Here is a 126,943-nt window from a genome sequence, read left to right as displayed (position 1 = left end):
CCAGGAAAGGGGTAGACACAGGCAAATAAGCTTCTCAAGAGAATAAGAGGCTGTTGGAGGCTCAAGGTGGGCCACATAGCTGGAGAGGGTTGCAAAGCAGGTTAAGGTACCCCTTTTAGTCCCACTTCTCCAAGAACCCTGCTCCTGCTCCCCATCTAAGCCTGGAACAATTATTCCACCCCCACTCTCCCCAGAGTAACTTCCCACTTCTTGACAACCCCCCCCCCCCCCAATTTTCTGGCCCAACTCCCAACAGCTTCCCTCAGGTTCTTTTTTTGTTTTATTTTGTGTTTTGTTTTGTTTTTTTGAGTCACACCTGGCGGCACTCAGGGGTTACTCCTGGCTCTACTCTCAGAAATCACTCCTGGCAGGCACAGGGACCATATGGGATGCTGGGATTCGAACCACCTGTCTGTCCTGGATCTGCTGCGTGCAAGGCAAATGCCCTACTGCTGTGCTATCTCTCTGGCCCCATTCCCCCAGGTTCTTGATCCTGCTTGAGGGTGGGGGTGGGTGGGGAGCAGAGCCAGCTCCCATCCGGCATGAGAATAGAACCCCAAGGTCCCTCCAGTCACTTCCCTGGAGAACACACTTTCTGGAAGGGCTGGTCATGTCTGACTCCTGGTCCCTTAGGAAGCAGTAGGGTAGGAAAATAAGGGTGGGGGGTGCAGGAAGCAGCAGCTCCTGAAAGGGAGGAAGTCACTGATTTCAGGGTCTGGACTCAGCACAGACTTGGGGTGGCCCTTGGCCCTTGACTGGAGGAAGTTGAGGGATGAATAGAGGGCCGCCCTCTTCCCCAGGACATCCCCAGGAAGGAGAATGCCCTTTCCTCTCCCTCCCAGGTGGACCCCAGCCCTGCCCCGTCTCAACTCACTAAGCCCCATCACCTCTGGACCCATCATATCCGCCCAGACATGTTCCACTTAGATCACTTCTCTCTGCCCTGGGCCCAGAGCAATCTCCCCCCCCCCCCCCGCCCCATAACAGCCCCTATTGACACTCCGCACACTGACAATCACCCCCCCCCACACCCCTGTACCCTGCCCCCAACTTAGGTGGGAGGCAAAGGCTAGGGATAGTAGCAGAACCAGGGGGAGCTGTCACCGGGTGCCCTTCCTGCTTTCTCCATCCCCCCATCTGAGGAGAGAACAAAGGAGGTGCCTAAGCAAAGACAAAGGGCCTCAGAGTAGCAGCAGGGGGTGAGAAATGGGGGTCACAAAAGCTTCAGTGTCCCAAGACCCCATCTCTCCCAGACTGAGTCAGAGCAGACCCAGACAGCCACCCCATAGCACCCCCACAACTCAGCTCCCTAGGTTCCAGCTTGGACCCAGAGCCAATGGGAGGCCCCGTCAAAGTTTTTGGTTTCTTTCCCATTAGGCCAAGTCAAAGATCCCAAGTCTTGGGGCCGGACCGGAGCAAAAGCACAGCGGTAAGGGGTTTGCATTGCACGTGGCCAACACAGGTCGGACCCTGGTTCGAATCCCAGCATCCCATATGGTCCCCGAGCCTGCCAGGAGTGACTTCTTTTTTTTTTTTTTTTTTTTTTTTTTTTTTTTTTTTTTTTTGGTTTTTGGGCCACACCCGTTTGACGCTCAGGGGTTACTCCTGGCTATGTGCTCAGAAATCGCCCCTGGCTTGGGGGGACCATATGGGACACCGGGGGATCGAACCGCGGTCCTTCCTTGGCTAGCGCTTGCAAGGCAGACACCTTACCTCCAGCGCCACCTACCCGGCCCCCAGGAGTGACTTCTGATCCTGAGCACCACCAGGTGTGACCCTCCCCCCAAAAATCGCAAATCTAGTTTTGATCTTTTGGGGGGGCCTTCAAGAATTCGGGACTTGGAGCTAGAATGATAGTCCAGTGGGGAGGGTCTTATCTCACACCCCAACCTACCCAGGTTCGATCTCCAGCATCCCATAGGGTCCCCTGAATCCTCCAGGAGTGATACCCTGAGCACCGCTGAGTGTGGCCCAAAAACTAACAAAAAAAAATGTGGATGAAGACTTGAATCTGAATCTGTCTACCCAGTCCTATCACCCAGTGGTGAGCTGAGTCCCAGGGATAAGGGCAGGGGGGGAGAGGCAGGAAGGACCCTTCCAGATGCCTGGATGCGCCCCACCAAGATGAACCTTTAGCTAGTGAGCTGGAAGCCCCTTAGGGGGTACTGCATCGCCCTGGACTTGGCCACTGTCCAGGCCCAGAGCTGAGGCTGTGTAAATCTGGCGAAAGCAGGGTGCAGCTGAGTAGCTGCCAGGCCCCTTAGCGACCTGCCAATATCTGAGGCCACCAGCCTCTGCACCTCGCCTGTGGCCTTGGCATTCCCCTCTTTCTCATCTGGGTTTGGCGACAGCCTTAAAGCCCACCCAGCCTGCATTTTCTCTAATGCATGTGGTTTTTATTTCTCGGCCTCAAATCTTCAGGAACAGAGCAGGGGGTGGGATCACCCGGTCTGGGGGAGGATGAGGGTGAAACTGGGGTCACTGTTAGGGCCTGAGCTACCCCCAGCAAACGTCGCAGGCGCAGGAGCTTGAAGATGCGGGATAGGCTGACGCAAGGACAGCACCAGGGGCGAGGCTTCCAGATCGGAAGTCGTCGTCGACGGCGCGTCACCTTGCCCTTCCCCAAGATGGAGGTGGCCCTGCGCCGCCGGCGAGCGTGAAGCCGGTGAGGCGGGACTTCCGCCAGGTTCTCCTTCCGCTCTCCGCAGTGGCATGATGGCGGCCTTGAGGTCGCTGTACTGGCTCCGGTCGCTGCGGCCCACGGCTGGGCTCGGATTGCAGAACCAGCCCAGCAGGTGAGGCCCTGGGCTTCTGGCGCGCTCGCTTCAAAGCAGGCTCCAGGGGCTCCGTACCCCTTGGGAAAGGGGCGCAAACATGTAGGCCCTCTGCCAGGCCTGAGGGTCCCAAATCACCCGTGCTAGCCAAGGGGGCTCGAGCTGGTCCAGTCATGGGTCAAATGGGGCGCGGGGCCTCTGTCCTCGCACGTGAGAGATAGTGTCACCTGGTGCTTGTGGGTTCTGCCCCGACAGCCACCCCATTGCAGAGCTGCGAGCTTGCATGCTACCCATGATGGTACATTTAAGGGGGAGACACGATTAGGGAACCCCTCCTGGGCCCCACCATCCACCGTCGCTGAACCCCGGAACCGGCTCTGGTTCGGCCTCCCGAGCCTGGGTGTCGGGTGACCTTGAATGAATAGAGTTCTGGAGTTGCACATGGAACGGAAAATGAATAGCGGGAGGGAAGGGGGGGGAAACCTCCCACCCCACTCCCCCCTTGCCTGTCCCCAGGTGAGTGCTTGATCTGCCAAAGCTGTGTTAACTGGCGGGGAGTAGCAAGGAGCTGGTTAGCTTCTCTAGGTCTTCTGGTTCAAATTTTTCTCCCAGCCTCCGTCTTTATTTCGTAGGGGTGCCCGGCAATGGCAGCCCGACGTAGAATGGGCAGAGCAGTTTGGGGGAGCGGTCATGTATCCCAGCAAGGAAACAGCCCACTGGAAGCCCCCACCTTGGAACGGTGAGTGAGTTCAGCCCATACAGTTCGCCAGGTGTGCCCTAGGGGTCATAGAACAACTTTAGTCCCTTTACATGTGATAGAGCAGGAGAGGACAGAGGCCCATGGATAGGCCCCTTAGAGGGCAGGCTGAACATGAAAGAGGCTCTCTCCCCTTCTGCAGTATCTTGGGGTAGCCCCTGGGCATCGCTGGTGTGTCCTCCTAGTCCTCCCCTCAACAAAAAATGGAAATAAAAAAATGAACGCAGCAATGAAAAGGTGAATCCCCACTCTCTCCCTTCAGCCTCTGCAGTGAGTCCTTGAACTCCCTCCTCCCCGAACAGACAAGGGATTTCCCCCATCATGACCTCCATTGGCTTTTTTATTTTTCTATTACTGTTGTTGTTGTTGTTGTTAGGGGATGTTTATGTCACAGAGCTCAGGGCTTCTGGCTCTGTCCTGGTGGGTGGCAGGGAAAGACTCTCCTCATCCTCTCCCCAATTAAAAGGTTTTCTCAGCCTAGCAGTGCTGGTCCTCTTTGTGTCTGTCTCCAATCCAACTGTGTGCCCTGCTTCTTCATGGTTGTGTCCCAAAGATGGCTGCAGGCTCCTGGAGGCTGAGGGAGTCAGAGCAAAGTGGGACACTTCCCAAAGGGGCAACTGCTCCACAAATACTTGGGAGACCACTGGTAGGGTTACATTCTCCCTGGATCAGGCTGCTCTACCCTCAGTTTTTTTCAGAGGGACTTATTGCTCCTCCAGCCTCAGTTTCCCCAGGAGCCTGAGGATGATCGTGGAGCTCAAGTGGGATTGAAGAAAGTGGGCATGTGTGCATGCAAGTGTGCATGTGTGTGGGTATCTGGAGCTGCCAAGGTCTCTCATGACCCTGTGCTTTCTCAGGAACACGAGACACAAATAGGCTCTTTCCTGCTGTCCCCATGCTCTGGCTTTGCAGGAAGGTTGGGGCTGCACACTGGCTCTGACCTGTTCCCTACTTCTTAGATATGGACCCCCCAAAGGACAAGCTGGTGTCGAACCTGACTCTGAACTTCGGGCCCCAACACCCCGCAGCCCATGGGGTCCTGAGGCTGGTGATGGAGCTGAGTGGGGAGATGGTGCGCAAGTGTGACCCCCACATTGGGCTGCTGCACCGGGGCACAGAGAAGCTCATCGAGTACAAGACATACTTACAGGTGGGGGGCTCTGCCCCAGAGAAGGGGGGGTCTGAGGCAGGGCAGGGATGACCTTGGATGGGTTTGTTTTATCCTCAGAGATGCTTTGTCAGTATCCAGACTCTCACAAATGACTTTTGGCCTCATCACTGTCCTCTGGTGCCTCTGTTTTCCCATCCTTGGTCAGTCTTTTAATGTCATGGCTCTGTTCCTGGCGTTGGGGCCAGAGAAGAAACGTCAGCTTTAGATCACAGCTGTCAGCTTTCCTGCATCTATGTTTGGGAAGCACATGAGTCAGGCCTGGCCCCCTGGGAGGTGCGTGACCCTTGGAAGACTCAGTCTGGAGATCCCAGATGGATGCATCTGGGCCCTGCATCAGCAGTGATTACAGTGACTGAGAGAGCTGATTCTCTCCTCCTGGAAGCTGACTTAGGCTTCCTGGGAATATTGGGGAGGGCTGGGCTGACCCTCTTGACCCCAACACTTCTACCTCCTGCCCAGCCCTATATGTTCCCTGCTCTGTCTTCTCTAAACAACTCATGTGTTGGGGAGCTCCTAGGTCCTGACACCTCTCCCCCACCCGCTTGCCCTGCACACCAGATGTCTCGTTTATGATGTCCTGAGGGTCAGCTGCAGAGCCTGTATGGCCATGGCACACATGACTGCCATGTGCAACCCACCTGCCACTCGGTGTTGCAGGGACACTGCCAACCGCTCTGAGGTTGCCCCTCTCCTCTGCCAGGCGCTGCCCTACTTTGACCGGCTAGACTACGTGTCCATGATGTGCAATGAGCAGGCCTACTCACTGGCCGTGGAGAAGCTGCTCAACATTCAGCCTCCGCCCCGGGCACAGTGGATCCGAGGTACATCCCCCCACTGCCCACATGAGCACCCCCAGGAAGCCCTCAGCGCCTACGCTACAGCCCCTGCAGCCTCCCATCTTGGCCTCTGCAGTGTTGTTTGGGGAGATCACCCGGATCCTGAACCACATCATGGCTGTGACCACACATGCCCTGGACATTGGGGCCATGACCCCCTTCTTCTGGATGTTCGAGGAGCGGGAGAAGGTGGGCTCCAGCATGGGGTGGGAGAAGACCCACCACATTGATCCTATTGTGTCAGGACTTGTAGAGATGCCCGTCACTAACATGCCCCTGCCACATTCCCTCCAGATGTTCGAGTTCTACGAGCGGGTGTCTGGGGCACGAATGCACGCAGCATATGTGCGTCCTGGAGGTGTCCACCAGGTGAGCATAGGCGTCTCCCCACAGCGGACCTCCACTCTTTTCCCCTCACTTCCCCCCCCAGCCTCACTCACTCTCCCCTCCCCAGGACCTGCCACTTGGGCTCATGGATGACATTTATGAGTTCTCAAAGAACTTCTCCCTGCGGATTGACGAGGTGGAAGAGGTGAGTGTGTGTTTTGCAGAGCGCCCCCTCCCTTGCTCTCCGATCTGAGCTCACACCATCCCTCACCCCCTGCCCACCCCATGTCCGGGTTCCCAGATGCTCACCAATAACCGGATCTGGAAGAACCGGACGGTGGATATCGGGGTGGTGACTGCTGAGGATGCACTCAACTATGGCTTCAGGTGGGTGGGGCCCCCATGTTGTTGGGAGGGGGTTGGCTTTGTTCTGCAGGAGGTGACCTTTCCCCACCTGCCCTGTGTCTTTCTCACCCCCAGTGGGGTGATGCTGAGGGGCTCTGGTATCCAGTGGGACCTGCGGAAGACGCAGCCTTATGACGTGTATGACCAGGTGGACTTCGATGTGCCCATTGGCTCGAATGGGGACTGCTATGACCGGTGGGTGAGCGGGTCCTAGGACTGCTGCAGCGGGCAGGGTGTGACCCTGGGAGAGGTTGTTCATTCCCAACTTCGCTCCTGGATTGGGGGATTGTCCTAGTCAGGGCTCATGGAACCTGTTGTGCTGACTGGTCTCTGCCTGCCCTGGGCTTTGCGCCCCTCCCCACAGGTACCTGTGCCGGGTGGAGGAGATGCGCCAGTCCCTGCGCATCATCGAACAGTGTCTAAACAAGATGCCTCCTGGCGAGATCAAGGTGGATGATGCCAAAGTGTCGCCTCCAAAGAGGGCAGAGATGAAGGTTAGCAGCAGGCCTGCCTCCTGGTGTGACGCTTAGGGATGCAGCTGTTTTTATCTATAATTGGAGGATTGTGGGGTGTGAGGGGTCCCAACTGGAAGTCCTCCCTCTCACCATCCTATCCTCAGTGCCCTTACTAATCCCCTTCTCCCCTCCTTCCCCCAGAGATCCATGGAATCACTGATCCATCACTTTAAGCTCTACACTGAGGGTTATCAAGTGCCTCCCGGGGCCACCTACACTGCCATCGAGGCCCCCAAGGTGAAGTGGGGTGGCCAGGGTGGAGGGTGCGGTAGAGAAGGCCAGTGAGTGTCACAACCTGCCCCTTCCTCACAGGGAGAGTTTGGAGTGTACTTGGTGTCTGATGGCAGTAGCCGCCCCTACCGCTGCAAGATTAAGGCTCCGGGCTTTGCTCATCTGGTGAGACCCTGCAGGACCCTAGACCCAAAAGCCTTTTCGTGTCGCTCTGCCCCTCCGTCTTAGCCCTCTTCAAACCTTGCCCAATTGTAGCCACATCCCTCCTGTCAGTTTCCACACTGCCTCTCAAACCACGCCTCTTAATTTGCCATGCCCCTTGCTGTAGCCACACCCAAACTATTCATCAAGCCATGGTCCTATTCCCCTTAATTCAGTCCGCTTGTAGTAGCTTTGTCTCTCAAGCCGTACCCCTCCTAGAGGCCAACACCTCACTCTTCTCCCTCCTGCAGGCCGGCTTAGACAAGATGTCTCAGGGACACATGCTGGCCGACGTAGTTGCCATCATAGGTATGGCCTGCTTGCCCTGTTCTTGACCTCTCTTTTCCAGTGGAGTTGGGTAGAGGCTTGCAGCAGCCCTGGATGTACCAGGGATCCTTGGTGGTGTGTGGTTGGCCTATCCCAATGACACTGCCCTCTCTTGCCTTGCCTGACCTAGGAACCCAGGACATTGTGTTTGGGGAAGTGGATCGATGAGCGGCATGGAAGCTCAGTGCTGCCCTCATCAGCCTCCTATGGAAATGAGGGAGGAGCAGAGGAGCGGGAACTCAGCCTGTTACTCAGACCGAATTTTATAAACTAGCCGCCTACGGCCCCAAGCCAACCGCTGTGTGTACTTGTGTTTGTTTGTCGAGTCTCTTTCTCCACCTGATCCATCCTGGGTCCTCTGGGTCAGGAAAACCCAGGAGGCAGCCCGCCCATCTCCTCTCTTCCTTACATTCTCTTTCTCAGAAGACAACAGCATGTCTGTGCCCTCCTCCCGCCCCATGTCGCCGTGTCCACTTCTCCATGAGCCACTGTTTCCTCTTTTCCTCTTCCCCAGCCTCACTGCCCACACTGATCCTAGACTGACCTCAGACCTGAGCTCAGGACTCTCAAGGAACCAAGTGTCACCTGCAGATGGTGGCATGTACGGCCTGTCACACAGTCTTTTCTCACTCAGAGAGCCAGGCTGTGTGCCCAGGGCCTGTCCGTGCCCACCCATTCTCCCTGTGTTGGCCCTTCCGGGAGCCGCCCGGCCTGAGTGCAGGAAGGAGAAGGGGCCGGGGGGGTGGGGTAGGGGGAGGCGTGACAGGAAGGGGGTGCTCTGTGGTCAGGGAGCCTCGAGAGGGAGACAGCTGCTCCAAGCCGCCACTGCTGCTGCTTGTTCGCAGCCTGGCCCCAACCCTGCCCAAGATGCGTCCAACCGGCCTCCTGCTAGTGTTGCTGCTAGTGGACATGGCAGGTGAGTGAATGGACTTCAGGGTTGTCAGCGGAGTGATTGGGAATGCCAGAGCTCACCCCTTCTCATCTCATTCCTAGGATGGACTGTAGCAGTGTCTCAGCTGGGCGGTGGGAGGGGGGCTACTGTTTCGGGAATCCTAGAACTGGTCTGTAGTCCCATCACGTTTACATAGACCCGTGAGGGAACCACACCCAATAGTGGCTGTAGGGTCCCTGCTATGTCAGTAACGGAACCGGACTTGGGCCTCGAGCCTCTTTGAGCCTGAGAGCTGGTTCTCAGCCTTCCCAGAGTTCATCCAGGAGGACAAAGTCCTGCCTGCACTTGGCAGAAGGGGGCAAATGGCATCCACTGTTGACTGCACTGCGATCTCACACTTGGGGCTCGGCCTGCTGTGTGGCCTGGGGGTGAAGTATATGGTTGCAGGTGGCAACCAGTGGATGGGGCTGTGAGGGGAGAGAAACTGGGGAAATAGAAACAGAAGATGGAACCATGGAGGGGGTCTGTGTGTTCCTGCCATCCCTTACCTTTCTCCGCTCCTATTTCATCACCCGCCATGACAGTGCTTCCTCAGGGTGGTTTTCTGACTTATGCAACTGCGTGAGTGACTGTGGGAAACCATAAGCTGCTCCTCGTGGCCCTGGGTCACTGCCACAGGGCCATGAAGACCCTCCTTGAGGACTTGTTTTGGTTTTGATGGAAGAATTATTTAGTTTACACCCAGCAATAATCAAGGCTTACTCCTAGCGGGATTTAGAGAACATTATGGGGATATCAGGGATCAACCCAGGTCTGGCGCATATAAGGCAAGTGCGTGAACCTCTCACCAAAACTCCATTCCATTCGCGTTTTGGGTGTTTGTTTTATTTATATGTTTTTTTTCGTTTTTGGGCCACACCCAGTGTCCCTTAGGAGATACTCCTGACAGCATTCAGTAATCACTACTGGTAGTATTCAGAAGACTATGGGATGCTAGGATTAAACCGGCATCAGCTATGTACAAGGCAAATGCCTGCTGTGCTATATCCCTCCAGACCTCCACTAGCTGAGTTTTAACTGTACTGGCTCACGAGGAGGCCAGAGTGAAGGCGGAAGGTCCCATCTCTTGGGGGAGGAGGGGCCGGCAAGGGGACCAGACTGCTCTTGGCAGTTGCTGGCAGTTCAGGGAGTAGGGAGATGAGAGGCAGCTTCTCCCCTGCCCAGCAGGCCCTTCCTGTCCAGCACAGCGTTTCCTGTCCAGCACAGCGTGGTCACAGGTCTGCACAGGCATTCTGTGGTTTGTGTACTGACACCCGCTCTGCCTCCTTTTCAGCCCCTCTGAGGGCTGAGGTTGTGACTTCAGCGGTGTGGCCATGAGTCCCCACTGCAGCACCATGAGCTGGGGGCTGGGCAAACACTGGGCAGAGATCTCTGGGGGAGGGGGCCCTCTATGCAGGCACCTCCAGATCCCTGACCCCAGGACATCTGTCCCCAGAGGCCCTGGCTGAGCCTCAGCTCTGCTACATCCTGGATGCCATCCTCTTTGTCTACGGCCTTGTCCTCACTCTGCTCTACTGCCGGCTCAAGGTAAGGCCCTCTCAGTGCCTTACCTCGGTTTTGGAGGAATAGGTGTCCTATGAGAGGGGCTTCACTCCATCTCTCCCTCCTCAGATCCAGGTGCGGAATGCAGCAGCCCTCCGTGAGGTAAACCTCTGCCTGCAAGGGGTGCTGGGGGGCGCGTGGCTGTGGCTGAGGCTTTTGGTGGGCGTGATTTGCAGTTGTTGCCTGGGAGAGGGGCTGAAGCTTCAGTGGAGTCTGGGGCTGCAGCTAAGAGGGTGAACTGGAGCAGGGTTATGGTTTTGGGGGCAGGACTAATGCTTTGGTGGGTGGGGCCGAGGCTACATCTGCAGGGCTGCCTGGAGGTTGGGCTGAGGCTTTGGGGGACAGGGCTGCACCTATGAAGGTATTTTGGGGACGGGGCTTATGCTTGGGTGGGTGGTTCTGGGCAACACCTGCAGGGTGGCCTGGGGTGGGGCTGTATCAGTCCCACGTTAATTTGCATATATTTGAGGCTCTGCCTCCTGCAGCAATCACATGTCAGATAATGGGGCAAGATGGAGTGTAGTGACCTAGGGTATAAGAGATATGTGCATGTACAGAGAGATAGCATTGAGGTAGGTCATTTGCCTTGCATATAGAAGGACAGTGGTTCGAATTCCGGCATCTCATATGGTCCCCCAAGCCTGCCAGGAGCGATTTCTGAGCATAGAGCCAAGAGTAACCCCTAAGCACTGCCGGGTGTGACCCCCCCCCAAAAAAAAGAGATATGTGTACACATATGTGTCTGCGGATGTGTACCTGTGCCCTAAGACAAATAAATGTACATCCAAGCCCCAGAGAATCCCAGGGTGGCAGTAACATGATCCCAAGCTCTCTCCTGGGTGGGACATTGGACAATCTGGAGGAGACAAACCCCTAAAGCTTCACCTTTTGTCCCCTTCCTCTTTCCCAGAACTCTGAAAGCGTTTACACGGTGAGTAGATTGGCCACCCTGGGAAAGAAGACACAAAAGGAGTGCACTTTCTATGACCTTTTGGGGGGGGGCAGGCGGGTAGGGGCTATCTTGAGTGTCCTCTGATCTACCACCCCCAGGACCTGAAGAATCAGAACCGCCTGGAGACTTATGAGACCCTGAAGCACGGGAAATCCTCAAAGTGACACCTTGTCCCCCATAATGCACTGTGCCCCCTGGATGGACCCCATTGTATCCTATCTCTCCATTAATTCTGGCTCATAAATTCATGTCAAACCCTACCCCCAGCCCTCTGCACCACCAATAAAGGTGAAGGGCTCATCACTGGCACCCCATAATTTCTGCCTAGTGTGGACTTGCACCAAGAACAAGTAGTGGGACATCTAAATCAGGGCTCCTCTGCTGTGCAGTGGTCAGATAGGCCAGATGGCCCTGGTTCTGTCCTTGCTGGGAAGAGAGTGAGGTGGGACTAGTTATGAGGTCCCTGGAAACAGCAGTGGTACAGCTGGGCTGGGAACTAGTAGAGAGTTTTATGGAAATAGGATTTTCAGGGGCTCCCAAACAAGAGGGTGAGTGGGGTTGGGAGGGAAGGTAGTTTTGGCCAGTGTATAGTGGCCCTAAGATCCCCCATTACTCATCAGCACTGCCACCATACAGGCTTTCTAGGACTCTGCCAGAAAGAAAGGGAATCCCCAACTTCCCTGGCTTCCACTTTTCCCTTGGTGTCCCCATACACTGACCCCGACAATCTCTGTAGGCCCAGGGAGAGGCCTGGATGATGGGGAGAGGCATAGGGAGCCCCAGTTTCATCCCATAGTAGCTCTGGGGATGAACACAGGCTAAGTGGCTCAGGTACCTCCATGTCCCATCCATGCCCCTGCCAGTGGTCCCCATCCTCCCTCTCCCTCTGCTGCCCACCCCAGCATCTTTACCTGCCTATGTGCTTCTGTCAGGGTGTTCCAGCACTAATCCGGAAGGCATCTTACTTACCCCAGAGCTAGTGTCTTCCCCAGCTCCTAGGTCTAGGGCCTCAAAGACTTTGGGCAGAGGACAGTGTGCTAGGTAAACACACAAACATAGGCAGGAGGAGGAAGTAAAGGTTCAGCCCCCCTACACCGGAAAATTCCATTGAGCCCTTGGATGCTAAGCTCCACATGGAAACATTGCACATTTGGGTTCATCCTGTCTGTGGTTTTATTTTGGTGCCTTGGGAGGTGTGTGAACCCAGGACCTTATGTGGATCGGGTGTGAGCCCCCCACTTCCCCCAGCCCCTGTGTGAGTTGGTTGAACAAATAACCCCACCTGTTCTGTGGCCATCTGCTGCACAAAACAGAAGACAGAGGGCCCGGAGAAATAGCACAGCGGTGTTTGCCTTGCAAGCAGCCGAACCAGGACCTAAGGTGGTTGGTTCGAATCCCGGTGTCCCATATGGTCCCCTGTGCCTGCCAGGAGCTATTTCTGAACAGACAGCCAGGAGTAACCCCTGAGGACCGCCGGGTGTGGCCCAAAAACCAAAAAAAAAAAAAAAAGGAAAAGAAACAGAAGACAGAGTCAAGAGTATAGAGATAGATTTCTTCAAGCTCAACGCTGAGGGCCCATAGGTCAGAGTCCAGAGCCCTGAACAAGGGAAGATAGGTTAATCTATACACAATTTATGCTGGCTTTTCCAGACCCACATCCTTAATTTTAGTAATTACCTAAGCCAAAGCAAACATACTAGAAGTAGATAGAGATATTATGAAATTTTGACCTTATATTTTTCCTATTGGTCAAGACATCCTGTTTGACCCCTGCTGTAGCCTTAATACAAGAATCTGGGCAGGCTGGTCAGTTTGGCCCTTCTCCTGTTATTCTAAAACTATGCCTTATGCTGGGCCAGTTTACACCAACGAGCATCTTTATCCCAGCTTGAGGAGTTGGCATAGGAGTGGGGACCACAGGGAAAAGCAGTCTGGAGCAGGGGACAGGCAGGAGGCTCTGAGTTAATGTGTAAAGACATGGATAGTTAATGTGTAAAGACATGGATAGGAAGAGAATTTAAGTTCCCTAGTGTCACTAGGAGCAAGCCTGCAGGCTTTGTCCCACCTCCACAGGGTTAAAGGTTGAAATCCTTGGTCACCCCATGTCCTTATCAAGGAGAAGTAGTGCTGTATCTCTTTGACCATGACTGCTCTCCTACTTCCCAGCGGCACCCTCTGCTGCTTGGACTCTGGGATTGAACCAGCTAAATGGTTATCATAACTTTTCTTGTTCCTATCCTCACTAAGGACATGCCTGAGGACAGAGAGAGGATCTCGGGGTCGTGCTGCTAGCCAGACCCCCTCCACTGACTTTTACTGATTACCTGGCCCTGTTCTGTGGACATATGACAAGTTTGCTAATGGAATGTCCTCTATTTCCAGCTGAGGTGCACAGCCACATCTGAATTGCTAACTCTGCCTGGGGTCAGGGTGGGGGGACTGTGGTGTGGGAGAATGTTCTACCAGCTCTAAGGCTATATATACCTCTTGCTCCTGTATCCCAAAGCCACATGCCCTTTCCCATTGCACCTGGAGTGGATGTCTGAGAGTGAGTGACTGTCCAATCCAGGAGGGCTGGGCCTGCTGCAAGTGGGATTCATCTATTGGGTTTAGGTTTGGGGGCCACATCTAGTGGCACTGAGAAATCACTCCTGACAGTGCTTGGGACCTGCAGTGCATGGGATGGAACCAGATTTCCTGTAAGGGTTCTGGAGGGGGAGGATACACAGAAACCAAAGTTCCAAAACGAACTTAAAAGAGTGTGAAGTCAGTGGCTGAACGATAGCACAGCGATAGTCGTTTGCCTTGCATGTGGCCGACCCCAGACGGATCTGGGTTCGATTCCAGGCATCCCACATGGTCCCCCGAGCCAGAGGGGAGAGATTTCTGAGCACAGAGCCAGGAGTAATCCCTGAGCGCAGCCGGGTGTGTCCCTAAAACCTATATAAATAAAACTATCATCACTGCTATGTATTAAAAAAAAAAAAGTGTGACCCCCATAGACAGACTGGCTCATCGGCTCGGCGGCCCGACAGCTCCCCGGGGGTGCGGACGTCCCGGGGGACCGACCTTGCAGAGGTGTGCCAGGTGCTTGAGGTGAGTTCCTGACCTTCCTCGTGTCGGCCTGCCCACCGAGACCGGACTTGCAGATCCTTGGACGACACGCCTGCTACTCCTTTGCTTTCTAGTCTCCTACTGGTCTCTGGGAGACCAGGCCTCTTTTCTGTTAATATATTGGGCGGAGCCCGGGTGGGGCGGGTCCAGCCTTTAGCTCCCTCTTCTTGCCCAATTCAAAGATGGCCTCCGAGATCACGCGGGGTGCAGCGTGAAGCCGCAGCTTTGCCATCACTCAAGATGGCTGCCCCCATCAAGATGACCGGGGTGTGCCGGGGGGAAGGGGACCCCACGGTGGTCTGAAACGGTAAGGGCGGCCGCTCTGCGGCCACAGTAGCTTCAGGAACTAGGGATGAAGCGGAAGGAGAGGCGGGATGAGGTCTGCGGGGACGCTGGGCTAAAGAACATTCTTGTGAGGGCAGGGACGGGTGACAGGTAGGGAGGAGCCAGATGGGACTGGAGTATGCTGGGACTCAGTTTCCCCATTGGGGCCCCTCTCCCCACCCCCACCCCACCTTTCCTGTTGCAGGTCCAGCGTCGGACCATGTGGAACTTTCTGGGACTGGGGAGTCGAATGAAGGGGGGTGGGGTCCTAGGGGGAGAGTGGGAGCAGTAAAGCCCATTCCCAGGCCAGCCCCGGCCCCCGGGCTGACATGGGGAACATGCTGGGCTTCGCACCCATGGGGGCTTTGCCGCGCCGGAGCCCCCGTCGAGAAGAGCCTCTGCCCAACCCTGGAAGCTTCGACGAGCTGCACCGTCTATGCAAAGGTGACAGCTTGGCGCGTGGGCTTCTACCGCTGAAAAGTGCAGTGCGGGAGGTCTGAAGCTGGGGCCTGGGGAAGGGGGTAACCATCGGGCCTGGCCTCCAGTCCCCAAGGAAGGAGGAAGGGGGGCGTTTCCAGAGTCTGCAAAATTGGGTGAGGGTAACAGAGAGGACTTTGGAGCAGCCAGGCATCGGACTCTTGTGTTTTTCTATCCGCTCACCTCCGTGCCCCCTCAGATGTGTTCCCAGCCCAGATGGAGGGAGTGAAGCTGGTGATCAACAAAGTTCTGAGCAGTCATTTCCAGGTGCTCCACCTCCTGCCCCCACCCCACATTCCTGCACCCCCTTCCTTTCCAAAGTTCCACCTTCCACTGGGGGCGGGGCCTGGCGGTCTGATCTCCCTTGACTGTGGGGCTTACAGGGCATGAAGCCCCCGCCCTGCCACTCATTTTCCTTCCTGCAGGTGGCACACACGGTGCACATGAGTGCTTTGGGCTTGCCCGGGTACCACCTCCACGCAGCCTATGCAGGGGACTGGCAGCTGAGTCCCACAGAGGTGAACCTCCTCATTCTGGGCTACTACCAAAAAAAAAAAAAAAAAAAAACCAGAAAACTTTGTCCCGAAACACCCGACCATATTGCCTTAGTGACTCCACTGGGGAGGGGGCACTGCACAGAGCCAGCTAGTGGTGCCACTTAGCATGTATCCTCCTACAGGTGTTCCCAACTGTAGTGGGGGATGTGGACAGTGGCGGCAGCCTCAATGCTCAGGTCCTGCTCCTCCTGGCCGAGCGACTTCGGGCCAAGGCCGTCTTCCAGGTGACTGGCTGTACCCTGCTCCCCACCAGTGGCTGCCCTGGGTAACCCCAGTACAGTGAGGACAAAGTGGGGAGCATTCACTCCTGCCCTCCTCCCAGACCCAACAGGCCAAGTTCCTGACATGGCAATTTGACGGCGAGTATCGGGGGGATGACTACACAGCCACACTGACCCTGGGGAACCCCGACCTCATTGGGGAGTCAGGTGAGGCTGTTCATATCACCCCTCCTCACTACTTTTTTAGGGCTGTTGTTTTTTATTTTTTGGGAGGCCACACCCAGTGGCACTACTGGCTCTGCACTCAGAAATTACTCCTGGCAGGCAGGAGATCATATGGGATGCTGGGGATCGAACCCAGGTCGGTTGCGTGCAAGGCAAATCCATACATGCTGTGCTATCGCTTCAGCTCTTCCCCACTGCTTTTATTTGGGGTGTGGGTGGATCACATTCTAAGGCCCTTGGGGAACCATGCAGTGCTAGGGTGGAATCCAGGTCTCTCCAATGCATGTAGCTTTCTGCCCTGTTCCCCTTTCCTTGGACCTCCCTATCTGTGCCCTTGAGGAGAATCAGGAGCAAGACTTGGGCAGATGATACTCCCTGACCCGTGTCTTATCCCTACAGTGATCATGGTGGCGCACTTCCTGCAGAGCCTCACGCAGCGGCTGGTACTGGGTGGGGAGCTGGTGTATCATCGGCGGCCCGGTGAAGAAGGGGCCATCCTGACTCTAGCAGGAAAATACTCAGGTAATTAATGCATCTCAGATTGGGGAAGGGCAGGGGAGCACCAACCTTGTGCCCCAGAGTAACACCCCTCTCATCTCTGGCCTCCGCAGCTATGCACTGGGTAGCCACACTGAACGTGGGGTCCGGGGGTGCCCATGCAAGCTATTACCACAGGGCGAATGAGCAGGTGAGAGCTGGCCACCCCTGCCTAGGCACAGGTCACGCCCCAGATATTGACCACATCCTAAAGAAGTCAGTCCCTCTAAATACTGGTCATGCCTCGTGCCTGAACCGCAGCATAACCTGGACCACATTCCTTTCCTGACTTCCACCCCAGCATCTGACCCTGGGTCCACAGAGACCATACCTAAGTCCTGGCCATACCCCTAGTCTGACCTTCAGCTCCCCAGAGCGTCACCCAGCTGATACCAAGTGCCCTTCCTCCAGGTGCAGGTTGGAGTGGAGTTTGAGGCCAACACTAGGCTGCAGGACACCACTTTCTCCTTTGGCTACCATTTGACCCTACCACAAGCCAACATGGTGTTTAGAGGTGAGAGGGTAGGAAGGACGGTATGGGAGGGCCACCCTATTGCATCTTCCCTCCTGGCCTGCCCCATGCCACCTTCCGTCCCACAGGCGTGGTGGACAGTAACTGGTGTGTGGGTGCCGTTCTGGAGAAGAAGCTGCCCCCGCTGCCTGTCACGCTGGCCCTCGGCGCCTTCCTCAGCCACTGGCGCCACCGCTTCCACTGCGGCTTCAGCGTGACCGTGGGCTGAGGTGCCCGCTGCCACTGGCTGTGCCAGAGCCAGGACTTGCCTCCCAGGATCTGAGCCCTAGGAGCCCCCTTTGAGGGGCCAGCATCAGAGAGAGCAGGACTGGTGGGCAACCAGGAGCTGGAGCCACCCCAGTGGGGACACCACAGTGCACTGCAGCTTGGGACCAGGGAGCCAGGTCAAGGGGGTATCCAGCTGCGTTCTCACCTCTCTGTGCCCACCGTGCCCTGTCATCGGTACCCTGTGGACTAAAGCTCCTCGATCTAAAGAACCAAATGGAAAGGAACCCATCCTGATTCCATCCCTGTTCTCCCAGGAGCTGAAAAGAAGGGCTAAATCTTTGACTTTGGAAAGTGGGGTCTATTCACCCCCAGGATGCCGCTCCATCTCCCCTCAGCTTGAGGTTCCTCCCTCCCCATGTCTTTTTCCAGAGGCTGAGACACAGAGGCAGGTCCCGCCCTCCCTGCCCTGCATCCCCCCAACCTTGTGACGCATGATGAAGAGGCAGTTAATGCTTTTTAGTCTTTCATTGCTGCTCCCCATCCAAGGTGGGCTGTGGCACCTCTCCCCACACAAAGCACTCCTGGCAGGCTGGGGCTCAGCTGCAGATCTCCTGGAGCAGTGGCATCATGGCTGAGAGCCCCTGAATGCGCTGGATCTGGTACCCGAAGGCACTATTGAGGCTCCGGAGCTCTGTGAGCAGGCCCAGTAGCTTGGCATATAGGAACCTGTTTGGGAGCAAAGAGGGGATGATTAGGGGGTTGGCAGAATAGGGATCTCATCATTGTCTTCTCACCCCACACTTCCCAAGGCCAGGATGCAGAAAGCCAGATTAGGTCTGCTCATGCCTGTCATCAGCCACCATCTGACAAGATGGGTCTGTTAGTATGGCCTAGAAGTTTTGAGAAGGTGGTTTGGGAAGGTGTGATCTAAACTCTTAGAAGCAGTGCTAGTGGCTGCTCGTGAGTGTGGTGGAGCTGCCTCACAGCTGAGAGTGCAGGAGAAGAGCCATGGGTAGTTCTTCCTTGAGTTCCTCTTTATTCCAGGGTAGTCAGGTGCTGGCCACAGGCTTGGGCCCAAGGGGAGAGAGAGTTGGGAGCCAGCTGCCACTTTGATGTCTACTGAATAAAGTCTGGGAAAGTTGAACTGCTGAGGGGTGCAATGTGGATACCAGCTGGGGTGAGCTGAGAGGGAGTGGGTTGGATAGGGCCCTCTGAACCCTTCTTGTACTGGTTCCGAGGGACAGTCTGTTGGCTTCTGATGTAGCTCTGGAGAGTCAATGCCACATTCTCCTGCAGGTGGTCTATGTGGTCCCTTTTGGTAACCCCAGGTCTATCTGGAGGACAGAGAGTCCAGCGCTGGGATGGGGCAAGTTTCAAGGCAAAAAGGATGAGGGAAGGCATGGGAGTAGCGGGCTTGGGGGCACTCACCAGGAGAGAAAAGGACCACAGCAGCCAGGAGCACATACTCTGCCTGCCGGAGCTTCAGACCCTGCATGGTACCATGAAAGTGCAAGACAAGTTCCAGGAATTCCTCCTGGAACCCCACTGTGGAGTGGGCAAGGCTTAAGAGTGTGTCTGTATGCATGCCCCAGGCCCCAGGACATGCCCTTTCGTGTGCACTTGCACTCAATGCCAGGTGCTCCAGGATATGCCCTTGCATGTGTGTTCAACACCCCTGTACCCTTGCCAGCGCGCTCACCGTGTGCAGCATCCTTCATGCTGTAGCGAAGGGGCCCCACAGGAAGTGATGGCTCTTAGGGCAGAAGGTGGGATTGAGTGCAATGTGGTACATTTCTTTTTTTTTTTTTTTTTTTTTTTTTTGGTTTTTGGGTCACACCCGGCGGTGCTCAGGGGTTACTCCTGGCTGTCTGCTCAGAAATAGCTCCTGGCAGGCACGGGGGACCATATGGGACACCGGGATTCAAACCAACCACCTTTGGTTCTGGATCGGCTGCTTGCAAGGCAAACACCGCTGTGCTATCTCTCCGGGCCCAATGTGGTACATTTCTAAGGCTGCACCCTTGAGCAGGAAGATCTGGTCCTCTATGGGCAGCGACCTGGGGTGGGAAGTGGCTGGGCTAGACTGTTGAGCGTGCAATGGGTGGGCACGCTGGGTGACAGACAGTGCTAGGGCTCACGCACCGGAACAGGGGCAGTTCCTTGGAGAACTTGATGATCTGCTCTACCATGAAGGTGTTGATGTCCGCGAAGTGACTGAGCAGCGGAAGCACCGGCCCAGGGCTGGTGGTGGGTGAACAGTGGGCATATAGGTGCTCAGGAGGTTGCAGAGCCAGAGCGGGCTCAGAACTCAGTTTGGGGTACCCCAAGTGGGTGCAGGCCCTAACCCCAGGTTGGCCAGCCACCAGGCCAGGCCTCAACTCACCCTGAACTGCACGAAGCAGTCGAACATGGGGCCCACGTGGCGCACATGGGCCTCCAGCGGCATTTGCACGAGTGCCTCCTGCTCCTTACTCAGCCGCCACATGCGCCGCTCAGCTTGCCTGGCCCTCCTTAGTACCAGGGCCTCAGCTGACAGGATCACTGCCAAGAAGTCGAGATGCCAGTTAGGGAGTCCCTACAGAGGCAGAGAGGACGGTGCTGACCTGGGCTGGGGGCCAGGGAGAGGGGAGGTGCTGGGTTGCAGGCACTGGGACATGGTCTTGCTCTTCCCGCTGAACATGGAATGGCAGGGAGGAGGAAGTGTTTTCTTTTAGTTTGCTTTGGTTTTGGTGGGGGTCATGCCCAGCAATACTCAGGAGTTACCCCTGGCTCTACGCTTAAGTATCACTCCTGGCCAGGCTCTGGGGATCCTATGAGAGCTAAGGATCGAATCCGGGACAATCACTCACTTTACTATAATTTTGGTTCCAGGAAGAGGTACTTTCTGTTCTTTTTATTGTTTTTTTTGGGGGAGGAATCCCCCACAGCTGATGAATCTCAGGGGTTACTCCTGTCTGCACTCAAGAACTACTCTTGGCAGACTCAGGAAATCTTCTGGGGTGCTGGGGATCGAACTTGGGGCAACCCAGTCTTAATTGTGGGGGCTGCACCCAGCTGAAATCTGGAGCCTCTGGATGCAGCCAGGGGTGCAAGCCAGGACTCACACATGCAAGGCCCAGAACCTCAATCTGATCCTTCCACATAGTCCTCTCCATGCACAGCATCTCCGTGGTCTGTGGGAGCACCCTGCCCCCCCAATAAAAGTGATGGAAATGTGCAGAGGGGAAAGGAGAGATGTGAACAAGGGAGAAAGAGATGGGGAAAAGAGAGTGGTGGGGGGAGCACCAGTACTGCAGGAAAGAGAGCCAGATGAGCTGAGACAGAGTAAAGACAGGTCAAATCTGAGTCAGGGATGAAGTCCCAGGACTGGAGTGGGGGCAGGGACAGGGCAGGACATGCCTAGGCACCTGCACCATGGGGACCAACTCACTGTCCTTCCTCATGCCCATCACCAGGCACTTGTGCATGCAGCAAGCTGGGCAGTAACGCCTCTGGGCCCCTCTGAGCTCACAGCATCCGGCAAAGAGGCAGCATAGGGTGGCACTTTTATATACAGTGCGTCTGGGGGGAGCAGAGAGATAGGGTGGGGGGCATATGCCCCAGGTGTGAAGATGTCCTTGTGCTCTGGTGGCCCAGGTTTCCCCACACACATGCATTGCCATCCCCCAGGACAACGGTGAGCCTGTGTAGACTTGTGCCTCTGAAGTTGCTGTTCTGAGGAAGCATGGTGTGGGGGTCCCCTCAGACTCGGAACTCACCTAAAAAACCCTTTACAGCCCTCACAAGTCAGTGCATGGAAGTGGTATCCCGTGGCCTGGTCCCCACACACCACACAGTTTCAGGGTGCCTCTTCCCCATTGGCCATGGCTGCAGGGAGGGACACAGGCTTGCTTAGGATGTGGGGCTCCCCCTTTTCAGAGTCTCATCTCTGAACCACGGCTGCAGGTTTGGTGGCTTTGGTCTCTGCCCCAGTGTGTCCCCCTGCTCCTGAGATTGCTGCAAGCCAGAACTACCCACCTTTGTGCCACCCCACACACTCAGAACCCACAATACCTAGGAATCAGGGGACCGAGGTCCACAAGCCCTCCTGCTATGCTCTCGCTGGCCATAAACTCTGGACCCAGAGCAAATGCAGGGAGGGTGTGTTCCCAGCAGGCTCTGTGGTTGGCAGCAGGCAGGGGAGCCCTGCGGGTGGGTACATGTGACTCAGAACTGCAGAGATTGTCTCTTCGGCGCACAGCTGGAAAGGGGGAAGAGACAGAGAACTCAGATGAAGGGGAAACCCTCACAGTGCAGCTGGAAACCCAAGGTCAGGCAAAAGGCTGGAGAGAAGCTGCTTCCCAGAAGGGTGCCTTGAATTCTCAGAGGTCACTCCTATGGCCCCATGACCTGTGGCTCACAGGAGTGCCTCTTGTGGCACTCGGGACAACCATTGTGGCAGCCTAGTTCCCACATCCCAGAGGATTGGTTTCTGCACCCCAGGCTCCTTGTTCTCATGGCTCGGCACTTGTCTTCATAGACCCTCTTCCTGGCTCATGGTGTAGACAAGGATTTCTGTGTCTGTTTGGAATCAGAAGGTGCAGGTCTTGGTTGCTCTGTGCCCGCTAGCCCGAAGAGTATCACACTGAGCAAGGCAAGTGTGAGAGCCCCAACAGAGACTTCAGAAGCTTTTTTTGTTGGTTTTTTTATTTAGGCCACACCTGGTGATGCTCAGGGGTTACTTCTGGCTATGTGCTTAGAAATCACTCCTGGCTTGGGGGACCACATGGGGTTCCGGGGATTGAACCAAGGTCTGTCCTGGGTTATGTCCTGGGTTATGTCCACATGCAAGGCAAATGCCTTGCCTCTGTGCTATTGCTCTGGCCCCAGAGACTTCAGAATCTTGAGGGGTCAAGGCAGGAGCCTTACATGCTTCACATGTAGGAAATCCAGATTCCATCCCTGAGCACCAAGACAGAGACCAGATCATCCATTACAAATGCATCAAAGGGGCCAGAGAAATAGCAAAGCAGTAGGGCATTTGCCTTGCATGTGGCTGACCCAGACCACACCTGAGTTCAATTCTCGACGTCCCTTATTTTCCCCTGAGCCTGCCAGGAGCCACTGACAGTGGGTCAAAGATGGTGGGGGAGGGCTGGAGTGATAGCACAATGGGGAGGTTATTTGCCTTGCACACAGTCAACCTGGGTTCAATCCCCAGCATCCCATGTGGTCGCCTGAGTACCATCAGAAATGACCCTGCGGGGCCGGAGAGATAGCATGGAGGCAAGGCATTTGCCTTGCATGCAGAAGGACGGTGATTCGAATCCCAGCATCCCATATGGTCCTCCAAGTCTTCCAGGAGCGATTTCTGAGCGTAGAGCCAGAAGTAACCCCTGAGTGCTTCCAGGAGTGACTCAAAAACCAAAAAAAAAGAAATGACCCTGAGTGCAGAGCTAGGAGTAACTCTTGAGCACCACTGGGTATGGGCACAAACCAAAATAAATTAATTAATTAAAATAAACTAGGTCAAGGCTAGAGAGAGCACAGCGGGGAAGGTACTAGCTCTGCATATGCTTGAGCCAGTTTCTTTTCTTTTTTTTTTTTTTTTTGTTTGTTTTTTGGCTTTTGGGCCACACCCGTTTGACGCTCAGGGGTTACTCCTGGCTATGCACTCAGAAATTGCCCCTGGCTTGGGGGGACCATATGGGACACCGGGGGATCGAACTGCGGTCTGTCCTACGCTAGCGCTTGCAAGGCAGACACCTTACCTCTAGCGCCACCTTCCCGGCCCCATTGAGCCAGTTTCTATTCAGGGTCCATAGGGTCCACTTGGAAAGGATCTCTGAGTGCAGAGCCAGGAGTAAGCACCACCAGGTGTATCCCCAAAAGCAAAGAAAAATAATGGGAAGGGTGTTTCCTTTGTATGTGGCAGGCTTGGGTTTGATTCTTGGCACCCTATATGGTCTTCTGAGTACTTCTAGAAGTGATTCCTGATCACAGAGCCAGGAGTAAGCCCTGAGCATCACAGGCTATGGCCCAACTACTCAAACTACTCAAAAGGATCTGGGAGAGTCTGTCACACACTCACCAACCCACCTCTTGCTTCCCACCCATGTTTTCCCAAATGCTCCCGTTCCAGGCCCCATCATATTGCTCTCTGGTCTGGCCTGTTCATGCTAGCCACAAAGGCAGGCTAGGTCTTTATGTCAGCTGCAGCAGATCCTGTAGCAGATGACAGTGCCGCTCCCCTACTTAGCAATTCTGCCCTGGCTTCAGCTCAGGTCCAGATGCCAGACTCCCTCTCAGATCAGCTGCACATGGTGTCCCCATCATCTGGCTTCTGTTTATGATTTTGGCTGCACCTCCCGGTGCCAAGCTGCTGGCCTCCCCTGACTTAACACCCCAGTTCTGGCTGTGTGAGCTGAGCCTTCAGAGAATCCCGGACAGTGTGTACCCAGTACTTGGAACAATAGCCCTAGGGCTTCTGGCTGGTGAGAGTCTGCACACACAAGTGTGCACACATACCACTGATCACCTGGGTGTCTGTTCCCATGCTGTCCCCGCTAACTGGCCACAGAGGGAAGTCTGAGCTGTTCAGCTGTGAACACAGCAGCCCCTTTTATTTACTTTATATTTTTGGGCCATACCCAGTGGTGCTTAGGGGTTTCTCCTGGCTCTGTGCTCAGAAATCACTTCTGGCAGGCTTGGGGGACCGTATTCAGGATTCGAACCACTGTCAAGGATTAGCTGCATGCAAGGCAAACACCCAACCACTGTGCTATCATTCTGGCCCCAACCTCTCTATTTATTTGTTTGTTTGGTTGGTTTTTTTTGGGGTCACACCTGGCAGCGCTCAGCAGTTACTCCTGGTTCTACACTCAAAAATCGCTCCTGGCAGGCTCAAGAGACCATATAGGATGCCGGGATTCAAACGACTGTCCTCTGCATGCAAGGCAAATGCCTTACCTCCATGCTGTCTCTCCAGCCCCAACCTCTTTTATTTTTGACCTGAGATCTTTGTCTACTCTCAGCACCAAGAGGAATGTTGAAGAGTTGCTAATTAAGGGTCTTTGCTAACTAAGGTCTGATACCAAACTCATGGGACCAGAGCAATAATAGAAAATACACTTAGGGTGCTTGCCTGGCCTCAGAGACCAGTTTATAAGGGGAGAAACTCATCCTGGTGGTGGTACCCTGAGCACCTCCGTGAGGGACTCCCAAATACAGAATCAGGAGTAATCCCTGAGCATCTCCGGGGATGATGCCCGAAATAAAAAGACCCCCCAAAAAAAGAACCCAACAAACCAAACTCAGCTTCCCCAGGACATCTTGTTCTATTAAAAAATGAAGAAACTGGGGCCGGGCGGTGGCGCTAAAGGTAAGGTGCCTGCCTTGCCTGCGCTAGCCTTGGACAAACCGTGGTCGATCCCCCGGTGTCCCATATGGTCCCCCAAGCCAGGAGCAACTTCTGAGCACATAGCCAGGAGTAACCCCTGAGCATTACCGGGTGTGGCCCAAAAACCTAAATAAATAAATAAATAAATAAATAAATGAAGAAACTGGGCCAGAGATATAGTACAGCGGGTGGTTGGTTCGAATTCCCGTGTCCCATATGGTCCCCCGTGCCTGCCAGGAGCTATTTCTAAGCAGATAGCCAGGAGTAACCCCTGAGCATCGCAGGGTGCGGCCCAAAAACCAAAAAAAAAAAAAAAAAAAAAAAAAGAAGAAGAAGAAGAAGAAACTGCCTGCACCTCAGGGGGGCTTCAGACCCTCACCCTCTTCAAGGGCTGTTCCCTTCTCTGAACTGGAACCTCCATGTGGACTGAGGCATCGTGTGAAACTCCTCATACACTCGAGAAGTTTAGAAGGAGATGTTCTCATCTGAGCTGACGCTGGATTATTAAAGTGGATTTTTCATGCTGGAAAAAAATGTGGAGTGGGGGCCCGGAAAGAGAGCATGGAGGTAGGGCATTTGCCTTGCATACAGAAGGATGGTGGTTTGAATCCCAGCATCCCATATCCCCCGAGCCTGCCAGGAGCGATTTCTGAGTGTAGCGCCAGGAGTAACCCTGAGCGCTGCTGGGTGTGACCCAAAAACCAAAAAAAAAAAAAAAAAAAATGGAGTAGGATGAGCCAGAGCGATGGCGCGGAGTGGTAAGGTGTCTGCCTTGCCGGTGCTACCCTAGGACGGACCACGGTTTGATTCCCTGGCATCCCATATGGTCCCCCAAGCCAGGAGTGATTTCTAAGCTCATAGCCAGGAGTAACCCCTGAGCGTCATTGAATTGCCTTCCCCCCTCAAAAAAACCCAAAAATTTAAAAAATATTTAAAAATAAATAAAAAATGTGGAGTGGGGAAGGAGCTTGCCTTGCAGCAACCCGCCTGCATTCGATTCCCAACAATAGTTCAATCCCTGGTCCTACAAGTCAGTCTCCGAACTAGTAGAGCCAGTAATAATAAACTCTTAGCACCATTCTGTGTGTGTGTGTGTGTGTGTGTGTGTGGTCTATGTAGCTACTTGCTTAACATGTATGTGGGGATATATTGGGTTTTTCCCTCATATGTGGTTGTACTCAGGACTTGGGTCATTCTTGTGATCAGAGAACTCTGTGGTGCGGGGAATCAACCTGGAACTTCTCACATACCAAACACATACTGCCCAGTTTTTTTGGGCTCTGCAGTCTCTTGACCCTTTGTCCTTGCTGCTCCTACTTGTCTCACTGACACTGGACAGGTGACCATTGTCATGCCAGGACCCACAAGGGTCACACCTGCTGCTTGGTCTACCCCAGTCCTGGCACTGAAGATTCTCATACTCTCCCTTGATTTGGCAGACACCCCCTTTCCATGCCTTCCCCAACTCTGAACTCCTGACTCCTGTGATCCTGGGAGGCCCCCAGACCCCCACCCAGCCCACTGGGCTCTTTTTTCCCAAGCAGATTAGAAACAGCAGAAGGTCAGGGCAGGGGGAGTGTCTAAGGTTCCCTTTCACCTTCTAGAGGGTATGACCCCAATACGGCTACTAATCTGAAACTGTGGAGGCTGCACTGAGCTGGCTGACAAAAGAGAGCTTGAATGCTCCTCATCTTTACAGGGATGTCTGTTGAAGTTGGAGAAAGTACTCGATCTTTTCTGTGCTAATTGCCTTGTTGGGGGGGAGGGAGGGTAGGAGTCGCCTCCCTAGAAACGAGTCTCTCAGGCAACCCTGATTGTCTCCGGCAGAGTCAGAGGCACTGCAGGGGTGAGATATGAGGAAAGGGGGTGTGTGTGAAACACTTGTTTCTAGAGGTGCTGTAGGGGTAAGAAATCTGCGTGGGGGTGGTGCTTTTGTTTCCATCTCATTGTCTTATTTCTGACCTGGCAGAGAGAGGGTCTGGCTAGAAAAGGATTGTTTGTGTTCTAATGTGGATTGGGTTGCAGGGAGATCTCTGTTGGTAGAACTATTATTAATAATGTTGTTGGTTTTTTTTTTTGGGGGGGGGGCACACCCGGCGATGCTCAGGCGTTACTCCTGGCTGTCTGCTCAGAAATAGCTCCTGGCAGGCACGGGGACCATATGGGACACTGGGATTTGAACCAACCACCTTTGGTCCTAGATCGACTGCTTGCAAGGCAAACACCGCTGTGCTATCTCTCCAGGCCCAATAATGTTGTTTTTGTTTTGGGGTTACACCTGCTATGCTCAGGGCTTACTCGGGGCTCTGCGCTCAGGGATCATTCCTGGGAGGATCATTCCTGTGTAGGTCTAGCGATGGAACTTGGGTCAGCAGCTTGTAAGACAAATCAATGTCCGTCCCACTGTCTGAGCTATCTGTGTAACCTGACTAAGTTGCTATTAACAACCTGTATGAACAGGCCTGGGATGAACTGCCCAAAAGGCAGTAGCAGAGACCAGAGCAGTAGCGTAGGGCCTTGAACACGGCTGACCCAAGACCAACCTTGGTTTGATCCCTGGTGTCCCATATGGTCCCCCAAGCCAAGAGTGATTTCTGAGCTCATAACCAGGAGTAACTTTTGAGCATCACTGGGTGTGACACAAAAACCAAAAAAAAAAAAAAAAAAAAAAAAAAAAGGGCCGGGCGGTGGCGCTGGAGGTAAGGTGCCTGCCTTACCTGCGCTAGCCTAGGAGACGGACCGCGGTTCAATCCCCCGGCGTCCCATATGGTCCCCCAAGCCAGGAGCGACTTCTGAGCGCATAGCTAGGAGTAACCCCTGAGCATCACCGGGTGTGGCCCAAAAACCAAAAAAAAGAGAGAGAGAGAGAGAGAGAGAGAGAGAGAGAGAGAGAGAGAGAGAGAGAGAGAGAGAGAGAGAGAGAGAGAGAGAGGGGAAAAAAAAGGCAGTAGCAGCAAAGTCGAGCAAGTCCTGGCTTTGCTGCTGGGAGTTTGATGGGGCTGAGAAGCTCAGGCAAGTGAAGGAGAAGCGTTTGCCTTTTAGCTAGGCAAGTGAAGGAGAAGCGTTTGCCTTTTAGCTCAACAGTAGGAGTGGAAATGATGATCAAGCCTCTCACGTTAAAACATAACAAAACAAAAAGGCTAGGAAAAAAAAAAAAAAACTCCCCAGAGGCCTGGAAGATGACTCAAAGGCTGGATGCTTTGCAAGATATAATCCCTAACACTTTGTGGTCCCCTGAGCACTGTGCATGGACTGATTCCCCCTTCACTCATCATCTATGGGTGCTTAATAACATGAAGTTTATGGGGTCAAGCAACAATACAGCAGGTGAGATGCTTGCATATAGGAACTTCTTTTTGTTTGTTTTGGGTTTTGGGTCACACCTGGCAGCACTCAGGGGTTACTTCTGGCTCTACGCTCAGAAATCACTCCTGGCAGGCTCAGGGGACCATATGGGATGCTGGAATTTGAACCACCGTCCTTCTGCCTGCAAGGCAACTATCCTACCTCCATGCTATCTCTCTAGCCCCCATAAAAGAACTCTTATTCAATTCCAGACACCCTATTTGATTCCCTGAGTTCCACTCAGAATGATGTCTAAATGCAGAGCCAGTAGTAAGCCCTGAGCATTGCTGGATATTGCTCCAAAGCAAGCAAAATAAAAGTATATTCAGAGCCTGATCGAGAGGTAGTGCGTGTTAGGGCATTCTGCTTTGCACACAGCCAACCCAGGTTTTATCCTTGACATCTCACAAAGTCCCCCAGAGCGTGCTAAGATTGATTCTTGAGTGCAGAGCCAGGAGTAACCCTTGAGCATCGCTGAATGTACCCCAGAAACAAACAAAAAATAAATATATTCAAAAAGGCTGGAATGTGGGTCTTAGTAGAGCCTTTAACTCTTTCGTGTGAGACCCTGAGTTTGATCCCTGAGACCACAAAAGTAAGTCATCCTGTCAGAGCAGGAACTTGCCTCCGAATAGGATTTCTCTTGGGGGGGATCACACCCGACGGCACTCAGAGGTTACTCCTGGCTCTGTGCTCAGAAATCGTTTCTGGCAGGCACGGGGGACCATATGGGATGCCGGGATTCAAACCACCACCTGTTCTGGATCGGTGGCGTGCAAGGCAAATGCCCTACCACTGAGCTATCTCTCAGGCTCCTGAATAAAGATTTTAATTTAATTTTGTTAGTTTTGGATGTCACACCCAACGTCCCTCAGAACTGAGGGCTCTGCACACAGGGAGAATTACTCCTGGCTGAGCTCAGGGAACCAGATGGGGTACCTCGGATGAAACCCGGGGTGGGGATGTGCAAAGCAAGAGCCCTACCTACTGAACTATGACACCAGGTGGTGTTTTGTTTTGTTTTGTTTTGTTTTTGCCACACCCGACAACATTCGGGACTTAGTCCTGGTTTTGTGCTCCGGGATCACTCCAGGCGGTGCCTGGGGACCCTATCCGGTGCCCGGGATTGAACACGAGTCAGCAGTGTGCAAGCCATGAGCGCAGCAGGTTTCCTCGCACCTGCCAAGTGGCTCTGGAATCGATCCCAGCGCATCTGTTAAAAGAAGATTGATATGCTGCCCGCCAGTCTCCCGGTCCTTCTCCCCTCTGCCCGGGACTCCTCCCTCCACCCCTCTTCCCACCCCGCTTCATTTTCCGTGTCTCCCCCTCCTCTACCGCGCTCGGACGCTCCTTCCCTAGTTTGGAAATGCAGCAAACCTCTAAGTCCCTTCTCATTAGCCGGCAGGCGCTGTCATTCCGCGCCATGCCGGGGTTCCATTGGCCAGGCTGGAGGCGGGGCCGAGGCGGCTATAAAAGGCCGGTTCGGCGCGCGCGGAGCTCCACTGCCAGACTAGGGGGTCAGAGTCACCGGGTGCACCGAGCCGAGCCCGTAGCCAGGAGTGGACGCCGAACATCGGCGCCAGAGCTTCCCCTCGCCGGCCAGGCCTCTCGGAGTCTTTGCCTGAGCCTCCGTCTTTCTACACGTCCCTGTGTCTGCCAGCTACCGCCGTGATGAGTGAGGTGAGGGCACCCGGCTCCCTGCTCGGGCTGCGCGGGGGGTCCCCGGGGCCAGCGGGGTGCAGGGAGTTAAGGGCACTGGAAGGCTGCAAGCAAGCCCCTGAGACTGTGGTTGGTGCTTTTGGAGAGGGGGAGTCCCGTCCGTCGGTGCCTCTCCTAGGAACCTGGGGCGTCGTTCCGGTGCTCCGTTGCCCGGTTGCCCTGCATCTCTTCCCGTGGGGCGAGCTACCCACCGCCCCTCGCTCCTACTGGATCTCAGAAAGACCATTCGGGCGGCCTGAAGCTCCGGAGGGAGCAAGTCCCGCAGGGGACTAGCCACCCTCCCCCCATCTAGTACCCTGCTCCTTCATAGTTAAATCTGGGTTCTTGTCTGGCCCGTTTGGGGAGGGCAGCTCAATAAGCCCCCCCACTCGTGGACTACTATTTTCCAGTTTGCAGGCCTGTAGGCAGGGTTCAACAGACTTGGGAGGGGGCTCACTCCAGAGTTCAATTGATTTATGTGTGAGAGATTCGGTTTTTCCTCCTCCCGTAAAGTCCAGGTGGGACGCCCCTGCAGCCCCATTTCCTAGGACCCCCATCTATGCGGGCTGTTGGCAGCTCCCAGCTCTGCTGTAGGGTTGTAGCTGCCTGCTGATGCACCAGCCATTGGGCTTCCTTACTTGTCTGCAGCATGGTCCCCTGTGATAGGGTTGGGGGGGGGGGGCGAGTTCCGTCTGTGTTTATTTGTGGGCTGTTGCTGCAGGATGTTCGCTCTTTGTTTTATCTGAAAATATTTCATCCTCCCAGACCCTGAGTTCATCCTTCCATACCCTGGGCCTCCAACACCTGAAATGAGGGGCAGGACCCCACAGCCTGGCCCTTCTTAGCTCCTCATCTCTGGATGTTTCCCTGAGGAAACTTTCCCTAGAATCCCCCTAACAAACCATTTATTTACCTGCCTGCTGTCCTGCCTTGCCCCCTAAACTGACCGTGGGAAATGGGGCAGGTTTCCCCTTTCAGAAGGAATGTGCAGGCTGACGAGTGTAGCATTCCCCATCCCCTTGAGCAGCTCCTGAAAGAGAAAGTTGCTATTCAAACCTCCCTTTGGGAGTTAGATTTGCAGACAACGCCAAAAACCTAAGGTATAGGGGCACCCAAGACTGGGACCCATTGAGGAGTGTGAGGGCCCAGTAAGAAACTGCCCTGCATGGTCCCCACTGGAGAGAGGCTGGACCCCAGATGGACTCTGCTCGGGATATGATGCAAAATTGCTAACTGGCCATTTAGGACCCCAACTCAGCCTGGCCTCAAGGAGTATTTGGAAGACAAGCAGCAGCCTAGGTCTGCTCTCTGCTGAGCGAGCACGCCGGCTGTCTCCACAGCACTGCCCCAGGGAGGGTCTCTGTTACCCCTGGGGCCGGGCCCAGCCTGTTTTCTTCCCCACGGAAAAGCGTGATGAGAAACGGATGTGTTGCCCGGAGTGGGAGCTCCCGGGAGTGCACAAAAGACTACCTCCCTGCGGACCATCCCCAGGGGTCCTCTGCAGGGTGCCAGCCCTGGGCACCCCTATCTTATGTAAGCGAGCCTCTTGCTCGCTGACTTGTTTTCGTGCATCAGAGAAACTGCACTGGATGAGAGTCCTGGGGGTCCTGGGGAGGTTTCCAGTTCATCGGAGCGCCCCAGGTTGGAGAGGGGCTCCCTGGATGCGCTTGGGACTATGCGTGTGACTCTGGCCGGTACTCTTGTCCTGCGGCTGAGCGGGGAGCTGCGGATCTGTATGTGTTGGTCCGTCCAGGGCTGCTGCGGGCAGGACCAGCGGGGAACGCAGCCTACTGGCTCTGAGGAGCCATCCTGGCCCCCATCCCGTTAGGGCGCCCGCTCCGGGCTGCTCTTAGCGCCGGACTTTTTTTCACCGCATCTCCCAGTTGTTCTTCTCTGTTGTGATGCCTGTAAAGACGAGGGAGGGAAGAGAGTGCGGGGGTGGCGAACCCCAGGGGTTTTTGGGGAGGGGGATGCAACTGTCTTCCTAGAGAGAAGGGAGGGGCTCCCCGTGGCTGCCCACAAGTGACATGGTTCTGGCCATTGTGGGACCTTGCTGCTCTCTTGGGCTTTTCATTCTGGTTAGATTTCATTCTTGTTTAGTTTGGCTGTTTGGGGTCACACCCTGGGCTCTGAGCTCCCTGTGGAGCTGGGCTTTTACTGCCCTCTCAGCTGTGCCTGGCTACTGCGTTTTATGTTTTATGATTATGAGGGTAACTTTTGGACTAAGTGGAAGTCCCCCCTCCACCTGTCCCCACCTGTTCTCAGAAACTTCTTCCAGGCTCAGAGAAATTAGACCTGATTATTTTGTTGTTGGCTTTAGTTTTTAATATTTTGTTATTGTTATTATTATTTTTAGTTTTGGGGTCACACCCAGCAATCCAGCAGTACTCAGGGCTGACTCCTGGCTCTGCCCTCAGGTCTTATTCCTGGCAGTAATTGGGGAATGCCAGGGATCAAACCTCCGTTGCAGCATGCAAAGCAAGCACCTTCCCTGCTATGCTATATATCTCTCCAGTCCTGTTGATTTTGGTTTTGGGGGCTCTCAGAAGTTATTCTTGGCTGTGATCAGGGGTCACTTCTACAATGACAGGGATAGAACATGGTCTGCTGTGTTCAAGGAAAGTGCTCTCCTGGCTGATCTCTCTAGCCCCAGAACTTGACCTTTTTTGTTTGTTTGTTTTTTGAAATACAACCAGTGGCGCTCAGGCTCAGGGGTTACTCCTGGCTCTGAGCTCAGAAATTATTCCTGGCAGGCTCAGGGATCCTAGGGATTTAACCTGGGTTGGCTGCATACAAGGTAAACAACCTAATAGCTGTGCTATGGTTTGGGTCCACTACTTGACTTTTTTTTTTTTTTTTTTTTTATGCTTTTTGGCCCACACCCATTTGATGCTCAGGGGTTACTCCTGGCTAAACGCTCAGAAATTGCCCCTGGCTTGGGGGGACCATATGGGACGCCGGGAGATCAACCGAGGTCCTTCCTTGGCTAGCGCTTGCAAGGCAGACACCTTACATCTAGCACCACCTCACCGGCCCCTTGATTCTTAAATTTACTCATTTCTTTTCCTTTTTCCTTTTTGGGGATGGGGGTAAGCACAGACAGTGGTGCACGGAGGCTGCTTGTGTGGTGCCCCAGAAGTTCTGGAACCAGGCTGCTGTGGTCTGAGCCCCGTTCAGCCTTGCTGTACCTATTCTCAGTCCTTTGAGGCGGCTGGCTTGAGCTCCCGGGATCCTGTTGCTAAAGAAAGGGTGATTGTCCTGTGCCCCGGGAATGGGGGGACTCATTCATGAGCTGCAGCTGTGTATGTCCTACGTGGGCGGGAACCCCTGTCACCTGCCTTTGGGTTCCATGCTGCTGGCACTGAGGGAGACTGTTGGGGAGCAGGAGAGTTTTGGGGGCATCTTTTTTCTCTTGCTTTTTTATTTACCCTCCACCCCCAAATAAATTAGACTCCATGGAACACTTTGAAACACAGCAAAACAAGCAAAAGGGAGAGGAGGTGGGCCAGCAGGATAGCACAGCAGGGTGAGTAGCTTGTCTTTCACCCAGCCAATCTGGGTTCCATCCCTGGCACCTCAGTGTTCTCCAGAGTCCGCTAGGAGTAAGCTCTGAGCACCATCAAGTATAGCACCAAAACAAAACAAAACAAAACAAAGCAAATATTTTCTTCTTTTAAGAGCAAGGCATGGATTTTTATCACTAAAAAACAGAGTATTTGGATTCTAGGTTGGGAAGTGCTGATACGATGCTAAGAACTGGGATGTTTGTCAGCCATATCAAAGGCAAACTACTGCTATCCTCTCTCTCCTGCCCCAGAATTTTATTCTCTTTATTTTATTTTTTATTATTATTACTTTAGTTTTTGGTTTTGTGGCCAAACCTAGCACTGACTGTGCTCAGGGGTCATTCTTTTTTTTTTTTTGGGGGGGGGGAGCATACTCAGCAGCACTCAGGGGTTGTTATTCCTGGCTCTGTGCTCAGAAATTACTTCTGGCAGGCACAGTGTGTGTGTGGGGGGGCATATGGGATATGGGGATTGAACCAGATTTGGCCCCTCAGGGATCACTCTTTGTCAGTGCTTGGGAGGCCCTAAATGGTGTTGGGGATCTACCCAGTGTGTTTTTGTTTGCTTGTTTGTTTTGTTTTTTTGGTTTTTTGGTTTTTCGGTCACACCCGGTAGTGCTCAGGGGTTACTACTGGCTTCACGCTCAGAAATTGCTCCTGGCAGGCTCGGGGGACCTTATGGGATCCCAGGATTCAAACCAATGAATGACCTTTTGCATGAAAGGCAAACACTTTAGCTCCATGCTATCTCTCTGGCCGGTACCCAGCGTCTTATCTGTGTGGGCTGTAGCAAGAACGGAAGTGAAATGCCTTCCAGGGGTCTCAAACTCGAGGCCCAAGGCAAACGGCCCTCCTACAACATTTTGTGGCCCTGCCCTAGAGGAATCTTTTTTGTTTTGTTTTGTTTTGTTTTAGTTGTTTGGGTCACACCCCCCAATGTTCAAGGCTTACTACTGACTTTGCACTCAATGATCACCCCGACTTTCCCTTCTGCAGCCCGCAGGTAAATTGAGTTTGAGACCCCTGCGTAAGCCCTGTTCTCTCTCTCTCTCTCTCTCTCTCTCTCTCTCTCTCTCTCTCTCTCTCTCTCTCTCTCTCTCTCTCTCTCTCTCTCTCTCTCTCTCTCTCTCTCTCTCTCTCTCTCTCTCGTTTTAGGGAAAACGGGTTGGGGGTGAAGGGTTCAGGATCCCCTCCTGGATCTGCTGCCCAGAATTGGATCCCTTAAGTCTTTGCTGCCAGATGTTCTGACAGCACTCCCTCCCCCCCAGAGTGCCAGCTCCCAGGGAATTCACTGCCCCCTCTACTCTGGTCTGCCACAGGCTTCCTCCCTCCCTCATGGGAGGCCAGTTGAGTTGTCTCGCCCTCCCTGGGTGTTTGTTTCAGGACTCACCAGCCCTGTAGGCTGCACATGGCAGATGATAATAATAAGTGTTAATGCTCCATCCTCCTCCTGCTCTTATCCCTGGGGGCGGATCCCCCTAATCATGGCTGTCTGCAGGCTCCACAAATAGCTGCAGGGGATCTGGGAGGGCATTATTGAACTGGAATGGCCCGGCTCCTGCCCTGCCTTTGAGTCTGGGGGCAACGGGGAGCCCCAAGTATTGTCCAAAAGTAGCTGCCTCTGAGGGGTCCATCCTGGGCTGCCCCGGGGTGCCCTTGGTTCTGCTCTGTCCTTGAGGGTGACCTTGAGTTAGAGCAGCTGCTGCCGCCTGCACTGACATGCCCAGAACTGCCTGGAGCCCATCCAGGACTTGCAGAGCTGGGTGCCCCCTCTGAGAGCAGTGACCTTTGCCTCACCTTGGGGATTGTTCCACAGGGTGCCTTGTCACCCTGTCTCCTTCACTGTGTCTCTAGAACAGCTGGGAGCCCCCAGCCTAGAACTTCAAACCTGCAAGAACCTTGGGGAGGAGAAGAGTCTCTGCAGCACTGTTGGACTCCGGGTCCTTTTATTGTCTCTGGATGTCCACACCCCAAAGTGTGTATGTGAGGGACTGAGAGAAGAAACTCCACAGTCTACATCTGTCCTGGTAAGGGGTCCCACAGTTAGTCCCTCATGAGCTAATCTGTGACACTGTGGGGTCTGGGGTGCCCATGGCTCCAAACAGTCCGTGCCTGACTCAGTTGGAAGAGGAGCAAAACAAAGGGCTCTCCCTGTTCCCATGGACCCTGGCAGAAGGGACACCCAGCCCTTCTTGTGGCTGCTGTTGTCGTAGTAACAGGGTTGGAGGAAGAGACAAAGAGAAGGAAAAACAGCAGGAGACCGGCCACCTGCGCAAGTCAGCCTGGGTTTGGGGTGCAGGAGAAATAGCTGCTTAGGGGCTGCCTGTGAGGATATATAGCAGATCCGAGCATTTGTTTTTTGGTTGGTTGGTTTTGGTTTTGGGGCCACACCAGATGATGCTCAGAGCTTCCTTCTGGTTGTTTGATCTTTCAAGATCAAGTTCACCCTTGAATCTCTGAATCTCTCTCTCTCTCTCTCTCTCTCTCTCTCTCTCTGCTTTTTTTCACACTGGAGAAGCCTGTGTTGTGTGTGCGTGTGTGTGTGCGTGTGCGTGTGTGTGTGTGTGTGTGTGTGTTTTGTTTGCTTTTGTTTTGGGGCCATACCCAGTAGTGCATATGGGTTACTTGTGGTTCTGAGCTCAGAAAATACTCCTGGCAGTGCTCAAGGGATGAGATGCTGGTGATCTACCCAAGTTGGCTGCATGCAAGGCAAGCTGCTTAGGGGCTGCCTCTTGTAGAGAGACATGGCAGATTTGAGTATCTATTTTTTGATTGGTTGGTTTTGTTTTGGGGCCATAACAGAGGGTGCTATGCTATCAATCACTGTGCTATCACTCTGTCCCCATTGTGTTCTTGTTCTCTCTATCTCTGGTCTTTCTCTTTCCCTCCCCTTCCCTCTCTTCTTGCTTTCACTCTCCTCTCTTACTCTCTCTTCATATTTATTTGCACGCTCTCTCTCCTCCTGACTTTCATTCTCTTTCTAAGTAAATTCCGTTCAAAAAAGCCTCTCTTGGGATATTGCCAGCCCATGCACATGGTGTCCCCGTCTCTCCTCTTGAGATATGTATTTTCATAATTATACAGTGGAAGAGGAACTGGGTTCTTTCAGTCTTTGGAGAAGTCTAAGCTCTTTCTTAAACCTGTTACTCTCTCTTTCTCTTCCTTGCCCTCTACAGCCTCAGAATTTCTAAACAAAAGGCCAAAGGAATAGCAAAGCTGTAGGGCATTTTCCTTGCACACAGCCAACCCAGGATGGACCTGGGTTCGATTCTTTTTTTTTTTTTTTGGTTTTTGGGCCACACCCGGCTTTGCTCAGGGGTTACTCCTGGCTGTCTGCTCAGAAATAACTCCTGGCAGGCACGGGGGACCATATGGGACACCGGGATTTGAACCAACCACCTTTGGTCCTGGATTGGCTGCTTGCAAGGCAAACACCGCTGTGCTATCTCTCCGGGCCCCTGGGTTCGATTCTTGGCACCCCATGTGGTCCCCCAAGCCTGTCAGGGGCGATTTCTTTTCTTTCTTTCTTTTTTTTTTTTTTGGTTTTTGGGCCACACCCGGTAACGCTCAGGGGTTACTCCTGGCTATGTGCTCAGAAGTTGCTCCTGGCTTGGGGGACCATGTGGGACACCGGGGGATCGAACTGCGGTCCGTCCAAGGCTAGCGCGGGCAAGGCAGGCACCTTACCTTTAGTGCCACCACCCGGCCCAGGGGCGATTTTTGAGTGCAGAGCCAGGAGTAACCCCTGAGCCCTGCCAGGTGTGACCCTAAAACAAACAAAAAAGAATTTTTAAATAAAGCCTTTTTGTTTGTTTGTTTGTTTTTGTTTTTGGGTCTCCCCCAGCAACACTCAGGGGTTACTCCTGAGCTATGCTCAGAAATCACTCCTGGCAGGATCGAGGGGCCATATGGGATGCCGGGATTACCTTCTGAATGCAAGGCAAACGCATTACCTTCATGCTATCTCTCCGGCCCAAGCCGTTTTTTTTTGTTTTTTAACAACAACAAACTACCTTGGGGCCTAAAGCAATAATGATGAGGCACTTCCCTTGCACCTGACTGACTTGCACCTGGCATCCTATATGGTCCCCTCAGCCCCTTCAAGGGTGATTCCTGAGTACATAGCCAGGAGTAAGCCATGAACACAGCCAGGTGTAGCCCCAAACCAAAACAACAACAACAAAATCTATCAAGCCTCACTAATACCAAAGGGGGGGGGGTCTTCTAAGTAAGTGCTTAGGGAGCCCAGGGATCTGAGCAGCCTTGTGTGCCAAAGGGTCAGTGGTCAACATGTGGTTCAGGATCAAGGGGGGTTACATCAGGTGGTGTTGGTGGACCAGGCAGGTTAGGGATCAAACTCAGGTTCAGGCCTGGCATCCAGCCCTGAATAATGATCCCTGGCCTCATCTCCTTAGATTATTCTTGCTTCCAATGGCAGCTGGAAAAGGAATGCAGCTTACCAAGATGTTACTGCCTTTTATTTATTTTTGGTTTTGAGCCACACCCAGCCATGCTCAGGGGTTGCTCCTGGCTCTGCACTCAGAAATCACTTCTGGCAGGGTTCAGGGGACCCGAAGGGATGCCAGGGATCAAACCCAGGTTGGCTATATGCAAGGCAAGCGCCCTTCCTTCTGTCCTGTTGCTCTGGCCCCTATTCCTCTTTCTTCAAGAGAAAAATTCTCTAACGAAAGTAAAGGGACTTGTCTGTGAGGTTTCTTAGGCAGGGCAGGAAGTGAGGGTCTGAGCTGGGGAGGATAAAACGTCCTCTGAATGTAGTTCTCTCGCCCCAGACTGGGGGACCCCAGTGCCCACTGCATTCACTGGCCTGTCCCACCCTCCTCAGGATGGAGCATCCCTTCTTGAGAGAGCTGATAAGGAAATTGGGCAGCCTGGGGGGAGTGGTGCTGACGTTAGTGGAACCTGGAGCTGGCACAGGGGAGCGATGGCCTCTAGGGAAGGACCTGGCTTAGCTACAGTGCCAGGCACTGAATGCAGAGCCAGTGTATGGTGCCTGGGTACCTATGCATGTTGAATGAGAGGCCTGAAGAAGTTGCTTGGGCTCCCCTTCCCTGCAGGGCAAAGACCAGATGAAAGGTAGAGGCTCAGTCCTGTTCTATACATCAGCGTAGAGCATTGGGTTAGACTGGGTGTCATGGTAAAGAAGGGGGCTGTGTGGTCTCACTGTTCTGCTCCCTTTGTGTGTGGCCGTAACCATGAGTGAATTTGGTCTCTGGTGGTCTTGGCTTTAGATGACCTTGATTCTCAGCAATCATGAGCTTGAGAACTGTACTCTCTTGGCTTTGGGTGACCTTAATTATGAGCAGTTACCATATGAGCAGTCCTAAGATGTCCTATCTCTGCCCCCCACCTGCATGCCCTTTCTCCCTACCACCATATCTTATCCTGACACCTGGCCCCACCCCCAGAAGGGCCTCATCTGTCCTTTGAGTGCCCCCAATCCACCTAAGTGTGTGTTCCTCAAGTCTACCAGGTTCTCTCGCTCTGACCTCAGCTGCTTTTCAGAATGACCCAAAAACCAGAGCTGCCTTCTATGGCCACCAGCATCTCACAGAGCTTCTCTTTTCCAGCTCAACAGTAAGACACTCCCAGCCACCAACCAGGCTCCCAGCCCAGAGGAGAAAGGTGAGTGCTGGGGCTGAGGGCTATAGGGGTGCTAGATGGACACCCTAAGTCAGACCCCAAAGGACAGGGTTGTGAGCGGGGATCCCAGCCCAGCAGGAAGGCCCCACAAGAACTCAGGAGACAGGGATGCATGTGGGTGAATTGCAGAGCCCCAGGTTTGACCCTAGACCTGCTGGGCCCAAATGGCCTGAATTGCTGGGCATGGAACAGTCTGGCCTTGTTGATCCCAATATAACCAGTGTTGACCCCAGGAACCCCTGAAGCATTGTTTGGGATACTGCTGACCTCTGGCATCCTGTTTAGTCCTTTTTTTTTTTTTTGTTTTTGTTTTTGTTTTTTTGGGCCACACCCGGCGATGCTCAGGAGTTACTCCTGGCTGTCTGTCTGCTCAGAAATAGCTCCTTGGCAGGCACGGGGGACCATATGGGACACCCGGATTCGAACCAACCACCTTTGGTCCTGGATTGACTGCTTGCAAGGCAAATGCCGCTGTGCTATCTCTCCAGGCCCGAATACAGATAACTCTTGAGATTGCTGGGATTGACCCCCTCCATACAAAAAAGGTGGGACTGGAACAATAGTACAGCAGAGAGGGTGTTTGCCTCACATGAGGTGATATGTTTTCAATCCCCGGCATCCCATATGGTCCCTCAAGCCCACCAAGTGTAATTTCTGAGTGCAGAGCCAGGAATAACCCCTGGGTGCTGCCAGGTATCACCCCAAACCCCCGAGCCCTCCAGGAGTAACTGAGCATAACCCTTAAGCATTGCTGGGAGTGCCCCCCCCCCCAAAAAAAAAAGAAAGAAAGAAAGAAAAGGGACATTTCCCTGCCCTATCTGGGCCCTGCAGCCTGGCTCCTAACACTTTGCTGTCTGCAGGGAAGGCTAGAGGCGCCTCGAAGGTGGAGGAGGAGGAGGAGATCGACATTGACCTCACGGCCCCGGAGACCGAGAAGGCAGCCCTGGCCATTCAGGGCAAGTTCCGACGCTTCCAGAAGAGGAAAAAGGAGCCTAGCTCTTGAGTGGCCCCAGCCAGCCTGCCCCTGCCCTTGCCTGCCTCTGCCTCTGCCAACCCTGTAGGTTACGCCCTCTGCAGCTGGAGCCCAGGGAGGGAAAGACTTCTAGCTGGGGTCCTCTTCTGCTCCCCCAAGTGGCAGAAAGGCTGCCAAGGAGGGAAAGAGGGACCTGGAGTGGGCTGGGGAGCCCATGACTATGTTCTCTGCAATGCTCAGAGATTTTTGGGGTCAAGACCTAGTGGTATTGGGGTCCGCCAGGCCAGATAGTTTCATGCCCAGCAGTTTGGGGCCATTTGGGTCCATCATGGCTGAGATCAAAACTAGGGCCTTGAGATTGCCCAGCACCCCAGCACCCCAGAGTTGTCTGTCTCCTGGTCCTCCTCTCCCTCCCTCCTGTGAGCTGAGCCTCTGTTGTAACCCCAGGATCCCCCTAAACCTGCAGCTTCCTCAATAATGCATGTTAATAGGTGAGTCCAGGTGAGCTGGTGTAGCACCTCATGATCCACTCTCAGACCATGCAGGAATGGGATGAAGGATCACAGGCAGGGAAATGGGGACAGATGGGTGCGGGGAGGGCTAGAGGGGAGGAGAAAAGGGAAAGGGGAAGATGTCATCTGCACAGATTCAGCTGCTGTTAGACAAAGTTTGAAGGGTTCTTGGGGTTCCTCAGACCTGCCAGCCTTAACCCCCACCCCTGGAAGCCACGCACATGGGGCTTTGGGCAGAGTGGGGTGTCCACTCTGTGGGACCAAGCATGTCATGACCGTAGCAATAAAAGCCCTTGGCAGGATCTTGTCCTCTGCACCTGTTTCCTGCATCCATACACCTGCACGTGTGTTTATATGTGTACTCAGTCTTCCGGATCTTGGCTGTTGTGTCATGTGCGCATACACACACACTCCCAGCTCTTGGCTGCTATGTGAGCAGTGCTGGCCTGAACAGAGGATGCAGATAGATCTCTTTGTTTTATTTGGGAGGGGGGCACACCTAACTGTGCTCAGGGCTTATTCCTGGCTTTGCCCTAAGGAATCACTCCTGGCAGATTCAAGTGACCCTATCAGGGATGCCAGGGATCAAACCCGGGTTGGCCATGTATTATATAGCTCTGGTCCTCAGGTAATTTTTTGTTGTTATTGTTTTTTGTTTTTGTTTTTTTTTTTGGTTTTTGGTTTTTGGGTCACACCCGGTGACGCTCAGGAGTTACTCCTGGCTATGCACTCAGAAGTCACTCCTGGCTTGGGGGACCATATGGGACGCCGGGGATCAAACCATGGTCCATCGTAGGCTAGCATTGGCAAGGCAGACACCTTACCTCTAGCGCCACCACCCGGCCCCTGTTATTGTTTTTTTTGTTGTTTCTTTGTTTTGGGGGGCCATACCGGTGACACTCAGGGGTTACTCCTGGCTATGTGCTCAGAAATCGCTCCTGACTTGGGGGACATGGGATGCCGGGGGGATCGAACTGTGGTCTGTTCTACACTAGTGCGGGTAAAGCAGACACCTTACCACTAGTACCACCGCTCGGGCCCTGTTGTTATTGTTTTATTGGGGCCACTCTTGGTGGTGCTCAAAGGACCATATGAGTTGCTGGGGATTGAACCTGGGTCAGCTGAGTACAAGGCAAATGCTCTCCCCACTGTGCTACTGCTCTGGTACCTCTGTGCTTACTTTCCCTAGAAGCACTTATATTCGGGTTAAAACCAAATTCTTCACCCACCCCTTGGTCACAGCCTGAGAGGAGGGGGCAGGGCTGAGATTTTCCCCAGGAAACCAGTGACAAGATTTAGCTTCTGGAAATGTCAGTGTTTATTAAACATTCAGGGATACATTGTGTGTGTGTGGGGGATGCTGAGAAGAAATATACAGAATATAGAAAAACTGGAAGATTGTGTCTGGGAGTGGGCCCCCTTTCCCATTACTCCCAGGGGAGAGCTTGGTTTTGGGGAAGCCACTTGCAGAGAGACCCTCTTGGTTCCCCCTCCTCAACCCCCATCTCTCTCCTTCCCCGGGATAGTGCTCCAAAGGGCTCAGGGAGCACCAGCTCTGCAGCTGAGCTTGGGGTTGAGGGCCCTCGGCTGGGGCGGGGGATGACATCATGGGTGCTCAGTCACGGGGGCAGAGCCCTGGCACGGGGCGGGTTGAAGGCGGAACACTGCTTACCTAAAGGACCCCTGAAGGAAGCTCTGGGTGACAGGGTGTTAGCCGGGGAGCAGGGGACGAGCCAGCAGGAGAAGGGCTGGGGGGTGGGGGGGGCTGGAGGAGTCTCAAGGTCCCTTTCTTGGGTGCTGGAGGGACAGACACCAAACACGCAGTCCTTGTGGTGGGGACCTGGGAAGGGTCGAGGTGCCGGCCTTGGCGAGGAAACAGCTTCCAGCTGGAGCTGGAGAGGACAGCGATGGGCGCAGGAAGGAGGAAGCACCTAAAAGGGGCGGACCAGGGTCGGGGCGCCCCTTGGAGCAGGGCTGGGGCGCTCACGAGGCCGAGTCCAGCCCCATCATGTTCTTGAGGGCGTTCTTGAGGCTGGTCTTGCTGGGGGACTTGATGGCAGGCCGGAGCGTGGCGCCTGGCGCCTCATCCTTCTGCAGCTCCATCTCGATGACCACCACCCGCGCGCCCTTGGCGGGCTCCGGCTCGGCCGAGCCCCGCGCCCCGGCCCGGCCCGCTAACCGCTATTTCTTGTCCTTGCGTGAGTCCCCCAGCCCTTTGGACTTCTTCTCGCTGCCCTTGGAGCTTCGGCTGTGGTCCAGCATGGCGTAGAGGACGGGAGTCTGCGTGGTGGGGGGAGCACGGTGAGGACCCGGCTCCTCCCACCTGCCCACGCGCGCGCTCACATGCCACCCCCCTTCCCCTGGGGCCACCCCTTGTCTCTTTCCCGCCCCCCATATCCGCCAACCTGCCGGCCGCGCTTGGAATCCTTCCCGGATTTGTGCAGTCGACCCTTCTCCATGGCGCTGCGGGGTGAGGGAGGAAAAGCACGGGCTGGGCGCAAGTACTGAGCGCCAGGAGGGCGAAGGGACCGCTTTCCCCGGTGGGGAACCCAATTAGGACTGGGTGGAGGAGAAGGGGAACAGGGACTGGAGCGCGCCCACCTAACGTGGAGGTGGGCGGCGAAGGGTCTTACCTGAGCCGCCTTTGCAGCGCCGCTTGTCTACGCAGCCAGCAGTAGCGCACCAGGTAATAGAGTAACAACAGCAGCAGCACCAGCCCCAAGACGCCCCCGATCACGGCGCCCAGCACCACCCCGTACCTCGTGGGCACTAGGAGGGAGGCGGGTGTGAGCGCGCGGCCGCGGAGACAGGGGCCCCCCGCAGCCCCGCGCCCTCCCGCCGACCCCGCGCCCTGGCACCTTTCTCGAACACGTAGAGGGTGACCTGCGAGGTCTTGCCCACTATGTCGGGCGGGTTCTTGACGTCGCAGGTGAAGGTGCCGTTGTCGCTGTAGTCCAGGTTGTGGATGATGATGGAGCCGTCCTTCCAGCGGGGGTCCCCCACCCACTGAATGCGCTCCTTGAACGCGCCCACCTCATCGATGTACGGCTGTCCCTTGGCGTAGTGGAAGATCTAGGGTGGGTGGACAAGGGGGACAGGGTAGGTGGGGTGAGCCTCGTAGGCGCAGGATGTGGGGGGGCACACCCTCTGGGTCTGGGTCGGTTTAGGTTCAGGGTTTGGTTCTGGTAGGTTAAGGACCTCCCTGTTCTCACTCCTCGACGCGCACTGACTCCACCTCCACTCACCGAGATGGCATCACGACCGCCCTCGGGCTGGTAGCGCCAGGTGAAGGAAATGTCATCCGACACCCACTCACTGGACCAGAAGGAGCAATGCAGGGTCACCCGAGAGCCCACGGCCCCGTACACAACCCTGTCGGTGTAGACAACGATGGCCCGAGTTGGGCTCAGAGCTACGGAGGGAGGGAGAGGAGAGAAGACACCCCCATAGATCAGTGCCATCCCCCAACCCTTCCCCTCAAGATCCCTCTATTTCCCAACCTCTCCGGGCCAGGAGGAGCAGAAATGCAATGCGTCCCCTTAGGGCCTGAGAAATCGCACTGAGAGAGGAGGGTGTTTGCCTTGCACGTGGTTGACCTGGGTTCGGTCCCAGGCTTCCCATTGGGTCCCCTGAGTCAGCCAGGAGTAACCTCTGCGGGCTGCCGGATATGACCCCAAAGTCCCTCACCCCAAATAAAGCTTTCCCTGCCCGTTGGCCTGGACACTGGATTGAGTCAGGAGTCCTGGGGCGTCTGCAGGCAGCCCTGACAGACTCCTGCTTCTCTTCCAGGCTGAAGGAGCCTCGGTTTCCTCCCATTCCAGGCAATCCAAAACAAACAGCCAGTTTTTCTGGCCAATCACTATCCCATCCCCTACAGACTGTAGGGGTTCCTTCCAGGAAGGAAGGTTCCTTGGTTTCTTCCAGGCTACACCTTGCTCCGCTTTGGCAAGTGTCCAGATTTGAGAATCTCCCCACAGCACCTGCAACCACTGCCTCCACCGTTTCTCTCACCCCCACACCCAAGATCTATCTTCTTCAGCTGCCTGCCAGACTTTATTCCAGTTAAACTCAGCTCAATCAGAGGAGCAGGAAGCTTTAGTTTGCCTTTTGTTTTCCTGGTTTGCTTAAAACATAGTGCTCTATTTTTCCCTTTTAGTTCAGTCACCCTGGCCATGCCAAGAGCAACCCCTGGCTTGGTGCTCAGGGGTCACTCCCAGCAATGCTTAGGATACTGTGGCCTCCCACATGCAAAGCTTGCACAATACCTATTGAGCATTCTCTAATCCTATATTTGATTTTTATTACTTCAAATACAATTGCCTATGTTGGGGGCAGAGCAATAGCACAGTGGATAGGGTTTTTGCTTTGCACGTGTCAACCTAGGTTTAATCCCTGGCATCCCATCCTGAGCTCCACCAGGAATGACCTCCCTTCCTCCCCACAGAGAAACAGGACTGGAGAGATAGTACAATGAGGAGGGCATTTGTCTTGCACACTGCTGGCCCCATTTGATCCCTGGCACTATATATATGTTCCTTGAACACCACCAGGAGTGATCCCTGAGTGCAGAGCCAAGAGTAAGCCCTAAGTACTTCCAGGTGTGGCTCCCAAACAAAAATTCTTTCTAGAGGAGACACATTCAGTGATGCTCAAGGATTAGTCCTGGCTCTACACTCAGGAATTATTCCTGGCAGTGTTTAAGGGACCTTATGGGAGACTGGGGATCAAACTCTAGTGCTCAGGGTATCTTATGGGATGCTGGGGTTTAAACCCTAGTGGGTAAAGCAAACACTACCCACTGTGCTATTTTTCTCCTAAAAAATATACGTTGTGGGCCCGGAGAGATAGCACAGCGGCGTTTGCCTTGCAAGCAGCCGATCCAGGACCAAAGGTGGTTGGTTCGAATCCCGGTGTCCCATATGGTCCCCCGTGCCTGCCAGGAGCTATTTCTGAGCAGACAGCCAGGAGGAACCCCTGAGCACCGCCGGGTGTGGCCCAAAAAAACAAAAAACAAAAAAAAATATATATACGTTGTGTGTATGTGCCTTCCAGCAGATTCTGATAATCTCATTTCCCAGCTGTGAGTGTGTCACATTGGAAAGACTCAGACTTTTGTGGAAAAGAAATGATGAGTGACGACAACTTCTTCCCTGCCCAGTTGGCTCCCACTGTGACCCCACTTCTCATCAGATCTGGCTCTGGACTGGAGGAAGTCTGGTCTGGAGGGGCTTAGCAAACCCTCAAGGCCAGTATCTATGCCAGGAAGGCATTTGCACTGGCCCAAGGCCACTCCCAGACTCACCCACACTGTGGCCATTCCAGGGAGGCTGTCTGTGGGGGCGGCTGGGAGGGGGCACTGTGACCCTATTGTTCAGGGGACAGAGGTCACCAAGTAAACAGAGACCTATTGTTGGGACTCATGCACCCCCTTGTTCCCCTAGCTCCACTGTAGCCTGCTACCTCTGCACATTCTTGGGGTTCCCAAGTGACACAATCACTGCACCTCCTTCCCTCCTAGCCTGCTCTCTGTCAGTGCCCTGCAGCTTCACTGGGTTTGACCCCTGCAGTCCCTTCTCCCCATTTTTCTGAGCCCACCTCCCAATTATCCACCCTATTCTCTGCACCCAGAACCAACAGAGGCAGCCCACATGGGTTAGGCTAGTTTGGGGCTCACAGCTGAGGACAAACTGGAGCCTCTGGAGCACCCTCCCACACTTTTCTGCTGCCCCATTTAGGGGCAGAGGTTCAGGAGAATCTCAGGAAGAATCTTCTTCATCAATCGTGCTCCCTCTAGCCTACTCTGCACCCTTATTCCCCTAGGGAAAGAAAAGGCTGCCCTCCTAAAAAGAACAATGAGGGGGATCAAGTTCTTGTTTAGCAGGGAGGTATCTTGCCTTGCATGCGGTCAACCTGGGTTCAATCCCTGGAACCCAATAGGGTTCTTGAGTCCCACCAGGAGTGAGCCCTGAGTGTGTGGTGTGGCCCCCAAATAAACAAAAACAATAAGGAAGATGAGGCTGAGCCTTCAGTGTGCAGAACCCCCTTCCCAAGTAGCAGGATGGATTTAAGGAAACTGAGGCATTCAGGGATTGGGCCCCCCTGGAATTCCTTGCATGCTCTTCCCTGGCTGTTTTCTTGGAGGAAACTGAGTAAGGCAGCCCTGTGATGCAGGTTGATGCAGAAGATGTAGCATCCCAGGGCCCTAAATCTTCACCCTACCAGCTGCCCTGGGTCATTCTTTTCTTTTTTTCTTTTTTCTTTTGGCCACACCTGGCAATGATCAAGGGTTACTCTTGGCTTTGCACTCAGGGATCACTACTATAGAGCTCAGGAGACCGCTAAGGGTCCTCAAACTTTTTAAACAGGGGGCCAGTTCACTGTCCCTCAGACCATTGGAGGGTCTGACTATAGTAAAAACAAAACTTATGAACGAATACTTATGCACACTGCATATATCTTATTTTGCAATGAAAAACAAAACAGATACAAATACAATTTGTGGCCCATGGGCCATAATTTGAGGACCACTGCATGGGATGCCAGGGATAGACTCCAGGCTTAGTGCAACACAAGTGCCTTTCCCATTGTCCTATTGCTCTGATTCCCTGAGACGTTCTTGGTTGTCATCTTTGCCCCTGCAGCAACCCCAGCTCTTTCTCCTCCCCATGAACCCCAGACTCACCCAGAGCAAAGAAGACCAGGACAGCCAAGACAGGGCTGGGAGCTGATGCTGGAGCTCCAGGAGCCATGGTGGGGGAAGGGGCAGGGCTGGAGCAGCAGTAGGCTGGCAGAGTGGGGGCCCAGAGCTGAGTGGGTCACTCTGGAACCTGCTTAAATCCTCAGGGGCTCCAGTCCGAGGGGGCTGGCCTCAACTACAGACCAATTGCCAGCTGGTATGTGTGGTTGAGAGGTGGCAGGGGGTGTTTCTGTTCTGGGGGGGGTTACTGGGAGGGGGACCCACATACCACCCTGACACAGAAAGCTTTGTGTTCGCCAACCTCCCCCTGCCCTGGGCTGGAATGTTGAGGGGCAGTGAGGGAAAGGGACAGAAAAAGATCTACTTCTGAGAGGGAGCCTGGAATGGGAGAACCATAGCCATAGACAAAATGAACCCTAATAACTAGACATAGGTATCCCTCTAGATTTTGGAGTCCTCAGTTTTGTGCCTACCCTGGGTTCTGTCATGTGTTAAACCAGCTGAGAAGTCTGGGAGACATTTTCCCATCTTTCTGCTTCCTGGGGGAGTCTCAGCTGGATGCTTTTCTCCACTGGGGGGGGGAACCAGAGGGAGGTCTGAGAGAGCTCAGTGTGCATCTTTTTTTTGGGGGGGGGCGGGCCACACACACTCCTAGCTATGCACTCAGAAATCGCTCCTGGCTTGGGACCATATGAGATGCCGGGATCAAACCCAGGTCTGTCCTGGGTCAGCTGCGTGCAATGCAAGCACCCTACCACTGTGCTACTGCTCTGGCCCTCAGTGTGCATCTTATAGGGGAGCTAGGTCCCCGCACCATACAGTCCCCTGAGCAGCATTAGGAACGACCCTGGAGCGCTGAACCAGAAGAGGTTCCTGAACACCACTGAGGCAAAAAAATCAAGTGAGGAATTCTTTGCCTTCTCTCTGTCTATGCCTACCTCACTGCATGTGAACGCTGCTGGTGTTGGAAAGGACTTGGCAAGGCTATCTTATGTGCCAGTGACAGGCCAAACACTTGGGAGTGTGTTTGGGAGAACAGAAAGAGGAAGAAACAAAACTCTTTCGTCCCAGCGCTGGAATCTAGTCTGACAGGGGAGGGAGAGAAAGTGGAGGTCTTGGAAGACAAAACTCAAGAGCCAATAGTCAGAAAAACCAAGTTGCCTGGACATGTGATCTTAGGGCTTGCTTCTGGTCTTTGCTCAGGGTTACACACCCCTGGCTCTGTGCTCAGGGTTCACTTCTGGCTCTGTGCTTGGAATCATTGCTGGCGGTGCCCTCGGAGGGAGGGTGGGGGGACTATACGTGATGCTAGGCATCAATCCTAGATCTGCCAAATGCCCTACCTCCTATACTGTCTCTGATCCCAACTGTTGTATTTTAATGCAATTCTCTGATGATTGAGCCTTTCCATAGAGAAAACCCGGACTTTCATGTAAGTCATCGTTGAAGGTGTGTGTGCATCTTGAAGATCAGCCATAAGACAGTGTAAGGACCTTTACACTGTAGAGAAAATTGGGCTGCAAAGATGCTGAAGGTGATTTCTAATTTCAAATGTCAGTGCTAGCACTTTTTTTTAAAAGCATTATAGAGGGGCCAGGAAGGTGACGCTAGGGGTAAGGTGTCTGCCTTGCAAGAGCTAGTGTAGGACTGACTGCGGTTGATCCCCTGTTTCTGAGCGCATAGCCAGGAGTAACCCCTGAAGGTCAAACGGGTGTGGCCCCCCCCAAAAAAAAGCATTATAGAAATGCAAAATAGTCTTTTCATTGAATGCAGGAATAAGGGAAACAGCACTATTTAAATCCCAAAAGAAGTGCAGGAGTTCTAAATATAAATAAGATCTGAATATTAATGCAGCTGAATACATTTTAATGTAGAGTAGGAGCTGTTTTGGGCTTTTGCTTTTCTCATTCTCCACCCCAACACCAAAGAGTCTGGAGAACTTTTTGCACTTCTTTCTGCCCCTTTCTTGCATGCTTTTTCTTTCTTAAATCCCCAGTGCACTTGACCTCTCTGCTTGAGCTCCTCTTAAACTGTGTATGTATAACATATATATAAATCAAAGCAAACTCTCTATCCACCCACCTCAGCTTCTTGGTGCCGTGGGTATCACCCACAGCTCTGCACTTAGAAACAAAAGGAACCTTGTCTTGGACTGGTGGGTGCCTAGCTCGGGTTGTGGCCAGGCCTGAGGCCTTGGATGAGGCTTTAATGGAAGTGGTCCCAAAAACCTCGCAGAGCTCGAGGGTGCTCCTCATCCCCACCCCAGTCTTTGCTAAGGGCTTCAGTCATGTTATCTCGGGTGCTGGGAAGGTCAGGAACCCAAAATGTCCTTTTCCCAGGGGTACCCCGCAGGCCAATAGGGTCCTGCCTAGAGAGAGGAGTTGCAGAGAGGGAAATGGGTTGGCAGAAAACCCCACATTGAGGGGCACAATGGACTGGTCTCTAAAGGAACTCGTGTCTGGCGCTAAAGAGGGGTACGAGGAACAGCACAGACTAGGCCAAAGCTGAAAAGAGCGGGAAGGGGAGCTCCGCGGCACCTTTTGCCAGGAAACTTCAGGAGTAGGGTCTCTTTGTATTTAGGCCAAGGTTCTTCTTTTCCATGCCCCTTATATTTTGGTGGGCCTATGCAAACAACAATTGTCACTCTAACACCGTTTTTACTGTGCTCCTTTGACTCTAATCCTTAAACCCACTTAAAATTTGAGGTTAACTTAAGCTAATATGCATGTACATGGAAATGTAAAATATACTATGCCTCTAATGTTTAAGGAGTTACGAAAGTTTTATGGCTTTAGATTGCCTTGTGTGCTGTTAAGAAATATTATAATGTGTTACAATGTGTTACAATCTGGGGACTTGAGGGACTAAGTAATTGTACATGGATTCTGTTTTATTTATCTTAATGTTCTTTGGCTGAAAGTTCAAAGTTAAGATATCAGCAACGTGACTTCTTCTGAGAATTATGTTATGGATGATTGTCCTTCCAATGTAACTTTACCTTGTCCTCTTTCTTTGCATCTTTGTTCTCATAATTAAAAAAATAAAAATAAAAATAAAAACTAAAAAAAATAAAATAAAATAAAAAAAAATAAAAACTAAAAAAAAAAATAAAGGGGTCGCGCGTGTTAGTCCCGCCCCGGAAGTGACATAAGCACACATCACTTCCGCCCCGACCGGGATCCAAGATGGCCGCGCTCTTGTTGAGGTGACTTTGGTGCAGGGCTAGGGTCGGGCCCGCAGCCTGTGACAGATGGGGTGGCCCCCCACGTCGTATCGGCGACATGTTCCTCTGAGCCCTGGCGGGGAGACGCCCCGTGGGTGCCGGGAAGCCGAAGAACCTTCCCTGGGTGCCAGCCAGCCAGGCCCGCCCCCTTTTCCTAGGCCCCGTGTTGGGGGTCATTTGGGGGGATCTCGGGGGTGCTATGCGGGCCTCATTGAGGGGGCCGAATTGTTGTTGCGCAGAATTGTTGTCTCGTCCCAAATGTTGAGGTCTCCGTGGTGGGTGGGCTGAGCCGCGTCGCTAAAGAGCCCCCCGGGTTTGGGACTTGGCCTGGTGGGCGGGACCGGGGTCCCGAACCCCACCTTTTTTATTTGAACCCCCTTGCGTTGTGAATTCTGCGCACCCTGGAAATCGGAGCCTGGATGTCGCCCAGCCGCGGCCGCGCCCCGTGGGCCTTTCCTGCCAGCCCCTATTTTTGGCACCTCTTTGTTATGGAAAGTTGAATCTCAGGGTGCTGGTTGCTGTGCCCTTCCCAGTTCCCCCCGGGTTCCATCCCGGAATGGCCGCACAGCCGCTTGGAGGCTGCAAAAATAGACTCACTGTTTAGTTTGGTCCCCTGGGCTTGACCCTTCCTTCCCTAGCCTCAGCTCCCCCACAACCTAACGGGCCCCTTTCACTCTCCTGGGGCCGCCCCCCTTCCCACTCCTTGCCCCCCGCTGGTGTCGTTGACAGTAACTGTATGCTTCTGGGTTCTTGAAGCTGTCACATCGCTGGAGTATGGTTTGGGGTTTTGGGGCTTTGGGTGCAGTTAACTTGATATCCTCCCATTTCTTTTCAATACTTGATTTCCCATCAGTATTTAGAAACGGGATGGGTATGGGTTGCTTTGTGGAATGCACAAGGCCAAAATTGGGTGAAGTGGGAGTCTTCCTCATACGTGGCAAAGGACAAAGTTCTAATAAGAACTACTTAATTTCTTTTTTCTTGGCGGGGAGGTAAGAACTTACTTTTTTATTTGTTGGCCACCCCAGAGGTCGCTCAGGGCATACTCCTGTCTCTGCACTCAGGAGTTACTCCTGACAGCTGGCTTGACCCTAATATGAGCCACCACGAATCTGGGTTTGCCTGCAAGGCAAAGGAATGCCCTAGTCAGTGAACTCTCGAACCCCTATTCCCTTTTGAGGGTCGATAAGAGGGAATTTTATTCTATTTTGCTTGTTTGTTTTTAAACTTTTGTGCCATATCTTGTGGTACTCAGGACTGACTCCTGGCTGTGCTTAAGTTAATATGGGGTTCTAAAGATCAAAACTGAGACAGTCATGAGCAAGCAAGCACTCTACCTGCTATGCTGTTGCTCTGGCCCAGCCAAAAGAGGAATTTTTGTCTGTTTTGCTTTTTTGCAGGGAGGTCACACCTGGTGTGTGTGACCAGCACTGCTGAGGGGCAGTGCTCAGGGGACTATATGGGATGCTGGGTAGTGAACCCATGTTAGCTGTTACAAGGCAAGAGCCCTACTTGCTGTATTATCACACTCTCCCTAACAAGGGAATTTTTTTTTTTTTTTTTTTTTTTTTGGTTTTTGGGCCACACCTAGCAGTGCTCAGGGGTGCTCTGGCTGTCTGCTCAGAAATAGTTCTTGGCAGGTACGGGGGACCATATGGGATACCAGGATTCAAACCAGCCACCTTAGGTCCTGGATCGGCTGCTTGCAAGGCAAACACCGCTGTGCTATCTCTCTGGGCCCTAACAAGGGAATTTAAAAAAGAGTTCCCCTATAGGGACCAGTGAGACAGTACAGTAACCCCTTAGCACCGTTGGCTGTGATCCAATAAACAAGCTCTGAAAAAGTGTCGTCTTCCATTGAAGCCCTGCCAAGCAGTGAATGAACTGTTAAGACTGTGGTCTAGGCACTAGGAAAGTTTCTCAGAAATCCTAGGAACTGAATATATCATGAGTAGTGTTGCTAATTCCATGAACTAGGCTGGTCCAGGGCATTAAGTCCATGGTTGGGGCTGAGAATAGAGGAGGTCATGGAGGTCATTTGTAACACTTGGCTTACCAGAAGTGCTATGCAGTCAAAGTTCCAAGGGCATGGTTCTGTAATTTGTGTTTGGCTGAAGTGGTTTGCTGGCTGCACAGGGCCTTGGCACCCAACTAGAAAGTTCTATGTCATGGCTTTCCTGTCTCTACACCTGCTCCTGCCCGGAGGCAGCTGGGATTTTGGGGGATAACATCAGGTGAAGTTTAGAGGTCATGTCATAGGAGAAGAAGTTCATCCCACGGGGCCGGAGAGATAGCATGGAGGTAAGACGTTTGCCTTTCATGCAGGAGGTCATCGGTTCGAATCCCGGCGTCCCATATGGTCCCCCATGCCTGCCAGGAGCAATTTCTGAGCCTGGAGCCAGGAATAATCCCTGAGCACTGCCGGGTGTGACCCAAAAACCACAAAAAAAAAAAAAAAAAAAAAAGAAGTTCATCCCATTCTGGCTACACCAGAGAGTGTTGGAACCTTTGTAAAACTTGCTTTCTGGTTCCTTCAGCACACTCTGGTAGCTTTTCTCCCTACCTATTTTTTGTTTGTTTGTTTTTGTTTGTTTTTTGGGTCACACTTGGCAGCACTCAGGGGTTACTCCTGGCTCTAGGGTCAGAAATCACTCCTGGCAGGCTTGGGGGACCATATGGGATGCCGGGATTCGAACCACCGTCCTTCTAAATGCAAGGCAAATGCTCTACCTCCACGCCATCTCTCCAGCCCCTTTTCTTCCGACTTTTTTTTTTTTTTTTTTTTTTTTGTGGTTTTTGGGTCACACCCGGCAGTGCTCAGGGATTATTCCTGGCTCCAGGCTCAGAAATTGTTCCTGGCAGGCACGGGGGACCTTATGGGACACTGGGATTTGAATTGATGACCTCCTGCATGAAAGGCAAACGCCTTACCTCCATGCTATCTCTCCGGCCCCTTTTCTTCCTACTTTTAAGGCTGCATCTGGGCTCTGAGTGATAGCACAATGGGTAAAGCACCAGTCTTGCACACTGACGATTTTCTGCTTTGTGCCCCATATGGTTACTTGAACCCACTAGATGTGATGCCTGAGCGTAGAACCTGGAGTAAGCCTTGAATACATTGTGTGTGGCAAAAAAACAAAAACAAAACAAAACAAAAAAACAACCAAAACAAAAGTAAAAGTAAAAGTGGCGCCTCAGCCAAGCTGTGATCATGATAGAGGGTCAGACTCAAAATGGACAGTTTGATGTTGTCCAGTGTTTTCCCAAGGTGCCGAGGCTACCGTAGGCCAGAGAAGTGTCCAGGTATCATTCAAGAACTGATTGTTGGGACCGGAGATACAGATAGTATGGAAGTAGGGTGTTTGCCTTGCATGCAGAAGGATGGTGGTTCGAATCCCAGCATCTCAGTCCCCTGAGCCTGCCAGAAGTGATTTCTCAGTAGAGCCAGGAGTAACCCCTGAGCACTGCCAGTGTAAACCAAAAACCAAAAAACTGATTATTGGGGCCGGAGTGATAGCATAGCAGTAGGGCATTTGCCTTGCATACTGCGATCCAGATTGAACCCAGGTTTGATCCCTGGCTACCCTTATGGTCCCCCGAGCTTGTCAGGAGTGATTTTTTTTTATTTTCTCTTGGTTTTGGGTTACACTGGGTGGTGCTCAGGGTTTACTCCTGGCTCTGTACTCAGAAGTCACTTCTGGCAGGCTTGGGGGACCATATGGGATGCCAGGATTTGAACTGGGGTTTGTCCTGTGGTGGTCGCGTGCAAGGCAAATGCCTTACCTCTGTGCTATTGTTCCGGCCCTCAGGAACGATTTCTGAGTGCAGAGCCAGGAGTAACTCCTAAGTGCTGCTGGGTGTGCTCCCTCCCCCCAAAAAAAGAACTGAATGTTTTGGGGAGACACTTATCAAAACAACTTAGAGATAGGCTTTCTTGCTCAGTAACCAGAGTGTAGTGGCACATTTCCCTGCCAGTTCTTAGCTTGGTGTGTGGCAGGTTAAGGTGTCTGTGTTTGTTTCTTCCCAGCAAGCTTAGGGCATCACTCTACCGCCTGCAGTGGCCTGTGGGGTGTATGCAGGGGCCTTTGTCTGGGAACAATAGTGGCAGACAGCCTCCTTACATTCCATCCTACGTGTGCAAACTCTTACCAAGCTGAGAGGGGACAGGCAAGAATGCACCAGCAACTCCAGAGGCCTGGCCCTCAATGGGCTCCCAGAGACTCGGTCCCATATCTGTGGGGGTGGACACCATGTCAATGTTTGCCTCTTGTCACCAGCAGGAGGAGGGGGAGAGGCCTTTGGCCCTTTCCTGGGGCCCTTCCAGCGAGCTGTGTCCTGAAAGATGCCAGTACCCAGCACCACTGCGGTGAGAGGGGACAGTCCCCAACCCCACAGTTCTGGAGTGCCTTGAGAGGGTCGGTTTCTTAATCCCACATTGCCATGAAAGGGAATGGTCTCCTAACCCTACAATCCTGGGGTGCCATGAGAGGGAATGGTTCCCTAGCCCCAAAGTGGTGGGGTGTCACAGATGGGATAGTCCCTTATGCCCACAGTACTTTGCTCCTCGTGGATCTAACTACCTATGGAATCAGGATACCCGGAAGTTATGTTAGGTACTTTGGGAGAATCTCTCTTGAATTGGGGGGTAGTGATGTTGGGCCACACCTGGCTGTTCTTAGACTCCTTCCTACTCTGCTTAGGATGCTATGTGGGTGTTGAGGATCAAATCCTGAAGTTTCACTTGAACATGAGCAGTTAGGATCAGGGATGGTCGGAGCTGGCGACACTCTGGAGAGACAGCAGGACTTTGTCCTCTCTGGTTCATTGTGTGCTGCTTTTGGCTGCCCAGGCTTGCTCTGGATCATCCCTACCAGGCCAGAGAACACAGAGGCAGTGTGTGTGCATGCCCTTATCCAGCACACCTGACTTCAGTCTGGGATTTTATCTAGGGATGAGGACACAAACCAGCAATCTTCAGGGCTTACTCCTGACTCTGCACTCAGGGCTCACTCCTATTAATGCTGGGGAACTCTAGAGGTTGCCAGGGATTGAACCTGGGTTGGCTTGTGCAAGGCAAATTCCCTACCTGTTGTACAGTTGTTCTAACATCCCTGCATTCAGTCTGGCACTCAACACGCCATATTTCCACCCCACACATCATATTTCCAAACCAGGGTGAATGGGTCTGAAGCAGGGTAGCATGTGGATTAATAAATCAAGCTAGTCAGGAGAGAATTATGGAGTTGGGTTGGCTTCATACCTCCTGGTTTCTCCAAGGACTAAGCCAAACCAAAACTTCTCTTTACCAGTGCAAATTCAACCAGGAGGTGGAAGATGGGGAAGGTTAAGTGAGACAAAAGTACCTATCCATGTAGACTTTTACAAGTCAAAGGGCTCCGTAAAAAGAAAGGAAGTTGGGGAGTGACTTTGTTTTGGGTAAAAGCTGGTATAAACTAACAATTCACCCTTTTCTGTTCAAAGGGCTAGGTAACTATTTTTCTCTTGCCACCAGATATAAAATAAATCCCCAGAGTGTCTTAATTTGCATAGGAACAGTAAAAGTTGGGGAAATAAAAAGAAAAAATTCCATTAGCAGTAAGATGGTAAGGACATTTTCTAATTCCCAAGAATCACTGCTGGTGAGTATAGACTTGGCTGTAAAAAGCATCATAGGTTAGACTGTGCGTACATCATTCTCAAAACAATCAGCTTTTTCCATACCTTTTTTTTGTGGGGGGGGTTTGGATCACACCTGGCAGTGCTCAGGGGTTCCTCCTGGCTCTACGCTCAGAAATTGCTGCTGGCAGGTTCAGGGGACCATATGGGATGCCAGGATTCGAATCACCGTCCTTCTGCATGCAAGGCAAATGCCCTACCTCCATGCTATCTTTCCAGTCCTTCAAAGTGTGTTTTTCATAGACATCTCTGAACAAACAAATACATTTAATATGAAAATAAGTTCTTAAACATTCTTTTGTTTTTGTTTTTGGGTCACACCTGGCAGCGCTCAGGGATAGCTCCTGGCAGGCTCGGGGGACTATATGGGATTCAAACCAATGAAATTCTGCATGAAAGGCAAACGCCTTACCTTCTCGGGCCCCTTCTTTTTTTTTTTTTTTTTTTTTTTGTGGTTTTTGGGTCACACCCGGCAGTGCTCAGGGGTTATTCCTGGCTCCAGGCTCAGAAATTGCTCCTGGCAGGCACGGGGGACCATATGGGGCGCCGGGATTCGAACCGATGACCTCCTGCATGAAAGGCAAATGCCTTACCTCCATGCTATCTCTCCGACCCCATCGGGCCCCTTCTTAAACATTCTTTTTTTTTTTTTTTTTTTTGGGCCACACCCGGCGGTGCTCAGGGGTTACTCCTGGCTGTCTGCTCAGAAATAGCTTCCGGCAGGCACAGGGGACCATATGGGACACTGGGATTCAAACCAACCACCTTTGGTCCTGGATCAGCTGCTTGCAAGGCAAACGCCGCTGTGCTATCTTTCCAGGCCCTTCTTAAACATTCTTATACCAAGCACTGTAATGAGTCTAGAGAATCCAAGTTCCTTTTCCATAAACTTCTCTAAACAAAGTCATAAAAACATTTCTGCAGGGGCTAGCATGGTGGCGCTAGAGGTAAGGTGTCTGCCTTGCCAGCACTAGCCTAGGACGGACCGAGGTTCAATCCCTTGGCGTCCTATATGGTCCCCCAAGCCAGGAGCGACTTCTGAGCACACAGCCAGGAGTAACCCCTGAGTATCACCAGGTGTGGCCCAAACCAAAAACAAAAAACATTTATGCAGATATAAGTACAGCTTGAAAATAAGTTTGCTAAAACATTCTTATAATAAGCACTGTAATAAGAGCATAGTATCCAAGTTCCTTTTCCATAGACTTCTATGAATAAAAACAGACGTAATTTTTTTTGCAGACATAATTTGAAAATTAGTTGGTAAATATTATACACAATCAAGCATAACAACAGTTGGGAAACATTCATTAGAATAACTGACAACCGGGGCCGGAGAGATAGCATGGAGGTAAGGCGTTTGCCTTTCATGCAGGAGGTCATCAGTTCGAATCCCGGTGTCCCATATGGTCCCCCGTGCCTGCCAGGAGCAATTTCTGAGCCTGGAGCCAGGAATAACCTCTGAGCACTGCCGGGTGTGACCCAAAAACCACAAAAAAAAAAAAAAAAAAAGAATAACTGACAACCATTAAAAATCTCAGGGACTGGGCCCGGAGAGATAGCACAGCAGCGTTTGCCTTGCAAGCAGCTGATCCAGGACCAAAGGTGGTTGGTTCGAATCCCGGTGTCCCATATGGTCCCCCGTGCCTGCCAGGAGCTATTTCTGAGCAGACAGCCAGGAGTAACCCCTGAGCATCACCGGGTGTGGCCCAAAAACAAACAAAAACAAAAAACAAAAAAAAAAGAATTCATATGCCAAGCCAGTCAGGATAGAATCATGGACTCAGTTTCTTGCCTCATAGTTTCTGTGTGCCAAGCCAGACCGAAACCTCTATTAACCAACCTGGAGGGGAAGGGTGGAATGAGAACCAGATAGATTTTTAAAGGTCAATGGGCTTGGTGAAAAGGAAAAGGAAGTTGGTGGAGTGCCTTTATTTTGGGTAAAAGCAGGGTGTAAATTAACCCATGAGGCCAGCTGGGCCCCTCCAAGAATAATCCCTTAACAAGAGCTGGTGAAAAGCTCTGAGTTAGTTTCCTTCCCTTCTAATCCACTCCCCTCTCTCCTGTCCTCTAATCCCTCTGATCTCTAACCCCACTGCTACTCTCTGTCTTGCAGACACATTGGCCGCCACTGTCTCCGAGCTCATGTCGGGCCCCGGCTCTGCATCCAGAAGTGAGTATCACCATCCTTAATGGATGATGCTTGAAGGAAGAAAGGATGGATTCTGGGGGGAACTGCAGGCAGGGGGACAGTGGCTAACTGAGAGACAGGTTTGTCTATAGAGGGGCAAGGGCTCTAGTCTGATCTCCGACAGGTGCTGCTCATCCCCACAGCAGCCAAGAACCTGTAGCAGAGGAATTGAGCAGAATTGAGCTGGGTTCTTGAGGTTCAAGATTCCGAACAAAGCTATTGGGAAGCCAGGCGGGTGACAGTGGGACCTAATTAACACCCAGGAGCGATGCAACTGACCACACGGCTGATCAACTGGTCTCTGGTTTCCACATCCTCCTGGCCTCACCTTTCCCTGTCCCACGTTCCAGGCCTGAGAATTACACCTGTCTTTTACCCTCCCCTGTCCTGTCTCGTCCTAGTGGGGCGGCCATGGGCACCACCGCCAAGGAGGAGATGGAGAGGTTCTGGAAGAAGAACACAGGTTCCAACCGCCCCATGTCCCCACACATCACCATCTACAGGTATGCCTGGGCAGCCATGTGTGTACCTCTGCTCCCTTCTTCTGCTCCCACCTTTCCACAGTTGTCCATGGAAGCCAGGGGGACAGTGCAGGGGCTTGGCACACAATACATGGTCAACCCCGGCTTCATATGGGCCATGCTAGTAGGTGCCACCAGGAGGGAGCACTGCGCTTGGAATAGCCCTGGGGCACTGCCAGTTGTGATTTCCCCATCTCCATCATCTGGTACTCTGGCATATCACTGTGGCATTGCCATAGGCCCCTCGAACTCTCGAGTTGCTCATGTGACTACTTCGGTGGCTGGTCCTGCTGTGCCCCAAGGCAGGCTCTGGGTGCCTCTCTATTGGGCTCCATTCAGCCCACGAGGCTTCCTGCCAGGGGCTGACTGCAGTCTTGCCCCCACACATGCCATAGCCCTTCCAACTGTCCCCCGCCGCATTCCAGGCATGTTTCTGACAGCAAGCTTGGGCCCTCTGCCCTGACACGTCCAAGAGGCTTCTTGCTTGTGCTCTAGGACTGCTCCTCATTATCTGGGCTCTGTGCAGCCCCAAGATGGCCTCATCCTTCCCTGTCTTGGCAGTCTCTGGCGCAGAATTGGGACCTTTTCCTTGTTGAGAACAGAACAGTGTGTGTGGGATGTGGGTTCCAGACCCCAGCACTCCCCGAGGCTTGTCTTCTCAGCAGACCCCAACTGTCAGTACCAGCACTGGGACAGGCATCTGGGACAGGGTTCATGGTGTAGTGTTCTGCAGGGTCCCACTCAGAGGCACCTTTGCTGCCCAGGCTTTGTTTTTCAGCATGTTGGGGACCTTCATGTCCCCCCACTGTTTGCCCTTCACTCTTGGGCTGTTGGTAGAGCCAGTCCATGAGGCTGGACAAGTATCTGTGTGGCCCCCATAGAGGGCTGGTTTCCTGGAGGGGACTCATCGCACTGTCCCAGGTTCTCCATGTCCACAGCGGTTCCTTGCATCTATCCATCGTATCTCCCCTTACTGTCTCTTCCCAGGACTTGTCTTGACTAGGTTTGAGGAGCCATAGTGGGATGCCTATCCTCTGTGTCATAGTCTTCCCTCCTCTGCTGAGCACAGGGTTGCAGACGTGCCACGGGCCCTTCCCAGAGCAGTTCTGGGACCTGGGGAAGAGGAATGGCCCCCCCAATGCTCATGTCTTCAGATGGCCTGCTTTCTGCCCTTCTCAGCCCCAGCCTCTGGTGTGACGGTTTCTCAGGGGGCTGAGTACCCTTCACCCTCTGGGGTCTGTGGTTCCGTGCTTTTTTTCACTCTCAAAGGCCCTTTGTGTGGCCTAGACATGTGCCAGCCTCAGCGCGTTTCCTCCCACTGCCTCCTGCCCAATGGCTCCTTTGTGTGCTGCCCTTGTGTGGGCCCAACTCTCATCCTTTGGTTCCTCCTTGGAGTCTCTGGGATCCTCTCAGCTGCCTCTGACTCTTTGAGTCTACCCACCAGTACTGTGTCGTCGTCCCCCTCCCCATGTAAGGGTCTACTCATACCCTGTGTGGGAAGGTCCGAGCGGGCCTCAAGTCCTCATCCTCTGTGTCTATGCAGCTGGTCCCTGCCTATGATGATGTCCATCTGTCACCGTGGCACCGGCATTGCCCTGAGTGCAGGTATGTGCGCATATGTACATGTGTGTCAACATACACACACGAGCAACCCAACAGCTTACACATGTAAGCACACAGAAACACCAGCACGCTTATATATGTGAGGACACAAGTACCAATGTATGTGTGAGCCCATGCATCCAACACATGAGTAATACAACCCAACACACAGGTGAGAGCATGTACCCCAACACAGTTTCACACGTGAGCACACAGAAATTTAGCACACACAGTGCACACAGTCCTGTTAGGGTTCCTTGGGTGCCCCCATAGTCTCTACCCTCTGCCGGCCTCTCCCTGGATCTGGGATCCTGGGCCCCTACTTGTCCTACTTTCCTCCTTCTTTCTTTAGGTGTCTCCCTGTTTGGCCTCTCAGCTCTGCTGGTCCCAGGGAACTTTGAGTCCCACCTGGAGCTAGTCAAGTCCCTGTACCTGGGCCCAGCCCTGGTCCACAGCGCCAAGTTCGCCCTGGCCTTCCCACTCATGTACCACACCTGGAACGGCGTGCGCCACCTCGTAAGTCTGCTTGTGTGTGTGCCACGTGTGCATGCCTGCTTGCAGTGCACTGCTCCCTTCATGCTTGTGTGCACATGTGCTTGTGGTGAGTAAGTCCTTCCCTCCCTCCCTGCCTGGCCGGAGCCACCTTGTCATTGTCTTTGGGAGGTGCCGGGGTCCCATGGCGGTGCCCCTGTTTCTTCTCGGTTACTCTCTCAGCACCAAGACTCATACATGTACCCTCTTCTTACTGCAGATGTGGGACCTGGGCAAAGGCCTGAAGATCCCACAACTCTACCAGTCTGGGGTGCTGGTCTTGGTCCTGACAGTGCTGACCTCTGCAGGGCTGGCGGCCCTATGAGAGGCTGCGGCCCCTGTGCCGTCCCGGAGGCCCGGCCGACCACGCTCTCTGCCTGCCCCTTTCCTCACAGTCCTGTGCCATGCTTCCATCTGAGCTGAGCTTGCAGGAGCCCCAGTCCCCTCCTTCCCCCAGCCCCTGCTGTGTTTTTAACACAGGCAGCTTCCTGTCTCATTAGTGGGCTCGGGGCCTGCTCCCCTTGCTGCTGGTTCCAGGACCACTGCACCCATAGTTCAAGTGATGTGGAGGGACAGGGCGCTGGAGAGCAGCTAGGTAGCTGGATAGCAGAGGAAGACCCAGAAAATTATTGTGGACTATTCCAGATTCATTTCCTTCAAGATGAGCCTCACCCTTTCTAATCCTGCATCTTGTGCTGGAAACCGAATTAAATACTAATTCGTCTTTGACTGTTGATTGGGCCTGGAGAGAGGGCAGAACAATGGTGGCTGTGGGGGCCCCAACTTCCTTGTGGGGGCTCATCCAGTTCATTTTAAGGGACACACAGATGGAGGAGGTAGGGTGGTTACTCCAGCACTGACCCAACATCTCACAGGGGGCAGAGTGTAAAAGCTGATGCAGCTTCTCTGCTGAGGTGTCAGGGACCGTCCAGGTGGTACATGGGGGAAATCAGGGTTGGGAGGTGAGGAGGGAAGTGTGGGTGCCTAGCTTTTTCGTGCCAAGAAAATGGGGTACTTTGCAGCTTAGCCCCTACTCTACACAGGACTAGCATCAGGGTCCGTAACTCGATGTTTCTCAGCTGTTCTCTGCTCATGCCTCTATCTGAGCCTGACTCCTTCTGTGGCCCCATTTGCTGCCCCTCACCTGGGACCCCTCCATCAGGGCCTGGGAAGCAGTTGGGGGCCCTCCATTACCCCATGTCTCATTTCCTTGAAGTAAAATGAAAGGTCCACGTGTCCCCTTATTATCCTGAGCCAAAAGAAGACATTTATTCCCCATGTCCGCCCTGAACCTGTGCCCCACTGCACCACATGGGAGGCCACCTGCCCCCTCATTCAGCACTGGCCGTTACTGAGGGTCGGGCTGCATCCCAACTTCTGTGGGCTCTGGCACGGGCATGGCCGATGCGCCTCTTACAGGCATGGTTGAGAGGCCTTCTGGCCCACTGGTGTTGGCAGGGAAATAGCCGGGAAGAGGCGAAGCCACCGTTCTCTCTGCTGCCGGTGGCCGAGGGGTATGGCCGGCTGAGGGGTGTCTGCTCCGGGGTACCTCCCCAGACACTGAGCCTGGAGTCCGGGAGCTGGGGGTCCTAGCAGGCGACGGGGCCTGTGGCTCAGTCTTGAGGGTGGGTCCCGGCCATTCGGGCTCCCGCAGCTGTCGGGGGTGCAGAGTGAGCCTGAGCTCCTTCCCAGCGCCCTGCTTCCTACCTTGCCCTTGTACAGGTCGGGTGGGGTGGGGAGACGAGCGCGCCCCCTGCTGGACAGATGAGACCCTGGGGCCGCCTTCCTACCTTGCCTAGGATCTCGGGCCGAGGCCCGTTGCAGGCCTTGAGGAAGTCTGGGTTGTCCTGGATCCGCTTGGTGAGGTTGGCAGCGCCCGCAGCAGAGCGAGAGGTGAGGTTCACCCGAGCGGGGGGCATCTTGAGTGGCATCTGCCAGGTACCCATGAAAGAGCCCCAGGGGCTAGCCTAGTAAGAAGAGTCTGGCTGTGTGATGATCAGAGAGGGCCCTCATCATCCCTTTTCCTTGTAGGCAGAGCCAGGCAGCCCTCCTAAAAGTGTTCATTCTCCTTTTTTGTTTTGTTTTTGGGCCACACCCAGTGATGCTCAGGGGTTACTCCTGGCTGTCTGCTCAGAAATAGCTCCTGGCAGGCACAGGGGACCATATGGGTCACCGGGATTCGAACCAACCACCTTTGGTCCTGGATCAGCTGCTTGCAAGGCAAACACCGCTGTGCTATCTCTCCGGGCCCCATTCTTTTTTTTGTCCATACTTGGCAGCGCTCAGAAATTACTCCCGGCAGGTTCAGGCTACCATATCGATGCTGGGGATCAAACCCCAGTCGGCTGGGTGCAAGGCAAACACTCTCCACTGTGCTCTCTCACTTCAGTCCGTAAAAATGCTCATTCTAAACCAAGGACTCTGTCCCCAACACCAAACAGCCTCTCTGGGCTCTGGGCAAACTGGCTGCCAGTCTGGGGCGCATGTGTCTCTGAGGATGGGACCTGGACGTGGTGGTGGGGGCGGTTGGCTCTGGGGGACAGACAGACTGGTTCCTTGGTGCAGCCTTCCCTCCCACACCCAGCTCACCTGGGAACGAGGTACGGAGGGCAGCAGGTGGCCACGGTCATCCGCGATGGTCTGCGTGTAGCCCTCTTTGGCTGTGACTCTCTGCGTAGGGAAAGAAGGGGGGCAACAAGTACTCGGAGTGGGGGCCTTTGTGGGGCAGGATGAGGAGTTTCGGGAGTGGAGAGGAGAGGAAACAGAGTGGGGCTGGGCTTGGCGGGACGAACCTCCTTCGTTCTCCGGGCCGGAGACCAGTTCTGAAGGTGGACAGGCCGGTATGCTTTCTCGTACTACAAAGAGGAGAAAATAGGGTGGGACACGCAGCTGGAAAGTTCGCCCCAAGTGTAACGGGAAGCAAGTTTTTCTCTTGCCCTGAGCATCAGCTGAGTTTGTCACTCACTACAAAGCCTAAAAACTAGTCCTGCGCACAGTTCCAGTTCCAGCACGAGAGCATCGCGGAGGGAGTGCTGTAGGAAGCGCGGAAGATGGGGAAAGATGCTCACCTGGTTGGCGCTGTAGTTCGCGGCCATGATTCCCGCTGTTTACGCGCGTTGCCAGGCAACCGCCCCAGGCACCACCCCCCCATCCCCGTCCCCTGAGCCTCTGGCTCCGCCCCCTGGCCTGGTCCCCTGCCCGGGCACTAGGGCACCAGGGCTGAGTTTGAACTAACCGCTCCGGAAGAATGAGTTGCCTTTTTTCCTCGAATATCACACACCCTACTCAGGACTTGCCGGGTTGGCTTTGGGGTTTTTGTTTGTTTTTTTAACCCGGCAGCGCTTAGGGTTACTCCTGGCGGGCTTGGGGGACGCCAGGGATCGAACCTGGGTCTGCCGCATGCAAGGGAAACGCCCCGTCCCCTGTGCTATCGCTCCGGCCCTGGCTGGAGGTGGGGGGGGGGAGTTGGGGGAGGCTGGAGGTGCGGGGGTGTTGGGGGAGGCTGGCGGGATGCTGGACAGTGAGAGAACCTTACTGCAGTAAACACTGATTATTACTGCAGTAACACTGCTCTGATTACTTAAGTGACAGCTGCTCTCATTGCTACAGTAACTACTGAGTTGGTTGGAATTGTACTACTGTTATTGCAGCAACCACTACTTCTATCATTGTAGTAACTATTGCTCATATTACTGTCCTAACCATTGCTTTGATTACTGTAGTAACTACTGACCTACTTCTGTAGCAGTTACTATAGCGACTGATGCTTCTGTGATTGCAGTAGCTGCTATTACTGTAGTTACTGTTGCTCCTATAGCTGTAGTAACTACCCCTCATATTGCTCTAGTAACTGTTCCTCCTGTTGCTGTAACTGCTGTTAGCATGTTCTGTGTTTCCTTCCAGAAAGTTCTCAGTATCTGAGTACATGGCCTTTGAAAACATACTTTGCTGACTGTTTTTGTTTATATATATATATATGTAAGAAGAGCAAACAATTTCCACACTAACACAGTCTTTGCTGTGCTCCTTTGACTCATTCTTTTTTTTTTTTTTTTTTTTGGTTTTTGGGCCACACCCTTTTGACGCTCAGGGGTTACTCCTGGCTATGTGCTCAGAAATCGCCCCTGGCTTGGGGGGACCATATGGGACGCCGGGGGATCGAACCGCGGTCCTTCCTTGGCTAGCGCTTGCAAGGCAGACACCTTACCTCCAGCACCACCTACCCGGCCCCCTTTGACTCATTCTTAATGAATTATTATATTATGATCAATTGTGTCAACAATACTACAGCTTTTTTTTTTTTCGGGCCACATTCGTTTGATGCTCAGGGGTTACTCCTGGCTAAGCACTCAGAAATCGCTCTTGGCTTGGGGGGACCATATGGGACGCTGGGGGATCGAACTGCAGTCCTTCCTTGGCTAGCGCTTGCAAGGCAGACACCTTACCTCTAGCGCCACCTCGCCGGCCCAAATACTACAGCTTTTAATGTTAAGGGAGTTGCATAAATTTTTTGTCTTTGGATTTCTTTGTGTAAGAAACATTGTAATGTACTACAATCTGGAGCTCGAGGGACAAAGTAAATGTACACGTTAAAATTAATTAAAAATTAATTAAAAAATGTAAGGTGAGAGAGAAAGAGAGAGAGAGAGAGAGAGAGAGAGAGAGAGAGAGAGAGAGAGAGAGAGAGAGCAGACTTTGCACATCTTTGAAATGCAGGCCAGAAAGCAGTGAACCTGAACCTGCCATATTACATTGCTGACCATTTTGATTGCCGACCCCTAAGATGATTCTTGGCTTTTTTATGAGTCCCCAGGTGCCACTGGGTATGGCTCCAAAACAAAGAAGTAGGAGGTTCAAGCATGTGTTCCTTGTGGGTTTGTGAACCAGTGGAGACCACTGAAGGGGGTTGGTGGCCTCCAGTGCTGAACCCGCCTCCTGGCCTGCTGGCCTGACCCCAACCCTCTACGGATTGTTGAGTATATTTGGGCCTGTTTCTGGCCCCACCGGCCCGTTATTCTGGGAGGCAATATCCATTTTAGGCTATTTGCCTCTTTAAAATCCAAGAGCCGTGCTGCCTGGCTTTCTCCTTTGGGAATTTTCAAGTTAGAATTTCTCAGACTCTAGGAGATGGGAGTATAAATAGTAACCAGCCACTTCAGGCATCTAACAGGGCTGTTGCCTTTAAACCTGTCTTAGACTCACTGGCTTTTCTGAGTTAACCAGGCCAAGCTCGCCAATGTCACCAAATTGACTTGAAGGTTCCTACCAGGCCAAGTGTGACCTGGGACCAGTGCCCCCATGGTCTCTTTACTTTGTACCTTCTGTTGGGTTCGACTTGGCATGGTGCCACCACCCACACATATTTTGTGGGGCAAAGCTTGAGTCTGGAGCCAGCAGGAGCTTAGTAGGCTGGGTGCAGGCCAACAGGAGTGTGGTCCCTGCACAGCCTTGAGTGTGACCCAAAGAGCCAACACAGAAATGGAGCAGATGGAAAGAGACCAAGGGATGTTGTCACTGTGGCTAGGTAGTGACTGATGAGGACACTTGGATTCTGGATTCATTTCTCAGGGGTAGCATGTGCTAGGAATAGAAACCTGCTGGGGCCAGAAAGAGTACAGTGCATGTGGCCAACCCAGCATTTCTTAGGCCCTTGCAAGCTTTCCAGGAGCACAGAGGCAGGAGTCAGACCTAAGCACCACTGGGCATGGCCCATAAACCAAAGAGAGAGAGAAGAGGAGAGAAAAGAACGAGGAAGAAAGGAAGAAAAAATAAAGGGGAGTTGGAGTGATAGTACAGCAGGGAGGGTGTTTGCCTTGCACACAACTGATCTCCAACATCCCATATGGTCCCCCGAGACTGCGAGGATTGAAGTCTGAGCACAGAGTCAAGAGTTACCCTTGAACATCTCTGTGTGTGGCCCAAAAACAAAACAATCAAAAATAACCAAAGGAAGAGGACAGCAATCTGTTAGTCATCCCACTGCCCCATGGACACTCCCAGTTCCTTCTTTCTATGAGAAGCACATGTGGGGCTTCACCACACAAGGGCACGTCGAGCACTTCCCCTTCCTTGGGCTTGGGAGTATCTCACCACTGCCTGATCTCATGATTTCCTGTTGGGGAACGCTGCCTCAGAGGGGGATGTGGCATGTGGGAATGAGGATTTTCGGGGTTTTTTCGGGGGTCACGTCTAGTGTTACACCCTGGTGGACGGAACCTGGGACCCCCATCTGCAAAGCCTGTGCTCAGACTCCCTGGACACGGAACTAACTTTCTATTCAGGAAGGGGCCAGGAGTAGTAGGTTTGTGGGTGGCTCTAAGGCAGTACACTGGGGTGTGGCGAGGGAGGTGGGGTTCCCAGCAGCTGTTAAGTTTTGGGAATCGATTCTATGATTAGATCTCATTAGTTTTGTTCTCATTGCATCCAGATGACATAAGCTTTTCCCTCAAACCTCAAAGATTTGCATTCACCAGGCGCTTCCTCAAACAGGGCCAACGCCTAAGCTTGGGTGTTTCTTCCTTTATTTTTTTTGGGGGGGGGGGAGGAGGACCACACCCAGTGGTGCTCAGTGCTCACTACTGGCTCTGCACTCTGGAATCACCCCTTTTGATGCTCAGGGGGTCCTATGAAATGTCAGGGATCAAACCCACGTTGGCCGCGTGCAAGGCAGAGCCCTCCCCTCGATGCTTATCGCTAAGGCCCCAGGGGGTGCGTTTCTTGCCCCAAGCCTTGAGTCCCACCAAGCCATCTGGGCAAGCCTGTCCCTCCTGACCCAGCAGTCCCCACCGCCTCCCGGCTGCTGCCATGTTCTCTTGCTTTCCGAGGGTCTTACCTAGCCAAGCCCCCGGCCCCGTCAAAACCTGCACCCCCGACTAAGGGGCACTCGATTTGCACGAATTCAGAACCGGGAGCTTGGGAGAGGGTCCAGGCTGCATCCTGTTGAAACAGGATGCAACGTCCAGGTTCTTCCTACGGGACTCAGAGGCGCCCTCTCCTGGGGAGGGCAGCCCTCAACGCTGCAAGGAATCTTCTGGAAGCGCTTCTGCCTCACTCAGGTTTCCCAGGTCTCCCAGCCCGGGACCAACGACGATTGTGATGAACGCGGGGGAGTACATGAAGAAGATACGCGGGAGAACAAGATCCTTGGCGCCCATACGCGCGTGTGCATGCCTGCGTGTGTGCGCGCACATGGTCGTGCGTCTGGTGCCAGATGGAGCCCAGATCCCGTGCCGGCCAGGCACCACGTTTCTACTGTGGCCCGCCCCATCTCCACCTCCCTGGCATGCTTTAACCAGGAGTGAACGGACTTTGGCTCGAGGCGGACAGCAGCAGGGATTAAGGGATGAAGCAAGAATTCCCGCTCCGTATTGCCAAAGTCCAGAAATAGCCGCATTCAAGTCTGCTGCTCAGTGAGGGTGACGATTAGACAGCCGTGGCGGTGCTGAGCATACTAGGAAAGCAGTTTATGTGGTAGGCAGCTCGAAGGTCTGGAGAACAGGCTTTGCAGGTGGGAACTCAGGGTTCAATTCTGGCATTACACAGTTCCCTCTGGGGCCCCTGCCTTTGCCCTAGCACCAGGTTTGATTCAAAAGCTAACAGACAACTAATTAACAAAGAGTTGCCTAATCTAAGGGCCAGAGTGATAGTATAGCGGATAGGGCATTTTACCATGCACGCAGCTGGCCCGTGTTTGTTGCCTGGATTCTGATATGGCCCACCCGAGCCTGCCAGGAGTGATTTCTGAGCACAGACCCAGGAGTAGCCCCTGAGCACCGCTGGGTATAGCCCAAACACACCAACCCTGGGGAAGAAATAAAAATTAAAAAACAAAAAGAGAGGAGCCGGAGCAATAGCACAGCAGTAGGGCGTTTTCTTTGCACACAGCTGTCCCAGGATGGATTTAGGTTCGATCCCTGCCATCCTATATGATCCCCCCGAGCTAGGAGCGATTATTTCTGAGCACAGAGCCAGGAGTAACCCCTGAGTGCCGGGTGTGGCCCCAAAACAAACAGCAACAACAACAAAAAGGAGCCGGAAAGATAGCATGGAGATAGGGCATTTGCCTTGCATGCGGAAGGATGGTGGTTCGAATCCCAGCATCCCATATGGTCCCCCGAGCCTGCCAGGAGCGATTTCTGAGCATAGAGCCCGGAGTAACCCCTGAGCACTGCCGGGTGTGACACAAAAACAAACAAAAAAAAACACACAAAAAAACAAAACAAACAGAAAAAAAGAAGCAACTCAATTTGCAACTGCATGCCATAAACTTGCTACAGAGCTCATTCATTGAATATGAATGCCTGTTTTAAATTGTATGTAGTTTACCATTATACCATAATGCTCATTATTTTAGTTTGCTTTTAGGAAAGGAGCTGGAAGCTCAAGACCCTCTAGATGATTTCATGGTATAGACCCCTCTTACAGTGCTCATTACCTTAATTGCTTAAAGTTTACCCCATCAATGATGATTGGCCTAGAAAATGGAAAAACTTTCCATCTGACTTGCTCGCTTTAAATTTTTTAAGGATTCTGACCTATTCCACCTGGGTCAGCTTTTCAACTGTAACCCAAGTATCGATCCTCAGTGTCTGTCTCTGTGTGTGCAATGAGTGTATGTGTTGGCCACCTCAATGTCCTTCTAATGTTCATCTATAATACATATGTCTGTCTATGTTGTATATTGTCCTTCTTCCTGTTATATATAACCCCTACTCCCCCCTCCATTTATCACCTTACAAATCCTTTTCTAGCCCTTCAGTATCTCACCCCAGATATGTTACTTTCCCCATTTAACCCTTTTTTTGTGGGGGCCACACCCGGTGATGCTCAGGGGTTACTTCTGGCTACACGCTCTGAAATTGTTCGTGGCTTGGGAGACTATATAGGACACCAAGGGATAGAACCGCGGTTCGCCCTAGGCTATCGCTGGCAAGTCAGACACCTTACTGCTCTGTGCCACCTCTCCAGCCCCTCATTTAACCATTTTTACCCTCAGTTATTAACTCTGCAGAATTGGTACATTTCCCCCACCCCAACCAGCTGTCAACCAGCTCCCAAAGTGAAAAGACAGATTCCCAGTCTACCTTGCCTCAGTCCAAGAAGAAGCTACCACCACCACTGCTGCTGATTTGCTCTTAGCAGTCCCTCCCCCCCCCACATCCTGTCAGATTCAGTTTATGTAGCAGCAGTTTTCCTCATTTCTTTTTTTGGATTTATTTAGTAGGAAATTCTAGTAGATAAGACCCTCTTGTGCTCCGAGTTCATGTTAGAATCAGGATATTTGGATTGCTTGGCTTGTTATTTTTACTCCCACATGCACCAGTAGTACCATGTGGCATTGCTCGTTTTTGTATAGGCACATTAAAATGGGCGAAGTCTTATGTGTGGAAACAAGTTCTTATCTAATAGGGATAGGAACAAATAAGTTTTATATTACAGTGAGGCCTTACACCCTGAACACTTGTCATTGTGACTTGGCTTAGGCTTCAGAAGATTGGATATTAGCCATTCACTCCTGAACCTTGGATCCCACCTATGTAATTAGCATGGTTTTCTACACCAGCACCAGAAATCAGTCTTCTACCAGGACAGACCTAATGCTGCCCTTGAATTGAACTGCTCCAGAGTAGGGTCATATGACACCCTGATGATGGGTAACAGAAACAACCTTCTTTCAGGGCCCGGAGAGATAGCACAGCGGTGTTTGCCTTGTAAGCAACCGATCCAGGACCTAAGGTGGTTGGTTCGAATCCCGGTGTCCCCCGTGCCTGCCAGGAGCTATTTCTGAGCAGACAGCCAGGAGTAACCCCTGAGCACCGCTGGGTGTGGCCCAAAAAACAAACAAACAAACAAACAAACAAAAAAAACCAACCTTCTTTCAGGGCAGGTCTCCCTGCATTGCCACATAATGGTGAGATGAAACCAGAAGATGCTATGTGTCACCCTGACTTTGACATAGGAACTGTACAAAAACTAGGATTTCTATCTACAGAAACCTGTCCACAACAACTGTGATTGTGAAGAACTTTTATGGGGACCACAGAGGAAAACTTTAGGGTTAGACAACTTAGTACACCTGGAGCTTGTAGATGGTCTTATGCCAGGATGCTTCATGGGATGCATCTCTGTTTTTAGGCCAAAGGTTTTTCCTTCCTATTTCCCTCATATTTTGCTGAGCCTATTTAAAAAAAAAAAAAAAAAAAAAAAAAAAACCCTGCCACACATTTTTTATCGATTTTTTAATTCTCTTTTTTTTTAAATTGTGGCTTCTGCCTTTATCATAGAACCTTGGGACACAGATTACTTTATTTTATCACATATCCGCTCATTTTTTGGGGGGGGGCATACCCGTTTGATTCTCAGGGGTTACTCCTGGCTAAGCGCTCAGAAATTGCCCCTGGAACCAGGGGAATCGAACCGAGGGATCGAACCAGGGGATCGAACCTCGGTCCTTCTTGGCTAGCGCTTGCAAGGCAGACACCTTACCTCTAGTGCCACCTCACCGGCCCCACATTTTTCTATAAAACTAAGAAGAAAGAATCAAAGAAAGGCTGGGACCAGGGGCCAAGTGGTCTCGGATGCATTAGCGGGGAAATAAGTAAGGACAGAACTAAATATCCAACCAGGGGTCCTCAAATTTTTTAAACAGGGGGCCAGTTCATTGTCCTTCAGACCATTGGAGGGTCTGACTATAGTAAAAACAAAACTTATGAACGAATTCTTAGGCACACTGCATCTATCTTATTTTGCAATGAAGAAACAAAACAGATACAAATACAATATGTGGCCCGCGGGCCATAGTTTGAGGACCACTGAAAGCCAAAGTCAATGATAATAGAATCAAGGGACCTAAACTTTAACAATCTAAACTTAAAGGGGCTTGTTTAGACTGGTAGACCAAGGGGCAAAGGGTAATGGTATAAGATGCACTCTGCACTCTGGGTGACCAAAAAAAAAAAGAATGCACTCTGGACCATTGGCGAAGGGAGGTTGACACTGGTGGACTCATTGTTGTTGTTTTTTTTTTTTTTTTGGCCACACCCGTTTGATGCTCAGGGGTTACTCCTGGCTAAGTGCTCAGAAATAGCCCCTGGCTGGGGGGTACCGTATGGGACGCCGGGGATCGCAGTCCTTCCGTGACTAGCGCTTGCAAGGTAGACACCTTACCTCTAGCGCCACCTCTCCGGCCCCACTGGTGGACTCATTGTATATCTCAGATTCAACTATGAAGGATTCTGTTGATTACAATTGTTTCAATTAAAAAAAAAAAAAAAAAAGATCAACAGCCATTCTTTGGGCCACAAGCCCTCTGACTCAGGAACCTGGAGTGTCCCTTGAACGATGTTTCTCGGTCGGGAACGCCCTCTTGTGGACATAAGCGTCTCAGCAAGTGTTCGAGGAATCCTAGGAATCCAGTAGGGCTTTTGGATATGGAACCCTGGGAGCCGTGATTGTGTCCTTTATTTTTTTTTTTATTTATTTATTTATTTATTTATTTATTTATTTATTTATTTATCTATCTATCTATCTATCTATCTATTATTGATTTTGAAGACACACCTGAGTGGTGCTCAGAGATCATTTCTGGAAGACTTGGATCAGATGGGATGCTGGATGGAACTTGAGTCAGTCACAGCACCCTTCCCTTTGTACTATCACTCTAGCTCCCTTCCAGACGTTTGTTCCACCCTAAAACATGATTTGGGGAGTGAGTCCCACACCTCAGTGCTCAGGGACTTCATGCTCAGAAGTGAGGGCCTAGAGACCATATCAGGGATGGAACCAGGGTCAGCTTCATGCAAGGTGAATACCTCATCTGCAGCACGGTCTCTGGCTCTTTAAATATGTGTTTCAAGAAGGGAAACAGTGAAGACCCGGAAGGAAAGGTAGACACTTGACAACCGTCCCTTTTTGGTTTCCAGAGGGGTTTCACATCTGCCTAGCTGAACTTGTGACTTCCGGGAGATACCATCATGTGTGAGAGGCCTTACTAGGAGTTGTGGGACCCGAATAACCGTTATTATTAGTTTTACTGTTATTAGGGTTATTCGGGTGCTTATCTTTTCCTCTCGACTGGAAAGGTAGATGAGCAATAAGAAAATCAGAAGTGACTAATTTTCCAGAGCAGGCCCCTTGGCTCTGGGCCAGATAAGCACCTGCACCTGCTGAAGAGGATTTTGTTTCAGCAGGAAAATGAAAGCCTTGACCTGAGCTCCCGTCCAGTATTCAGGAGCAAAACTTCATGTGTAGAAATCACACAGTAGAATGTCACTTCAGAGCCAGAAGGCAAAGAATCATGGGAAAGCTGCTTGCCTTGCAGGTTTGATTCTGGTTACCTCATAGGGTCCCTAAACCCTGCCAGGAATGATCCCTAAACACTGAGGCAGGAGTTAGCTCTGAGCACAGTTAGAATGTAGAGAACCCTCCCCCCTCGCTCCACAAAAAGAAAAGGAGCAAAGACCCTTGGAGCCTGAAAGATAGTATAGTGGGCAGAATGTTTGCCTTGCAGGACTGGCTTAGGTTTCAGAAGGCCAAAAGGAACCTTATTACTCACCTGGACTGACCCCTGACTGCAGGAGTAAGCCCTGAGCACATATTTCACAGTAAATTTATGAGTAAATTCTAAGTGAAGTCAGGAGTAATTCCCAAACACCAGTGGAGTGTTCCTCCTCCTCCTCCTCCTCCTCCTCCAAAATCTAGACAACAATCAGAAAAAAGAAACAAAGACCCTGGCTCAAGTTACAGCAGTGGGTTATCGCCTGAGCATCCTCTGGTCAGCCACCACCATTCCTGAAGGGTAAAACGGTGAGGAAAAGACCCAGATTTTCCAAGAGTTAAGCAGGCTGCCGGGACGCTCTTGGGCCCTGTGGATCCCGCGGAAAACACCCCATCTCCCTCCACCCGTGCACGTGGACTTTGGGATGCTGAGTTTGAAATGTCTCTTTGCCTCAGGCTCACTGAGGTTTCTCCCCCTCCCTCTCCCCCTCTCCCTGTCCACCTCTTCCCCTCTCCTCCCCTCTCCCTCTCTCTCTCTCCCCATCCCTCCCTCCCTCCCTCCCTCCCTCCCTCCCTCCCTCCCTCTCTCTCTCTCTCTCTCTCTCTCTCTCTCTCTCTCTCTCTCTCTCTCTCTCTCTCTCTCTCTCTCTTTCTCTCCCCCCCGTCCCTCTCACCATCCCTCCCTCTCCCCCCCCCCCCCGGAAGGCGCGTGGTCCCCAGGGTCTCCTCGGGCTGGCTGTGGTTGCGTGGTCCTTTCCGGCCTGTCAGCGTGAGTTGACCCGGGAGTCACAGACCCTCGGGACTCGCTCTTGGGCCTTTATTGTGCAGAGGAAGCAACTTCAGTTTTGGAAAACGACCCAGCTTGGGGCATCTGGCGCGGGCAGGATTCGTGCACAATGTTTTTTTGTTTGTTTGTTTTTGTTTTTTGTTTTTTTTTCGAATTGGGGGCCACACCCGGCAATGCTCCTGGCTCTGCGCTCAAGAATCACTCCTGGCGGTGCTCAGGGAACCCTACGTAATGCTCACGCTGTGCAAGGCAGCATTAGATTTTATTCATTTATGGGCTCTCATGACTGAGCTGCCAGGCCTTCCTGGTGGTCTAGTGGTTAGGATTCGGCGCTTTCACCACTGCAGCCGGGGTTTGATTCCCGGTCAGGGAAGACGTGAGATTTCCTGCAGACTGGAAATGTGCCACTTCAGATTCTTTTTCTCAGCGGGCTGCGGGATCCTTGGGGTGCTCGGGTGTCCTGAAGACCACCTTTCCGTTTCCCTGGCCTGGGCCTTCTACTGTCAGTCCCATATTTTGGAGAGGCGGAACTTCGGGCCTTGGGACTTTGCAGAGAAAGGCACGGCCCCATCCACACTCCTTGTCCTGCAGCTTGGGTGCGGGGTGGACGAAGCGAATTTGCCAACGTGGAGACATCGTCCTCCGGGGTTCTCCAAAATCACCTGTAGCAGTGATTGGGAACTTGGGCCTGGGGGGAGCACGAGGACAGACGTAAAAATCCCCGCGTGACGACACTTTCCAGTCTACAGCCATTGCGCAAAGTCGCTGTGCCGGTCTTCAAAGCAAAGCCAAGTGCTTTTGAGTGCGAGCTGGACCTGGGACTATTCTAGAAGGATGGAGGATGGGAAGAAAACAAATAAGTAACCCGAACCGGAGAACTGACTCCAGAAGGATAAAAATCCGCGCGCGTCCCTGGGTGGGCTCGAACCACCAACCTTTCGGTTAACAGCCGAACGCGCTAACCGATTGCGCCACAGAGACCTGGTGCTGAAAGGTTTCTGGCTGCTTCTCCTTATAGGCGGACCAGCAAGGGCTCCCTGCACGTCTCTGCTGCATAGATCGGATTTTTCGAATGTTCCCTGATTTGTGCGATTCTAAAAGTAGTCACGAGTGGGTGGGCTCAACGCCCTGTCCAGCAGCGGAGCTCAGACACCCCCTTTCTGCCAACTTGGTAGAAAGAAACCACTTCGTCCCTGGCAGGTTTACGTGTATGTTTGTGGGGTGTCTACACCCGGTGGGTCATGGGAGAGGGTTATTCTTTGCAGGGCTCAGGAGGGTGGGGAGCTGAATCACTCTCGCTGGGTCCCTTCTTTATTATCATTTGAAAACCCGTGTCCAGCTCCAGCCTGTGTCCAGCCCAAAAGGGAGTTGCATATAATCTTGAATCCTAGCATTACTTGGAATTGCTGTAAAACTCACCCTCCTCCGTGCTAATATGGGACAGAAAGCAAAGGGGACCTGAGAAGTTAGCTGAACCCTCCACCCCCAAATCAAGCAGTTTCCCCTTCTCACACTCTTCAGTGGTTGGAAAAGGACCAGGGAGGAGATGAACCCAGCAGCGCTTGAGCCGGTTCCAAGGGCAACATGAAACCAATACATACTTTCCAAGAACTTCCGTTCACTTTGCTGACACCTCCTGTCCAGATTCTTTGGGGTTTTCCAAAATTGCACAAACTTTTTCGAGCTGGTCCGTGTTTGCTTGCTCATTGTAGAATTCAAGAATCCCTCCTACTTACTACTACGTTGCAGAAACAGTATGTACCCCCCACCGTGACTTTAGCGGGGAGTTTCCTCCCCAGGCTGCCAGTGTTCCAGGGGAAGCAAAGGAATTTGAGTGACTTGTAGTCTGGAACAATAGGGACCTTGGTAATGGGGGTGGGGAGGGAGTCCCTTCCTAGCCAAGAACCCTGAGATGGCCTAGACTGCAATTCACAACCAGGCCCGGAGAAGGACAGGAGATTTGACCCAGGATTAGAATCCCGTTGGGAACTGAGCAGCAATGAGGGGGCAAAGACGCAGACCAAGGGGACAAGAGAGCTCTGAGATGGAGGGGACAGTGCCTATACCCAGGCTTGAGGGTGGAGGGATCGTTTCCTGGTGTGTCCTGGTGGCATAGCAGGTTCAAAAAGGGATATTTGCAAGCTCCCCAGTCTAAACCTGCTCGAGGCTCAGAGGGAGGCTTTGCAAAAGTGTCCAAAAATCTGTTGTCTTGGTTTTTAAGCTTTCAAATATTTAAGTTACATTTGTTTTAAGACTATTTGAGGAGGTGACAGGAAATGCGCACTGCTGAAGGTTGTTATTATTATAAATTGTAACTCAACCATGAAAAATTTAACTGTGGAAAAAAACCTGTAGTATGAATAACTTTGTAACCATGGATTTAAACAAAATATAATTAAAACTCAAAAAAAAAAAAAAAGAATATTTAAGGAAACAAAAGAATCTTGTTTAACTTTTTGTTTTGTACCTCCATACCTGTGCAAAGATGCTTCAACCAAAATTATTATTAAAGTGTACTTGTTTACAAAAAAATTAATCTCCCTTTTATGCCTATGGATGCACGGTTTGATATAAATTATGCGGTATAAAGACGGGATCTAAAAACCGAAGACAAAATGGAGAAGGGAACTGACTTCCATTTCAAAAAGCGAGGTTTCCCTGACCGGGAATCGAACCCGGGCCGCGGCGGTGAGAGCGCCGAATCCTAACCACTAGACCACCAGGGAACACGTAGCCTCCTCTCCTGCCATCCCATGGATGTTACGATGCATTCCGCCCAGCGCGCCCCACCCAGTGCCACGTCCCTACAACTAGTACCACCCCCACCGTACCCAGTTTCCCGGCGATTCCTGCTGCCCTGCACCGAGCGTCCGCGCTGCGTGGCCACAAGGGAGCGGAATCCGCACCGTGCAAAGTAGCTCTCCTCGCACCGCCACCCGCCACGTCCCGGCCGGGCTGGAAGGGGCGGAGTTAGGAAAGGATCCAGAGTCTGCGACTTGAAGTATAGGTGGTTCGGGGGTCGAGTTCTCACTAGGGCTCGGTTCTCAGCTCGTGCAACACTAGCTTCGCTTTCTTTTCTTTTGCTTCGGGTTCGTTTGTTGTTTGTTTGTGCTTTTTTTCTCTCCCTGGCTTCCCAAATCTTGTTCATTTTATTTTTGCACAAGTCAGTTGCGAAGTGAGCGCACTAGGCCTCGAGGGGGTCGACACATGGGGCCTCTGGGTCTAGACAGAGAACCTTAAAGCAGTGCTCAGTGGATTCATTCGAGCAAGGCCAAATGGGTGGGAGCGGTCAGCGGTGCGGGAGGACACTGGAAACCGTACTCATAATACGGAGGCGGTGTATGTAGGGTGCAAAAAGGGAACATCTCTAGCAGAGAATGGCAACAGCGCCCCGGCGGTAAGAACGACGATTCCTAACCACTAGACCAGTAAGAAAAGAAGAAACTCTTGCAAAAAATTGCGATGGTCCTGGAGTCTGACTGAATGCACGTGGCTTCCGAGGCCTGTGCTATATACTTCCTGGAGGCTCCATTTGATCCCCCCTTTTATTTTGGTTCTGACCTTGGGGTGGGGCTGCAGTGGTAGATGGAGCCAGAACCCTGAGAATGGCCAGTGTACCTGGCGAGGCTCGAAGGTCAGGGTGCTCTGCCTCGCGTTCAAACTCAATTCCTGATACTGGAACCAGACCACAACCCATCCATCCGAAGGCCCGCCAGTTTCTGTCAAGATGGGTTGTTGGAATTAAGGAGCAGAAGAAACAGGGAAGGGATATTATTTCACGGCTACTGTAGCCGTCCTCGTTAGTATAGTGGTGAGTATCCCCGCCTGTCACGCGGGAGACCGGGGTTCGATTCCCCGACGGGGAGGTGTATGTACTTTTTTACTGTTTCTCCCTTTTTATTGTGGACAGCTTCGGTTATACTAAATCAGAACTTTGTGTTTGTTTGCTTGCTTTTTGGTTTTTTCTTTATTCATTTATTTTACATTTAGTTTTTGGAACCAAGTCCCCTCCGTACCCTCTCCACCATAAATAAGAGAAATAAATGAAATAATATAAAACAAAACAAAATAATTAAAACAAAACAGAACAAAATAAAAATAAAACCCAGTGCAACTATTAGCATCCAGGCTGCACCTGAAAACAAGATTAGGTGTAGTTTGGTTCAAAGCAGAGGAGTAAATGGATATAAGCACTTAGCTTTATATTTCAGAGGATGTGAGGACCGGTACAGCAAGAATATTACAAGCAAAATGATTAACAAGAGCTGCATGGGCCGGGAATCGAACCCGGGCCTCCCGCGTGGCAGGCGAGAATTCTACCACTGAACCACCCATGCACAAGCTCAGGACTAGGTATACGTACTCTAGGAGCCCACTTCATCGCCGGGCTCAGGGCAAGAGGCTCCGCCCAGCCGGCGGGTGGCACGGCAGGACCGTTCGGCTCTGGGCTCCTGTGCGCCCGCGAGATGCAAGCAGACCCCAGCCGAATCTCGGGCCTCTGTCTGAAACCCGCCTGCACAGGGGCGTCTTGGCTAACGAGCGCGCGCTCTCTCGGGACCCGGGGTTCAAGTCTGAGTTGGGGAAATGTCATCTCCCCGGTGTCACCGCGCACACCCCCCACCGCGGGTCCAGCGCCCCCAAAGAGCTTCTCCGCTATCTCCATGGAAAACGGGAAAAAGTGGATCATTCATCTGTACACTCCCTGGGTGGAGTAGATGTCAATGGTGATGGTCACCGTCCAGGGGGCTGCAAAGGCGAGGTCATATCGGGCGTGGTTGGGCGCGTGGGGGGGTCCTGGACACTCCACACACATATACACAACTTGGGGTCCAAGGTTTCACGACCCCCGAGCTGGGCTGGTTCTCTGACCAGAGAGTTTCTGGGGACCACCAGCCCCAGAGAAGTGTCCCAAGCAACGGCGCACCAGCGGTAAGAGCGGAGCGGGCCAGGCGCGCGCGGTGTCAGTGTCAATGTCAATGTCAGTGTCTGTCAGTGTCAGTGTCAGTGTCAGGCAAGAGACTCGAACCCGCATGTCCAGGGAAGCCTGGACCTGAGCACAGAGCCTTAGACCGTTCGGCCACCCTGACGCTCTGAAAGTGCCCCCGAGCCTACCCGGAGCGCGCGGACCAGGAGGGTCGGTCTCCGGGATCGGGGCGCGCACAGGCGCACTTCAGGGTATGGGGCTCGCGTGGCCGTAGAGAGAGGGCGCACGGGCGGCGGGCCCGGGACAACGCCGGCCGGAGCGCGGCGACTGTGACTGCAGTAATCAGGGACTCACGGAGGCTGGCGCGGTGGGACGCACCGTCTACTCTAGACGGATGCATGAGCAAGCTTCCTCACAGTCCCTGGTGGTCTAGTGGTTAGGATTCGGCGCTCTCACCGCCGCGGCCCGGGTTCGATTCCCGGTCAGGGAAGTCTCGTTTTGAGGGGCGCAGCTGCTACCAGATTCCAAGTCAGGGTGATTTCCTTTTATCCTCCCCCATCACACAATTAATTCCTTTTCCGATGCTCCATCTGACACTGCCTGTTGCGCACATCCCGAGTGTCCCTTCTTTGCTTGCTCTTCCCCAAATCCCGAAAAAAAAAGGTCACCATTATAAAAGTATTCAGGATTGGGTTTCAGGCATATACCAATGTTTTAAACAACAATCCCTTCACCATCAGTGTCAACCTCCCTTCACCAATGGCTCCACTTTGTTTGAATTTCATAATGTCCATGTGTATTTACTAAATCTCCCCTAGCTTCTCTCTTTAAAGGCAGAAATTAAAAATAAATAAGAGATATATAGTATAATGAATATACTAGAGAATCAGCATTTTCCTGAAATGGGACTGCCTAGACTTGCTAATGAGTTTAGAGACACAGATGGAGTCATAGGGGCCACTTATGTAGTTTGTCCTCTTTAGTATAGTGGTCAGTATCCCCGCCTGTCACGTGGGAGGCCGGGGTTCGATTTCCCTCCCACCTCTGCAGTCAGAAGCCCAGGACACGCAAGACAGACCTGGGGTGGGAGCTATTAGCATTCGAGAAGTTGGGTTCTGCACCTTTAAGTGTTGAAAGTTCCTGGCTAGTTAATACATTCAGGGGATCCATGGTTTTATTCTGTTTTGTTTTCTGTCGAAGGTGGGATGGGGTCTTGAGTGTCTGCTTTGTTCTGGTGTATCCAGCACCTAAAAAGGAATGCACAGGCTTTGTATACAAGAACCCCAGGTTTGGGTCCTGATCTGCCCCCAGGACTTACCCCTCTAGCATAGAGTCAGAAATAGACCTCCAAAAGATCGTCAGGTGGACCCCAAAAAGAAAATAAAAGATTCAATTTAGTGTGGTGGAATACAGGAGAGGAGAAATCATAAACCTGAAAAGCTGCAATCTACAGGGGAGAAAATAATGTTTTTCTAATGGTTAGGAGAGATCCTTAAGTTTCCACTGAGTCTTGATTCCAGTCCCGAGTTCCTACCGAGAAAAAAAATGAAATACACTCGACTATCAGATCCACATTGAAGTCTACATGAGTTTCCTGCAGAGAAGTAACTCAGGAACGAATGCAAACCGGTCCTAAAGATCCAGGACTGAGAGAGAAAAATAAGTTTGATGGGTTCAGAGGTTTGGCTTCGAAAGAGAATATTTCAAGAAAAGAGAATCCATGTTGTCAGAAGTGGGATTCGAACCCACGCCTCCAGGGGAGACTGCGACCTGAACGCAGCGCCTTAGACCGCTCGGCCATCCTGACACCTGCTAGACTTTGTCTTTATTTCTTTTTGAGGCCACTACAAGCCGCTGCATTCTTTGAGCCTGGTGGAGTCCGTTTGCAAATACTAATATGGGCCCAGGAATCCGAGTAGGCAGCGGATCCATTGACACTGGTTCGGCCTGGCCCAGCCTGGAGACACTGCCCACGCCATACAGCAGATCTGTCCATACTTTTATATGTAGAAGACGCACAGTCCAACGTAGTGGCGTTGGTGGTATAGTGGTGAGCATAGCTGCCTTCCAAGCAGTTGACCCGGGTTCGATTCCCGGCCAACGCAAGTTTAGTTTTGTTCTCATGCAGGAGGGGACAATTTTTTGCAACAGAGACAGTGTCTCACCGCCCTCTCAACCCCCCACTTCGTCCCTCTATGCAATGCTGACCACCTACACGTTTGCACCTCATTTTCATGGATAGAAACGGATTCACGGATGGCTTGAAACTCGGAGGTTTCAGTTGTGGGAGACACCTCAGAACCCCGACTTTAGGGTGGAAATGGGAGCGAACCGAGCTGCAATGATGCTGTCCGTGGAAACAAGCAGGACCTTGTTGCAGACTGAACGCGGGCCAGTTCCCCTCAAATGCAACTCGCACGGATTGCCCTGCGGTTCCCTATAGACATTCTGTTGGGGCTGTCTTGAAAATGCACGGGTGTGCCTCCCCTAATGACTCGGCTTTCGGTTGCAAAAGAGCCTGCAAAGCAGCCCAAGCTGGGTTCGCGCTGGTTGCCATGGGGACTGTGGCTGTAAGTTCTTAGGTCGTAATCTCGCAATAAGTTGCGCGCCGTCCTCGTTAGTATAGTGGTGAGTATCCCCGCCTGTCACGCGGGAGACCGGGGTTCGATTCCCCGACGGGGAGGTTGGATGTTTTTATTTCTTATTTTCCCCCTCTGATCCTGGTTTGTATGTTTCATCCGCGTTAGAAATGCACACAAAAAATAAACAAAAACAAACAAAAAACCCGAGTTTCAAGCAATCCGTGAATCCCGTTTCCACCCATGAGAGCGACGTGCATAAAAGTCCAGGTGCTCAGCATCACATGGCGAGGCGAAGTGGGGGTTAAGAGGGCGGTGGTGTCTTTGTTGCATAAAAGGGGTGTCGTCAATTTCGGGCAAATTATCCTCTCAAAAATTAGCGTCCAAAATGCTCCTTTCTTTCCTGGTCTCGTTGGGAGCGCCGGATTTGCTTTTCTGCACCACCCCCACCATGTTCCTCTCTCTCCCCAAAGGTCCAGCACCGCAATTGGGGAAGCCCCAGTCTTGCACCCTGAAGCTGAAACTGTTTCACTTCTCCACGGGACACTTGCTGACATCCGTACAGAGGCTGCCTGGGGGTGAAGGGTGCTCCCTAACTTCTCCAAGCTTCCTCCTAGCTCTCTGAGCGGGGACAGTTCACTCTCCAGTTCTCTGACTCGTGGCCTGAATTTGGGAAGAGTTTGGAAGCTTGAGGACATACTTTCTTTTTGGGGGGTGGGGCGGGGCAGGGAGCAACCTTGCTTTTTGACCCTTACTCCCTTGCTTAGTCTCCCTGACTTATTTGAAAATTCCTAGACATAATATAGGCTCCTTTTAAAATTTTATTCACTTAATTTTTATTCTATCTATCTCTGTTTATATGTTTGTTTTTGGGCCACACTGTGCTCCTTAACGGGCTTGGGAGACTCTATGGGATGCCGGGGATTTTACCCCGGCTTGTTTCTTTTTTGCAAAAAGATAAACTTTCGAGGAACTACTGGAGAGGAACTTCCTAGGGACGGTTATAAACTTTCTAACCTGGGTTCAATTCCTGGACACAACTAGGCGTGACAAGAAAAGTTTTATTGGGCCCGGAGAGATAGCACAGCAGTGTTTGCCTTGCAAGCAGCCGATCCAGGACCAAAGGTGGTTGGTTCGAATCCCGGTGTCCCATATGGTCCCCCGTGCCTGCCAGGAGCTATTTCTGAGCAGACAGCCAGGAGGAACCCCTGAGCACTGCCGGGTGTAACCCAAAAACTAAAAAAAAAGAAAAGTTTTATTTCCCATATGAAAATGTACATTAGACATAGGAGGTTATAAACAGCCCTTGTGGACAACTATGGTGAATAGGGAATTTAATAATGAAAAGCAAAGTCCAAGAAAATTCACTGGTCTACAGTGACAGTAGACAGTAGACACTGCCTCAGTAACCCAAGATTGTGCCCAGCCAGAAATTTCTGGGGTTTTGTTGTTGTTGTTCTTGTTCTTGTTCTTGTTCTTGTTTCTTTTTCTACTGGAGGACAGAACATGCTGTTGGACACATATGTATTGCTAGTGAGTTCAATATTTTTTTTTATGAAATATTTCCCAGCAGAGACTCGTGGACCCCGCCTGTGCAGCTGCGCCCTGGTGGACTGTCCAGAGGCCAGGCCCTATCATCTCTGTTTCATTCACCCCAAAAGCTAGCTTCACCTAGCTGAGGATTGGGCTGAAGGTGGGGGGATTGGGGTCCCTCTTGTTGAGGTGTCATTTTGGGAGGTGGGCTGGATTGGATTGCACATAAACCCACTAAGAAGGGAATCACGCCGATTCTCTCTTGGACATTCACCAAGTAGCCTTTGGACATTCACCAAGTAGCCTTTGGGACCCCTGAGTTTGTTGGGGTGCCACTTCAGGCCCCCAAATTGCGAGATCCTTAAGTCCCTCGGTGCCCCTCCACTTTCATCCCTTGGAGTCCAAACAGAAGCTGAAGCCATCAATGAATATCCTGGGGCCTACACAATGGTACCAGAAATTGGGAAATTCGTTTCCAGTGGACTAAGCTGGGTGTGGCAGTCCCCAGCCAGTCTCTGTGGCGCAATCGGTTAGCGCGTTCGGCTGTTAACCGAAAGGTTGGTGGTTCGAGCCCACCCAGGGACGGAATAGTTTTAATTTTAAATTGGTCCACTTGGACCTAGGATCAGTGGGTGTGTGGGAGAAACTATATTTTAAATTGTATGGGTCAGATTGGCCTGAATTTAGAAACAGGTTTTTTTTTGTTTTGTTTTGTTTTCTTTTCTTTTTGGACCACACCCGGCGATGCTCAGGGATTACTCCTGGCATGCACGGGGGACCATATGGGACACTGGGATTCAAACCAACCACCTTTTCGGCTGCTTGCAAGGCAAACGCCGCTGTGCTATCTCTCCGGGCCCTAGAAACAGGTTTTAAGCTATTTACAGAACAGAGAAAAACCAGGACCTGCCCCCTCCCAGTCCCCTCCCCAGCCTTTTTGTTGACCTTTTCATCTGATCACACCAGGATGGCGCCTCCTCCGGTCAGTGACCGTGAATTGGCCCTAGCACCAGAGCTCAAACCGGGCACTGTAGCTAGTAACTGAGTTTGGTGACCACTGTTTCCCAGAGCTCTAGTCGCTTGTCTGAACTGCCCAGGGACTTGGTGCATGAAAGCAAACCCACTAACTGCCGGGCTAGGGGGCCCCACGCCTGACTCTGGCGGCCCTGCCCTTCCTAGTGACCCATCCACCCTAACCTCTCTCTCCCTCTCTACTCTTTCTCCCTCTCCCTTCAGTGCGGATGGAAAAGGTCTATTTGTAAACTGACTAATTTACTACTGATGTAGGGAGTCTGACTTTGACCACAGGAAGGACAGTGGAGTCACCATTTTCCTTTTATTGCTGCATCTTCTGAGCAGTTAATGGTCTAGAGAGGGTTTCGTGGGCATCAGGAACTGTTCATGCGAACTTCCCAGAACAGAGACTGCTCTTGTCCTCTCCTGAGTGTGGTGCTCAAAGGTGCTTCTACCCCCAGCTGTGCTGGGGTATTGATAGTGGAGGTTAGTTCTGGTGGTAGTCTTTGGGTTCCGGAATTCACCCAGCAAGGGACCCTGGTATTAGCAGTCAGTATTAGGAGCCAGTTGGCCAACCCAGCCCATGCCTCATGGCCCTGGGATGAGGGCCGGTTCTTGAGGTTTCGCCAGAGCTGCCTTTGAGGAGGGAAGAGGAGAGGGCTTGGGGAGTGTCCAGACACTCCTGAGGCCTCATTTGTCTTGAGGTTCCCGGTTCCATAGGACATGCTCTGTCTGCTTGGCCCTCAGTAACCGTCGAAGGTCGCTCCACACGGAAAAGCAGAGCCCTGTGTTCAGTGTGAACAGGAATCCCGCTGCCAAGCTGATGGCGATGCGGTACCAGGGGGCAGAGGAGGGGAAAGAGGTGGATGGGGAGGGGGAGGGAATGGAGAGATCTGGGAGGGAGGAGGGAGGTAGGGAAAGAGAAAGAGAAAGAGAAAAGGAGAGAGAGAGAGAGAGAGAGAGAGAGAGAGAGAGAGAGAGAGAGAGAGAGAGAGAGAGAGAGAGAGAGAGAGAGAGAGAGAGAGAGAGAGAGAGAGAGAGAGAGAGAGATTAATGCAAAGTTAGTGCACAATGGAGAAACAACCAGGTTGGTGGGCCCTGAGAGAGGGCCCTGTTCCTCCCCTGGTTTCTCCTGGTTCCTCAGCCCTAGCTCTCTTCACCCTGGGACAGCTGAGCAGAGCGTTTGAATTTGTGTTTGCACCCCTAGTGGGCTCCACATGAAGTAAGATCTCAGATGTGTCTGTGAGAGCCTGGGTGAGATCAGGGGACCCCATGTGTGAGTCTGGGTCTGAAACAGACCCTACTAGTTTTTTTCAGCCCAGACTGTTCCTGCTTGAATGGGGACTTTGATAAAAGCCAAACCCTGGCTGAGTTTCTGAGGCAAAAACGGACTCTCTGTCTCACTCAGGCCAGCACCAAAGGGCAAGAGAGGCAGCAGGTGCTGGGAGTCCTACTGCTCATCCCTAATCCAGGTGATTTGAAGCCACCTTCTATACCTGGTGGGAACAACAGCACATGCATTCTGACTTGTTTTTGTTTGCTTGCTTTGCTTTTTTGCTTTTCGAGACCACACCACGACAGGTGGTGCTCCAGGGCTTACTCTTAATGATGCACTCAGGGATCACTCCCAGCAGGGGACTAAGGGGGTGGGGGTGTAGATGACCTTATGGGATGCCAAGGATCCAACCCAATCGTGCCAGCTTCGTGAAAGACAAATGCCCTTCCTTCCCCACTGTTCTGTCTCTGACATTGATCGGCAAAGAAACTGACATTCTTTCAAGGGCTTCTTTTTGGTTGAATTTCCAGCTTTAAATAGTGCTCAATGTAGGGGTCGCTCAAGTGTCTGGAGCAGAGGCCAAGTGCTCCGGGGACAGTGCTCTAGGCCCCAAGTATGACCCCTGGTACCAAATGCACAGAGACCCCCGTGTGCACCATGCACACCCCCAGCACACGCCCTTCCTTCCTGCTCCATTCAGCCCCTCAAGCATGAGCACTGGTGGGCGCCAACTCAAGCCTCACCTCCCACGAGGATGTGTACCGTTGCAGAGGACTCATTGAGACGCCCGATGAGGCCCCGGCAGAAGTAGGAGCCGCTGTCAGCAGGCACTGCAGCTGAGATGTTCAGCTCCTCGTTTATATGGAAGTAGCGACGGCCTGTGCCATTGTGGTAATAGACGACCTTGGTCACCAGCCGGTTCGTCCAGCTGTGGCAGCGCAGCCGGATGGGGTCCCCCACACGGACCTTCCAGGGCAACGCCTGCAGCAGCAGCCAGCCTAGAAGGGCGGGAAAGAATGAGAGACAGACAGACAGACAGACAGACAGACAGACAGACAGATAGGCAGGCAGGCAGACAGGCAGGCAGATAGACAGAAAGGCCTTGACTGCAATTTTGTCTCCACACTATCTTTTAAGTCCTTAATGTGTTTTCTTTATTTATTTTTGGTATTTTGGGTCACACCCAGCGGTGCTCCAGGCTTTGTGCTCAGAAATGGCTTCTGGCTTGGAGGACCATAGGGGACACTGGAGCTCGAACCACCATCTGTCCTGGGTTAGCTGCATGCAAGGCAAACACCCTACCACTTGCTTCACTACTCTGGCCCTTTACTTATTTATTTATTTATTTATTTATTTATTTAAGTTCTTTGAGTCACACTCAGTGACAAGCAGTGGCTACTCCTGGTTATGCACTCAGAAATTGCTCCTGGCTTGGGGAACCATATGGGATGCCGGGGATCAAACCTCGGTCCAACCTAGGTTAGCACATGCAAGACAAACACCCTACCACTTGCTCCACTACACTGGCCCCTTCTTTATTTATTCATACATTAATTTCTTTATTTATTTTCAGGGGAGAGCGCGAACGCAGTCCCCCACTACCACAAATTATGCAGTCAAGTTTCCCACATTTGGGGAAATCGCAGGGGTCAGCACATCCGGAGTGCAATGGATAAGCCTCAGCCTGGGAAAACCACCTTCTGATCATGGTATCTCCCCTGCCAGGTAAATACCCCTTATTTATTTTTTAAAATAAATTTATTTATTGGGGCCGGAGCAATAGCACAGTGGTAAGGCATTTGCCTTGCATGTGGCCAATGCAGGATGGACCCTGGTTCGAATTCCAGCAACCATATGGTCCCCTGAGTCTGTCAAAAGTGACTTCTGAGCGCAGAGCCAGGAGTAAGTCCTGAGCATCTCTGGGTGTGAGCAAAAATTTTTTTTATTTATTTATTTTCGGGTTTTAGGGTCACACCCGATGGCACTCAGAGCTGACTCCAGTGCAAGTAGGAATCACTTCCTCTGCAAGCAGGAATCACTCCTGGGTGCTAGGGGGATCCTATGGGATGCTGGGAATTAAACCTGGTGACCATGTGCAAGGCAAGCGCCCTTCCAGCTATGCTATCACTCCCGTGTATGCTTGGGAAGGGCCACAGCCAATTCTTGGAGGAAAGGGCTCAGGGATTGGACCCTAAGGTGTTGGCACATTCCCCCATTCTTCCTGTAACCTTACCTGCTCATTTCTGGGAGGGGTCTTTGGTAGGTAACAAAAAGTTTGGCTTGAGGGGATTTTGGAGAGAGGATTTGGGAAGATGCTGCAAGAGAAAAAGAAGACAGCAGGAGGAGAGATGGCTGAGGGACAAGGTGCAATGCAGGGCTGAATAGGGATCCAGCGTAAAAGGTCATGAAAGAAGCCACACCTGTTGACTAGGGCCTTGAATAAAGCTAATACTTCCTGAAGCCTGACAGCCTGTGAGTTTTCTACCCACAGCTATCCTGAAGCTGCCATCCCGCCGGCTGGAGGGGGCTGGAGACACGTGGTTCTAGGCTGGAAGAGAAAGGCCTCTCATCCCTTCATCACCATCTACCACCATCCAGCCTCATCCAAGGGCTGTTATGCCACTTAAGGGATGAGCAGGGGCATGCCAGGGAGCATGGGGTTGCTGGTGTTGCTTCCTTGCCTGCACTTCCCAAACTAGAGCCTGGAGCAGCTTCCATTTACCTTCTCACCTGTGCTGTGACATAACCTGTCCCTTAGACCAGTAGCCCCAACCTCTACAATCCACCCTGGTCTTAGCCTTGGTCCCCGAGGGCCAGACAGTTCGTGGACAGACAGTTCATGGAGCGGCACCGTCAGGGACCCTGGATCCCAGGCAGACTCCAGCCGAGTTCCAGCTCTCAACCTTGACTCTCATGATACTTTTTTATGGCACTTGTTTCTGCCATGTGGTCCCAGTGGGCCTCTCTCCACTGCCTCCAAGCTCAGCAGGAGGTACGATGGCATGGCCATGGATGTGGGGTCTGACCAGCTGGGCATGCTGCGGTCCCACCCAATGTGGGTGCTTGTAGGGACATGGTGGGCTAATGGATTCATGCCCCCCAACCTTCCCGTGTGTCACAGCATTCCAGGATAGAAGTCAGAGATGATTGGTTGTTCCATGGTTACCCCAGTGCCAAAGGAACGGTGTGAGTAGCAGAGGGAGCCTGAGCCAGGTTTGCATTAGAGGGGAGACAGGCTGTTGGGGTCCAGGGGAGAAGGAAGCAGGTTCTGAAAGCAAAGGTGAGAGTCAGTCCCCTAAATGCTGCTGACTATGATAGAGCAGTGAGCCTGGACACTTGTGAGTCCTCTGACCCCCCCCCCAGGGGGGGGAGTGGATATACCTCCTGACTCAGCCCCTGCCAAGGACTGGTGGAGCTTAGGAAAGCAGTAGCAGGTAAAAGAAGGAAGGGGCTTCCCTGCACCTTGACAGAGTCTCTCTCTGAACAGTGAACACCACAATGCCCCCTGGATGGCCCTAGAGCCCACTTACCCTTGTGCACCTGCAGTTGCTGGGGGTCACTGGGAGCCGAGAGCCCTGTCTGGCAGCTGTAGTCACCGCTGTCCTGGATTCTGGCGGCAGTGATCACATATGAGGACGTCTGTTGGGCCAGGGCACTGCTGTTGAACCACCATTGAGTGAAGTAGTCCTTGGGACCAGGGGGACCCTGGCACATGAGCTCGACACGGTCCTTCTCTAGGATGTGGTCCCAAGGTGGGTCCAGAACCACAACAGCCTTGGGTTGATCTGTGGAGACCCGAGGACATAGACGAGGGTCTGGCCTAGTCTCCCATAGTCCATCCATTCACCCATGTCTCTAGCACCCCAAGTAGACTCCACCCAGGACCCAAAGGAAACTCACCAGCCAGTGTGCAGCAGGGAACTGCTGGGAGGAAAAGATAAACCAGTGTGAGAGAGTTAGACACCCCTCAGACTTCACAGCCTTCCTTGGGGGCGGATATCCGGCCCCTGGACCTAATTTCTGAGTATTCAGTCTTATCTTTACTCCATCCCTGCTCCCAGCCCTTATCCGCCCAGGTTCTCGGACAGATCAATGTCACTGTACATATGGGACCCAGGTTCTGTCTGGTCCCCTGAGTGTTGCGAGTGACACCCCCCTCATCACCACCAATTTGGCTCCACAACCAGTGGAAATGAAGCAACCAAAACACCATCACCACCACCATTCCTCCCACAGTGATAGCACACTAGGGAGAATTTTTGTCTTGCACCCAGCTGACCTAGGTTCAATCCTCAGTATCCCATAGGGTCCCCCTGACCACAACCAGAGAGTGATTCCTGAATGCAGAGCCAGGAGTAACTCCTGAACACTGCTGAATGTGACTCAAACAAACCCTGTATTCCCCTCCTCATTACCCCAACTCCCCATATTTCCCCGTATTAGACCCAGGAGACTTTGCATTGATCAGCTTGGGGGCTTCTCCTGGATCTGTGTGCAGGAGTCTCTCCCTAGGAGTGCTCAGGTTACCCTGTGCTACTTGGGATTGGACATTCCCGGGTCCCCTGCATGTTGGATCTACACTTGTAGGTGGCAGGTAAAAGTTTGAAAGGGGCATCCTGGCACCAGTCAGAAGAGGCAGGTACAGACCTCCACCCTTGAGTTAGACTCAGAACACTGTTCCCCAAGCCTGCTCTCTAGCCAGGTGGCTTGTTGGGGTGCTGTATCTGGGGCTGTTGGAAGGGCAGGAAGGGCAGGGGGTCAGGTCCCACCTGGCCTGAGCAGGGCTGTCCCCCAGGGGTCTTACCTAGAAGCAGTAGAGACAAAGACGTGGTGGCCAGCAGCTTCCTCATATCGCCAGAGAAGTGTGGACAAGTGATATCCGGGCTCTCTGTGGGGACAGACTGAGAGTGTGGAGAGAGAGGTTGTGTGTGTGTGTGTGTGTGTGTGTGTGTGTGTGTGTGTGTGTGTGTGTGTGTGTGTGTGAGAGAGAGAGAGAGAGAGAGAGAGAGACAGAGAGACAGAGAGACAGAGAGAGAGAAAGAGAGAGAGCCCTTTGTGTTCCTCAACTCAGTCCTGCCTCACTTCATTTTATGGGAACATGATCTAATTTCTCAAATCAAGAACTGAGGCGAGAGCCACGGGGAAGTGGGCATGGCATGGGGTCCTCACTTTGCCTTCCTGGTTTCCTTGTGGCAAAAGCAAAATCATTACATTAGAGAGGTCATCAGGGCTTAGGGTAGTGCAAAGGACTGGACAAACATAGGCTCTGCCCGCAGAACCCCAGGTTCTAGCATGCACTGCAGATCTCCTACAGCTGTCTCTGCCTTTGAGCACCTAATCCTTCCCCCAAAACCCACAGCACAGGGGTTCAGATGCTGGCTGTGTAAGGGTGCACTCCTGTTTAATTATCTCTGGGCACCACTGGACATGCCCCCCTCGTTGGCTGGGGCTGGTGGTGGTGGAGGAAGGAAAAGTTGCTTTTGGTTTTGCTTTGATGCCCAAGGTATTTCCTAATCCAGATTCCTCCTCTGTGGAGCCCCACCCCCCACCCCCAGGACCAGCCTGGCTCTGGCTCGCTCTTCTGAGAGTTTGGAACCCAGAGTTTTGGTTTCCATCCCGCAGATATTTGGGGGAGAGTGTGCTGAAGGTCTCCTAAATGGTACTCAGGAGGTCTGGGGAGACATGCTTAGTGTTACTGGCTCCAGCAGAGGTCATGGAGCTGTTCTGAGCTGTCTGATCCTGCTCTGGAGTCATCAACTGCTTCCTGCAGTGTGGTTCAGGGTCAGGCACAGGCAAAGCACAAACCCCCCTTTAATTCTATCTCCAGGGGCCATTCTGCAGCTTACAGGAACACTGAAGGCTTGTTGCTCCGAATTCTCATGAAGGTTCCTGAAGGACAGTTTGGGGGAGGTAGAAGCTAAATCTTGGGACTCCTCTTTCATAGAACCCAGAGCAGGGTTTTCCCAGCATGTGGAAGGAGGCAGCAGAGACCCCAGAAGAAACCATCACCCCACCCCAATGCTGAGCACTTGGGTTCAGGATGCACACCTGAAATAAGCTCAGAAAAACGTGAGGGTCGATCTGAGATGTGACTCAGCTTAAACCAGGTCTGAGAACTGCTGATTTCTTCCTCCAGCCTTCAAAAAAACAGAAGCATTTTCCCAGTTGTCTCAAAGTGCTGAGCCCCACCACCAGTGGGACATGTTTGTGAACAAAAGCTGAATCGAAGTTTCTCCACATGCAAACAAACCAGGACAGACAGACAGAGGTATGGACAGATGGACAGAAAGGAAGAGCAAGAGGAAATGAATGTTTCAGTCTTGCAGTGGTGCAGTGCCCCATGGGGGTTACCCTCCTGCAATGGCATCTCTTCCAGTGGGGGTGCACCCCCCGAAGTAGCACCTCTTCCTGTCTGGAAGCTCCTCCTGTGGTGTTGCTGAACTGGGCGCAGGACAGTTTGGGGTTTAGCCCTGGCTTCCTCCTCTTTCTTGTGGTTGCCTCTAACCAGGGTTCGCAAACACACCACCATCCAGAGCAGTGTTACCCCATCTTTCCTCAACCTTGCTTCCTTCCTGTACCTCACCTAACCTCTTAGGGGCTGTCCTCTAAATCTCATGACCCCCTTCTTGAAATATCCTGGTGGCATATTGGGCTGACACTGTGCTGCTTTTTTGCTGTGAATAAGGCAAGGACAGTGCAAAGGAGAACCAGCCAAGAGTGCCCAATGTCCTCTTTTGCCAGGCTCACCCCTAACACCCCCAGATATCCTTCCAGAAGACCCCCCACAAGCATATGTCATGGCCATTCACCCATGTCCAGACTCATGGTTTGCTGCTGGCTGCTCACTGTAGTCCTGTGTTAGAGTTAGGCCTCAGGTTCCAAAGCTAGGACACTGGAGAGACATGGGTATGGAAGCAAACATCAAAGCAGGAAATAATCCACACACACTAAAGAGGGTGAAAGAGGTTCAGGAGTTCCAGCATGCAAGCCTTCTGCTCCTAAGAAGCAGGAAGCTCAGTGGGAAGTCCAGAAATGGCAAGAGAGCATTTTTCCTGAGACCCAAGCTATTTATTAGGAAAGAACAGGCCACACCCAGAGATGGGATTAAGTGGTCTAAACACCAACCCAAGGTATGACATTCAAAGATGTTTCCAACCAATGATTAACAAGGCATATACTGAGTGGGGTGGGATCTGATTAATTCCATAATCCTGTATGTACACTGGGCAGGTATTCCTTTTTCCTGATCTTCATGAGTGGGCCAGCTTAGACTCGAGTGAAAGTTGGACACCCCCCTGAGGTCTGAAGGGGTGTGCGTCCCTCCAATAGAGGCATCCAGTTCAGGCTGGGTGAATTCAGTCCACACTGCTTTCTCTGATGTTTCTCAGGCTGCCAAACAGAAGTTTGGATCCTTCTAACTCCTGGCAGCAGTCTATACTCCACCTCCTGGGCTTTGAAGCTCTAGAAACTCACCTTTGTATGTACTCAGCCCAGCTGCATTTTCAATGGCTGAGTCAGCCATTGAGGGCACCATACTCAGGGATACCTCCATTGAGGGGTCCTCCTGTGCCCCACACTTCTTTGGGGGGATGTGTGAGGGGGACCCTGTGCCCTACATTTCTTTGTGTTTCCGTGTTTGTGGGCATGGGAGAGTGTGCACCTGCCCTGTGAGAGGGACCATTTCACTTCCGCTGAGCACCCCAGAAGTGCTGACACAGACATCCTCACTCTCTAGTTTTGAGAAACTTTGACCAGTTTCCCAGTTTCACATTCACAAACTCTCTCTGTGAGGAAGACACAATTTCTGTTCAACGCTTTTGTTACTTTCTGTTCTGTAGCTGATAGTCACCCAAAACTTCTGTTTGTGTGTCTCTCATGAGCCCAGCAGCTTTTCAGGGGTATCTTGACCACTCAAGAAAATTGCCTATTTGAATCATTTGCCTGTTTGGGGGTTATGCAGTGGTAATCTAATTCTCTAACTACTTTTTGGGTTTTGTTTTGGGGTTGCACCTACCTGAACTCAAGATTTAGGATCACTCCTGTTGGAGCTCCAGGGGACCCTCTGTGGCATTGGGATCAAACCCAAGTGGACCACAGACAAAGCAATGCCCTGCTCACTGTCCTACACTTAGTCCTTCCTAAAGCCCTTTTTTTTTTACCCGCCACCCACTGTTCCCTACACTGGACAAGCCCCTCATTTTAGTTCTGAGGAACCAGTCCCAACACGGATGCCTTTTGAGGTCTTTTCATGTTTAATTGAAGTTTGAACATCATAGATATGTGGAAGAGAACACACAAGAGTGTCTAGGAGAGATTAGCTAGCCAGGGTACCAGTGCCCCCCAAAACTCCTATACAATATTGGGGCCAATGTGGGGTTTGGAGAGAGAAACTGCAGAGGTCAGAACTCCAGCCCCCAAGTCAGGCTAGACCAGTGGTCGGCAGCCTGTGGCTCTTCTGTGTGCCCGGCGGCCGCTCCAGGAGTCAGGATTCTGCTCCTAGCCTCTGTCAGTGCACGCCCTGTGTGGCTCTCAAAATAAATTTCAATCGTGGTTTTGGCGAGATTTGGTTCAGTTGGAAAAAAAGGTTGCAGATCACTGCGCTAGACCATTCAGATCTTGCATGCAATAGAATCCAGACTAGATGGAGTTTAGAAATTTACAAATGCGAATTACAGCTGCATGGTTTAGTGGTAGAAGTCCCACAACATGCAGGAGTCCTGGGTTTGCTCATGGCCCATGCAAAGGAGTTTTCTCTTTTCCTGTCCATGGAACTGGAGTTTCTCCCTTTTTCTGCTCGGGTATCAGCTGAGCTATTTACTAGAAACGATCTCTTTGATAATATTTTTGTAATTAGCAAAAATTGTAAAATTTGTAATATTTTTGTATTCAGCAAAAAATGGGGGGGGGGTTGGGCCCCACCCAGCAACACTGAGTTAAAAGCTCAGGAGTCGCACATGACAGGCTTGTTGGAACCAGATTGGATGTCGGGGATCCAATTCGGCCGGTTAGATGGAACCCTGGTTGTTCCCCGCATGCAAGGGAAACGCCTATCTGCTGTGCTATTACTCCGGCCAAAATATTTTTGTAATTAGCTATAAAAATAGTTCCTTTTTATTTTTTCAAGGCTTTTTACATAAATTAGCCCATTTAGTATAGGCCAACAATGTTTCTGAATGGAGATCTACTGGTCTTTCGATTCCTTCAGTCTTCTGATGGCAGATTTAACTGTGACAGCAGAAGTGGTATTGTAGGTCCAAGCGCCACCTGCGACGGTTTTCGTACAGGAACCGCAGTGCCAAATGTCCACAGCCCGTCTCTTCATCTTGGTCTTGCCGCAGAAGGAGCCTGTGTACTTGGCGTGCTGGCTGATCTCGATCTTCTTCACCATCTTCCGGAAGGAAGCGCCGTAACGCGTCCCATATCTACCCAGATCCCCATCTTCTTCGTGCGCTTAGCCATCTTCCCTCAAACCACCGCAGGACACAGAGAGGAAAAATAGTTCCTTTTTAAACTAAGTTTGTAATACCTGATCTACTTGATGAAACAGGATTGATTTGACAGTCAAACATAGTTCTTTTTTGTAATTGGCAAAATTTGTAAAATTTTTTTTGTATTTGTGAAACATTTCTGGGGCCGGCGTGGTGGCGCTAGAGGTAAGGTGTCTGCCTTGACAGCGCTAGCCTAGGAGGGACCGCGGTTCGATCCCCCGGCGTCCCATATGGTCCCCCAAGCCAGGAGCGACTTCTGAGCGCATAGGCAGGAGGAACCCCTGAGCGTCACCGGGTGTGGCCCAAAAAGCAAAAAATAAGACATCCCTGACCGGGAATCAGGCAGTAGCTGTGTTGCTTACTAGAATGTCTTTTTTTTTTTTTTCCTCTTTGCAAAAAAAAAAAATTTTTTTTTTTAACAGATTAGCAAACCTCAGAGCTCAGAGCAAGGAAAGGCATTCCGAACCTGGAGGACACGGAGAGACAGGAAAAGGATGCGGCTGGCGAAGACACGAAACTTCCCTAACCGAGAATCGAACCCAGACACAGCGGTGAGAACACCGACTCCAACCCCACCGGACCGCTAGGGAGCGTGGTTGCCGCTCTGGGTGCTAGGATGCCCTGCCGGGCCCCGCCGCCCCTGAGCCCTCCCTTCGACCCTGAGGACGGACCCGCCAGGTCCGCGCGCTAAAGTGCAGGTTCCCCTGGAGGCGTGGGTTCGAATTCGACTCCTCCTGCTGCTGCTTCCTTCCCATTTGCACACACCTACCCCGCTCACCCGAGGCCCTGGACTCTTGCTGTTGCTGCGCCCCTACTTGGGGCGCATCTCAGGGGCTGCTGCTCCCCATAAACACCCTTAACACCAAACCGGACAGAGAGCCAGGCCCGCTCGGAGGGTGTACAAGCTAGGATTTTGGACCCAGACTTTGCCCAATGCATGCGTGTGCGCCCACGCACGCCCGTGAGGACCTCGCCCTTGCAGCCCCCCCGGACAGTGACCTCCTCCATTGACGTCGACTCTATCCAGGGAGTGGACAGATGGGTGGTCCACATTTCCCCCTGTTTTTTCCATGGAGGTGCGACGCAGTAGTTCTTGGGGGGGGGGGGGCGCTGGACCCGCGGTGGGGTGTGTGCGCGGTGACGCCGGTGACCTGACATTTCTCCAATCCAGACTCCGACTCGGGGTCTGCTTGTGTCCCACGGGCGCGCAGGAGCCCAGAACTGCCTTGTGTCCGCGGGGTCCTTGCCCCTAGGCCCGGCGGTGAAGCAGGCTCCTAGAGCTTGTGCGCTTGGGGTTATGCGCGTGCATGGGTGGTTCAGTGGTAGAATTCTCGCCTGCCACGCGGGAGGCCCGGGTTCGATTCCCGGCCCAGTGTTTTGGGATCTCGGTTTAGTTCACTGCAGAATTTGCACCTGCAAAAGTGAAGCTGCATCTCCACCAGGTCTGAATCATGAGCCAAAGAAAGAGAGGAAATTATACCGAAAATTCAATTTGCAATAATTTTTTTTGGGGGGGGCCACACCCGGCGGTGCTCAGGGGTTACTCCTGGCTGTCTGCTCAGAAATAGCTCCTGGCAGGCACGGGGGACCATATGGGACACCGGGATTCGAACCAACCACCTTAGGTCCTGGATCGGCTGCTTGCAAGGCAAACACCGCTGTGCTATCTCTCCGGGCCCTTGCAACAATTTTGTAAGCCAAGATTCTTTCATTGAATTAAAAAGTTTAATGAAAACATTCAGAATATATTTTACATATTAAAATTAAATTCGTTATTAAACAAAACGGAATGTTTTTGATTTTTACATATTAAAATTAAATATCTTGGAAATTTTACATATTGAAAATATTTTTAAACATAGAACTCGCTGTATCATCGTTTCAATTATTCGGTAAGACACTGCACACGGTCCAGGCATTACTTAAGGTTCCCTGAGCCCTGCCAGGATGACTCTGGAGCATAGAACCAGGAGTAAGCCCTGAACACCGCCAGGTGTGGCTCCAAAAAAAGACAATAAAGATATTAAAAACTCTTGGGGCCGGAGAGATAGCATGGAGAGATAGCATTTGCCTTGCATGCAGAAGGATGGTGGTTCGAGTCCCGGTATCCCATATGGTCCCCCAAGCCTGCCAGGAGGGATTTCTGAGCGTAGAGCCAGGAGTGACCCCTGAGTGCTGCCGGGTGTGACCCAAAAAACAAACAAAAAATAAAACACACACACACACAAAAAAACCCAACTCTTTGGACCAAGAACCAAACCCTGGCTGCAGCAGTGAGAGTGCCAGATCTTAACCACTAGACCACCAGGAAAATACAGTTTGACTAGAGTGTCTCTCTGGGCACCGCGCTGCACTTGCTTAGTGGGCCATGACCAGCACCACTTGCCTTGCCCGGTTCTCCCATCTGCTGTGCTTTTTGCATTTCACCCAGGACAGCTGTGGATTCACAAGCCTCCAGACTCAGAGAACACAAAGTCCCTTAAAAAAAAGAGAGAGATTAATAATAATAATAATAATTAATAATAATAATAATAATCCTCAAGTGCACCTTCCCGTCAGGAGCAATGGAACCCCGGTTTTCAACGTGATAGGTGGGATATTCAGCACTATACTAAAGAGAACGTTTAGTAACTGCCCTTGCACTCAGGAGTCTAGGCACCGATTGCCCACCAACTCTACAGGATCCTGTAACTTGGCCCCCTATGGAAGGCATCAGTGAGTGTAGGGCCCTGCCTGTACTCCATCTTCACCTCTGTGAGGAACTAAGTACTCTATCCTCTCTACTGCATCCAGACTTTCTCTATCACCTACTAGTCAGGGAGCGCAGAAGGAAATGCCCGTGGGCAGGTGGTGGGTGGCTTGTACTAGATTCAGTGTATATCCTAGAACTATATAGACATTTGTGTGCTGTGTGGTGTTTATGTATCGTTAAGTTTCATAATTGCCCACTGCGATAGCTTGAAGATAATGTTAAATAAAGGTTTAAAACAGATCTCACTCGACTCATTTCACTTCTTTAAAAATAATGTGGCTTGGGGGGCCGGGCGGTGGCGCTGGAGGTAAGGTGCCTGCCTTGCCTGCGCTAGCCTAGGACGGACCGAGGTTCGATCCCCCGGTGTCCCATATGGTCCCCCAAGAAGCCAGGAGCAACTTCTGAGCGCATAGCCAGGAGTAACCCCTGAGCGGCACAGGGTGTGGCCCAAAAACCAAAAAAAAAAAAAAAAATAATGTGGCTTGGAATTGGGGTGGGAAGGGGAAAATAATGTGGCTTGGGACCAGGGCGGTGGTGCTGGGCGTAAGGCATCTACCTTGCGCACTAGCTTAGGACAGACCGTGATTCGATCCCCCCACCCCCGCGTCCCATATGGTCCCCAAGCCAGGGGCGATTTCTGAGTGCATAGTTAGGAGTAACCCCTGAACGTCATCGGTGTGGCCCCAAAACAAAAAAAAAATGTGGCTAGTTAGGTGTAAAATATAAATCCACGAGTTGTGAGATTACTCCACACACTGTATTTCCAAACCCCATGCAGCCAGGTCTGAAAAAGCAGGGTAGTGCTCGTGGTGTCTGTGGCCTTTTGCCTTATGCTCTGCCTCAGCCCCAAGCCAGAACTCCTTTTTATTATCCAGAACCAAATCCACCAGGGTGGGGCACGGCAGAGTGATCCAACTATGTTTTTTTACATACCTTTGTTTGGAGTTGGTAGTCAAGTATCATCTTACATCTCCACTCTTTCTATTTACAACAAACCAAAAAAAAAAAAAAAAAAGAGGAAAGTTACAAAAGTTTTGTTTAATTTTTCTCTGCCAGAAGCCAGAACCCCAGATCAGAACTTAGAAAGGAGGTTATTTTGCATAGGCACAGTAAAAGTTGGCTGTAATAGCATCAAAGTTTAAATTGTACACATCATTCTCAAAACAATCAGCTTTTTCCATATATTTCTATATCTTATACATATCACAAAAATTTTTTTTTCTTTTTGGACCACACCTAGTGACATTTCGGGGTTACTCCTGGTTAGGAGTAACTCAGAAATTGCTCCTGGCTTGGGAACTATATAGGATGTGGGGCTGGGAGGGGGGGAGGAGCGTGGATAGAACTGCAGTCCATCCTAGGTTAGCATGTGCAAGGCAAAAGCCCTACCACTTGTGCCACCGCTCCAGCCCTAATATCACAAAAATTTTTTCATAGACTTCTCTAAATATAAACATTAGGATCTTTCTGCAAATACACTCAATTAAAAATTCTTAGACATTCTGGGGCAGGAAAGGTAAGGCGTTTGCCTTTCATGCAGAAGGTCATCGGTTTGAATCCCGGCATCCCATATGGTCCCCGTGCCTGCCAGGAGCAATTTCTGAGCATGGAGCCAGGAGTAACCCCTGAGCACTGCCAGGTGTGACCCAAAAACCACAGACACAAAAAAAATTCTTAAACATTCTTACACAGAGCACTATAATATAAGTCTATAATATTTGAGTTTCTTTTCATAAACAAAATCACAAGAACATTTCTGCAGATATACATGCCGTTTTCTAGAACATTCTTATAATGGGCCCTGTAATAAGAGTCTATAGCATCCAATTTCCTTTGCTATCAATTTCTGTGGAGAAGACATTAGGACGATTTTGCAGACATAATTTGAGAATAAGTTGCTAAATAATAATGCAATCAAACATCATAGCAATTGGGAAACATTCACTAGGATAGGTGGGAACTTTTAAAATCTAACAACATTATTCATTTCCCAGAACTGTGCAAACTAATATTAAACTAATAAAGTTTTTTTTCTTTTTTTTTTTAATTTAAGCACCATGATTACAAACATGATTTTAGTTGGGTTACAGTCACAAACAGAACATCCCCCTTCACCAGTGTAATATTCCCCCCTCCCAAAGACCCTCTCGCCCCCCCCCCATCCCATCCCCTGCCTGTATTCGAGACAGGAATTCTACTACAGTTATTTGTTTTTAAGTTCAGTAAACTGTATTTTTTTTTTCTTAAAGAATAAGTGTTAAAAAAAGATACAATAGTAGGGGCCGGGAAGGTGGCGCTAGAGGTAAGGTGCCTGCCTTGCCTGCTCTAGCCTTGGACCCAAAAACCCAAAAAAAAAAAAAAAATACAATAGTAGGGGCTGGGAAGGTGGCGCTAGAGGTAAGGTGTCTGCCTTGCAAGCACTAGCGTAGGACTGACAGCGGTTCGGTTCAATGCCCCAGAGTCCCATATGGTCCCCCCAAGCCAGGGGTGATTTCTGAGCGCATAGCCAGGAGTAACCCCTAAGGTTCAATTGGGTGTGGCCCAAAAACCAAAACAAAACAAAACAATAGTAAAGGTGTGACAGTGGCAATCGATGTTGTTTGCATAGGCCCAGAAAAATATAGGGAAAATGAGGAAAAAAAAAAAAAAAAAAAAAAACCTTGGCCTGATTATAAGAAGGCCTCACCCCAGAAGTTTATTGGCATAAGACCGACTCTGGGCTCCAGGCATACCAGTCTGTCCAACCCAAGTCATTCTCCATGGTCCTGGTGAAATTTTTTCATACTTTAGCTGTTGTTGGTATCAGGTTCCTATATTTAAAGATTCTGGATTCTATGCATTTCTTTCATTGAAGTCAGGCTGATGCGGAGCATCCTCTAGTTTCAGCACACCATTAGATGTGGAGCGATCTGCCCTGCAAGTAAGTTGTTGCTGAGTCGTCTGGGTGTTGAAAACACTCTTTAGAGTAAGTCAATGTCAGAGTAGTGGTAAGTCTTCCATGGTAGAGGTTTGCATCCTGGTAATGTTAGAGGCAATTGTGGTTGTTTCCATAGATGGTATCCATTGTTTAGGGGTATATGGGCAATGCCCATTCTTCTGAGGCCTAAGCCAAATCATTATGCCAATGTTCAGGGTATAAGGCCTAACTGCATTACCAAATTTGTGTTCCCATCTCTATTAAATAAGAACTTGTTTGCATATATATTATTTCCCATTTGAATGTGCCTATGCAAAAGAGAAACAATGCCACAAGATATTGTTGGTGCATCTGGGGGATCAAATTTAACATTCCCCCGTAACTTGGTTTAAACATGAATTCTATACAGAGATGTTCTTCTACCAGTATTGCTTATAAAACAGATCTCAAAGGGGAAAAAGCAAACAAACAATCAAATAAAAAAAAAACAGTGGTCAAAATTGTCACTGTATAAGAGGATATTCAATAAAGAGTTATAGATGTAAAGGAAATACATCTGAGATATACAAAGATACACGTGTCCTTTTTATGTTTTCGAAATAGTTGAGTGGGAGGGTGTTGTTTCCGAGACACCACTTTTGTCTGTGATTTGGCCATCTGGAGTCTGTAAACAACTCACAGCACCTCGTATCAGGAAATGCTTTTGACTGGGGGCGTCTTGGAAACTGATTATGGTAGCTAGCACAAGTACCCAGTGAAGGGAGTTGGAAGATAGGAGTCCATTGATAATAGATTGATAGGAACAGAGTCTTAGTTTCTTCTCAAGCTGAGAGTCTATTTTTTCATTTTGGGAGCTGGCTGGCAGTTAGCTTGAGAGAGGATAATAATCTAGATGCTTCATAAAGAGCAAAGAGTGCATGGAGCCATGTCATCCCCATGTTGCCTGTTGAAGCTTCCGACTCCCCCAAAAACATTACTGTGAAAAAAAAAACATTACTGTGAAAGATATGCAATCCACCTTGGCCAAAACAAAAATCACGAGTACAAAAAAATGGTTAAATGTGGGAGTAATAGGAGGTGGGAGTGAGGGAGTAAAGGAATAAAATGAGCTTCTGGGCAGCGTTCTGAATATGACAAACAGATTAAACCCAATGATATCCAAATATTTGTCTATATGTTCTGCTCTAGCCCCCGCGTGGTTTCACAAATTGGCAGGGTTAGTAAGGAAAGTTGCCTGCGACTTCCTGAAGCCAGAACCTCTTGTGCTGCCATTTCCCATGCTGGCAAAAACTCCTGGCTCCCAGGAAGGAAAGAGATCCTTCAAGAGCTGGAAGCCGGAAAGTTCAAAGCCCCCACCCAAACCCTCCCTCTGGAGCCAGGTGGGAAATGGGGAGAGCCTGGGGTAACCTTTAAGCTCCTCGTCCGGACCCACCTCACTGATTCCCCAGGCATGTGGCCCAAGGGAAGCCCTGGAGTTCCAGAGGAAGGAGGTGGAAGGGTGCTGGGGTGACCCAATTCCCACACCCCTCCTAGGCCTGGTTAGAAAGGCCTTTGGCATGGCGGAGGCCTGCCAAACCCCATGCTGGCAAAAACTCCTGGCTCCCAGGGAGGAAAGAGATCCTTCAAGAGCTGGAAGCCCCGGAAGTTCAAAGCCTCCACCCAAACTCTCCCTCCGGGTGGGAAATAGGGAAAGCCTGGGGTAGCCTTTAAGCTCCTTGTCCTGATTCCCCAGGCGTGTGGCCCAGGGGAAGCCCTGGAGTTCCAGAGGAAGGAGGTGAGAGGGTGCTGGGGTGTAAACTAATAAAACTGGATACAAATTTTTCTATTTACAGTGGCACACAACGAACAGTAGCTATAAAATCTAATACAAGTAGAGCACACAGTTTAACCAGCAATAAAAATCACTGACCACTCAAGCAGGGGTCTTCAAACTACGGCCCGCGGGCCACATATTGTATTTATTCCCATTTTGTTTCTTCACTTTTTTTTTCTTTATTTGGTTTTTGGGCCACACCCGTTGGTGCTGTCTGCTCAGAAATAGCTCCTGGCAGGCACGGGGTGGGGGTGGGGGGTGGTGGGACCAAATGGGACACCAGGATTCGAACCAACCACCTTTGGTTCTGGATCCGCTGCTTGCAAGGCAAACGCCGCTGTGCTATCTCTCCGGGGTGTTTCTTCACTTCTAAATAAGATATATGCAGTGTGCATAGAAATTTGTTCATAATTTTTGTTTTACTATAATCTGGCCCTCCAACAGTCTGAAGGACAGTGAACTGGCCCCCTGTTTAAAAAGTTTGAGGACCCATTAGATGAAAGTTACAAGGGTTCTGAAAGCAGCTTCTCCTTTGTTGGATTTCTTCAGCTACACTTGGATCCTTCATCTTCTCCATCTTCTCCTTCTGTGTTAGGCTGCTGAGATCGTCTGGGACAAAAAGGCCTTCAGTTCCTGAGCTGGAATCTGGGTTGCTCATCTTTCTGCTGTTGGTCCCCCTCCAATGAAGCTTTCTCTTTAGCTTCTGCCCCATCAATGACCTCAATAAGCTGCTGCAGTTTGGGGAGGCAGAGATCCTCTCACAAAGCACTTATGATAGAATAAGGCTGTAGACCTTGATCTCTAGGATGTTTAGAGTCTTTAGCTTTCTCTCCTTCACTGCCTGCTTCTGTTCTACCTGTTGGGGCCATTGCCACATTCAGAACAGGGGCCATGCACACTGATGTTCTGGTGACAGGTACTGCACATTAAGTCCAGTTCAAGGAGGCCATGATGGTGATTAGTCACCAGAGGGTCATGGAACTCACCATTGTTGGGGGGTCTTCTTGGGTTCATAGGTCCTGTGCCATGGTTCGGTGCCAGTTGTAAAATAAAACTCCATGGGTTGTGAGATCACCCCCATGCACCATATCTTTAACCCCAGGGAGACAGATCTGAAGAAGCAGGGTAGCAGGGAAAGATTTGTAAACCAAGTGAGTCAGAAGAGAGTCAATGGAGTCAGTTTGCTTTTTGCCTCATGACTGCTCTTTCTTTTTATTAAACCAATACCCATACACTGGGAGGGGAAAGGTCAAGTAATCCAGGTGGGCTTTTACATATCAAAAGAGAGATTTAACAGAAAAAGGAAGATGGGAGAATGCTTTTGTTTTGGTTTAATAGCTGGGCATCATCTTACAGCTAGGGTTTAAATGGAAAAAAAAGAAGAGGGGGGAGGGAGAGAGGGAGAGACAGAGACAGAGATAGAGAGACAGAGAGAAGAGGAGAGAGAGTCAGAAAGATAGAGACAGAAAGAAAAAGGTCTGCTACAAATAGGAGCAAATAGCTCATCAAGAAAGTCATACATGGGGGCCGGGCGGTGGCGCTGGAGGTAAGGTGCCTGCCTTACCTGCGCTAGCCTAGGAGACGGACCGCGGTTCCATCCCCCGGCGTCCCATATGGTCCCCCAAGCCAGGAGCGACTTCTGAGCGCATAGCCAGGAGTAACCCCTGAGCGTTACCGGGTGTGGCCCAAAAACCAAAAAAAAAAAAATAAATAAAAATAAAAAAATAAAAAAAAAAAAAAAAGAAAGTCATACACGATGACCAAGTAGGATTTATTCCAGAGATATAAGAATGGTTTAACACAGTGTTTTTCAATCTTTTTATGCAAAGCACTTTTTTCTTTTTTTTTTTTTTTTTTTTTTTTGTGGTTTTTGGGTCACACCCGGCAGTGCTCAGGGGTTATTTCTGGCTCCAGGCTCAGAAATTGCTCCTGGCAGGCACAGGGGACCATATGGGGCGCCGGGATTCGAACCGATGACCTCCTGCATGAAAGGCAAACGCCTTACCTCCATGCTATCTCTCCAGCCCCCAAAGCACTTTTTTCATGAAAAAAAAAAAAAATTCACCAGGCACACCACCATTAGAAAATGTTAAAAAAAAAAAAAAAAAAAAAAAAAAGACTGGAGAGATAGCATGGATAGAATCCATGCAGAAGGGCAGTGGTTCGAATCCCAGCATCCCATATGGTCCCTGAGGCTGCCAGGAGCAATTTCTGAGGATAGAGCCAGGAAGAACTCCTGAGGGCCGCCAGGTGTGGCCCCAAAACAAAAACAAAAAATAATATCTGGCACAAGACAAAGTTGCCCCCTCTTACCACTTCTTTTCAACATAGTACTGGACATACTTACCATAGCAATCAGGCAAGAAAAAGAAATAGGAAAAAAGTCAAACTCTCACTGTTTGCAGATGACATGATACTATATTTAGAAAAATCCTAAAGACTCTACCAAAAAGCTTCTAGAAACAATAGATTTATATAGTAAAGTAGCAGGCTACAAAATTAACACTCAAAAGTCCATGGCATTTTTATTTACAAATAATTAGGAGGAATAAAGAGACATTACAAAAAATAACCCCAGTGGTGTTTGCCTTGCAAGCAACTGATCCAGGACCAAAGGTGGTTGGTTCGAATCCTGGTGTCCTATATGGTCCCCCGTGCCTGCCAGGAGCTATTTCTGAGCAGACAGCCAGGAGTAACCCCTGAGCACCACGGGGTGTGGCCCAAAAACCAAAAAAAAAAAAAAAAAAATCCCATTCACAATTGTTCCTCAGAAAATCAAGGACCTTGAAGTCAACTAAAGAGGTGAAAAACATGGGGCCGGGCGGTGGCGCTAAAGGTAAGGTGCCTGCCTTACCTGCGCTAGCCTAGGACGGACCGCGGTTCGATCCCCCGGCGTCCCATATGGTCCCCCAAGCCAGGAGCGACTTCTGAGCGCATAGCCAGGAGTAACCCCTGAGCGTCACCGGGTGTGGCCCAAAAACCAAAAAAAAAAAAAAAAAAAAAAAAAAAAAAAAAAAAAAAAAAGAGGTGAAAAACCGGGGCCTGGCGGTGGCGCTGGAGGTAAGGTGCCTGCCTTACCTGCGCTAGCCTAGGAGACGGACCTCGGTTCCATCCCCCGGCGTCCCATATGGTCCCCCAAGCCAGGAGCGACTTCTGAGCGCATAGCCAGGAGTAACCCCTGAGCGTTACCGGGTGTGGCCCAAAAACCAAAAAAAAAAAAAAAAAAAAAAAGAGGTGAAAAACCTATACAAAAGAAAACTATAAAATACTGCTTCAAAAAATCAAAGAGGATGCAAGGAAATAGAAACATATACATTGCTCAGGGATTGGGAGGATTAACATTATTAAAATGACAATACTTCCTAAAGCATTGTATAGATTTAATGCAATCCCTCAAAGGATACCTACGAAATTTTTCAAAGTGACTCAAACACTCCTGAAATTTATTTGGAACAACAAATGCCATGAATAGCTAAAGCAATTCTTGTGAAAAAGAAGATGGGAGGCATCACTTTCCCAATTTTAAATTGTACTATAAAGAAATAGTAATTAAAACAGCATGGTATTGGGGCCAGAGAGATAGCACAATGATAGGGCATTTGCCTTGAATGCGGTCAACCCAGGATCGACATTGGTTCGAATCCTGGCATCCCATATGGTCCCCAATGCCTGCCAGAAGTGATTTCTGAGCACAGAACCAGGAGTAACTCCTGAGTGCTATGGGGTGTGACCCCAAAACAGAAACAAACAACAACAACAACAAGAAAACCAACCAAACAAAAACAAACAAACAAACAAAAAACAAAAATACCCAGCATGGTATTTGGAATAAAGACAGATCCTCAAATCAATGGAATAGACATGAATATCCTGAGACTGACCCCCAGTTATACAACCAATTAATCTTTGATAAAGGGGCAACAATACAAGTTGAAGCAAGGAAAGCCTCTTAAACAAGCGGTGTTGGAAAACTAGTCAATTACATGCAAAAAGGTGAACTCAGACCTCTCTGCAATACCATGCACAAAGGTGGAATCAAAATAGATTAAAAACCCTGATATCAGGTCTGATACTATAAGATATACAGAAGAAGACATAGGCAAAACACTCATGGCATTGAGACTTAAGGCATCTTTAAGGAGAAAACACTATAGTCCAAGCAAGTGGAAGCAGATATAAACAAATGGGACTACATTAAACTGAGAAACTTCTGCACTTCAAACAAAACAATGGGAGAAACTATTCACCCAAATCCAGTTGGTAAAGGGCTAATATCTAAGATATATAAGATACTAGAAGAACTAAACAAGAAAAAAAAATCAAACTCCATTAAAAATGGGGGAAAGGGCCCGGAGAGATAGCACAGCGGCGTTTGCCTTGCAAGCAGCCGATCCAGGACCTAAGGTGGTTGGTTTGAATCCCGGTGTCCCATATGGTCCCCCATGCCTACCAGGAGCTATTTCTGAGCAGACAGCTAGGAATAACCCCTGAGCACCGCCGGGTGTGGCCCCCCCAAAAAAATGGGGGAAAAATGAACAGACTGGGACAGAGCGATAGTACAGTGGGTAGGACATTTGCTTTGCTCTTGGTGCTTCCTGGATTCACTCCCTAGCATCCCAGATGGTCCCCTGAGCATGCCAGGAGTGATTTCTGAGTGCAAAGCAAGGAGTAACCCCTGAGTACTGCTGGGTGTAGCCCATAAACAAACAAACAAATAAAACCATGATATGAACAGACATATTTCAAAGAGGAAATACAGATGGCCAAAAGGCACAAGAAAAAATGTTCCACATCATTAATCATCAGGGAGATGCAAATCAAAACAACAATGAGTTATCATCTCACACCACAGAGAAAGGCACACATCACAAAGAACAACCAGTGCTGGCATGGATGTGGGGAGAAAGGAATTCTTATTCACTGCTGATAGAAATAGCATCTAGTCCAGCCTTTCTGGAAAACAATATGGCTATTCTTTAAATAACTGGAAATTGAGCTTCCTTATGATTCAACAATACCACTCCTAGGGATATACCCTAGGAACACAAAAACACATTACAAAAAATGCCCTCTGCATCCCTATGTTCATCGCAGCACTATTTACAATAACCAGAATATGGAACCAACCAGGTGCTTGACAATAGATGAGTGGCTAAAGAAATTGTGGTATGGCTGGTCCAAGTGCAGTGGTGTTTACAATTAATTGATCTCACAGCCAGTTACAGATTTCTTTGTTTCTTCTGCACTCCCACTGCTTCACTTGACTAGCCTTAAAAAAAAAAAAAAAAGAAATCCAATACATGGATGGACATGAATAGTATTAAACTGAGTAAAGTGAATCAGAGGGAAAGGGATAAACATATAATAATCTCATTCATCTGTGGGATAGAAAAATAAAAAGACAGTGTAGTAATGATATCCAGAGACAAAAGAGATGAGGATTAGGAGGACCAGTCCATGGTAGGAAGCTTGGTGCTAAGAGTGGAGAATGCAGTTAGAATAGAGAATGAAAGAAACATTCATGGCACCCCTTCATTAGTAGTAGTGCAAATCACAATGTCAAAATAAACGGGGAGAGAGAGAGAGAGAGAGAGAGAGAGAGAGAGAGAGAGAGAGAGAGAGAGAGAGAGAGAGAGAGAGAGAGAGAGAGAGAGAGAGAGAGAGAGAGAGAGAGAGAGGAGAGAGAGAGAGAGAGAGAGGAGAAAGTAAAATGTCTGCTCCAGAGTCAGGCAGGACAAGGTGGGTGGGAGGAAAGAGGGCATCAGGGAAACTGTTTACATTGGAGGCAGGAAATGTGCATTGGTGAAGGTTGTTATACATTGTACGACTGTAACTCAATCATGAACAACTTTTTTTTGTTTGTTTGTTTTTTGTTTTTTTGTTTTTTGGGTCACACCTGGCAGTGCTCAGGGGTTACTCCTGGCTGTCTGCTCAGAAATAGCTCCTGACAGGCAGGGGGGACCATATGGGACACTGGGATTCGAACCAACCACCTTTGATCCTGGATAGGCTGTTTGCAGGCAAACGCCGCTGTGCTATCTCTCCGGGCCCAATCATGAACAACTTTATCTGTGGAAAAAAAAAAAAACCCTATAGTGAACAACCTTGTAATCATGGTGTTTAAACAAAAATAAATAAAACTAAAATAAAGGTTGTGAGAGGACAAGGAAAATGTGCTCAATGACTGCCTGGTACCAAGGATCAAATCCAGAATCTCTCACATACAACTCCACCACATTTGAGGCCTCAAGATAATTTTTTTCCCTAAAAAAAGTACTAAAATCTTCTTAAAAAAGAAAAAAAGAAAAAGTTCTGCTACAGAGCAGGTAGGGGAGAGAATGGGAGGAAACTGGGGACATTGGTGTTAGGAAATATGCTTTGGTGAAGGGTATTGTATGACTGAAACTCAATCAAGAACAACTTTATAACTACAGATTTACAGTGATCCATTAAATAGTTTGTTTTTGTTTGTTTGTTTGTTTAGTTTTTGGGTCACACTCGGCAGTGCTCAGGGGCTACTCCTAGCTCTATGCTCAGAAATCGCTCCTGGCAGGCTCGGGGGACCATATGGGATGCCGGGATTTAAACCACCGTCCTTCTGCATGCAAGGCAAATGCCTTACCTCCATGCTATCTCTCTGGCTCACCATAGCCACATTTTTAAATAAATAAATTATTTAATGGATTGCAAGATATCTTCGCTGTTATCTTGGCTGGGTATTTGTGAATCCAAGAACAGTCCCCAGAATGAGAAATTACTTCCCATTCCCTTGTCCCCTTTCGGGGGAAGACCTTGGAAATATTTATCCGCAGCAAATAATAATCCACACAGACCAGAACGATAGGGTTTAAAAGATCGGGCAAGGAGAGCCAAAGAATCCTCCTGCAGCCAGCAGCTTTTCACAGAAGGACCCCTCACTCCTGTCCCTCCAGCTATTTATTCCCAACTCCACAGCGCCCCACCTGGAAGGGTTAGGTGGGGCAAAAGTCACAGAACAATCCTAAGGAAACACTTTTATATACAATTCCAAGAATCATCTTATGGAAACTTTTTCTTTTTTTTTTTTTGGAAACTTTTTCATATGCTACAATTCCCCCTTTGTTTGTAAAGAAACAATAAACAATAATAATGTACAGAAATAAATAATATTTGTTTTTAATTGTAAAAGGAATAACTAAGCCATTGTAAAAGAGTGGCTGTTTGCATAAGTGCATCACGGGAAAAAGTATAGAAAAAAAATTTTTTAGCCTAACACAGGGTGTTTAAAACCAGAAACAGATGTAAAGGAATTAACTACAAGCTCCAGAGTAGAATAAAATCTACAGCGTCCAAGATGATCAATTTCGAGTAAGTATTCCCTTGAAAAGCAGAAGTCGAGTAAGAAATTCCAATATTCAGGACCTAATAGGCCATGGGGAGCTCCCGGGGCAATCACAAAGCCCGAAAGTAATTCGGAGACAGAAATTCTTAGATGAGATGCTCACAAGGCTGCGTAGCAGGTGAGAAGACACACATTTTCCATTTCAGTCCAGTTTGAGCAGAAGAAAGCCCATCTTTGGAGGCAGTGAATTAGGCCCCTATTTCGAAGGAAGAGGCACACACACACCCGCACAATGGGCGCCAAAGTAAATAAGATCCATATGTACTTGAATTCAATCCAAGATGAGTTCTAGTTCAGTCAGCAGTTCATAAGAGGTCCGAAAATGAAGAACCATGTACGACCGATTATTAGGTGGGAGCTTAAGTTCAAAACCAAAACAAAATGCTTAAGGCAGAGAACCTCCCCGTGTAAATGAAAAAATTGAGGGTCTATCCAAAATGGATAAAACCTCCTTTTGCACCTGCTATTTTTTTCAATGATGCACCCATGCAAAAGGCCAAAATACCAGCCAGGATTACAATCTAGCAACTTATTTATGACAGTATCTAACCCCTAATTCAAAGCAACAAAAGTACAACCTTAATGAAATACCATATCAATTTTGAGAATTAACAACTAAGATGTAAAAACATTAATTACAGTAATCAACAAAAGTGTAGACTCAAATATAACTTTACAGGATTACAATTATAAAACTACAAGAGCTGAAATTTCTTCCAAGTTCAAAAACTACTATGAAAAGATAGGGAGTCCAGAACTCCCAAAAGTTCGACCAAAGAAACTTGATGAGTCAGGGAAAGCAGTTGTAATAAGAAGCAGGATACAGCACTGCAACAGTTTACGATGTCTTTCTCAGTTAGAGATCAGGAGGCTTGTCATAGTGGGTGATGATTTGCACACGATGATTTGCAAATGTGGAGGGATTTTTGAAAATAGACTGTTAGGGACTTGGAAAAAAGAGGGAAGGATAAGTAAGAATAAATTGGGGAAGATAAAGTCAGGAAAAAAGAACTATATACAAAACATGTAAGACATACAGACATACAAGACATACATAAACATATTTCACACAAACATGGCCATCACTCATTCATACTTACCAAAAAATGTTAGCTGGGAGGATCCCAAATAGAGCGAAAAAAAAAATTCAGCTGAATCAACAAAAAGCGCTTTAAAATACAATAGCCGGCAAACAGTTTAGATGAAACTCTTCAAGTTCACAGCAACAACAAAAGATATATTTTTAAGGCATAGTTGAGTAACTCTGCAAGAGAATTTCATGCACAATACGACCAAGGAAACCAATACTACAAGTAGAGACAAGTAATTCTATCGTAACCATAGATGATGAGCACTGTAAAGAGAGTCCACCTAAAAGGTACTGTTATGTCGAAATTATGAATTCACCTCCATCTAGAAGCCTAAATTGAGGCAAATAAAACAATGACGTTAGAGTGAAAGAGTGAAAGTTGTTAGATGAGTATATCTCAATATATTGCTATATAATACCTTAGTACGATGAGGAAGCTTTCTCTCGAGTGAGCCTGGATCAATAGTGGTATTAAGACATAAATACATCATACAAGCAACTACAATGGTGATTCATCATATTAAATCCTATTCAGCGGGAGTACCTGTGAAATGAATCATAAAGCATTAATGACAACTAACAAATAAAATAAATAATTATTAAGCATTTATAGTAGATCTCTGAGAAGTATAAAACAGGATGTATGCTGCTGTGGATTTTACCGATGCAGTAGGAATTTTCTTGATTTTCTTGTCATCAAAATTGATCCAGTGTTGTCTTGAGTCAATATTACAGTATGATGTACAGTGTCCAAAATGAAGTTTACCAAAATGGTTAGACACTGATGATAAGATGTATTTTTCAGTTTTGTAATTTTTTTCCTGAGTGAATTCTGCTAAGTTGAGGTCTTCTAAAGAAAAATCCACATAAGTGAGTAGTTTTTTAATTTGTTTGCCATCAAAAGCAAAATGTTTCAAATGAATAATTAATACTGGAGGTAATTTCCACAAGTATGTCCTCTTCAAAAAGTCCCTTTTAGTGTTGCAGCTGTTACAATGAATTCTATTGTTACCTTTCAAATCTTCTTCTTTAAAGAATTCAACGAGGCATTCTTGTAACGTACATTTATCTGTAGGCTTGATTGCCAGGGACAACTGAACAAATGTTTCATATACCTCAGACTTTTGGTGACATGCGAGACACTGTAGTATAGATTTGAACTGTCCTTGAAAGAGGTCATATATAAGAGATTTGTGAGCCTTTTGGTGTTTAGGCCTAGATTGTTCATGTTTTTCATTGTCTATCAGGTGTATAGTTTTATCTGCTATTGAATTTTCAGTAAGCAAATCCTGATGTAGTCCCTCTATAAGGAACATCAATAATTCGTGAGGATCCTGTTGGTCGTGTCCGGCAAATTGGCCATTAAGTAAACCAATTGTTGCTTTGAAGTGTTCTGGATTAACATTCCTATGATATCCATCTCCCATGATTTTTATGAGATGACCAAATTGTTCTGCTAATTTACCTTTATGTCCACTTGGATTTTCTTTGTTAATGTCTTTTTTATAATGATCTTGATAAAAATACTGAGTCAAGTCTGAAATATTATACAGGCATTGTAATATTGAGTTCATATAGCATGAGTTACCTAAATTTCGTAATCCAGTACATGTAGGTTTCTTTTTCTCTATTTGCATTCTGGAATGTAAGGGATTCTTACTCTTGTCTGCTTTATTCGAGGTATTGGGTGAGACCGTTAATCCCTTGTTTACTTTCCCGGAGGCCACAGCAGTGTTACAATTGTCAGTGTTTTGAGCATTTTGTATTTGACGTGGGGGCAGGCTTGTAGTCCCAGCAACCTGATCCTGGTGGTTTGTACTAATTCGATTTCTGATGAGGTGTAAAGGGACCCAAAATTTCTTAGAGGGGTTGTCATTTGTACCAACATATGCATATCCCCTTCCTCTCAGAAGAAGATATCCAGCGATCCATTTTTCATCCTCTTTGATCCAAACCGGTATATGTGATGTTTCTTGTCTCTGAATATCTTCTTTAAAATGTCTTTCCCCAGCAGTGTAACTTTCCCCTTGGGGTAAATTTAGATAATTTAGTGTAAGAAGAGTCAAAGATAGCAGCTCAGTAGGTGCTAAACCTCTTTTTCTATTCTTTTGTAATTGAGTTTTTAGCGTCCTGTGGGCTCTTTCCACAATGGCCTGTCCTTGGCAATTATAGGGGATTCCTTTCAGATGTTTTATCTGCCATTCTTTACAAAAGAATTCAAAAGTTTTGCTGATATAGGCGGGTCCATTATCAGTTTTAATGGAATACGGAACACCCATAACTGAAAAGCATTGTAAAAGAAAACTGCAAACTGCCTTAGACTTTTGGGAAGACATAGGGATTGCCCAAATAAATTGAGAATAAGTGTCCACCACCACATGAAGATAAGGTTTCTTTGGAAATAAATCTGTTTGAGTTACATTCATTTGCCACAGTTCATTAGACTGTAAGCCTTTTGGGTTTGCTCCTGCTATATGAGTCTTTTTTGCTAATGGGGCACATATGTCGCACCTTTTTATAATTTTTCTAGCTTGCCTCCAGGGAATCTGGTAATTTACATGTAAGTGGCGAGCATTTGTGTGTAATGCTGTATGTTCTTCTGTAGGTGACTTGAATATAGGCATTGCCAACAAATTTGCAGTTTTATTTCCTTGAGCCATTGGCCCTGGAAGACCTGAGTGGGCTCTAATATGCGTGATGAAGATGGGTTCAGTTCGTTTTTGAATAAGCTGTTGTAATGTTTGTAGTAAATTTTGTATAATTGGGCTATGAGCATTGAGAGAGGCCGTGGCTATCACAGGACATAAATTTACCACATACAAAGAATCAGAGACAACATTCATGGCGTCAGATACATTTTCTAATAGGTAAATTAACGTTGCTAATTCAACTTTCTGTGCTGACTTATACTTGGTATCTATGGTTATTTTTATGTTTTCTTCAGTTATTCCACCCTTACCCTCACTGGACCCATCTATGTAAAAAACCTTTGCATTGGGGATAGGAGAGTCTCGAACGATTGAAGAAATAACAAACTGAGTCTTTTTCAAAAAGTCCCATGTCTTTCCTGGTGGATAATGAGAGGAAATTTCTCCTGTGAAATCTGAAAGGGCCCTTTGTAAAGATTCATTAAGAGGCAATATTGACTCAATTTCCTTTTTTGGTATTGGCAATACTAATATATCAGGGTCAAATCCTAGCAAAGATATAGATCTGAGTCTTGCTTTGATGATGAGTTCTGAAATTAAATCCAAATAAGATATCACAGACCGAGGCTGTTTGTTATGTAAATATACCCATTTCAGCGGACCTGCCTGTTGCATCAATGCCCCCGTAGGGGTTTCTTTTGTAGGGAAGATTAATAAAGAAACCTTCTCTCCCGGGATGAATTTTGAGAGAAATGATTGTTGCAACCTGTTCAAGAAGAAGTTCAATTCATTTTTGGCCTCTATAGTTAAATTTCTTGGGCTGTCTAGGGCAGAATCACCCTCCAACGTTTTAAACAAATTAGACAATTCTGCATTTGGGATTTCTAGCGCAGGCCGGAGCCAATTCACGTTACCTAAAAGTTTCTGAAAATCATTAAGTGTTTTGAGGTTTTCTTTTTTTTGTTGTTGGTTTTTGGGCCACACCCGGTAACGCTCAGGGGTTACTCCTGGCTATGTGCTCAGAAGTCGCTCCTGGCTTGGGGGACCATATGGGACACCGGGGGATCGAACCGCGGTCCGTCCAAGGCTAGCGCAGGCAAGGCAGGCACCTTACCTCTTTGCGCCACCGCCCGGCCCCGAGGTTTTCTTTTTTGATGGAGATTTTTTTGTGGACGTATAGACGTTCGGTCCAAAATAAAACCCAAGTATTGATATGGTGGCATAGTCTGTATCTTTTCTAAAGCTATTTTCAGTCCTGCTGTTTGCAAACAGTCAATAACAAAAGAATATACGTCCTGTAGATCTGTTTCATTGTTCATTGTGATAAGAATATCATCAGTATAATGAAAGATCATGGCTTGAGGAAATCTTTCACGAGCAGGGCTCAAAATCTTATCTACAAAAAATTGACACATTGTTGGGGAATTCAGCATGCCCTGGGGGAGGACAGTCCATTGGAACCTCCGGCAGGGATGGGTATTGTTTATAGAAGGAACTGAGAATGCAAACCGGTGTTTATCATCCGGGTGAATAGGAATATGGTAAAAACAGTCTTTCAAGTCAATTATGACTAGTGGCCATTCCTTTGGGATAACTACAGGTGATGGTAAACCTGTTTGCAATTTTCCCATGGGTACCATAGATATGTTTACTGCTCTCAGATTCATCAACAGTCTTCATTTTCCGGACTTCTTTTGTATGGTAAATATAGGCGAATTCCATTGAGAAAATGAAGGCTCAATATGCCCTAATTTTAGCTGTTCTTCCACTAATTCTGTTAGCACCTTTAATCTATCAATTTTAAGGGGCCACTGACCTATCCAAATTGGTTTATCAGATTTCCATTTTATTTTTATCGGTGCTGGGTTCTTTCTGTCAGTGGCCCCTACCAAAAATTCTGAGTTTTTATTTCAGGAGAAGTTCCAGACTCTTCTGGAGCTAATGGGATGTGGAATTCAGCTTTCCACTGTTTGTGTAGGTCGCGACCCCACAGAGAAGGTGAGAATGGGCCCACATGAGGTTTAATTATGGCCTTTTGATTTTCTGGGCCGTGAACTACCATAGTCCTTTTACTTAACAGACAGAAACTTAAGCCTCCCACTCCTTCTAGCGAGTATGGAATTTCTTGTAGAGGCCAATTTTCTGGCCATTCCTTATCAGAAATTACTGTGATTTGCGCCCCGGTGTCTATCATTTCATTAAAGGGTCGCCCCTGAAAGTGAAGTTTAATCATCGGATTTTCCTCTTTAAATTTAGTAACCAAAGCGATAATTGGGTTATGGGCGGCCCCTGGATCTGTGCTTCCAAAACCTCCAAATCGTGTCTTATCTGAAGTTCCAAATTTGACATATGGCAATATAACTATCTGGGCAATTGCTTCTCCCTTTTTGAATGTCCAAGTATCCGGTACCGTAATCACTACAATAATTTCTCCCTTTGAATTTGAGTTAATGACACCTGTGGTTACTGATATACCCTTTACATTGAGGGAACTTCTGCCGAGAATCAATTCCATTGTATTTGGTGGTGGCGGGCCCACAATGCCAGTTTTTAACATGAAAGGGCATGCTTCTGGGTAAATTGTAATGTTCTTTGGGCAAGTTATGTTGAGCCCAGCACTCCCCGCAGTTGCATGAATTAATTTGATAATTGTGAGCAATTTTGGGCTGGGCTCGGAAGAAGTATGGTTTGTGGACTTTGCCCCTGATTTGCACGGGCCTGGGGACTGGCCCGGTAGGCGTTTCCCTGCATTGGAAATGTGTGTTCCTGAGGAGCTTAATTTAACAAAAGACGACAATTTCTTCTGAAATGGCCCTGTTTTTCACAATGGTAACAGAAGAATTGCCTTCTGGGTGTAGTGTTAAAACCATTTCCTGTGTTATTGTTAGGGAGATTTTCAGATTTGCAATCTTTTGCCCAGTGGCGACCTCTCTTGCATTTTGGGCAGAGACCAGGCTTTGGGGTGGTGCTTTTTTCCTGGGGGTAGAAGGACTTTGTTTCCTTACTGACTGCAAAAGTTTGCACTGGATTCAGGTTTGCTGAAGAATTATAAACATTTCTGCAGGCATATAAAAAATTATTTAAGTTAGCGTTGTTCTGCAAAGGGGCCAATATTAATTTGCAGGCTGAATTCGCATTATGATAAGCCAAACTTTTTTTTAAATATTTTTTAACCTGCTTATTTTTGACTTGTATTTTCAAAGCATCTTTGAGTTTAGCTACAAAGTTGATATATGGCTCATGGGGACCTTGGGTAATTTTTAAAAAGGTTCCTGCACCTGTGCTGTTCATATCAAGTTTTTTTCATGAGGATACTGCAATATTTTTAATTATGTTTAAGATTTCCTTAGGTAAAGCAGCTTGTGCCTGAATATCTGCATATTGATTTTTTGCCATTAATAATTCATACGATAGAGTGATCCCTGCCACTCGTTTTTTTGTTTCATTCGGGCTATATAATTTGGATTTTACACCCTTCGCATAGAACATTTCCCATTTCGTTTGCTGTTTAGATGGCAAGCATATTTCAGCTAGTTTTTGAAATTTATGCAGTGTTCAAAGTGATTTTTGACACCAAAGTTTTAGCGTTTTCAGACAGTATGGAGAGGTTGGCCCAAATTCCTTACGTGCTTTTTTAAACCGTTCCATGTCTTTTATTTCAAGGGGTTTGTAAATGGTTTTATATACTGTTTGTAACGGAATTGAGGCCGGATTAGCAGAAGTACTTTGCACCGGGCTCTGAGCCCTGACATGTGGAGCACTAGCCTGTGATTTGTTATTTGAGCCGGCACTATTTTGTGATTCCATTTTGTGTACAGAATCCGGACTCACTTGTGGACTTAGCACCGGGGGTTGGTTATCAGTGTTAATATTTTGATTTGGGTTCTGAGTTTCTAAATTATGTTTCCGAGTAGATTTTTTATTGGGAAAAATGCCTATATTTTTGATGGTGGTGCTAGATTTATTAGCCTGCGCTTTGGCCTGGAGTTTCATTGGATAGATCTCCTTATTTTTCAGGCTGGTCTTAGCCTTACTTTTTTCACACTTTTTTCTTTCGAAATACCAGCCAATACCTATGCACGCCATAACAATATTAGCAACCACAGAGATTCCACAAACTATGGCTAATGGAGCCAACACAGGCGAGGCAAATATTTGAGTATTAATTGTTATTTGAACTATAGACCACAACCATTTAAAAGCAATGAATTTACCTATCATTCAGCCTATTTTTTTTAAATAGCATGGAAATATCCACTTGACAAACGCCAAACCAAAGAATTTGTAACAAGGTGGTACAATCAACACGGCTGACCATAGAAGCCATTCAAGGATCTCCAGAGGCAATTTTCAATAAAGCGTTTTACTTACAGTTATTGAGGGTTCAGGTTCACCTGTTCCCGGCGCCATTTGCAAGATATCTTCGCTGTTATCTTGGCTGGGTATTTGTGAATCCAAGAACAGTCCCCAGAATAAGAAATTACTTCCCATCCCCTTATCCCCTTTCGGCTAAAAATATTAAGAAAAGGAGGAAATGTGGGTGTACCTATTTGAGACCCTGAGACCCACCCATTTCTGGGAGGGGTCTTGGGAACCGGATAGTAGGTGTAACTTTACCTGCGAGACCCTCCCATTCCTGGGAGGGGTCTTGGAAATGTTAGATAAGGCTTGAACCAAGGGAATTCGGGCCTTTTGGCTCCTTGCCCTTTCTGCGCTGCTGTGTGCTCTGGCTTCTGGGTTTCTGTGTTCTGGTCTTTGACCAGCATGGAGCCTAAAGGGAAGATGGCTAACAGGAAATAAGATGCAGGGCTAGCAAAATATTGCTGTGCTTGAAAGGTTATGAATAGGCCACACACACGTGGTGGCTAGGGCTTGAATAAAGTTGTTGCTTCCTGACGCCTGACTGTGAGTGAGTGATTTCACCTGGGCCTGGGACTCGCCGGCTGCATGGAGGTTGCAGAGCCACGTGGACTGGAATGGCACGGAGAGAAATCCACCGCCATCCAGCTCCATCCTTAATTATTTAATGCTACACCCCGAGCCTACCAGGAGCGATTTTTGAGCATAGAGCCAGGAGTAACCTCTCAGCACTGCTGGATGTGACCCAAAAACAAAAAAAAACAAAACAAAACAAAAATGTGGCTTTGGACGGGTGTGTTGTTGGAACGTGGTAGGCATGAAACTCTACCCTTAACAGGACTGTGAATCATAGTATAACTAAAATAATAACAATAAAAACAACAGCAATAATAATAAATGGAAGTGTTTTTTTTTTTTTTTAGGGGGGGTCATACCTGGCCGTGCTCAGGGGTTACTCCTGGCTCTAAGCTCAGCAATTGCTCGTGGCAGTCTTGGGGGGATCATATGGAATGCAGGAAACTGAAACTGTGTCCATCCTGGATCAGATGTGTGCAAGGCAACACCCTATTGCGGTGCTATTACTTTGGTCCCTAAATAGTTTTTCAGACAGAAGATATGTGAGCATTGTTGCAGAAGTCAAGAGATATTTTAAGTGGAGTCAGTTAATATGCAGTTTTAAATGTGGCTATTGGAAATGATTTTGCAGTGTAGGGGATTGGGACACAAGCCACGATACTCAGACATGCCAGGACTGGCTTCCTTGGCCAAGCCCTAGAAAATAAAAATGAAGGTTCTGATTTCTTTGGAGCAGGTGTTGGGACATGGCTCCTCTAGCAATCTGGTTGCCTGCTCAAGGGGTCCTGAGAGCCAGAAAAGTTCCTTGCTGGCTTCTTTCTCTGCTTTAAAGGGGCTCATTGGCATTACCTGGTAGTGCATCGGGTACTACACCCGCTCTAGCAGTAGTCTTAGACTGGCCTTAACGACTCACTCTAATTCTATGCACTGGTGCTGTGAGCACGGTGAGAGTCAGCGTTAACCCAGCTAGCTACCCCCAGAACAAGCTTATTCACACCAAACGCCTCGGAACTGCGGGGAGGGGGAGAGGGGGAAGTCAGCAGATTGCAAAATGGAATTTCTGATGAGTTGAGCAGCAAGTTTTTACTTTGGAAAAAAAAGAAGTGGGGATGAGGAGGCGTTTGATGGGAGCTCTTTGCTTACTGCTGACCTATATACTGAGCTCAGATGTTTAAAACAGAAGATGCATTTACAGGCTTAGAAGCTGGAGTCTAGAGCTCAGCCCTTCGACTGCCTGGAGGGCCCAGCGCACAGCCCCACAGAACTTTGTTCTGGGGATCCAGGGAACAAGTTGTGTAGGGGACAATGCTGTTCCTTGTGTGTCCTGGCTTTGTATTCCCTCCTCCAAAGGCAAATTCCCGAACAGGCTCTCTGGTGCGGAAATCCTTCTATGTAGTTGCACTCTGCTTTATTTGTAATTTTGATTAAAAAGGCAAGCAAGCAAACAAACACCAACCTTTTGGGAAGACTGCACACTCACACAGCAGGCAGTTTCATCGTCTTGAATCAAAACAAAACAAACAAACAAAAACCACAGCTCAGTTTTCTGGGTAGCAGCAATGTCAGAAATTGCCATCAGTGTCAGCTTCTCGAAAAGGATGGTGGTGTGGGGAACTATTGCCTCATCTCTAAGTGTTCTGTGCTTCCTTAGAAAGGCTCGGGGATGAGGAAGTCCTTTCAGGCCAGAACATGCCCTGTGGAACATTACGATATTTGCACGATTTATAAATGAATTGGCAACTAGAGCCTCTGAAGATGAATTCCTTGCGGGACCCTCAAAGAAATCTCCATGGGGGCATAAAGATGCTCTTTGCAGATGTAGAACCAGGGCAGGTACTTGGAAAATGATGCCATTGAAATAATAGAGCAGATTGAGTTCTGCCCTCTGCCAAGGTATTTACCAACAAAAATATAAAACTCTGCAGGAATGCAGGTGACTACGAGATGGATGGAGCTGAGAGCTGAGAGCTGCTTGCTGCAGGAACGGGTCCCATTAAGAGTGTAGATGGAAAAAAAAAAAAAAGAGTGTAGATGGAGAGGCCACAGGGAGGGGCCTTCGAGCACAGTCAAGGAGTGGACACAAGGGACCTGGAAAGAAGCTGCGGAGGAGCAGATGCACATACCATGTGGTATGTCCTCTAGGTAATGTGAGAATACTCACTCTGTAGAGGGGAAATGGCAGGGTTTTCATAGAAGATGAGGGAATGAAAGAGGAGGCAGAAGGAAGTTGGGAAAGGAGGGGGGGTGGGTGGAACCTAGGGAAGCTAAAACCAGGAACAGTGGCTCTTGATGTTGAATCAAAAAGAAAAAAAGAAAAAAAAAAAAACCACACATTCCCTGACCGGGAATCGAACCCGGGCCGCGGCGGTGAAAGCGCCGAATCCTAACCACTAGACCACCAGGGAACACATGAGACTACTTTGTGACATCAGTTTGTCTCCTCGCAGCGTTGGGGATGAGCTTTACAGGCCTGGATCCTGTTGCATCACTGAGACTTCCTGATCCGGCAGACCCAAGCTCCAAACCGAGTGCAAGGCGCAGAGAGACCCGGGACAACCGTTCAGACGCCCAGATGCCCGGAAATGATGCTGCAGGGCCAATCAGAAAGACCCACCTGGTCCTCGAGCTGCTCTGCCACACAAAGTGACTGCAGGGAGTTACAGGCGTGTCAGGATGGCCGAGCGGTCTAAGGCGCTGCGTTCAGGTCGCAGTCTCCCCTGGAGGCGTGGGTTCGAATCCCACTTCTGACATCCTTTCCTTTTTGCCTGCTTCTCCTCCCCGCGTGTACTAGCACATCCATCCCTGCTCCCTCTCTCTCTATATGGTTACCCTAAATTTTTGCTGAAGTGTAACTTGAAGCTCGGACCTACTCACACCCACGCCACGCCCACATTCCTGCTGTGTTTGAGGAAGGGGTTTTTCCAGAAACACCCCAAAACCGGAGCAGATGGTAGAGTAGATCTGCTGTGAGCCAGGTCCATTTGTGGGGATGGGTAATAAGGGGCCCTTTTTTCCCCCTGAGGGGAAAAATGACAGAACATGGGTGCGAATGGGGAGAATTAGGACAGTTTACAGGTGAGCGTGGTCATAAGTGAGAGTGAAAGGGACTGCGATGTGTGCATGGGTGGTTCGGTGGTAGAATTCTCGCCTGCCACGCGGGAGGCCCGGGTTCGATTCCCGGCTCATGCAACAAGCTACATTTTGAATCCAGTTCTTCCTTTCTTCTCTCTTTTTTTTAAATTTTCTTTTATGTTTCTTTGCTCCGTAGGTGGGTATCGACAGGAAGGGCTGCTCTTGGGGTCTGCAGGCCCCAGGAAGGGTGAGAATGAGGGTTGTCCAAGTGGAGAGATGCCCTAGACTAGAGACACTGTGGTGCAAGAACCATAGAGATCAAAAGTAGCAGGCGAAGGACTTGGGGCGTTTGTGGAGATGTCAGGGACGGAATAAATCTTTAAATCTTTAAACAAAATTGAAGGGTAAGAGGAGAGCTTCTCTGACCGGAAATTGAACCCGGGCCACAGCGGTGAGAGCGCCGAATCCTAACCAATAGACCACCAAGGAGCGTAGCAGAGTACATCCTAGTGTCTTCCTCGACACTGAGCCCCACCGCACCCGTCCCTGCCCGCCCGGCCCACCCCGGCCCGCTGCAGCAGTTGTCGCCCTGCCCAGTGCCGATGTGACCCGCCAAGCCCAGTGCCCCGACCTGCTTGTCTCGCTGCCCCTGTGCGCTTGGTCCCTGGCAACACGGCCCCGCATCCGTTGCCCCTCGAACCCAAAGGACAAACCGCTTGGTTCTCTCGCTCCGCCCACTGTTCTATGTAAGTGCAAAAGGTCTCTCAGGATCGTCAGGATGGCTGAGCGGTCTAACGTGCTGCGTTCAGGCTGCAGTCTCTCCTGGAGGTGTGGGTTCGAATCCCACTCTTGAAGCTCTCTTTTTTTTTGCCAGCTTTTCTCTTCTAAATCATACTGACGGTGATTTGACCATGCAACGCTTCCAGGCACGCAACCTTGGGCGCTCTGTCTTTGCAAAGTATTACACACACACACACACACACACACACACACACACACACACACACACACACACACACACACACGCTCTTTGCTCTGTCTTTGCAAAGTATTACACACACATACACACACACACACACACACACTCTTTGCAAAGTATCACACACATGCAACCTTGGGCACTCTGTCTTTGCAAAGTATCGAGCGCGCACACACACACACACACACACACACACACACACTCACTCACTCGTTTGTAAATTCCTGAGGGTTTCCTGAAAACATGAGCTATAGGGAATTATCTATATGTGGGACCAGTTCAGTTCCCCCCAGGAGGTCCCAGAGTGAAAATTCCCAACTAATTGGTTGGGGTATTTTTTTGTTTGGTTTGGGTTTTGTTGTTGTTGTTGTTGTTTTTAAATATTGGAATCATGCCCTGGAGATGCTCAAAAGTCACTCCTAGCTCTGCATTCAGGAATTAACTGCTGGTAGTGCTTGGGGAGTACCATAAGGGATGTGGAGATTGAATGGGGCTAGCGGGTGCAAGGCAAACGCCCTCCTCACTGTACTAACCACTTCCTTATTCCCAACTTCCTGTTTCTGCACAAGACTGTGGAATGGGACAGACAGAGCCAGAGCAGGATTTGAACCAAAAGGAATTAAAGAGCTGGACTTGACTTTCAAGCCAGCCCACACCTTGGGGGCTGGACACTGGAAAATGTTGAGAAGGTTCCTTGGCCTTGTCTTTCCCCAAAACTTAAGCAAGGGAGAAGCACCTAAACGAATTCCTGGTAAGGAACCAGAAGATTTCTGGGACAGATAGGAGAAAGCCTGTGTCTGGGTGGCCTGGGCTCTTCCTGTCTCTGAAGTACCTGAAAGCTGGGAATTAGCTCTGAAAGCCACCTGCAGTTGGGGCTGGAGAGATGGTACATCGGGCTGGGCACCAAGCCTGGTCAACGAGCCTGGCACAAATTTTCCTCTGGTCTGCTGAGTGCTGCTGGCCAGCTGAGTCAGGCAGCACTGAAAGGGCCTAAAGGATTATTCAATAGGAGGAGAGGAGCAAGGAGTCGGCAAAAAGTGGGTACCTGGAAACCAAACACATTCAAGAGTAGTTGGAACTGAGTTCGTTTTATTAGGAGTTCTGCTTCAGATTTAAGCAAAAAATTATCAATCGTAGGAAGTTGGGTAGATCAAATGTGACATTTTTTTACTATAGGATAAACATTGTGTGTCAGTACAATCATTAGACAATCATCTAAACATTATATGTATATTGTAAATTCTTTGTCATCAGTTTCATTTACCATAACCAGACATCAGAAAAGTACTTATTATTTCCTTTTGAATATAATTTTTTTTTTTTGGGTTTTTGGGCCACACCCGGTAACGCTCAGGGGTTACTCCTGGCTATGCACTCAGAAGTTGCTCCTGGCTTGGGGGACCATATGGGACACCGGGGGATCGAACCGCGGTCAGTCCAAGGCTAGCGCAGGCAAGGCAGGCACCTTACCTTTAGCGCCACCGCCCAGCCCCTTTAATATAATTCTTACTAGACAACGGAAATCAGAAAAATATTCTTTCCTCTTGGATATGATTCTTTTTTTATCATATCCTATTCTATCATATCATATCATATCCATATTTGCTAGTCAACTATTAATTGACAAAGTACAATCCCATTATCTATTTAATATTATACCAAAAAGATATTGTAAAAAGAGGGCAGATGTAATTAAAAGACCAAACATACTTGTCGCCTATAAAATACGAAATAACTAAGAAAAATTATCACTATTATTATTCTTAGAAACACTATTATTTTTTTTTGGGGGGGTCACACCCGGCAGTGCTCAGGAGTTACTTCTGGCTCTACGCTCCTGGCAGGTTCAGGGAACCATATTGGGTGCCGGGATTTGAACCACCGACCTTCTGTAGGTAAGGCAAACACCTTACCTCCATGCTATCTCTCCGGCCTCTTAGAAATATTATTTTTGATTCTACCAGCTTGAGAACAATTTTATTGTAGATTATTCCATCAGCTTAGAGTAAGTAAGTATGAGTATCTCCTTCCCCAACTTCCTGTTTTCCCACCTGGATGGTCAGACCCACCCACACTTGGGAGGGGTCTGAGATTTGGAATAAAAGCCTTGGGGGGGGGGGGTAAGAGAGTGAAAGGCAGCAAGGGATCACGAGGGCAGCAAAGAAAGGCTGCTTAGAAAGGAGCCTGGTCCTGGGTCGGCTGCTTGTAAGGCAAACACCGCTGTGCTATCTCTCCTGGTGGGCCTGGTGTAGAAAATACACATGGTGGTTAGGGTCTTGAAATGAAACTGGCTGACTCCTGAAATTTTATCTGACTGCTTGTGAATTTTGTTTTTTTTTTTGTTTTTTTTTTTGTTTTTTGGGCCACACCCGGCGTTGCTCAGGGGTTACTCCTGGCTGTCTGCTCAGAAATAGCTCCTGGCAGGCACGGGGGGGGGGGGGCGGGGGGGGGCGGGGGGGGGAACCATATGGGACACTGGGATTCGAACCAACCACCTTAGGTCCTGGATCGGCTGCTTGCAAGGCAAACACTGCTGTGCTATCTCTCCGGGCCCTGCTTGTGAATTTCTATGCCGTTATTCTGATGCAAGAAGCAAAGGCACACTGTTTTGTTAATTCTCATCATACATTAATATTGACTAAGTTTCATGATTGCTATCCTGCCAAGTGCTAACCTAAGGCACAACTGGCCTTTTCTCAGCAGTGTCTGCCAGTACTGAAACCTCTTTCTCAGGGGTGGGGGGAGGCTGGGCCTGCACCACAAATGTCCTACTAGTATTTAGCCATCATGCCTATAAGCCAGGGGCTATGGCAGCCAGCTTTTTCTTTAAGTGTTTATTTTAACACAGTGATTTACCAAGTTGTTCATAATGCAGTTATTTCCAGCTTTCAATGTTTCAGCACCAATCCTACCACCAGTGGCACCTTCCCTCCCCAGTGTCCCCATTTTTCGCCTACCACTTCAGTCTGCCCCTTTTGTAAACAGAAACACGTTTACTTCCTATTTGTGACAACACAAAGGCATGTGGAATGGTCCGAACTTAGATAAACAAGAGTCCATCTGTGGCCTTTGTCCCTTTTCCCAATGGTGTTACTAAAGTCAGTGTCTGAATATTGACTATGCTGTGGTTGGTGCATTTGAGCTTCCGGGTTACGTTTAGGTTCCCTGAGGTAGGCAGATTCCTACAGAACTTTCCCATTGATTTTCTGGAATCCTATCAGGGTGTTGAGACAAGATTTTGAAGTGTCCTGGCTTAACAGTAAATATTGATTTATTTTTAGTAAGGTTGAAAGTGTGCTTTAGAGAAATTCTCAGTACAACTAAACATACAAGTCAGTATTATCTGAACTTGCTGAATAGTGTTGCAACTTTTCTTTTATATTTTCTCCTACATTTTATTATCTTCTATCTAGAAGATAGAAAAAGTTATTCTCATTTTATAATAAATTATTCCATTGAAGTATAGAATGGTCAATAATTTTTACAAATATACTTGCTATTCAACTTTTTTCTTTCCTTTTTCTTCTCTCCCATTTTATTTAAAAAAAAATCTTTCTCGGGGTCGGCGAGGTGGCACTAGAGGTAAGGTGTCTGCCTTGCAAGCGCTAGCCAAGGAAGGACCACGGTTCCATCCCCTGGTGTCCCATATGGTCCCCCAAGTCAGGGGCAATTTCTGAGCCCTTAGCCAGGAGTAATCCCTGAGCATCAAACGGGTGTGGCCTGAAAAACCAAAAAAAAAAAATTCTTTCTCTCTCTCAATATATACACATATATATTTTTTTTTGGGGGGGGGTCACACCCAGCAACACTCAGGGGTTACTCCTGACTCTGCTCAGAAGTCGCTCCTGGCAGGTTTGGGGGACTATATAAGGTGCCTGGATTCGAACCAGGGTCTGTCCTGTGTTGGCCGTGTGCAAGGCAAATGCCTTATGCTGTGCTATCGTTCCAGCCCTTCTTTCTACATTTTTTTTGTTTGTTTTTGTTTTTGGGCCACACCCGGTGACACTCATGGGTTATTCCTGGCTATGCGCTCAGAAGTCGCTCCTGGCTTGGGGGACCATATGGGATGCAGGGGATCCAACCGCAGTTCGTCCAAGGATAGCGCAGGCAAGGCAGGCACCTTACCTCTAGCGCCACCGCCCGGCCCCCTTTTTATTTATTTTTTCAATAACTGCTTTCCCTTATCGTGAAACAATTGTATTTTGATCAGTATGTCAACTATATGATACATTTCTTTAAAAACATTTGAAGTATAGAATAATTTTTGTTTTGTTTTGTATTTTTGTTTTTTGGCCACACCCAGTGACACTCAGGGGTTACTCTTGGCTATGCACTCAGAAATTACTCCTGGCTTGGGGGACCATATGGAACGACAGGGGATCTAATTGCGGTCAGTCCTAGGCTAGTGCACACAAGGCAGACGCCTTACTCCCTGTACCACCTCTCCAGCCTTAGAATGATTATTTAATTAATTTTATGGATAGCTAAATTTTATGAAGACTG

The 126,943-nt window shown here is 50.2% G+C and overlaps 9 protein-coding genes, 14 non-coding genes and 1 pseudogene across 24 annotated transcripts; 13 read left to right on the top strand and 11 right to left on the bottom strand.

The window, feature by feature from the left end:
• The first annotated feature begins 1,377 nt into the window (after nt 1-1,377).
• NDUFS2 (NADH:ubiquinone oxidoreductase core subunit S2) lies at nt 1,378-7,839 on the top strand. The gene is made up of 15 exons (XM_049777504.1): nt 1,378-1,473; nt 2,709-2,795; nt 3,407-3,513; nt 4,491-4,681; nt 5,403-5,523; nt 5,615-5,727; nt 5,833-5,907; nt 5,993-6,070; nt 6,167-6,252; nt 6,346-6,465; nt 6,635-6,764; nt 6,927-7,022; nt 7,098-7,181; nt 7,469-7,526; nt 7,675-7,839. Exons 2-15 carry the CDS (start codon nt 2,713-2,715, stop codon nt 7,710-7,712), a joined length of 1,380 nt encoding a protein of 459 aa, XP_049633461.1. The 5' UTR covers nt 1,378-1,473; nt 2,709-2,712; the 3' UTR covers nt 7,713-7,839.
• Nucleotides 7,840-7,960: 121 nt separating this feature from the next.
• On the top strand, nt 7,961-11,167 carry FCER1G (Fc epsilon receptor Ig). Its single transcript, XM_049777505.1, has 5 exons — nt 7,961-8,460; nt 9,932-10,023; nt 10,108-10,140; nt 10,949-10,969; nt 11,089-11,167. The coding sequence occupies exons 1-5, from the start codon at nt 8,136-8,138 to the stop codon at nt 11,152-11,154; spliced, it is 537 nt and encodes a 178-aa protein (XP_049633462.1). The 5' UTR covers nt 7,961-8,135; the 3' UTR covers nt 11,155-11,167.
• Nucleotides 11,168-14,293: 3,126 nt separating this feature from the next.
• Nucleotides 14,294-17,689, top strand: TOMM40L (translocase of outer mitochondrial membrane 40 like). Its single transcript, XM_049777506.1, has 10 exons — nt 14,294-14,411; nt 14,634-14,872; nt 15,105-15,172; nt 15,331-15,423; nt 15,585-15,686; nt 15,785-15,890; nt 16,308-16,430; nt 16,520-16,596; nt 16,857-16,959; nt 17,046-17,689. Exons 2-10 carry the CDS (start codon nt 14,758-14,760, stop codon nt 17,183-17,185), a joined length of 927 nt encoding a protein of 308 aa, XP_049633463.1. The 5' UTR covers nt 14,294-14,411; nt 14,634-14,757; the 3' UTR covers nt 17,186-17,689.
• Nucleotides 17,690-17,780: 91 nt separating this feature from the next.
• NR1I3 (nuclear receptor subfamily 1 group I member 3) lies at nt 17,781-21,049 on the bottom strand. Its single transcript, XM_049777507.1, is given in 10 exon segments — nt 17,781-17,910; nt 18,413-18,518; nt 18,613-18,729; nt 18,884-18,922; nt 18,925-18,967; nt 19,181-19,241; nt 19,327-19,484; nt 19,568-19,725; nt 20,615-20,745; nt 20,943-21,049. Coding segments are annotated over 10 exon segments (1,050 nt in total).
• Nucleotides 21,050-29,426: 8,377 nt separating this feature from the next.
• PCP4L1 (Purkinje cell protein 4 like 1) lies at nt 29,427-40,136 on the top strand. Its single transcript, XM_049777736.1, has 3 exons — nt 29,427-29,587; nt 38,759-38,813; nt 39,692-40,136. The coding sequence occupies exons 1-3, from the start codon at nt 29,579-29,581 to the stop codon at nt 39,832-39,834; spliced, it is 207 nt and encodes a 68-aa protein (XP_049633693.1). The 5' UTR covers nt 29,427-29,578; the 3' UTR covers nt 39,835-40,136.
• A 1,474-nt stretch (nt 40,137-41,610) lies between these two features.
• MPZ (myelin protein zero) lies at nt 41,611-47,080 on the bottom strand. Its single transcript, XM_049777270.1, has 6 exons — nt 46,999-47,080; nt 43,562-43,728; nt 43,175-43,388; nt 42,950-43,085; nt 42,722-42,779; nt 41,611-42,596 (listed from the first exon to the last, which is right to left on the bottom strand). The coding sequence occupies exons 1-6, from the start codon at nt 47,063-47,065 to the stop codon at nt 42,498-42,500; spliced, it is 741 nt and encodes a 246-aa protein (XP_049633227.1). The 5' UTR covers nt 47,066-47,080; the 3' UTR covers nt 41,611-42,497.
• Nucleotides 47,081-50,171: 3,091 nt separating this feature from the next.
• SDHC (succinate dehydrogenase complex subunit C) lies at nt 50,172-61,486 on the top strand. The gene is made up of 6 exons (XM_049777491.1): nt 50,172-50,218; nt 58,029-58,085; nt 58,505-58,606; nt 60,168-60,229; nt 60,579-60,742; nt 60,978-61,486. The coding sequence occupies exons 1-6, from the start codon at nt 50,199-50,201 to the stop codon at nt 61,080-61,082; spliced, it is 510 nt and encodes a 169-aa protein (XP_049633448.1). The 5' UTR covers nt 50,172-50,198; the 3' UTR covers nt 61,083-61,486.
• A 512-nt stretch (nt 61,487-61,998) lies between these two features.
• On the bottom strand, nt 61,999-63,852 carry CFAP126 (cilia and flagella associated protein 126). The gene is made up of 5 exons (XM_049777616.1): nt 63,826-63,852; nt 63,550-63,612; nt 63,347-63,427; nt 62,548-62,724; nt 61,999-62,411 (listed from the first exon to the last, which is right to left on the bottom strand). Exons 1-5 carry the CDS (start codon nt 63,850-63,852, stop codon nt 62,106-62,108), a joined length of 654 nt encoding a protein of 217 aa, XP_049633573.1. The 3' UTR covers nt 61,999-62,105.
• Nucleotides 63,853-74,946: 11,094 nt separating this feature from the next.
• Nucleotides 74,947-75,020, bottom strand: TRNAN-GUU (transfer RNA asparagine (anticodon GUU)). Its single transcript has one exon. It is a non-coding gene; the product is annotated as a tRNA-Asn (tRNA).
• Nucleotides 75,021-76,693: 1,673 nt separating this feature from the next.
• On the bottom strand, nt 76,694-76,765 carry TRNAE-CUC (transfer RNA glutamic acid (anticodon CUC)). The gene has a single exon. It is a non-coding gene; the product is annotated as a tRNA-Glu (tRNA).
• Nucleotides 76,766-77,833: 1,068 nt separating this feature from the next.
• On the top strand, nt 77,834-77,905 carry TRNAD-GUC (transfer RNA aspartic acid (anticodon GUC)). The gene has a single exon. It is a non-coding gene; the product is annotated as a tRNA-Asp (tRNA).
• Nucleotides 77,906-78,305: 400 nt separating this feature from the next.
• TRNAG-GCC (transfer RNA glycine (anticodon GCC)) lies at nt 78,306-78,376 on the bottom strand. The gene has a single exon. It is a non-coding gene; the product is annotated as a tRNA-Gly (tRNA).
• Nucleotides 78,377-79,381: 1,005 nt separating this feature from the next.
• Nucleotides 79,382-79,453, top strand: TRNAE-CUC (transfer RNA glutamic acid (anticodon CUC)). Its single transcript has one exon. It is a non-coding gene; the product is annotated as a tRNA-Glu (tRNA).
• A 1,234-nt stretch (nt 79,454-80,687) lies between these two features.
• TRNAL-CAG (transfer RNA leucine (anticodon CAG)) lies at nt 80,688-80,770 on the bottom strand. The gene has a single exon. It is a non-coding gene; the product is annotated as a tRNA-Leu (tRNA).
• Nucleotides 80,771-80,996: 226 nt separating this feature from the next.
• On the top strand, nt 80,997-81,068 carry TRNAG-UCC (transfer RNA glycine (anticodon UCC)). Its single transcript has one exon. It is a non-coding gene; the product is annotated as a tRNA-Gly (tRNA).
• A 506-nt stretch (nt 81,069-81,574) lies between these two features.
• On the top strand, nt 81,575-81,646 carry TRNAD-GUC (transfer RNA aspartic acid (anticodon GUC)). Its single transcript has one exon. It is a non-coding gene; the product is annotated as a tRNA-Asp (tRNA).
• A 1,940-nt stretch (nt 81,647-83,586) lies between these two features.
• On the top strand, nt 83,587-83,660 carry TRNAN-GUU (transfer RNA asparagine (anticodon GUU)). The gene has a single exon. It is a non-coding gene; the product is annotated as a tRNA-Asn (tRNA).
• Nucleotides 83,661-84,494: 834 nt separating this feature from the next.
• On the bottom strand, nt 84,495-90,306 carry LOC126013988 (low affinity immunoglobulin gamma Fc region receptor III-A-like). 2 transcript variants are annotated; one of them, XM_049777267.1, is made up of 5 exons: nt 90,170-90,306; nt 89,266-89,289; nt 88,896-89,150; nt 86,109-86,363; nt 84,495-84,982 (listed from the first exon to the last, which is right to left on the bottom strand). In XM_049777267.1, exons 1-5 carry the CDS (start codon nt 90,213-90,215, stop codon nt 84,780-84,782), a joined length of 783 nt encoding a protein of 260 aa, XP_049633224.1. In that variant the 5' UTR covers nt 90,216-90,306; the 3' UTR covers nt 84,495-84,779. The 2 variants fall into 2 exon arrangements, with proteins under 2 accessions (XP_049633224.1, XP_049633225.1); XM_049777268.1 differs by having other exon boundaries at nt 89,266-89,286.
• On the bottom strand, nt 86,936-87,098 carry LOC126015327 (U1 spliceosomal RNA). Its single transcript, XR_007498203.1, has one exon. It is a non-coding gene; the product is annotated as a U1 spliceosomal RNA (small nuclear RNA).
• Nucleotides 90,307-94,522: 4,216 nt separating the features above from the next.
• Nucleotides 94,523-94,824, bottom strand: LOC126013989 (60S ribosomal protein L37a-like; annotated as a pseudogene).
• A 1,334-nt stretch (nt 94,825-96,158) lies between these two features.
• Nucleotides 96,159-96,230, top strand: TRNAG-GCC (transfer RNA glycine (anticodon GCC)). Its single transcript has one exon. It is a non-coding gene; the product is annotated as a tRNA-Gly (tRNA).
• A 24,492-nt stretch (nt 96,231-120,722) lies between these two features.
• TRNAE-UUC (transfer RNA glutamic acid (anticodon UUC)) lies at nt 120,723-120,794 on the bottom strand. The gene has a single exon. It is a non-coding gene; the product is annotated as a tRNA-Glu (tRNA).
• A 262-nt stretch (nt 120,795-121,056) lies between these two features.
• On the top strand, nt 121,057-121,139 carry TRNAL-CAG (transfer RNA leucine (anticodon CAG)). Its single transcript has one exon. It is a non-coding gene; the product is annotated as a tRNA-Leu (tRNA).
• A 368-nt stretch (nt 121,140-121,507) lies between these two features.
• On the top strand, nt 121,508-121,578 carry TRNAG-GCC (transfer RNA glycine (anticodon GCC)). Its single transcript has one exon. It is a non-coding gene; the product is annotated as a tRNA-Gly (tRNA).
• The last annotated feature ends 5,365 nt before the right edge of the window (nt 121,579-126,943 follow it).

The sequence above is a fragment of the Suncus etruscus genome, chromosome 7, assembly GCF_024139225.1.
Source record: "Suncus etruscus isolate mSunEtr1 chromosome 7, mSunEtr1.pri.cur, whole genome shotgun sequence".
Classification (NCBI taxonomy): Eukaryota; Metazoa; Chordata; class Mammalia; order Eulipotyphla; family Soricidae; genus Suncus; species Suncus etruscus.
This window is presented reverse-complemented; position numbering and strand designations above follow the sequence as displayed.

Excerpts from the sequence above, each read along its gene's own strand:
- NDUFS2 (XM_049777504.1), top strand. The coding sequence starts at position 2,713 with ATGATGGCGGCCTTGAGGTCGCTGTACTGGCTCCGGTCGCTGCGGCCC. Across the intron at positions 4,682-5,402 it reads AGTACAAGACATACTTACAG|GCGCTGCCCTACTTTGACCG; the intron begins GTGGGGGGCTCT and ends CTCCTCTGCCAG. Across the intron at positions 7,023-7,097 it reads CTGCCATCGAGGCCCCCAAG|GGAGAGTTTGGAGTGTACTT; the intron begins GTGAAGTGGGGT and ends CCTTCCTCACAG.
- FCER1G (XM_049777505.1), top strand. The coding sequence starts at position 8,136 with ATGGTGGCATGTACGGCCTGTCACACAGTCTTTTCTCACTCAGAGAGC. Across the intron at positions 10,141-10,948 it reads ATGCAGCAGCCCTCCGTGAG|AACTCTGAAAGCGTTTACAC; the intron begins GTAAACCTCTGC and ends CCTCTTTCCCAG. Across the intron at positions 10,970-11,088 it reads ACTCTGAAAGCGTTTACACG|GACCTGAAGAATCAGAACCG; the intron begins GTGAGTAGATTG and ends TACCACCCCCAG.
- TOMM40L (XM_049777506.1), top strand. The coding sequence starts at position 14,758 with ATGGGGAACATGCTGGGCTTCGCACCCATGGGGGCTTTGCCGCGCCGG. Across the intron at positions 15,173-15,330 it reads TTCTGAGCAGTCATTTCCAG|GTGGCACACACGGTGCACAT; the intron begins GTGCTCCACCTC and ends TCCTTCCTGCAG. Across the intron at positions 15,424-15,584 it reads GGCAGCTGAGTCCCACAGAG|GTGTTCCCAACTGTAGTGGG; the intron begins GTGAACCTCCTC and ends ATCCTCCTACAG.
- PCP4L1 (XM_049777736.1), top strand. Across the intron at positions 38,814-39,691 it reads TCCCAGCCCAGAGGAGAAAG|GGAAGGCTAGAGGCGCCTCG; the intron begins GTGAGTGCTGGG and ends TGCTGTCTGCAG.
- MPZ (XM_049777270.1), bottom strand. The coding sequence starts at position 47,065 with ATGGCTCCTGGAGCTCCAGCATCAGCTCCCAGCCCTGTCTTGGCTGTC. Across the intron at positions 42,780-42,949 it reads GCGCTGCAAAGGCGGCTCAG|CGCCATGGAGAAGGGTCGAC; the intron begins GTAAGACCCTTC and ends CTCACCCCGCAG. Across the intron at positions 42,597-42,721 it reads ATTCCAAGCGCGGCCGGCAG|ACTCCCGTCCTCTACGCCAT; the intron begins GTTGGCGGATAT and ends CCCACCACGCAG.
- SDHC (XM_049777491.1), top strand. The coding sequence starts at position 50,199 with ATGGCCGCGCTCTTGTTGAG. Across the intron at positions 58,607-60,167 it reads CCACACATCACCATCTACAG|CTGGTCCCTGCCTATGATGA; the intron begins GTATGCCTGGGC and ends GTGTCTATGCAG. Across the intron at positions 60,230-60,578 it reads CGGCATTGCCCTGAGTGCAG|GTGTCTCCCTGTTTGGCCTC; the intron begins GTATGTGCGCAT and ends TTCTTTCTTTAG.
- CFAP126 (XM_049777616.1), bottom strand. The coding sequence starts at position 63,852 with ATGGCCGCGAACTACAGCGCCAACCAG. Across the intron at positions 63,613-63,825 it reads CGAACTACAGCGCCAACCAG|TACGAGAAAGCATACCGGCC; the intron begins GTGAGCATCTTT and ends TCCTCTTTGTAG. Across the intron at positions 62,412-62,547 it reads GGCCCGAGATCCTAGGCAAG|CTGCGGGAGCCCGAATGGCC; the intron begins GTAGGAAGGCGG and ends CACCCCCGACAG.
- LOC126013988 (XM_049777267.1), bottom strand. The coding sequence starts at position 90,215 with ATGAGGAAGCTGCTGGCCACCACGTCTTTGTCTCTACTGCTTCTAG. Across the intron at positions 89,151-89,265 it reads TCCCTGCTGCACACTGGCTG|ATCAACCCAAGGCTGTTGTG; the intron begins GTGAGTTTCCTT and ends GGGTCTCCACAG. Across the intron at positions 86,364-88,895 it reads GCAACTGCAGGTGCACAAGG|GCTGGCTGCTGCTGCAGGCG; the intron begins GTAAGTGGGCTC and ends CCGCCCTTCTAG.